The following is a 101,801-nucleotide window of genomic DNA, read 5'->3' as shown; positions in this document are numbered from 1 at the left end:
TCACCAGATCTCAGTCCAATAGAGCACCTTTGGGATGTGCTGGAACGGGAGATTCTCATCATGGATGTGCAGCCGACAAATCTGCAGCAACTGTGTGATGTCATCATGTCAATATGGACCAACATCTCTGAGGAATGTTTCCAGCACCTTGTTGAATCTATGCCACCAAGAATTAAAAAGGAGGTCCAACCTGGTACTAGCAAGGTGTACCTAATAAAGTGGCCAGTGAGTGAAAGTTGTACTCTGTAGCTGTATGTTCATTTCAGTAAATGTAGATTTCTGTGGACTTGATGTTCTTTGACTTAGCTTTGAAGCACTTACTAACATTCTGTGTGACAAAGCTGAGTCAACACTGCCACATGAAGTCACTACTGAGGGGAACTTACTGCAATTGGTTCAGTGACATTGATGATTCAGTACAACCGCTCCAGCTCCAGGAAACAGTGATTCATTCAGACGTGCCACACACCTCTGTTGTATCTCACACAGGCCACAGGTGAATCCATTCAGCTCAGTCAGATCTTTTCAGCTACATTTCTAGTTCACATCAAAGGAATAAAGAAATCACTTCAAATGTTGTGGTGCGAAACCTCCGGATAAACCTCTCTCATGAGGTTAGACCAAAAAAATGTAGCTTAACGTCTGCTATGCACCTTTTTCTAGAGCTTTAAACCACATCAGAAAGTTTCAGCAGATGGTTATAGTTCAGCAGCTGTGACGTATCTGTCAATCTCTGAATTTGATTTCCATAAAATATTGTCCATAGGACAGATGTAAAGCTCTGGCAGCCCTGCACGAACATGATCAACGTCTTCGTATTTATCCCAGACTGATATTTACGGAAGATGGGAGATATCTGCCGTCATTGGTTGTTATAACAACTAGTTGAGAACATCTCTCCATGACAGCTGTAGCGCTTCTCATGTGTTCAGCTGCATCTTTACTTACAGAGGACATGAGGTGATGTAAGGACACGCAAAACCTTCGAGCAGTCGATCTGTGTTGGTGCTGTGTGTTTGAGGTCAGCTCGGCATGTCAGGACCGACAGTGTTCTCACTGCTTTTGTCTCTCTGCCCCTCTTCTCATCCTCCTCCTGCAGGTCTCAATATTGACGGCTTGTACAGAGTGAGCGGGAACCTGGCAGTGATCCAGAAGCTGCGCTTTGCTGTAAATCATGGTAGGACTCCAGTCTGCTGGTTGACCTTTGACATGCCTAAAACACTTCCTCCTTTATAAGAGACGACATAGGTTTTATCTGTGCGCCACATACTGACCTCTTACACACTTGTAACATCCTGTTTGGCTTCCCTCCCTCCATCAGACGAGAAGGTGGATCTGAATGACAGCAAGTGGGAGGACATCCATGTCACCACTGGAGCTCTCAAGATGTTCTTCCGGGAGCTTCCCGAGCCTCTCTTCACATACGGATCCTTCGACGACTTTGTTGAAGCCATCAGTGAGTAACATGATTCGTCATGTCGAAGCACCTACACTATGACGAGGCGCTTAAGAGTGCTGAGAGTATTTTGTGTCCCTAGTGTGGCCACAAGATGGTGCTGTGCGCCTGTGCATTCACTGACTGGCTGTCTGTGTCTCTGCCTCAGAATGCTCCGACTACAAGCAGCGAGTGAATTCAATCAAAGATTTAATAAAGAAGTTGCCAAAACCCAACCACGACACAATGCAAGTCCTCTTCAAACACCTGCGGAGGTAAGTAAAGTGCATAAACTGATAGTTATGGTTATATATTATTTCTTTAAATAAATACGGCTTACGAATGGAATTATTAAATCGTAGTTACGTACGTATTTTGGCAGTGATGAAGGCACTGAAACAGCTTCACAGAGCGATGGATCTGAAATGTTAAAACTGTAACCATACTTACATGGACTTCTTCTTAAGGCTGTGTTCTTTAACATGTTTTTAAAGACTGAAATGTGAATGTAGCATCACATTTTGTGCTTTATCGAAATCTTAGGCTTGTTAGTGTCCTTATTTCCTGATTTAAATCATATATTTACTTTTTTTTTTGTTTCTATTTTACCTTTTCTCTATTTTTCGTGCAGGCAAAGTTGTTTGACAAATGTGTGAGATGCAAAAAAAAAAGGGTTTATAATGTTTTTTAAACTCATTTTTGAGGATAATTTAACTTATGGAGAGACTGATAAAGATAAGGTAAAAGGGAAATACATACATAAACAGAAGCATTAGAAAATATCAGGAAGTAAACAACAATAATATAATGATAATACATTAATTAATCCCATAGATTTAAATTTAAGTCAGAGGATACATTATATAACAACTAGGTACACACAGATATCAACACACGCGATACCCACATGCCTAATCATACATGCTCGCACTCATTAATGTGTGTGTACTAGGGCTGCAACTAATGATTATTTTCATTGTCGACTAATCTGTCGATTATTTCTTAGATTAGTCGACTAATCATTTTATCGAAAAATGTGTTAAAATTCAGAAAAATGTCGGTCTGTCGCACCCAAATCCCAAAATTATGTCATCTAATGTCTTGTTTCGTACGCACGCCAAAGGGATTTAGCTCACGGTCATGGGAGAGTGTGTAAAGCTGCCAATATTTGAACATAAGAAGCTGCAATAAGAGTATTATGGGTATTTTTATAGTACTTTTCTATGGTGGTTACATGAGCCTCAAAACCAGCCACAACTCAGCCCTGAGCAGAGTGACCGTCCTCTACTGACCAATCAGACTGCAGTGTTCACAGCTCCACCTTTTAGTACCAGATCTGTGTGCTAGGTACCCCAACAGAGGGGGGACCAAACATGGGGACGGTACAGAACGGTTCCATTGGTACCATCCACAGCTTTTCACAGTGGAAACGGAAAAAAATTATTTCACGTCCAGTCCGAATTTGTAGTTCACAATGTAAAGCAACATGACACATTACATCACTGTATGAAACGTCTCAGTGGGTAGAACCTGAAGGAGACTGTTGGACAACATCAGTAAAGTTACTGTCAATATATATAAGAGCTAAAAGTTAAACATATCCTCTGATGTCATGTCGCTTCCTGTATTTGTCTTCTGATGTGGTCAGCTCACATTTTTGATTTGCCTGTGAGTGTCTGTCTACGTGGACGACACGTGACTGTTCACATTAACCCCTGAGCTCCACAGTGACTCTGAGTCTCATGCAGTCGGATCATAAATGTCACTGTAGATATTTTACCAACTCCTGTCTGACTCTGCGTGTTTACCTTCCCTCAGACTGATCAGCCCGTGGGCAAACACAAACTACAGCCAGGTTTAACGTGTATTCTTAGCCCACTGGAGCCGGTGGCAATATCATATGTTCACAATGACATTTGCCTAGGTTTCCAATTTGCATTTATATGGCGCTGTGTTTGCTGTAATTCAGTACCTATGAAGTGGTGTTTCTTGAGGAAATTTATAGCGTGACATTCAGTGTATGGAGGTCTACGTATATCAGCGGGTGGATTTAATCTCCTTTTTTTTCTCCCTTCCATGAATATGTTATTGTTTTGTGCATCTGCATGCAAGGATGTAGATTCTATTTAAAAAGGCTATTATGCTCTAGCCCGGAGCGCTGAGTAGTGTTGCAGGGTGTGTGTCGCGCAGCTTGCCTCAGCGCTCCATCTCAGGCCCTGAAGATGTGTGTAAAGACCCTGATGTTGTTTTTCAAGATGAAACCCTGAAGCTGCACTGCATTGTCAAACAAATATAGGCTCACCTAAAGCTATTTGTGACATGCGCCATGTTTCAATCCCCTCATGTTCTACTTCCCTCTCCCCCCCAGGGTGATTGACCACGGGGAGGCCAACCGCATGACCACCCAGAGCGTGGCCATCGTGTTCGGACCCACGCTGCTCCGGCCCGAGACCGAGACGGGCAACATCGCGGTCCACATGGTCTACCAGAACCAGATAGTGGAGCTCATACTGCTCGAGTATGAAAGCGTCTTCGGCAGGTAGAGGGGCCCACTCAGAGTAGGACGCCTGGCTTTACAAACACGGACTTCTTTTCCTTTTCCCCCTTTTCTTTGACTGAACTGAACATTGCTGTGGACCAAGCAGTTGGGAGAAACAAAAAATCATTGACAGGACAGTTTACAAACGTGTTGCACTTACAGAAGTTTTGGAGAAGAGTTTGGAAAAAAAAAAAAACAAGGTGTACAGATTTCACCCGCTTCTTCAGTTGCCATTCCTGCTGCGAGTAGCGGGCTGGACAATGGACAGTGTTTCAGAGTGATGCCGTGGTGACGTGTGGACGTCCGTGTGATTTGGTGGATTTGAGTATTCAGGTGTTTTCACATACACTGGATCCCTGTGGCCAGTAGCTTCAAAGCAGAGCCGGTGGCACCTTCCGCCTCCTGGTGGACCGGAGTTTGGCGGATCGCAGCGGTGGGCGCGTGCGGCATTCATAGCCAAACCGGCAACCTCATCACCTCGCCGAAGGAATGATCTGAATTGGAACTGGATAGGTTTTCTGTGTCGTGGAGCTTCGTCTGTGATGTATCAGCCCCGTGTGGTTTTGGATCAGGCGGATAAAAAATAATCAGTGTTATGTTAGCAGACTGTCTTTTGGCACTTGGATGAACTGGAGTTACAGATCGTGTCCCCGACTTACCTTAGCGACACCATCACCCTCCCCTCCCTCGCACCCACTCCCCCTTTTTCAGCCAGTGTTAACCATTAACCCTGTGACATGAGCATCCTGTGACTTGAATGACAGGGGACAAACCCTCCGTCTGTGTGTGTGTGAGTGAATTAACCTTAATGGAGCAAATCCTGAGCAGAAGCATCCTCGTCTTGCCACATTGTACAAACTGTGTGTCGTGTAGTCTTACGTGCTTTGGTAAAGTTTCCGTTAAGCTGCCGGGGGTCATCGTCTGTGCTCCTTTATGAACTTCAGTGTTGGTTTCTTCATGAGATGTCGACGAGGCCCTGGCGTTACTGGAAAAGTGGATTTCTGGGGACTGCAATGTTACCGATTTTTACATGACTTGTCTCTGACTGTCGGCTTGATGACCCCTCTCTTCACCTAAGCTAATATTAAAGAGTATTACAGAGAAGGGAAACGGTACTGAGAATATTTTAAAGGTTGACGTATGGGTGTTAAAATGCAAAGAAGAGCCTTTAAAAGAACCTTTCAGAGCATATGTACAGTGACAGAAACTAGTTGTTCAAATGTGTTATAGTGACTGAGGTATGTATGCTTTGATGGTGAACTAGTGAAAGATGATTTTGATTTTGTAAATTTGAATTAAATCATGACAATACACATATTGTGGAAAACAAACAAACACATGATTGACTGTTACTTTTCTTTGAAGGTGTACCTGGAGTGTTTGCGCATGGTCAGCTGCACATTTTGAATGTAATTTTCAGGCTAACTGCTGTTTGTGAAACTGCTACGTCTAATAAAAAAGACAAACTAAATGCTCGCACTGTAAAGTGTGTACTCTCTGTCAGAGCGCGGAGTTAAATGCTCGTGGTGGATGGAGACGATAAAGAAAGAGAGGTGAGTCTGCTGTTTAACCTTCAATCAGCTAAAGCTTCACCTTTCCCTCGCCTTTAATTACTGAATTGAATTAATCTACTCAACACTGATATCCGGGTTATTGAATTGAGTGATTAAGCTTTCACGTCTCAATCAATTAAATTCCTACCTGTTAATTATGAAATGAACTGCAGTATATTTCTGGAGATTTCTCAAATGCGGCACAACCTCTGCTGCGCGGCTTCCATTAATCTGATTTCTGCGTTCTTTGAAGGCATTTTTGTCATTACTCCTCAGGTCAAACGTGGCTGCAGACCTGAAGGGTGTGGATTAATTGATGTCTAATTAGGTAATTGCCACGGTGCCAGTTTTGATTAAGAAGCACGAGGCGGAGCAAGTGCTGAGGAAAGCTGCTTGCTGCAGGCAGCACTGAGCGAAATCCTCCATGTAGAGTTCCCTTTGTTTCACCAGCAGGTTGTGTTTGCGTGTTGGGGTGTACAATATGTATGCTGCTTTAGCATCCCATAGCATCTGCAGAACGGCAGCTCGATATGGAAGCCCATTTCTGCCAAAAATGGATTCACAGTTAGTGTTGATAGAAATAAAAATTTTCACACTAAGTTAAGTTAAAGGCTCTCTAAGTCTTCCTAAGCTTGAAAAGTGTTTGTCACATACAGCAAACATCTCCTCACAATCTGCTAGCTACACGTCCTCTGAATATGCTGTGAAAAAGTCCGGTCTCTGTAGGCAGCCCAGGCTCCGCAAATGGCAACAAAAACATTTTGGTCCGCCTGCACCAATCAGCCAATCACCGATCGTGGGGTGGGGTTTGGGGGTTAACGCGCATGCACATGAAGGGGGGTGGGGAGTAGAGTAGAGAGGACCGCAAAGTAGAAAGTTGGCTAGAGACAGCGTCACATCGATTAGTGTTTTATTGAGATTTGATATGGCTGACACGCAACCAAAAAGGAAACATTTGGATGATCATCTGGCCAGGAAGAGGGAACAGGAGAAGGAACGAGTGAAGTCCCGTATTTATATCGGTAAAGAAGCAATCCAAAGGTGGCGAGATGTCCGCAAACAGAAGGGCTTCCAAACAGATGCTGAGGTGGCTCTGTTTCTGCTGAACAGGTGTGTAAATCCAGCTTGATTGTTGTAAACGGATGTTCATGTTAGCCTTACCACCAACATTTGGTTGGAATTAGCATCAGGTTGGCACGTACTTTCTCTGAGATACGCGTTCTTGACAGAGTCACGGAGGACGAGGGGGGGAGGGGGGAAGGCGAGCTAGCAACGTTGAACGTAAACAGAAGTGACGAAGAAGCCTGAGATATCTTAAGGAAAAAGTGGACTATGTCTCAGTTTTTCCACATTCAGTCAGTGTTCTACTTTCTGTCTTGACATTTTAATATTTTGGGCGGATTGGGCCCCTTGGCGGGCCAGCTCTGGCCCTTGGGCCTTATGTTTGACACCCCTGCTCGAAAGCAAAGAGTAAAGTGAACAGTTGAAACTGAGACAAGTTGAAATTTCGGTAGAGTTTTCACTCATAATTTAATTTAGCATTATTTTTTAATTAAAATGTCATATTTTGACGTAGGGTCTCAGAATTTTGACTTCACCTCATGCATTTAAATTTTGAAATAAAAAGTGATATTAATACCAGGTGAAAGTGTGAGGACTGACACATTAAAGGTCCAGTGGGGAGGATTTAGGGGGATATATTGGCATATGTTGATTGATTGATTGATTGAGAAATAGAATATTAATATAATAAGTATATTTTCTTTAGTGTACAACCACCTGAAAATAAGAATCCTTGTGTTTTCGTTACTTGAGATTTAGCTGCTTATATCTTCATAGGGAGCGGGTCCCCGTTGATGGAGATCACCATGTTGCACCGCCATGTTTCTACAGTAGCCCAGAACTGACAAACCAAACACTGGCTCTCGATAGGACCATTTGTGTTGAAGCAGCGTTGGAGAAACAGATTTGTAACATGAAACTGCTTTATTCAGTGTTTTTGCTGCTTCATATCACCAGGTCTGTTTCTCTGTGAATAATGTGACTCCCAGTGAAAATCTTCTCAATTTCTGGATCTGAAGTTCACAGAGAAAAAAGGTGAGTGCACATTAGCATGTGGTGGGTGAGCTGCCCGTCTCCAACATGCCAAACAGCATTGCTGAAACACTGATTTGTCACATGAAACTGCGTTATGCAGTGTTTTTACCGGTTTTAATCACCAGGTCTGTTTGTGTTGGAGAGGAAGAGACCTCTGTGCATACTTCTGAAATCCTCCTATACAATTTACACTGAAGGATTTCTAACCCAGAGAAATTTCTCAATGCTAGACACCACTAAATCCCTATACATCTTACACACTACACCTTTAAATTGCAAGTGGGACTCCGTGGTTTGTCTACAGTTGAGAATATTTGATGCTACAAACCTTCCTTTACCATGTGCATTTTAATATTGTAATTGGTAACTTCATGTCTGTCCAGGTTTTGAGATATCCATTGTGCGAGCACTTGCAAGATTTAAAATAGTTACTCATAATGTTGACTAAGTATCTTCTAATGCGCATTTCCCATGATTATTTTTGCTTTGGTCATACCTATTTATTCACCCCTTTTTTTTGGCAACAATGGGCTTCCATAGAGTCTCTGAGGACCCAGACGTTCTCATCCAATCCCCAGGTTTGTTTCATGTGTACTCACCACCACATGTGCCCTCCCCCCTCCTCTGATCGCAACCATTCCTCTTTGAAGTCACATTGAGCCTCCTCCTCCTCTCTCGCCTACGTGTTAATTTACAGCAACAGGTTTGACTTATACCTCAGCTCTGGCTCTGTTTTGACAGGACGGACCACCTTGGATTCAACAAACGTGTCGGAGGTAGGCAGCACTGAATCATGTGCCCCGTTGGAAACCACAGGCCGTTAAAACTGAGACGCAGAGAGGAGGGCCCCCAGTATTTCCAAATGAGAAAACAATTAGATCATTTCTATAATTCATGGGTGCGACCACAGCTCAGGCCCAGGGAGGCTCTGAGTGTTTGAAGTGCTCCATATGCTCACGGTGGTTTCCAGGCCTGATCTGCTCAGCGCTGGCCCGGCCTGCTCCATGGAGGCTGAGGTGTGGGCAGGTAATGTGAACAAGCCATTATGGAGCATAAAAGATTTATGGGTCTTCAGTGCTTCCCCCTGCTTCATTTGCAGGTGGGCTGTCGGCAAAGTGGCTGGATGAGGAACAAAATGGTTGGGAGGTTTTGCCACTCTGTGGTAAAGACCCCTGTACTTTACCCGCTGCTTTTTATTCATAGCTCAGTGAGCAAATGGCTGCTTATCCCAGAGATGGTGCTGTTAGTTTGTCATTTCAGAACAGTTACAGTGCAGAAACAGCATCTTGAAAGACACTTTAAAAATAAAAAGAATTTAGGGATCATATGCTATGTTGCCAAATTTGTCAGCATGATTTCCAGTGCACACATCCAGCAGCTCTGTAGCAACATTAGCATTCATTTGGAGTCGTGTTTCTAACCACCTGATGAACATAAGTCCAATATGCACTCTACTTGTAGCTCTGTTTCGCTCTCCACCAACTCCTGAGAAAAGTATCTTGCTCTTTAGCCACTATTATGGTCTATTTGTTCACCAGCTAGTAGATAACTTTGTTGTTTGATGCTGAGCAGGTAGCTCAAAGTCAGTTTGTCAGAGCTTTTTTCGCTGCTGACCGCAACTGCAAATTGATAGAGACCGAACCAAAGCGGTGAAGTTGCAGGCTGTGAAAGAAAAAAAATTGCCAAAAGACACTGAAATGTATAGGCAAGGGGAACTGCAGAATGGGACGATAATTCTGGGTGGGTTTGTCACTCCAAGCAGTGGCAATTTTAGCAGCAATTTTAGAATTAGTCTTTATGGAAATGCTGATTAGTTTTAGTGACATTTTAGTCTTTTTTTAATCATAGTTTTAGTCTAGTTTAAATCAACAAAAAAATTAGTTAAGTTTTAGTCATTACTTTTAGTCAGCATGCTTTTTTCTCTAATCCAGTTAGGCTAATACAGGTATAAGAAGATAGCGTCAGGCTACATTAGTGATGGCCAAATGAAGCCTCATGAAGCATTTTCTTTATTTTATGAGCCCACTAGATGGCAGCTTTTTCTTCAACAAAAGGTTGAAAGCACATTGAATTGCCATTCTTTGAGCCTGTCTCTTTAAACCTCTGAGTCAGTAGACTGGCTTTTAGACTTTATTAACTCACTGCATTTATAATTCATTATTACCTATAGGATGCAATAATTTAACTGCTGCAATATTCTGTGCAATATTTTTCAGTTTATTCTCACAAACACCTCTTGAATGTATATATTTATTCAGCATACAATGCACATCACTGTACATATGTCATATGTTTACTCTTATTCTATTAATGTATATATTGTAGTTAAATTTTCACACTTACAGCCACAGCACTGTGATGATATATATTTTATTTTGGATTTTTAATATCTTAAGTACTAGTGTTAAACTCAGTTGCATAATGCACATTTTCATTGCTATTGTATTTTTTTGCTTTATATTTACATACTTCTATTTCATAGTCTTACTTCTTTATAATTCCCTATCCTTTACATTGGAGAGACCTCAGGGAATAATAAAGTATGTCTGATTCTTATTTATGAACACATACTTACTGATCATCATTTGAAAAACTCAAAATATCTCTCTTTATTGTCGCAAAAACTTTGACACCACAAATTACTTATCTACGACAACTAGGATTTGTCCCCAGATTTATTGTAAACTCTGACTGTTAAGAAGCAGAAAAATACCTTCATTGAAGCCTGAATTCTTTCTTAATCTGCAACATGTTAGTCTGAAAGCTTAAACTCGTGTCCTCTCACAAAGTCGCTGATTAAAACCAAACTTTTTGCTCTGTCAGAGAAAACTGATCTGCGTTCAATTTACTTACAGCACAGCTACGCTCACAGAAAACTGAGCCTCCTACCTGCCTGTCAAACACCATCAAACCATAATCCTTCTTGAGACAGTCCTGATCTGGCTGGTGGCTGCTTGCTCTGCTGCCATTCACCTGCTAAGAAGCGGAGCTAGCTGCTAACAGCCACCACTGCAACAAACAACCTCAACAAACCCATTCAGCAGCTCCACCGCTCACAGCCAGACACACACAGCTGATTATTTACTGCTGAATTACAGCTCACAACTCGCGCCAACAGCTGACGCTGCTCCCGTGTGAGTGTTTTGCTGTCTAGCTGAACATCCTGGTGCTGACTATTTACTGGAGTTTACAGCCTGTCTGCGCTCTGATCTCATAGTGCTCATACAGCATTAAAGAGATAATTGAAAACACAGCTGTTATCTGCTTTCTAGTTCAAAACATGTATCTAGGTTGTTTATCATCCAGTTCTCTCCTCACTTTGAATGTCCAATAGTCCATCACAAACATTTTCATCTGATTAGATTTCATCATAGTTTTCATTGACGAAATGAACACTGACTCCAAGTGATACCTTTAATTTGATCCGTTGTTAATAAAACAATATTCATTAGTGTATTGCTCCGATGATGACTGTTTATATTGTGTGCAATATCCAGACAAATGAAGACACTACTCAAGTAATATTGAGCTTTCATTAAGTTGGGAGAAACATATGAAGCAATAGCCGAGATATTTTGATTTGCAGAGTTATATTCAAGAAATAATGGATCCTACAATTCCCATAATGCAATTTAAAAGTGCTTTCATTCCTGTGTGGTAAAAGCTGATATATTACTCCATGGCCAGAGACCGTAACAGAGGGTATCTTTAAAATAAAAAAGTTGTCAAGCCTAATATGAGATGACCCTGCTGACATCATTGGGGTTATTTCCACAGACACTAAAAAGCTCCTCCACAGATATGGAGGACATTATACAACTGTTTTCACAGGCTGAGTAGCGCTCCTTGTGATAAGTAAGCTGCTCTCCATGAATTAAATTAATGGAGTGGCCCTTCAAATGCTTAAAAACTGTGAGCACTGCAAATGTTAATTCCATTCACCTCCATTGTTTTAGGATGGAAGTAGGAATCACAGAAACAGACATCTCCAAACGTGGACACATAAAACCAAAACTACCCTCATGGCTGCATGCTATTAGCAGTAAGTGATAAAATGTGTCCTTTTATCATTTGTGTGAACTTCTCCTTTAAAACTAACTGCAACACTACCCGGTACAGTGTACCAGGCATGTTAATAAAATGGTGAAACTCCAGGGTAATGAAGCTATTTCTGCAAACACGTAGGAGCCTGCACACTTCCTGCACTCCTCTCCCTGCATGATCAAAGATAGCGTGAGCACTTACAAGCACAACGCCATGTGCGAGAAGAAGAACCGACTCCAGTTGCAGAAATAACTCATTTGCCGGCGCGCTTTAATTCAAAGCCATCCTTTTTCCAAATGTGCTGTCATAGCTGCAGCGCATGGCAGACTGCGCTGTGTTCTCGCATGCATGGCAATGCTAAGTAAGCGTGTAAGTATTCCAAATGTCAGCCCGGCTCATCGTTGTTATTAATGAGCTTCGGGCGGCAGGAGTGGATCATTTTCCATGGAAATTCAATGCATTTTAAATAGCAGTGGATCAACATTCCAGGCCAGGATTTACATAAGGTAATTGCAGGATGCTGAAAGTACCTTGTTGCTGGCAATGGATTTTTTTCCCCTCCTTACCTTCAGTAATACAATCAAGTCCATTAAGTAGGCAATAAATACAAGGCAAGACTGTATGACAGATAATGGCCCCTCTCCAGAATATCTATTTATTTACCCTTGGACAGTTACAGCTGCTGTTCTCGCAGACACACGTGCCTCCATAGTCTGAGTTAGTGTCCTTTTCTTCCCCACCTGCTAAAGAAGATTTGACAACCTCACTCCTATGTGGTATTGTTCCCCGCTGTGATTGAGTATTGAAACGAGCTGGCTGTTAGCAAAGGAGGGCGTGTGGGAGAATTGAGATGAGGCCCCGTGTTACACCTCTCTGAGGTCTACCTGCAGCAGCTGCTATGGGGGTCTGGGGAAATTAACTGTAGATAGAGAGAGAGAACACAAAGACAATAGTGCCATGCTGGATGTATGCAGAGGTGGAGGGGGACTTCAATCAACTCAACACTCCTACTGTTGCTAAGAAAAAAACCAACACATTTTCATCTCTGGCGTTGTCAACTGGTGGTTATAACATCTTCCTCCAGGCTGGAATATTAAACACACTGTCTGCCTTTTTCATGAAGTGCAGCACCATGGGCTTTAGGTGGTAGTTAGCCTCTGTAGGTCTGTGACACGGCCTGCTCAGCAGCTCATTAGAGAAATGGGCTGAGCTGGCTGAGTGCCCCTCCTTCCTCTGCACGCTCTTCCCCCAGAGACCCTGGGATTATGTGTTGGTGGCGTGTATGGGTTTTTGGGGCCGTTAAGTGATGATTACACTCAGAAAGTGCTCTGTGTATTTCTTTTGATTAAGACTGATGGAGGGACGAGGTGCAGCCAACGGAGGAGGCACAGGAGTCCTGTTTGGAAGTAAGAGCAGCAGTGAAGTGATCCTGCAGCCTGGATGGAGATGTGAGGTTGAGGTTGGCCGTGATAAGAACTGACAGTGAGACAAGGAGAACTAGGTGCTCTGATTAATGTGAAAAGGGGGGGTGGCTGTCTGTTTTTTTCCTCTCTGTCTCATTAACACTGTTGGCTCTAGAATCTGTTAGCTAACAGCACATGTATTCCCCCGGTGCAGCCTTTCTCCACTGAGGCTGTAATTAGGACATTTCTTCCGCAGCCTTTTCAACACAGCTGTCTGATTGGAGGAAAGGCCCCGCGTAATTACAGAGGCCCTGGGCCCCCGACGCGGCCGGGGGGGACCCTAAACAAATCACAAACAAGAATTTAATTAAAGGATCAACAGCCTCACACGTGGACGTCTGCGTCTGATCAGACAGTTCTCGATCAGGAGCGTTTCTGATCTGAAGTCAAGTAGAAGTTTTCTCTCGCTCACCGCAGGTAGACCTTTCAGAGGGAGGGCCCCGACTACTTTGCCAGCTCTCTCATAAGCTCATTGGATTTGCTCCCGTGCCAACGTCTTACTTAATTAGCCTGCACATTTTTACGGGCATAAATCGCTTTTACATCACTGCCAACGGAGCGCACCGCAAAGTGGGTCGATCATATATTATGTTGATCCTCCTTGGCGCAGTTAAAGCCATACATTACATTTGAATTTGTCGAAGAGCTGAGAGCCCCTGGCATAATTCTTCTTTGTTGTGCTGTCAGCGCTAATCTCTCCCCAGGGGTCTCGGCATCAGCTCCCTCTCCCTCTCTCTCCCGCTCTCTCCCTTGACGCTGCCCCCAGATCGGATGAGTAAAGGGACGCAGGGATTGAGGCGAGCCAGGAGGGCACCCACACATCTCTCCATCACCCCACCGCCCCTCCCGACGCGTAAACCTGCCTCCCACCTCCCCCTCACTCCTTCGTCAGAGAGCTGAAGGCATCGACTCGGAGCGTTTGTGATTCTGCACTCACAGACTGACGATTTGGGAAAGTTTAAAGCTGCACTAATCTTTATGTGGTGCAGGTTTTTTTATAAACAGACGAAAGATCTGCACACTGTGTAAAAAGCCCCGAGCAATTTTAATTGTGCAGCATTTTGATCTAACAGAGATCTTCGCCAGACACACTCAAGTCTATTGAAATCCACGATTTGACAAGATCTCTGTTGGATCGAAACACAGTTAAAGCTACAGTTGGTAACTTTTACAAAAATAACTTTTTGTCATGTTTGCTGAAACTGTCACTACATCTACACAGACGTACATGGATAGATCAGATTCAGGTTCCTCCTCCTACTCAGTTTTTTTCAAATGCATTTGCTAGAATCTACCACGGTTCACGGAAAACAACCAATCAGAGCTTAGGAGTCTCTAAGCAGCTGTCAATCAATGCATAACCTTTTACCTGGCTGGTGGACGGAGCTTAGTTTTCAGCACAGCTGTTTCCAAAATGGCAGTTGGGTCACAAACTTTCTTATTTCACAGCTGCGTTAGAGACTCCTCAGCTCTGATTGGTTGTTTTCCTTCATGTGCCAATAGAGGCGCTGTGAGGCAAAAGAGAAGGCAAAGAAACTGGATTGAAACTGTGTAACTATGGTGACGGTATCAGCAATTATGGCACAAAAGTTATTTTTTATAAAAGTTACCTACCCTACCATTTTTTCCCAGGAAGTTACAATATGTAACTGTAATATTTCACTATAAATTACATTATTTTCCCCTCACAGGCTTTTACTGTGATATTTTACCAAATTTTATTGTGAATTATTTAATTACAGTTAAATTTAGTAATTTACAGGAACTTACTGTCATATCAGTAATGTAATGTGCTTTAACTGTGAGGTTACAGTTAAATATAGTAATTTTACAGGAGCACACTGCTGAATCACAGTAATATGCAGGCACAGCTACTGTGACATCACAGTATTCAGCTGTCATGTCACAGTAATTTACTGTGAAAGTGATGCAACTAGTGGCCAGTAATAACTTTAAATGTACAGTCAAATATTTTACAGTGTACAGCTATAAAAGTGCTGGGAGCTTTTAATAAAGCGCACAGATCTTTTGTCTAGTGCCTGAGATTGTGATCCAGCACCTGTGAAAGTTTTGGGGATGTGTGTACCCTACACCCTGGGCTGTTTTTCTATAAACAATGGATTAGCTGACCACCTGTCATGTGGAAGGTGTTGCCCATAGTGACGAGACCACATAGAATTATCACGCAGACCCACAGTCCTCCTCAGCTCTGCAGAGCCTTTTAGTGCCTTTTTCCAGCAGCAGGTCTGAAAACACTCTGTACACTACCTGCTCAGTACTAAACAGCAGATGTTGAAGGTAAGCAAGTACATTTACTCAAGTACTGGACTAATTTTGAAGATCTTGTACTTTGAATATGTACATGTATCCCATATATTTATACGTCTTATCCTCCACATTTCAAAGAGAAATATTTAAATGTTTTTGCCAACTACTTATTTTGCAGATGAACATTTTTACAACAGAACATGTGATGAGTTTAAAGAATATGATGTATGGTTTTAGATTACACTACTCAACAGTTTATAAAATAGTAAAGAGGAACTTCATCTTGATCAGTTACAACATCAAATTGCTGCTTACAAATTAAGGCGTCGATAATGATGCTCATGAAGCATAAGTTCAATCAGGAAGACTCTCTTTTTGCTCCATTCATTCACAATTCCCCCTCTCTATCTTATTTCTCTGTGTTTCTTCTAGTCAGCTGAGTCTGGCTCTTCCAGTTAAACTAATTGAATTTTGCCACAGGAGTCCCTGCACGGTCACAATGGCTATTAACAGTTCTCATACTTTTGTGCACATGTAAATAAATATTATTTTATTCAGAATGAATCTCTCCTGATTGAAATAATAATCCAGTGACGCAACACCAAAGGGTTCATTGTGCATTATGAGTAGGTTTCAGTTTTGATACTTTAGGAACGTGATACCTGTGTATTTTAGCTGAAGTACTCTCACTAGTTGTAGCAGAGTGTTTTTACCTTGAGGTATTAGTATTTTTATTTGAGTGAATCTGAGTACTTCTTCCTCCACTTAACAGCAGACAAAATGATCAACTAGCTCAGCAACCTTTACCATCAAAAGAACCATATTTTAATAATTTAATTTACCATCAATACATGTTTGTGCCTTATAGTGACGGCAACACAGCCTATTTAATCTACATTAGCCTGTAAACATTCCTAATAGATCTAAATGTGCATTCATTGATATGTTTTACAAGCAAGTAGCTTCACTGCAGTGGCTGTTTGGTACTTAAACTTTGCAACATAAGTGGTGAACGCAAACAAATTGGAGGAGACCAAAAACAGAGCCAAAACAAAGTGAATATAGTACCGACATTCATCAGGTGAACACAAACACCTCTCCAAATGAATTATTATGTTGCTCTGTGTCTGCTGAGTTTGTAATTAGGCAACTGTTTGCTAACATGTTCCCCATATCAACTTTATCATGTGATAGTATGTCAGTGTTGTGTTTACAACCTGTGCAGGCCCCCGAGTAGTCTGAAAATCAATTAATGCAGGTTAACAACTGCTACAAAAGACCATTAGGCACTCTGGGCTGAGACGGTTTCATGTACATAAAGTGTTCATAACGTCTGCTGCGTCCAAGTGAAGATTTAGTGTCGCAGATTCACATCACAAATGTACCTTAATGTGTTGTACTAACAGGAACTGAAACAAGATGTACTCTGATGCGACTGAAGAAAGATGCTGCTGATGTAGAATCTGGGCAGCACACCGAGACAAAGCAAGATTTAATACTGCGTTTAATACTTTTGTTTTGTTCTCCAAGATGTTCCTGGAGCTGTCATCGCTTCCAGCGTTTTATGTGTTTTTTCCAACTGTGAGTACTTTACCTTTATTTCCTTTGTGCATTGCATTGTGGAAAAACAGTCCATCAACAGCACCTTATAACACAGAGCAGGTTCAGTCTGCATGCCGACATATCTGAGTGTACCTGAGGTGTGCCTTGGGGTTTACAGAAGTCGACATCTGTTGACACTTGGAGACGATTCTCACATCTGATATTGTGTTTTTAATTTGAATTGATCCTATTTCATGGCATTTATCCTTGTTTTATTGTAAATGTTTATCATTATTTTCTCTCACAGAAGGCATCTGCATGTTACGCATGGATCCTGATATAGAAATTTAATGTACTTTTATTGTTTTTATTACTTTATTTAGTCACTTTTCTTGGTAAAGAGACTCAGTTCTGTTGCATTTTTATAAATCTTGACATTTTACTTGATTTGTTTCAGATCACACATTTGTAAACTCTAACTGAACCTCCCAGTGGTGGTGAAATTTGTCTTAATTTTACTCTGCCGTGAGTGTCGTCTGCACCGCAGTCCCAACTCTGTCATCTTCCTCCCTGCCGTGTCCCTCCTCTCCCACTAGGGTGTAGTGAAGAACACGGATTCACCCTCTTCCCCGCGACCCAGATGCGTACCTGCTCCAGGCTGCGCTGTTTATTCTCCTTGGATTAACTTCCCCAAACGTCCACCCTCCTCCTCCTCCTCATCTTCCTCCTCCTCTCCCACCTCCACACAGTGAAGGGAAAACAACTAGAGACACTTGGCTCCTCAGCACATGGCAAATCTGCTCTGACTGAGCTTGTAAACACACACACACACACACACACACACACACACACAGAGTCACAAAATCAAGCTTTTGCCACTGTTCCTCTCCGGTCCCCTCTGCATTAGCATGGAAGTCATCCATATTGATGCTAGGTGATTCATGTGCTGCCAGCCTCTTTGTTTTATCTTTTTTTCTTCTTGCCTCCTCGCCCTCTTTACCCAGGCAAAGCTTTCTGGGGATCAGGGGGTGATTAAGGCGAGGAGAGATGGAGGAGTGGTCGACTGTAGACCCCAGGGTGGTGGGGGTGGAGGCGGGCAGGTTTGTAGCCCCGGTCCCCCCGGTGATGAGGTGGAGCCTAATTGATTTGTCAATGTGGAGCCATCTGGCACAGAAAGATGGGGCTCCAACCTGTTCTCCTTCCTGAGGTGGGGAGCGGGGGGCATCAGGAGAGCTGGGTTGGATTACACACATGACACACACACATGCTCCTTGGGGTTTTATGATATCTCTTTCTCTTATTTTCCCCTCACCTTCGTTGAGGACGAAGCTTGTCCTCCTCTGCTTCTTCTTCTTCTGGATCATTTATCCAGTTGCACCCACAACGCCCCCCCCAGCACACACCCAGTGAGTGATGTCATGGACAGAAGGCATGACAGAGCCCAGAGGGTGGACCCCCAGCCATAAAGGAAACACACACACATAACCCTCACACGGGGGGCCCAGTGGGGATCAAAAGGTCAGGCGTGTTGATGGACGCCGGCGCAGAAACGAAGCCTCTGGTGTCTTAATGAAAAGAGCTTGAGGAAATGGGGACAGACAGAGACAGAAGGAGAGAATGGATGCTGCCTGCACTGATTAGGATCCCTCCTCATCATCTCACTTTATTCCCTCCCCCCCTTCTTCACTTCATTTCCCTCTATCGCCCGTCCTCTGACTGGGAGCCTCATTTCTAGGGTCATTTTAAAGGTTATGATAAGAAAAGCAAATGAAGTGTGTCTGTGTGGTCGATACTCTGAGTAATGACGGGAATTAGCTTCCATTTCAGTCATTTCGGTGTATTTTAAACACAAAAATCACTGTCACGATCTCCGCTCTCATTGATACTGAGAGAGCGTATCTCCACTGATGTGTGGAAACCTCATAATTCACATTTTGGCACTTTTCGCTTCGTTTTAAGGAACAGGGGCTGAGATGAGACACTTTGGCATCCCCCGGGCGAGATGGTGATGTCTCCAAGTGAGATTTGTACATATATTTCAGGATGTGGTGCATCACTGTAAATCTTCAGATTATTTCTAAAATATACACTTTCAAAAATACAACAGGCTCAAGTTGCCCAAGGTGAGGGGGAAGTGGAGCTGAAGCACAAACTGCTTTGAACACCGACTGACATGCTGCTGCACAACAGGCACTGAAATGTTAGGAACACCTTCGCCTGATGTACAAGACACAGTTTCGTAATGTGATTTTTTTAAAAGGCCTCCTGATGCACCGCTCTGTCAAATGAGCTACTTCTCTCTTTTCTGAAACTGGTTGTTCTTTAAAGCTGCACTCATAAATATTTTTACATGATTATTATTATTATTTTAAATGTAATGTAATTTTAAAAGTAATTGTGTACTTGCAAAAAAAAAAAGTCTGTGTCACTCTGCAGTTACACCACCAAAACGCTAGTAGGCGGCGGAGTGTCTGTGAAGTGCTGTAAAGTTTAGTTGATTCAAAACACACATTAAACTCACATTAAACATGGCTTAATAGAGACAGTTTCAAACTCAAGTACACAAATCAGCTTCACTGTAACTCACAGCATTCACAGACAAACACTTGTCTTTATCTGGACACATTTTCCCCACAAATACAACATGCTAACGTTATTAGCACAAGCCTATGGCATTTTACATTGTATAAATTAGCCTAGCAGTAAGAAGACTTTTCTTCTACTCATTTAAAACCAGGGACAACAGCAACATTTAACAAAGGTAACGTTACAAAATTTGGCTCCATTACAACTCACAAGGTTCACTGACAAAACAACTGTCTTATACTAAACACGTTTTTCTACACAAATATAAGATGCTAACGATATTAGCACAAGCCTATGGCATTTTACATTGTATAAATTACCCTAGCAGCTAGCGGACTTTCCCTCTTCTCATATAAAACCAGTGATAACTGGAATGTTTAACAAAGGTAACGTAGTGATGAACAGTGGTGGAATGTAACGAAGAAATAAAGCTTTGTTACAGCACTTAAAAATGTTTTTGGGAGTAATTGTAGTTTACGTGATTTTTATACTTCTGTCAACTTCCACTTTAACTCCGATACAGTTCCCCTGAGCATCTTTGTTACTAATAGGGAAGTAGGGTGAGAGAAAAGGAGGAAAAAGGGAGTAAGGAGAGGTGCGTCCTCCCCTTGAAGAAATAGAAGAAATAGGAAGGAAAGTAAAAGTGTCATCATTTCAATTGTATTTAATATTTTAATACTTATATTTAATAATTATCTTTGAAGTGAATTTTGTACCAAAAGTAAAATCCTTCTCTTACAATAACACAAGTAATAATAATAATCCAATAATATAATACAGAATAGTATAACAGTCATAGGGGCAGTTTTGAATTAAGTACTTTTACTTTTAATACATACATTTTCCTGATTACACTTGCATATTTTTACTTAAGTAACCTTTTAATACAGGACTTTAACTTGTAACAGAGTGTTTGTACAGAGGTGTTAGTACTTTTACCAGAATACTTCCCCTACCAGTAGCAATGAACCCACACAGAAGCATTACCCAACCACTCTGCAGTTCCCCTCAGTGCTACGGAGAGTTTTAACACTTTAGCTCATTGTTTTGTGGCCCACGACTTTACTGTTTGTCTCACAGCTCTTATTGTCCCCGTTTCCAGCAGTGAACAGCTGTTTTCAGGTGAGACACTACAGGTGAATAGGGTAAGATTTTAAAGTAATAGATATCATCATGAAACTTCCTCAGCTGATTACTTACAGTAGTATGAAAAAAATGTATTACAAGTTTTTAAAATGTTAATGTTTAATTATGCAAATTAGGCATTATCTCATTAGATGTGCTAATTTGCATATTAGGAAGATAAATCTGAACATCTGATAAAGCCAGGTGCAAAATTCTTTTTTTATTTTGTTTACATATAAGATGAAAAAACCAATTACAAAGGGATTTAAGGATATCTGCTTTTATTACCTAGAAAATCAAAATATACTGTCCATAGCCTTAAAGAAATCAATTTTCGCCATATTTTTGGGAATAAAATGTCACATAAATCAGGCTAGGAGTGATTTATTAACAAATCCCTCTGTAAATATCTTCAGAATATAGCTAGGTGTATAACTGGAAAGTTTGGTGTACATAGGTGCTACAGAGGCTGAGATGTTCGACTTGGAGTATGACGAAAAACTCATTTTGAGAAAACAGCATTAAAAAATTAACATAGGGGAATTTAATACATTTCTACTGGAAACAATTGCTCTCAAACAGAATAAATGTTCAGGCCCTTAGTAATAATAATATAATATATTTCAAGCTCAGGAAAACTGATCATTTAATAACATGACAGGCATATAAGACCTACAACTGTAGTAACCCAGCTAATAAACGTATTCGGGAGAAACTTGCTGCTGCAAGTCGACAAAATGTAATAAAATAAACGTCTAAATGTATAATTTAAATGTTTTCTTTATCGCAGTTTGAAAGAACACATATTCAGGGAGTAAACTAGCCCAAAAATCTCAAAATTGACGCATGAAAAATGGATGTTTTTGCCTGCCATGTCTCGCCTTCAGCCAGCATGCCTAAATAAATCCACTTTACCAGCACCAAACAGCAGATGACCAATGTAAGTGATGAGCTAATGAGCTATTTCTCTCCAAACCTCATGTCTAAGTCAGTGTGGTATCCTCTTGACACTACCTGTTACTTAGATAATATACTGACCTTCCTTGATTATAAATGTCATCGTCATTATCAAAGTCATTTCCATATTTTATTTCAGACAGATTTCATCTTGGTAGCTGATTTTCACATTGAAAAAAAAGAATCTTCCTAAGATTTACCTCATCTGATGAGATTACTTCTGCTTTTAAGAAATATTTGTAAATCATAAACTGTGAAATCTGTTGTCTGTTCATTTTTGTCTGTATTAAATCAGGCCTGTGTTCCAGTGGCCCTGAAGTGCTTAAACTAGTAATATACTGTAGTCATATATTTTTAATAACCTCTCTCTTGTTGGTATGCTCCACTGCAGTCTGCTGCTCAAAGTAAATATTGGATGTTTGGGCACACAGAGCAACATTTTGGCTTCATAACACGTGGACACAAACAACCTCACAACACAGACTGAGACAATCTGATTGATAACGCTGTAAAACTGGTGCACGTTATTTATTATGGTGATTTTATTTTCATTTTAAAGGGATAGTGCACTCAAAATGAAAATTCAGCCATTATCTACTCACCCATATGCCGATGGAGGCTCAGGTGAAGTTTAAGCAACACAACTCCACCTAATGGAGGCTGACGGCGCCCCACATTCCAAGTCCAAGTCCAAGAACACATAATTGAAACCACAAAATATCTCCATACTGCTCGTACGTAGTGATCCAAGTGTCCTGAAGCCCCGACATAAAAAGCTGTTTGGAATAACGTCATTTGAGCTCTAACTTGAGCTCTAATTGCCTCTCTGTACAACAACTTTTTATGTCGGGGCTTCAGGACACTTGAATCACTACGGACGAGCAGTATGGAGATATTTTGTGGTTTCAATTATGTGTTTTTGGACGTTTGAATCTGGGGCGCCGTCAGCCTCCATTAGGTGGAGTTGTGTTGCTACCTCCTCTCCCCTTGGATCTCCGCAAGTGATGTAAGGACTCTAAAACTTCACCTGAGCCTCCCTCGGCATATGGGTGAGTAGATAATGGCTGAATTTTCATTTTTGGGTGCACTATTCCTTTAAGTCATGTCAAGAATAGAAGTGTTGCATGTTTTGCCTGCAGAGCGGTCTTAATGTGACCGATGGAGTTAGCATCTGTCTCAGATCATTCGCAGGATAAAATTTAAATTGTGGAATAACAGCAGAACAGTCAAGTCAATCAACAGTAATGATTACCACTATTATAAACCATAATCATAAAAATAATCAGCACAATCAGAGGAGTGAGTCGGTCCAGATCTTATGCTGTTTCTAAATAACATCATCCAGCAATTCAGTGCAGAATAACAGCTTTAATTCTGTATTTGTTTTCACTCCAGTGCAAAAACCATGGCACTCTTAACCCCTCATACCCCGTGTTCACTGTTTGAGTATAGTAAAGGATGTGCAACTGATTTCCCACAGGCTAAAATCACCTCTCTCTCTCTCTCTCTCTCTGTGGTTTGTCTTTTGTGTGAGAAAATTCTACCACGTTCTAGTGAGACCAGGAAAACACTTTAAAAAGCCTTTTAAAAATGCATCATCATCAAACAACAAACCCACTGTGCCTCTTTGATTCTGACATTTTCTGTTGGAAGGTATTCACCCAGAAGTGATGATACGAAATTATCACAAACAAGACTCCCTTTCTTAGTTACGGTCTCTAATTAGCAAACAGAGACTCCTTTCATTATTTGCACTTTTTACACCGTTATGTAAAAAGCTCTGGAGCTGCTGTCTTAGACACAACAGCCGGAGCTGTGAGGCCCCGCTGTTAGCAGAGGGGACGGAGACCATAACTGTTGATAATCGCTGGATTCGAAACAACAGGTGCTGTCCAAGCCTCTCGGCCCGACTCGCTGGAGGAGAGGCAGGAAAACCAAATATTTGAGGGGGGATATGTGTGCGAGGAGGAGGAGGAGGAGGAGGAGGAGTGAATGGACAATGGCTGTGAGGGAGAAAGCTGTGTAAGTACAGAGAGGTAAATGGAGGACAGAAGCTCAGGTATTGGTGGAGAAAGGAGGTCGTGCAGTGGTGACCATCCCATCTTTTAACCTCTGCTCACATGAAACATGCACACACACGGACATCTCCCTGCGGAGTCAGACAAAGGCCAAGGTTAAAGGGCATCTCTACCGATGCATGTACACCTGGGGAGGAACCAAAGGTCGAGCACAGCGGGGTGGGCGTACTGGACACATTCCTAATAGGAGCCATGGATGACGAGGAGGGAGGGGCGGAGAGAAAACCTCTCAGTGGCGAGGCGACCTGAACGTGAGAGGGCCGAGAGCTCAGCTGTCAGGGTGCTGAGTGACTCACGGCCCTCACATCTGGATGTTTGCTCCATGACTTTTCTCATCTTTCATTGGTCAGCGCAGCACTTCTATCCTCAGGAGCAGGGCTGGAGCAACCATAGAAAACAGAGGTCACACGCCCAAGCGCGTGGTGTAGAGACCACACAGTCCTTTATATTATGTTTTGGTGGGTTCATTCCACAAACATTTGTGTGATCATCAAGCTTTGGCAAATGTAGCCTGGCCTGCCTAGAGTGTCTACAAGAGTCTATCAAGTGTTGATAGTACTGCTAGCAGCTCTGTTGGTTTATACTTGCTGCCGATAGACCCTTTGTGACCGACATCACAATGACGTAATTTTATTAGCTGGACTCTCCACCACAGGGCTGTAGGCTACATAGCAATCTTAAAATGTTGTCTGGGAATAGGAGTCAACTGCCCGTCAACAAAAACGAAGACAACTATGGTTAAATGCGATAAGACGAAAGGACTGGACGGAGGCCATCATCAAAAATGCTCGCGAGTGCGGCACGTTATCCGGAGCACCGCACTCTCGGAGCAGCAGAGCGCCGAGCAGAGTGAATGTGTGATTAACTTAACCGCTTGTTTATTCATGTAGAAATATAACGCTCTGTTTCTTCCACCAACAGGGCTCTCATTTTAGTGTAGAGTGTCAGACTGAATTTACCAACGCACCATGTCAGGTCACTCACTCTCCGGGACCTAGGGTGGCCATACGTCTGGATTTAGGCCGGACAGTCCGGAATTTAAATGCCCAAGCTGGACGCTTATTTGTCCTCCTTTTTGAGTTGCATTTGAACGTAACGCAGCATATCGTCCAATGCTGTAAGACTTTTGGTCTAACAAAAGGTTGGCAAAAAAAATGATTGGCTGAAAGCGGTGTCAATCGACTATCTGATCTATCATTGGTTGAAAATGTAAACAAGCCTCCATGTGCTAGCTGTGTCATGTCATCACGTTAACGGAATGTTAACATGCCAAAAAGACAGACCTCATTCAATGGCGAATGGTCAAAAGAGCACACATTTGTCAGCAAAAGTAGCAAAGACGCCTTGCATGCGTATTGTACGCTTTGTCGTTTTGATGTGGACGTTGGTACACAAGGAAAGGGGGCCATTGAAAGGCATGTTAGCACGGAGAAACATAAAAGCAACAGACGAGCCGCAGGTACCTCTTCCCTAGTGATGGCCAAATGAAGCCTCATGAAGCATTTTCTTTATTTCCTGAGCCCACTAGATGGCGCTTTTTGTTCAACAAAAGGTTGAAAGTTTCATTGAATTGCCATTCTTTGAGCCTCTCTCTTTAAACCATGAGCGCCATCTAGTGGGCTCAGAAAATAAAGACAATGCTTCATGAAGCTTCATTTGGCCGTCACTACTCTTCCCTAAAGTTGTTTTTTCGAGAAGCTACATCGCCTCAAGATGACAAGATATCCGCTGCAGAGCTTTGTAAAGTCTATCATGCAGTCAAGCATCACCAGCCACACATGATATATCATAGATCAGATTGTCTTGTGATGAATAGAGTATCTCAGAATCACTGTATCATGATAATGGACAAAACTGTATTGTAGCGGGGAGTACACTAGAGTCCTGTGTTGCGATTTTTCTTGCTTCTCTAGTGTCCTCCTTTTTGGTGTTGTGGAAATGGCCACCCTACCGGGACCGCCAGTGTTACTTGAATAAGTAAACACTGACCAACGGGACCAGACTGGCCGACCCGTATGCTCTCACTCAGTGGATGGATGATGTCACAGGAAGCCAATCTTACAAAGGAGGACCACACTTGTTTGTTGTGCTATGGAAGCTAACGTTAGCTAATGTGCTAAAAAGTTACCAGTGACCAGGCGGAGGAGAATCTCGTTTGGTTACAGCAGAGAGGACGTTTGTCTCGTGTGTTTCCGCAGTCATCGCTGAGTGAACGACACAAAGGCAGTGAGATACAGTCCTTGTAGCACACGGGCCCCGTAAGGACAAAAAGGTGAAGATTTAAGGGAGTGTAAAGAGATGTCGCGCCTTTTTATGGGCTTATCCACTGACCTCCAGCAGCCAATCAGGTGGCAGCTTTGGAGGCACACTTGAAGGTCCAGGCTTCTCTGAGGAGGACAGGACAATGGGATTACACACACACACGCACACACACACAGCGGAGACACAGGGGAGAGGAGAAATGGATATTTGTGTGTGTGTGTGTGTGTGTGTGTTCATGCATGCTTTCCTGTATGTGTGGGAGGACCAAAGCATACAAGAGTGGGTAGTTGGGTGGAGGTGTGTTACTTATAACATAGTGCAGTGTGTGTGTGTGTGTGTGTGTGTGTGTGTGTGTGTGTGTGTGTAGAGGCAGGGGTTGTGAGGTGATTGTGGTTGCGCTGGTGTTTTTCTAGCGCAACTCGAGTCCCGATGTGGTAACGAGGAGGGGAAGTGGTGAAAGTCAGCTCTGAACCTCACCCTGAAAAGAAAGCACGAAACTGCCAGAACATTAATACTAAATATATGTGTGTGTGTGTGTGTGTGTGTGTGTGTGTGTGTTTACGGTGAGAGAGAGTGAAAGTGAGAGATTTGAGAGTGGGTGCATGTAAAGCTATCAGCTCATTGTCATTACAACAAAGCAGCCCAAAGTGCACAAAAGAGGACAAACTAACACAGTCACTAACACACAGTCACTCCGGCAATAGAGACGATACGCTGTCTAATAAAATGAATAGAGTCTCTAAGCAATTACAAGCTTAAACGATGATGCATAAATTTCATTTATAGATAGATTTCACCAGGGCTTATCTCGGAGAAACACTGTAATAGGATTCAGCTGGAAGGCAAGAGAAAAAAGATGTGTGGACAGAGGTGTGTGTGTGTGTGTGAGTGTGTGTGAGGGAGAAGTGAAGCTTTATTAGTGATTGAGGTGATTGGTAAAAGGTGACCAGGATCCAGGCTAATGACTCCCTGTGAAACAAGGACACCTAAAACCTCAGTGGATCTCGACGTGGTTAACGATTGGTTTCATATTACTGTAGCTGAAGGGTAATTCTCCAGGGAGATGTTTATGGTACGAGCTAAATACAGCACAATGACAATCCAATCAACCCTTTGCTACACAAATACACATAAGGATGTTCTCACTGACCTCCTCGGTTGTTGACCCTGGAGTCCTTTGACCGCTGCGATTGGACGCACGCTTGTGTTTTGTGTATGTGGAGCAGGTTGTTTCTTAAAATCAAAGGCAACAGGACGACACAGTACAAAAAGTCGCTGCTCCAAAGTGGCTTAAATATCCTTAAAGTGGGTGTAATTTTATTTGAATGCCCTAAATCATGCTGGATGGGTAATATATATATTCCTTCATGCCTTTCATAATGAGCAACTCATGGGGTCGATATGGTTTTTTCTTTCCATCTTATCTTATGCATCCATACATTATGTTAATCATAACATCAACCAGAATTAATTCTCCCATTGTACGTTTCAGCAAACCACAGAGTTGTTACATTTGGATGTTATTATAAAGCGGATACGTTGAAACTTGTGGTGTTATGTTTAGGCACAAAAAACACTTGGTTTTGGTAAGGAAGAGATCATCTTTTGGCTTATAATACCTGCTTTTACTGGCACTATTCTGGCAGAAAATGCAGTGATGTCCCGGTAAAAAATAAGAGTACTATCCTTGATGGAAACACAGCGTCAGTTTGCTAAAAAGCACCCTCGTTGGATGGCTAAAATGCTGCTGGAAACACAGCAATGACTTGCTAAAAAACAAACTGTTTTGTTATTTGTTGGTTTGAACAGTGGTCTACAGCTTGGCAGGAAAATTTTTTTTTTGGGCTTAAAATCCTTACTGTTGGTGTCACAGTTCAGGCTGGAAATGCAGTGAAATCTTGGTGAAAAATAACTGCTATTCGTGGCACTATCCTGATGTAAAACGCAGTGAGAGTTTGCTAAAAACCACCCTCGTTTGTTGGCTCAAAAGCTGCAGGAAACACAGTGATGACTTGCTAAAAAACAAATGGTTTTGTTATTGGTTGGTTTCGAACAGCGGTGTGCAGCTTGGCAGGGAAAAAAATCACTTTTTGGCTTAAAATCCTTTGCTTTTGTTGGCTTTTGTTGTTTCAGCAATGTCTCCAAAAATAAGCCCATTTTGTGGCACAATCCCTGATGTGAACAAAGTGACCGTTTGCTAAAAACCCCACGTTCATTGTCAAAAAGCCGCTGGAAACACAGCAATGACTTGCTGAAAAAAAGGTTTTGTATTGGTTGGTTTTGAACAGTCGTCTGCAGCTCGGCAGGAAAAGATCATTTTTTTGGTTTAAAACACCTGCTTTGGGTGGTCCTATTCTGGCTGGAAATGCAGCGATATCTTGCAGAAAAACAATAGCTCTTTGTTGCGCTATCCCCAGAGGAAATACAGTTAAGGGTTGCTAAAAAAACAAAAAAATGTTTGTAAGCTAAAAAGCTGCTGGAAAAATGTCACAATGTCTTGGAAAAAAACCAATCACTTTTTGTAGCACTATCCCGTGAGAACACAGTGTCAGTGTGCTAAAAAGCACCCTCATCTGCTGGCTAAAAAGCTGCTGGAAACACAGTGATGACTTTCTTAAAAAGCAACTGGTTTTATATTGGTTGGTTCTGAACAGCGGTCTGCAGCTTGACGGGAAAAGATTATCTTTAAGCTTGAAATTCCTGCTTTTGATGGCACTGTTCCAGCAGGAAATGCAGTGATGTCTTGGTAAATAAGAGACACTTTTCGGAGCACTATCCCTGGGGGAAACACAGCGTCAGTTTGCTAAAAAGCATCCTTGTTTGTTGGCTAAAAAGCTGCTGGAAACACAGCGATGACTTGCTGAAAAACAGCTGGTTTCATTTTTGGTTGGTTTTGAACAGTGGTCTGCAGCTTGGCAAGAAAATATCTTTTTTTTCAGGCTGGAAATGCAGCAATATCTTGGTAAAAAACAACAGCTTTTTGTGGCACTATCCCTGCTGGAAACACAGTGACAGGTTGCTAAGAAACAAGCATGTTTGTTGTCTAAAAAGCCGCTGGAGACATAGCAATGACTAGCTAAAAACAACCCGTTTGATGTTGATACTACGTCACTTTGGAAACGTTGATATGATGCGCAAAAAATGTGCAAATGTAAAATATATGCCGTCATTTTCCTCTGGCGACTGAGCTGCATGTTTGATTTAATGTTATATCATGCTTTGTTTAGCTGTTTAATTATGCTTAATTAAGTCAAGAAACGTATGAGGAAGTTTTGATTTTAAATTGAATGTGTAATTGTTGGTTCGACAAGACTAATGTAAAGAGCAGCAGTATGTTTATAAAATCTTCCTGTGTGTCTCACGGGTTATAAACTGTAGGTAAATAAATAGATTTTCAGATACGTGTGAGCCTTTGCTGACCAGCAGGTTAAATATGGAGCAGCTCTGAAATAGCAATTCGTCACATGAAGTGACAGATTAACCCGCCCCTTTACACATATGCACACAGTTACACAGCTACACACACACACACATAATGTCTGTGTGTTCGTTCTGCTATTTAGTGGTTGAGTAAATGAACATGATATTTAAGTGACTGCTATTTCCTGAGAGCAGGCTTTTCTTTCCTCCTCCTCCTCCCAGCTTTTCTCTAAATTTCCCCGGGGAGCTTCAGCCCCCTGGGTTTGGCTCGGTGTCAGAGTCCCGGCAGCCATGATACTTCATCAGGCTTTTGCACCATTATTGGCAAGAGCACTCCATATCCTCTTAGCAGTTATAGCTTTTCAATTTTCCTTTGAAATGCTGAGCCCAGCAGAACATATGGCAATATCTTGGCTTTAAGTCGCGGATTGGACTGAAAGCCTGTAAAACGGCCCGCATCCTGAACATGCAGCCACAGGCTACACACTCTTTGACCTTTGTGGAGTTTCAGAGCGGCGCCTCTGCGCTGCTGTGACCACTGTTAAAGACATTTATAATAGGCACAATTACAAGATGCTGTTTGAACGCTTTGACACAGTAATGTTATGGTGTGAGCTGTCCTATAAAGCATTATTCCACCACCAACCCCCTCTTGCAAGCGTCTCTGGGGACCCCTTCAACATGATGACAGAGTCAAACCTTTTCTGTCACACCGTCTTCTCCCAACACACACACACACACACACACACACACACACATACAAACACGTTCTCCTGCAAGCTCAGGTAGTTACACACTGCTCCCACTCCATCCACAGACAAAGAGGCTGTGGCAGGTTGAATCCCATCCTACTCACAACTGCTTTCCCTTCTTAAGAAGACGTTTCTGAAAATGCCCCCGAAAACCTTCCTTTGGATCGGAGGCAGAGTGAGTCAGTGCTTCTGGGAAGACACAACCCATCAGAGAGAAGGAGGCAGCGAACGATCAAATATGGTCACCGGCTATTGTATCATTTTCAACTCCTCAACAGACTATGGATTTTTAGTCCATTCCATTACTAATTAATGCTGGTGGAGGGGCCGGGGGTGAGGGGGGGGGCAGGAGGAGGGTCGACCCTCCTGGAAACCTAATCCGGATCAATAGGGTTGACCTTGGGCTGGGCTGCTAACAGGCAGACTGGACTGAAAGGGGTGTTGTGACTGATAACTGAGGGTTATGTGCAGGTCCTTTATTCATAGAAATAAATATGATTTTGTTAACTTTAAAAGAGAAGCCTGATATTTTGAGATGTGCAGCAGCCTGTCTGCTCACCAGGACTAAACATCGAGAACACGTTACTCTGGTTTTAAAGGCTCTTCAGCGGCTTCCCGATCATTTTAAAATGTTGCTTTTAGTTTTTACATCTCTTAACAGACTGGCTCCTGACTATTTATCTGATATGTTGGTCAAACACATTCCCTGCTGATACCTAAGATCCTCCACCTCTGGTTTATTAAATGTCTCCCAGAGTATGATCAAAACGTATGGTGATGCGGCTATCGTCTCTAGCAGCCTCAAACGAAATCTTAAAACTGATCTTTTTAGACTTCCATTTTTGTAGCTTTTATTTAATTAATTGTCATCAAACCTAATTCGTATGTTTTTTATGTATGTGTGTGATCGAATCTTATCTAATCTATCTTTTTTTAGGGTGTGTATTTTCTCATTTTATTATGTAAAGCACTTTGAGTTGCACTTGCTGTATGAACTGTGCCGTACAAATAAATAAATAACTATAAAATATTTGCTTTCTATACAGTTAAATCAGTAAAGTGACACCACTCTCTTGTTTGTATGCAAAATACAAAGCTGCAGCCAGCAGATTTTTTTAAAATTCTTTTTATTTTTTTGGTTTGTTTTTTCATCCAAAACATTTAAAGGGAATAATGAGACTATAAAACTGTCAATATTGTTTTCTTGTTGCTAAATACACAAATTCAAGTGTACTTATTAGCAAGAAGTAAAAAAAAAACCAATAATAAAATTGCAATTTTTGTATTTTTAACTGTTTTCTGCTAAACTACAGTAATTTTATAATTGTTCTGATCATTTCTCGCATTCAAGTGAGGTAACACTAAATAATTATTGCATGTCTTTTATGTTTTTAGGAGTATAAGTCCTTCCCTCTTAATAGGAAATGTGTTGATCAAATGAAAAAACAAACAAAAATGTATGGTTAAAATTTGGGGGTGAAAGAGTAGCAGTCCATTCTACAATAAAATTATATGATCACTGTACATAAACTATAAAACCACAAATTAACTATAAAAAAAATATTTGACTGAAATAAATACTTGGTTATTTATATAGTATTTTTATCATATACAGATTTGTGCTGATGATTGCTGGGTAATATGTATGTTGATGTTGTCCAATGTGAAGTCGTAGCTAGTTTATATGTTTTTAGTTTTGCACTAGTGCCCATGGTGATAACTTGCACTAGGGCCTGTCCTAACTACTACACACCACTGTGTTACACTGATGCATTTCTGCACCTAAAGATTGTACTGTCCCTTTAAGTGACATCACTCAGAGGAAATGACATCAGCCAAAGTTTGAAGAAGATGGATGCTGGTGAGTTTGATTTTGTTTTGGGATATTTTATGGCACATTTTTCCTTCATAACCCACTCTGTCAACCATAACCAGCTCAGTGGCCTAGTGGTTGAGTGTCAGCCCTGAGACTGGGAGGTTGTAGGTTTGATTCCCGGCTGGGTCATGCCAAAGACTATAAAAATGGGACCCACTGCCTCCCTGCTTGGCACTCAGCATCAGGCGTTGGAATTAGATTAGTTAGACCACCACATGATTCCCAAGCGCAGCACTGCTGCTGCTTACCGGGTCAAATGCGGAGAACAAATTTATCAGTGGAACTTGAACTTTAACTTTACAACATATCCACCCTGCCATGCAAAAAACAGTTTTTTAAATTAAATTTTAAAAAATGTGTTCATAGTAAACATGATTTTTTCATTTAGCTGCACGGTAAGTGTGGCGTTAGATTTAACAGAGAGAAATTTGAGCGTATTATCTTAACGCCCTGTCACAAGCTGATATCTGGATATAATGGATTTTAAAAAATGTGTGTGAGGAATGTGTGAAATATCTCATGTTTTATATGAGCTGTGTGTGAAGAAATATTCCTTTAGTTCATCAGAAAGTCACAAAGACATCTTAGTTGGATGTCACAGAAACAGTTGTTAAGTGTGTTTTTGGAGCTGGTGAAGACGGCTGAATGTTTCCCTTTTCCTTTTTACTTTGTTGAGTGTTCCCTTAACTCAGTGGTTCCCAACTGGTCCAGATTTCTCCTCAGTCATTAGTTCAAGGTCCACACAGTTTGATGCATTTGGCTTCATATTTGTGTTTGGCCATGTTGTGGAGCTAGTTTGCTGTCAGGAAACGACACTTCAAAATAGAAGCTCTGTGCTGAAAATTCACTGTACTGAAGAATTAACTTGCGGTCCACTCAGAATGGACCTGCGACCCACTTTTGGACCGTGACCCACCAGTTGGGAACCACTGCCTCAACTTAAATACTGCAGCTCAAGCAACACCTTCATATTGTGTGACTGTGAAATAACAGCATCATCACAAACCCAGCAGCTTGTAATTGATGTATTTTATTGTGAGATGGGGAGTCATAAAAAAATGAACAAAAAAAAAAAGGTAACAAACAAAAAACAATCACTATAAAAAAAAAAGATGAGGGTGTTAAAGGGGGAGGGGCATATAAAAGTGGGCGAGGTCTTGACACTGACATATAAAGTAACAAATTGGCACAAATAAAAACATAAGAACAAACGTCAATATTATTTTGGCTTGGCAAAAAGGACAGTTTGTGTGGTTAAGGATAATCCTTCAATAAAACAGCACACACTCATGCTATTAGACATACGATTAGTTTTCAAAAGTTCAGTAGCTTCATATTAGAGAGGGGAAAGAAAACTAACATGAGAATGGATGCACAGAGGTCACAGGTTCCAATTTTCAGGCTTGCAGGGTGCGAGTTTTTTTTTTTCCCCCGAGGGAAAACATCATTTTTATTTGTTCGAAAAACATACTTCAGTATGCTGGAGTCTCATTTTCCAGGCGTGTAGTTATTTGCCTTTGAATCTTTTTTTTTTCCATACTAAAATATATTATCGTATTAATACAAACTACAGTATTGTACACTACATAGTGTAATAAATAACCATAAAGAAATATAAAAAATAAGACACATAAATATAAAAGTTCTCTATGACTAAACAGACATACCCATCTCCTTGGCGGTGGGGATAATACTGCCATTGCTGAAAACATACAGTACACACACTGAAACAGAACATAAAACAACATAAGAGACAAAAAAATAATACTGACAGGTAAAAACATGGTTGAATTTAACTCCTGGGATTCATATTTGCCTACATTTTGTTACCTGAAGAGACATCTGAGCGTTTCATGGTGTGTTAAACAAGTGCACTGAATAAGCTTTGAGAAGGCAGGACACAGGTAACAGTTAGAAATCATACTTCGTTATCATCCGTTTGAGCACATGTGCATTGTGACTCTTTCAACTGCTCAGATAAGAACTAAAAGCAACTTCTCTAAAATCTAAGCCTACATGAGTACGTGGTAGGCTGAGCTCTACTCTCTCAGGTGTGGTGGCGAGCCAAAGTCAACAGTATTCCGGCGCGTTGGTTGATCTGGGACCCGGCAATACCTGATCGTAGCTGCTAAGCTTCAACAGCAATATTCAATGGCACTTTTGATATGCATGTTCCTCTTTTTTTAGCTTGATTTTTTTTTGCATATGGCTCGATGCTGTGGGGGGGGGCAGGCATAGGGAGGACCAGTTTTCTACATGCCCTTTCTGCTCGCTCTGAACTTTTGCAGTAGTTTGACATTTTGGAAAATACACTTACTTGCTTTCTAGTCAACATGATCTCACAGAAATGCGTGAAATCACCACAACCTCTGAACATTGCATGACGGGTGGTGGTAGATAATGTGTTAAATAACGTCATGGCACAGTTGTGTTTAGGCATCCCAAAACGATGCATGTTTTTGTTTTAAATAACTCTGTTTGTTATATACGGGACGTAAGGACAATGTAAAATGTGCAATCACATATCATAATGTGACATAACTACCTAAAGGATGTTAGTAAGTTAAATGAAGTCGAAATTTACTTTTAGTTTCACATGAAACTCCAACGCTGGTCTCCTGGATGAAAGTCCAGTGTTTGTTTGACCCTTCCACCACCACGTGGACTTTCTCCCTGATATGCTACCTATGGGGTCTTAACATTAGCTACTTCCCATTGCGTGTTGTTGTTGAACCAGGGACTTTGAGTGTCCACCATGACAAGGGAAACCTAAGTGCCGACACGTATTTCATGCCACCACCACAAAATTCCTGCATTCAGAGGTCGTGATCATTTAACATATTTTTGTGACACCAGCGATCGGCTATCGCTGCTGTATCTGTCCGGTAAATATTGAGCTTCAGGCTGGAGATGATTAGCCTAGTGTAGCATAAATATTAGACACAGAGGAAAACAGCTAGCCTGGCTCTGTGTGGAAGTCACAAATAGTCCGGCATACATTACTGCCACCTGCTGGACTGGAGTGTGGAGCAGTAGGTAAGCAGGAAATAACTGCTAGCATTAGCAGCTTTAGATTTAGATTTAGCTAGCTGTTTCCCTCCAGGGATGCTGCTCAGCCTTGCTTCAAATTTTTTTCCAGTGGCCACTTGCGGTACTGCAGCCAGCAAATCCAATGCAAAAAGCTTTTTTCTCCATAGACCACCAATATAAAAGAGACGTCTGTAAAACTGTTGACAGGAACCTTGAACTGCGAACTTTTTCTGTGATGAATTTTTGATAAATGGAGGATTTATTTTGTTAAACTTCCCTCAAGACGATAAAGGTGGTTTAAAAATCTAATAATTCCTCCTTGGTTTACCCCTGTTTCGTTCCTCATGCTAACATAAGCTAATCTAAGATAACCTAGCTTAGCTTAGCTGTATATTTAGCGGACAGATTTGTAGCGTCAATACTCTCACCAAGAAAAGAACCAAGCATATTTTCTAAAATGTCAAACTGTTACTCTGAAACACTGATTAGTAAAAGAAACTTGACAACAATAAGTTCAAAAGTCTAAAAGGAAGTAACTCTCCTTTGTTTTTCTTCTTAAGGCTCATAATCCAATCGAAAAGAAACGTAATGCTAACATCTGCTAGCGTGATGGCGTGGTATATCTAGTGCGGTAATACTGAAGGGTAGACAACACAACTCAACTGCTCAATCCAAAGGTAAACCAAGCCACTTGTAGTGCACAGGATTTTTCTTATTTTCCTTCCAACTTAATAAAATACTGACTTTTTTTGTTCATTGGCAATAAAAAGGTATAGAAATATCTCCCAACTGTACAGCTTTTTAAAGGTTAAAATATGAGTGATAAAATTAGTAACACTGATAAAAAGAAATGACCCAAGGTGTTTTAGTAATAAAACATTATCTAAAACGTGTCGGCTCTAGCTTCCAAAGTCTGTATAATGCATTTCCTTCGTTTGTTAAAATTTGTGTTCGTCTTCATCTTTTTCTTTACAAATTGATTTTTCTAACAGTGAGAAATCGTTCTCCTGCGGAAAAGTCACTAGTATTTTTTTCAGGCACACCTGGATTTCTACACAGTAGTGAACTGAAACAAACTGTCAGAGTGACCAGACATCATCTCCTGCGTTCTTCCTCTGCGCGGGGAGAGGAGGAATCTGATTGTGTCTCATGGAGGAGTCTGATTCCTCTCTCAGTCAGTATCTCCTTCCTCCTGCGGCGTCTGGTTCTGCTCCCCAGAAACCGTGTTCCTGTCTGTTTCGCCTCCGCTCTCCTCTGTGACCTCCCCGTCTGCTTTCCCCTCTTCCGTCACCCCTTCGTCTGCATCCATTGCCTCTTCTTCCCCCATCTTGACTTCCTCCTCTTCCTGAATGCTCCCAAGCACCTCCTCCTGCCTTGTGTCAGCCTCCGCGTCTACCTCCATCTCTGTCTTCTCCTCCTCTCCTCCTACCTCCACCAATACTCTCTCTATCTCCTTGTCATTCCTTTCTTCCTCCTCCTCCTCCTCCTCCTCCTCATCCCCTCCTTCGTCCCCTATCTGCACCACCTGGATGTCATCCATGTCCACCACACCGTCCTCCTCCTCCTCTTCTTCGCTCTCCTCGTCCTCTCTGGTGCTGCTCCCTCGCTCGTCCAAGTCCAGCTGGGAGTTGGCCAGAAGCTGCTGCACTCGGCTCAGGGCCTCCATCTCGGCCTGTGCCTCGCTGTCCTCCTCGGGGCTCTCCCGGCCTCCGCCTTGGCTCTGCGTCTCCTTCTTGCAGTAGGAATAGCGATGGTTCATGTGCTGGGAGTAGGAGCCTGAGTGTGAGAAGCGCTTGCCGCACTTATCGCACTGGTACGGCTTCTCCCCCGAGTGCAGACGCATGTGTTCGATCAAGTGGTGTTTGTGTTTGAAGGCCTTGCTGCAGATGCCGCACTCGTGAGGCCGCTTCCCTGCGGAGAGAGAGAAAATAAATATGAATCAACATTGCTGTTTAAGAAAAATTGAAATGCTGTTGAGTAAAACGGCGCAGACATGGGAGGAAAACAACAAACACTTGCACAACAGTGCAAACGCAGTGAATCCCCCCACATTGTTGCGTGAAAGGTTGAGAGGCCCGTAACAGTATCTATCATCAATGTATCCAAGGAGAACATTTCAAAACAATACAACAAAATCACAACAATTGTGCTCGCAAACCTTCAAGGAAACTTTATCCAGGCAGGGAGCAGCTAGTTTCACCTAGGATGAGGTCATTTGGAGCCGAAAACTGTGGTTGGACGCCAGGTATCAGAGTAATAAAGCAAAAAAATAAAACTAAAACGCCTCTGAGAGCGCTGACCTGTACTTGGCCACAGAATCATCATCTTAGCGCAATCCAAATCACTACCAGAGCTCGCCTCTTGCAACATTTGGTGCTTCACATGAGAAGCTGGCAGTGCAGGGGTGGGGAGTTGGCGGAAAGAAATTCTCAGACCTCTTCTGTGCATGTTGAGTAATACCTGCTGGAATGGAGGTGTCCACCCTGCTTTACGCTGTAGCTCAAAATCCCCCTTCACTCGCATTCTGACTCATCTTTCCCTAGACCCGTCAGTGAGTGGTGGTGAGACAAGTTCCGGTTCTGCGCCTTTTTTTTTTTTTACTCAGAGCCCATCTGTGATTTTTGGCTGTGTTCGGGTGTAGGCCTGGGAAACACATGGGAGGTTGTATCTACCTGTGTGTTCGTATTTGTGTCTCAGCAGCGAGCTGCTCTTCTGGAAGATCTTGTCGCACAGGTCGCAGGCGTACATGCCGCTGTCCGTCTTCTTCATCTTCTTCCTCGGCGGGCCCGAGTCGGAGTCGTTCTGCTCCTCGACGGTGGACACACCCTCTGAGCCCGTGTCCTGCTTCTCCTCCTGGAGAATATGAAATCACACATGGTTGAAATTCAAAATGTTTGACAATGAGTGACTCAGAAAAGTACCACTGCTGCTGAACAACTTGTGTGAGTGCTTTGCAGGAAATAATGTCGTGTCATATCCCGCTCATAGCTGTTGTGAAAGCAAAATCACGCACAACTCTAAGGTTATGTGTGAGCAATCTTTTCCTTGGCCTGGAACATAACGATGCTGTTCACTTATGAGCACACCTACAGTGTTCTCTTGTCCCTGTGCTGGTAAAACTCATCTACTGATGCAGTGGAGGAGGATGTGGGGCAATCTTAAGGAGAAGATATATACACAGAGCCCTTTTTTAACAAGGCAGGTCTATGCCAATCCACTTAACACGAAAGTATAATACAACAACAATAAATCAATGAGGCAGGCAGAGGTGTGCCGTTTAAACAGATTCCAGCAGATCAATAGGGGCTCTGCAGTAAAGTGCAGCCTCATGTCCTCTGGGTGACAGCCCAGGAAGATCACTCATACACCCACAGAGATCTACATCCATCATTACGGGCCCATTAGGTGTCTGCACAATGAAGAACTATTAAGGGCTATCATTTTTACAACGAGCTGAATTCTGACATTTCTATATATGACTTATTGATTACATTTTGGATGGATTCACACTATCTATCATGTTCCGGTGGTTTTGAACAATAAGAAGTAATGATCTGGACTCAAGGGTTTGACTGATCGCTCTAAAAAGAGAAAAGCCAAGTTGATTCCAACCCACTTGCTCCTCAAAATGGCCTCCGGATTAGACTGAATTCTTTCCTGCACTGTCAGTAAATCCATTGTTTCAGAGTTTCAGAGTCAAACCTGTTTGCTGTGGCTGACCTGACGAGGTCAACACTCCAGCAACACTGGTAGAGAGAACAGTTTTATTGTCGGACCTGTGCCAAAGAAACTAGAGGAACAAAAACTAACTCTAAAATGTTGATGGTAATAAAACCTTGAACATTTAAAAATAACTTCCTCCCTTACAGCTATTGCTTTAGACGGGGGCAGCAGCAAAAAGCATTTTAGCCACCTAAAAAAAAGTCCAATCTGAAATAATCAATACCAGTTTACGTGTACAATATATTTGGAATATTTTCACTGCATTATCTTGCCATGACACAGTGATTTCCAATGGGGAAATTAAGCCGTTACATTGTTCTCTTCAAAGCCAGACTCCATTGAGAAAAACAGTAATTTAACATCATCACTGAATGCAGGAGCTGCTGGTCTACTGCTGCCTCGATCGTTTGTGTTACTGTGTGACTGCATTTTCAAAGGATTAATCGGAATCGTCAAAGTCACACAATAACACAAACACACTAAGTGATTGACGCAGTGGTGCACCAGCATCTCCCGTGTTTAGCGAGCTAAAATGACTGCTTTTTGCACAGAGTCTGGTGGCTTTGACGAGAGCACAGATGGGGCACCGATGCTGTTAACGACTTCCCCGTTGGAAAGGGCTGTCTGCAGCAAGGTAGGGAAGCTTGAGTGTTCTTGATATAGCACACCCTTCAGCTGAAATAGTTTTTTTCAGCTGAGACTTTTTTAGGTGGCTAAAATGCGGCCTCCGTCCACAGCAGGACATTGATTAGCTTCTGTGGCAGTACTCCTGCCTGCTTCTCTAAACTGGGGGCGTACAAACTGCCATCTACTGTATGTAATACACTGACTGAAAAGGTAGAGGTGTTAGTAGGAGGCTTTCGTTACCTTTGGAAAGAGCCTGGTCAGCTGTTTCCCCCTGTTCCAGTCTTTGTGCTAAGCTAAGATAAGTGGCTGCTGGCTGTAGCTTGATATTTAGCATACAGATATGAGAGTAGCATCAATCTTCTCATCTAACTCTCGGCAAGAACTCAAATATTTCCCAACATGCTAAACTATACTTTTAATAAATAGAGTAAAGCTCAAGTGTGGGACACAAATAACTGCACACCTTCACTCCATTGAGGTGGATGGTTTCCTGCGTCTCGGTCCCTGCAGGGCTGTTTGCTGTAGTGGTATAGGTGTAAGCCAGCTGGGGGATCAGGATAGTCTGTTTGTTGTTAGTGGCTAGTGCCCTTAGGCATTGCATTGTGGTCACAATGTCGAGGGGTTTGGCACTTGGCTGGCTGGGGTACAGTGCGATGGGGCTGGCGCCCATGGCTGAGAGTGGCGACGCCTCTTTCTTTGTGCAAGTTAAGTTTAGGGGTTCATCCACATTGGTAGAGCCAGAGGGAGGGGAGGGGTAAACGCAGGCTTTTGTCACCTCTCTCTCTGCTTCCTCTCTGGCGGGCTTTGGCAGCGACAGGTCTAGGGGTCCCTCAGTGCTCTGGGGAGGCTGGGCTGGGACGGGACCGCCAGCTGTCAGGTTTAGTGGTGAGGGAGAGGCCGGCGAGCTGTGAGTGCCGTTGACCTCAGCTGGGGTGGCTTCTGTAGGGCTGTCCTGGGTCACAGAAGGGCTCATGATGGCCGTGTCCTTCCCAGGGACCAGAGACACCACACTGTTAGCTTCACAGGTGTCCTCTTCCTCTGAGGGAGGTGTTGGGGCACCCAGTGATATCTGACCCTCCTGCATTTTGTCAAACCACTTCTTAACCACATGGATCGGCAGGCTGACTGAGTCAGAGATCTTGGCCAGCTCGTCCTTGGTGGGCTCTGCATTTAAGGCAAAGTAGGCCTTGAGCAGGGACAAAAGGTTCTTGGGCTGGTTACAGAGTCCTCCCTCTGACAGCAAGGCAGCAACAGCAGACTCAGACTTATCCAGGCCTGCTCCGTTCAGCCTGAGACCATCCTTCTTGCAGTGCTTGAGGGCATGGAGTGCTTCCAGCCCACCGGGACAGTTATCACACAGGAGACAAGTTTTAGTGGTCTTTTCCTCTTTTTCTTTAGTCTCATTGGGCCTGGTGCCTCTGATGGTGAGATCTTCTGGGAGTTTCTGGGACTTGAAGGTGTCAGTGGTGGTCTGACCTGGTGAGGCCGGCTCAGGCTCTTTCTTCAGGTTATGAGCTGTGAGCTGGCCCTGGTTGGGGTCCAAACTATAGTTTATAATGATTTTTGCATTTCCATCCTGACCCACAATAGGCAGACTGATGGCTGAGATGAGTTGCTGCTGTGCGGGATGGAGCATTCCAGTGGTTAACCCCGAGTTCACCTGCCCCTGGCCTTTGGCATTGCTTTCCAGCACTTGGCGGATGACGTTACCGTCCACCGCCACTTTGAGAGCATTCTGCAGGTCTGCCAGGTTGATGCTGATGGGCGACACCAGCCCCACAGTGGGCAGGACCACGGCCTGCACTGTGCCCTGCAAAGGAGCTGCAGCGCCTCCGTTGAAAACCCCGCCATTCATGGCGGCCATAGCTGGGGATGTTATCACTGTGGGCTTGTAATCGTAGTCCACGGGCTCAGTTTTGATCTGATTGAGCGGCAGCTGCTCCTGCAGGGGCTTGCTGTGCTCCAGCTTCTCCCTAATCTGGGTGTGGAGGACTGAGGGAGGCGTGGGCAGCACAGGTGATGGACCCTGGGTCTGGGTTTTGGCGTTCCCCAAGCGCGGTCGGCCGTTTACTGAGATGACGCTGATGCACTTCTTACTGCTGATGTGGGAGCTGTATGAGCCTGAGTGGGAGAAGCGCTTCTTGCAGTTGGAGCACTCATAGGGTTTCTCTCCTGAATAAAACCACAATGTGTATAGCAGAGAGAGAAAGGAAGAGAGGCAGGGGGGGAGAGAAACAGATTTCCATTAGTGAATGAAGCTAAATGAGCAAGCTAGGCTATGAGCAGTACGGTAGGAAAAAGCTCTAATGCATTTCAATGATGCTTAAACGCTGATGTAATGGCACCATTGGGAAATGCCCTTCTCTAATTGCTGTCCCATAATGCCAAAAGAAACACAATTATGGCACATTAAGGAAGAGCACACAATAGACTGAAACACAATGACGGATATCTAAACACAGGGAATTGGCAAAAACATAAATAAAACATAAATATTGGTTCAATGGACAGACACTGAAACATCTGTGGCCAGCAGAGAATCATGGCATACAGTAGGCCAGCTCACGTGCACACACACCCATACACACACACACACACACAGAATGCTACCATGGTGACGGGGGGGTTGTCCACTCACCGCTGTGGATGCGTAGATGCTCCTTCAGATGGTGCTTGTATTTAAATGCTTTGCCACATTCAGTGCACTTGAATTTACGATTGCCTCCGGACTGTGCGATGTGTCTCTGTCAGACGTGGGGGGGGGGGAGAGAAGGGACGTTCAGTGAGGCACACAATGAAAACACAACCTTTGAACTGCTGCTAATTCATGTCACAATGTCATTAATCAATCGAGGGCAAAAGTTCATGTTTATTTATCGTGTTTGGAAGTGAGCCGCCGAAGAAACGGGACTCAGAATGAGAGTTTGCATAATTCAGAATCACTTTGTCAGTGCGTAATTACTTCAGAGCTACAGAAGTAGAGTGACACTGAAAGTGATCACGAGCAATCCAACTGCACTGATTATTTGTGTAGACTGATATATTTTACATATTTAATATTAAATTGAAGCAGAGAATATCTGTCATACAAAAAATATGAATATATAAAATGACTGGTTTGAGTCAGTGCTGCAACATTACTACCAGAGTAAGTAGTATGCTCTTAAAACAGGAATCAAGGAAACAGTAAAACCAAAATATCTCCCCTGCATTTTCACTCGCAGCCTCAAACATTACGAGCAGAAACACTAAATCAAACAGGACGTTATAGGAGTTCGTCGGCCACTTTTTACCTGATCCCGTCCGCCTTTGTGGACCGTCATATGCCTCTCCAGCTGGGCACGGTATGCGAAGCTGTAGCTGCACTCGGGGCAGTTGAAGCTCTCTTCAGTCTTCTCGTGCCGGTACTTGATGTGCTCCTTCAGGGAGCTGTAACGCTTGTAGCCACGCGCGCAGTACGGGCAGGTGAGCAGCTGAGAGAAGGAATCAGGAGTTCCTGGGTGGGGGGAAAGAAAGCACAAGAGGAGAGTGTTTTACTGACATATGTGAGAGTGAGGGGGTGGAGGTGGAGAAGAGGGGGTTAAAAACACATGGTCAGTAGGGAGGGCTCTTTGATGTTACACAAGGTCTGCCACAGTCACACTCCTCTGCTAGTTCACCAATCACTGAGAGATCCTCCCCCACAGGTAAACAGCCCCCAGGTAACCAAATGGATAAAAGCTGATTAGTGATCCATACTAACGCCTTCCTGCCTTTATAAAAATAGCATGCTGGGTTGCCAGTGCGGGACTGGAGTTTATTTTTGCTTTGTACTGACACAAAGCCCGGCGATTATAGCTTTCACATGCCTGAAACTCAATCATTTGATTGCCTATTGTGCATTTGGAACGTTTCAAAAACACCCACGCATGTAAGAAAAAGTGAGCTCTGTAAACAACCGCCGCCTGCCGAGATCCAACAGAGGGTCTCAGTTGGCCGGCTCCCACACAGGTAAAGCATTACTTCGTTAACAGGTGATGTATTAAGTTCCCCCGCGGGACAGGTGAGGGCCTCGGGATGGGAATGCACACACATTATCGCTCAGGTAGCTGTGAGTCACGGCTCGCACAGACGTGACAAATTTGCTCAGGTGTTGCTGTTTCTCTTCCTCCCCTCTCCCTCCGGCGCTCCCCTCCTCCCTCGCTTTTTTCCCCCCCTCTGTGGCAGCAGGTAAAAGCCAAAAGCCCGGGAGCAATAAAGGCCCCCGTGTGCTGCACTTAACAAATAGCGGTGTGTGTAATGATGTCGGAGAGTGGCGTTAATGGGGTGGAGTTAACACCTAAGGTGAGACAGGGAGCAGGTAGATCCATCCCCAGGGGGCGAGTAATTACTGGGTAGGTGCAGTAATAGTGTGAGAGCTCAGCAACTGGGAGCTCTCGAGTGGAAATAGCAGTGTGTGTTTTAGCGTGTGTGTGTGGCACACTACACCTTGCTTGTGTGCACTACTAATAGAGATATGAATGACATTTAAAGCAATCAATGCACAAAGGACATTATGTATTTCAGGAGAGGGATGTGTACACAGAAACGATCTTGTTAAGAGTGTTTTTATGTGTAACATGAAGGGACTGGCTGTGTGGTGTACCATTCTCGTCATGGACGCCAGCGTCAGGTGTGCCCTGGCGTTGAGGCTCGTCCTCCGGGGCCTCTGGGTAGATGACGGCCGTGTCTCCTTGCTGGAGCATCTCCTCCACCAGGGCGTCTGTGCTCACATCATCCTCAGCGTCTGACACACAATCCTCCTTCACTGTGAGGAGACAAACACACACTGATTAAAGTCATGCCTGCAGAAAGGTATTATCGATTACCCCGTTCTCTCAAGACGTACATGTTCTTCTGTCGGTGTTGGCTGCACATATGAAACCTTAACCTTTTGTATATGAAATGTGATAATCCAATAATGTCATGGTGAGTGTCATTGTAGCTGAACCGGATCCTACAGTCCGAGCCCTTGATCATGACATGTTCACCAGCCTGGAATGAGGCATGCGGCGCCAGAGGGAAAAAAAACAAACATCCTGAATGCTGCTGTTCACAATAGGATGCGAAAACTAATTAGCATCAAAGGCCACGGGCTACTGTATGAGCATCAAGCTCTTTGTAAGAACTGAATGGCAACCCTCTATTTACAATGTTAGGTAAGGTACTTGTTGAGACTGGGACTGATAATTGGGTGATGAATCTTGTCCTGATGTATTGTGGCGTGTAGATATCACACAGGAACGGATGCATGTACACACACAGGCTAACACACACACACACACACCATGCTCGGCTCTCTGGAGAGGCTTGGCCTTCAGACTGTGTTTAATATCCCAGCAAATGAGAGTCTGCATGTGGGAGCCGCGCGCGTTCTTCCTCCACATCACATGAGCCCGTCTAGCTAGTCTAACGAGCACTAATTACCACGCTGCGGCTTATAGGAAGTGTAACCTGAGGATGGAGTTTAGGTGCACGAAAGCTTCCTTCCCTCTTCCCATCTCTGCTCTCCCAGAGCTTCCTGAAGTGGATACCGGAACCAAGTATAGTGTGTCGGCGATTAAACTGAGCATTATACCTCTATGGATATGTTAGTGTGCCTATGTGTATCATTACAGGGAATAATTACCAGGGTGAGCTATCAGCTAAAAGCAAAGTTAGGCTACTGTGGATGCTGCGCTGGTGTTTACTGGGCAGATGTTTTACCGACTGATTTAAGCACTTCTCCAGCTTAGAGGAGATTTGAGGATTGTGCTTTGTGAATTGTGTGTGTGCTGAAGGACGGGGCCAGCTGTGTTCTCCTCGGAGATGGGAACAGGTGTAGCGCTTCATGACTCACCGACGCACAGTGAATACCAGTACTCTTACTCTGGCTTCCTCTGGTGCACCTTAACAAAGCCGTGACACAATGCGAGCGCAGTCATTTGTTGCTAGGGTTATTAAAGACCGTTCGCAGAAACCTCCCGCCCCGTTAAAAACCCCAGAGGTAGCAGATAACACAGAGAAACAGGCCGTGTGTTGGTGAACATGTGTGTGTATGCAAAGCAGAAGCCAACAGCAGGTGCTGAGAAAGTGGAATTGTGAGATTCTCATCATAAAGTGGAGGGTCAGGAAGACTTTAGGGGCTGCTAACCCCCACATATCACACGGCGTGTCTCCCATGACCAACAACACCCCCTCACATGTTTGCTACATTTCTTCATCTTAAAGAAATAGTTCAACATTCTGGGAAATACGCCCACCATTGTTTTTAATGAACTGTCTTATATTTGTCATTGTCCTGTGGGCTGTTGAGAAGACAGGCCACATCCACACTCATTTTAAAACTACATTTTAAAACAAAAACGATCTCTGTACACACAAGTGTTTTAGCGCCTTTTCAGAATTGATCTCCATTACACACACTGGGCATGTGTGCGCTGATGTAAACAGGAAGCAGATTGTCTGCACTGGTTTGTTGCTTAGTTACAGAAAATACTACAAAGATGTTGAAAAGCAAGACCAGACATGTCTTTGCTTGGACCGACAACAAGGTGGAACTGTTACTGGCAGTAACACATCAGTACAAGGTGGTCAAGGAGGTGGAAAACAGACTGAGAGTCATAAGAAAGCAAATATGGTGAGATATCAGAGCGTACCAGGAGCAGCATCCATCACCGGAGGAATCTAAAATCTGAAAGAAGTACCCAGAGATGGGACCAAATCATTGTTTTGCAAGTCCCAAGTCCTAAACTTTAATTTTCGAGTCCTCAACAAGTCATAATGTGCTCTTCCTGAAATATAATGCCATGCTAACAACAGTGTAACAATATATTACATTTACAATAATCATGATTTGATGAATCACGAATCAAGTTAGCTTAGCATTAGCTCGTAGCTAAGTATGCTAATTAGCCTCGATTTACTGTTTTACGTGCAACCTCAAATGTTGAACGAAGCTGGAAGTTGTTGCGTCTTAATCCGTAATTTTTAGCTGCACATTTTACATGCTGCAATCCGTGTTTTGTCGACACCCGTGTAGTTTTTGAACGCAAACAAAATGATCTTTGGTCTCATTTTTTGGCGCTGTTACTTGCTCACCCTTTTTCCCCTTTAAGGGCGGTGGCCTTGTGGGTAACCTGTGAGTGTGTGACATGTGCTTCATTGTGTGTGTGGAGGGCAGCAGCTCTCTCGGGGCGTCATGGTGAAGACGCTTGCAGCAAATAGTGATGAAAGCAGTAAAGTTAAGTGTCGAGATGAGCTCAGGGCTTCTTTTAAATCTCATGAGACGGCCATGTTTGTTGTTCTGCGGTGAAGACTGCAATAAAGCCATTGTTAGTCAACAGGCACCCGAATGCCACGCCATCCTTTCTTCTGCAGAGTGGTCCGGACCGCTAGAAGCTAGCTACCACCTAATGACAGGCCAAGCTAAAGTTATGGTTAATAAGCCAGCGTGGTCCCAACTATGGCTCGGAGCTGGTAGCTGTCACTGAGAGATGGTTCTCTCCTGCAACTTGATTGGATGCTGTCGGACTGGTTCAGGCAAAATAGAAATGGAGGATTAAGTGTCGATTTGCTGGTAATGAACAGTGTTTATGTTAGTTGATTCAGGAAACATAGCATATTTGGGCTTGTGGAAGGGTTTCAAGTATTTTTTAGTCAAAAATCTTCGAGATCAGGTGAAGTCCGAGTTGTTGATGTTCAAGTCTAAGTTGAACTGCAACTCTTTTTTGAATTTGTAAATTCAAGCCTACAGTAATCAAACTTGTGACTTCAGTCTGACTCGAGTCCGAGTCACGTAACTCAAGTCCACACCTCTGGGAGCACCCACAAAACATGGGTAAAATCCCAAAAGGTATGTCGTTATAGCTTTAATGTTTTGGCTCGGTTCGTTGTGACTGATAAGATCCAATCAGGAAGTGAACGTGGGTGTCTGTGTCATCACTTCCAAACGTCTGTGTTTCCACACAAACACAACCCAGCAGTTTTCAAACCAAGACTGGGTGAGTAGAGTTTGAAAGGTCTCCATTTTAGAGGTTCCAAAATGCTGCAGTAGTGCAGATGCTAGGCATAAACATAGCAAGACGTATTAGTGTGGCTGTGGCCAAACAGTGTTGCATGTGTGAAAGTGCTGATCTGACTGTGTTTAGCTCCCTTTCACTGCTCAAAGGCAGCATCCAAACACCCCAACACACCTCTAGGCTACTAAATGTTGAGCCTATGTGTGAAGTAGAGTCCCAGTCGGGGGTTTGTGCTGCAAAGGTATGACAAGCGGTTGTTTTCACTCCTTGTGTGTGTGTGTGTGTGTGTGTGTGTCTGCTCTTTGTTAAGTACAGAGCGAGGCCAGAAGGGTTCACAGCCTGGCTGAGGCGGCTCCGTGTTATCAGGCTGCTCCCCTGACATGAAACATCACACAGGCCATTTATGTGCTGACGCAGGGATGTGAATGCACCATTGCACACGTGGAAAATCAGTTCAAAAACCCCAGAACGACGGCCCCGTGAGGTTGTAGCAGGACATTGTGCTGCAGCTCTGATGTAAAAAAAAAGTCGTTCTTCTTTATTTGTTTTACAGTGTAACCTAGCTATAGAACGTTTTCGAACAAAATCACCAGACCACCCACTCTGTCCTCCTCTCTTTCCCTCGCTCCTTTCTCATCCTCCTCTGCCTACATCTCTGCAACATGATACAGCCGTATCCCATGATGCATTTCCTGCCCTGGCCAACCTTTGCCCCCACCGCTTCCTGTAGATGTGCATCCAGACCCGTTTGTAGATTCTATCTCGGATGGGAGAGACATATCAGTGATAAGGATTCGCACAAACAGCTCAAATATTCCACAATCATTAGTAAAGCTGTTCCACTTTATCTCCCATCAACAGGAGGTAAGACGGAGGATGCATGTGAGGTATTTCCAAATTCAGGATGATTTGCTTATCCTTGGCTTAGCGTTATCAAACATTTGTGCTGTGTGTCTCCACTGGACAATCCTCCCAGCTCTCTGGAGAGTCTCCCTTTCCTGTCCAGAGGGGTGGCTCACTTTCAACATCACGCGGTGACATAAGGCACGCAGGAATGTAGGTGTTCCTGTGTGTCCATGCTGATCCAAACGGATCTGTGACCAATTCTAAGAAACATCAGATATCATCACTGCATGTCAGGCCAACAGTGAGGAAATACTAAGTGTCGTTGTGCGTGAGAGCCGTGCAGCTTCACTGCAGCACAGCACAAGTGCACCCAACACACTTCACTAACAACCAGCTCATCTTCCAGCAGCCTTAGACTGTATTTCCATGCAATTAAACCCAGCCTTTCGCTGTCATTAAGTGCCACTGCAGCCTCACAATATCAAAGCTCTCCATGTCCACCCTGCCCATTCTCTGAGATGTAATCATGCTCTACAACTCATCAAATATAAAGGACAAGCCCTCCCAGGTCAATGCTCTCTTTACTTTTGATCCCCTGGAGTTAGTCAGCCTGTTCTTAGAGGAAAACAGGCAGCAGTTTACTGCACCGACACTGGGCTGCTCCACCACTACATAATCATTTAGGAGTGAATGAGTAATGACAGCGAGCAGGGTGCCCATGATACCATATAATCAAGAGGAATGATTCAGAACAAGAGAAACAGTGAGAGAGAGAACGGGAGTGTAAAAAGGGAAAAGGAGGGGAGGAAAGGAGAGACGGCAACGCACTGAAAAACCACCTTTTGGTTTTGGAGCGCGGCAGTCTCAGGAGAAGGGGTGTCAAGGTTTTAATTTGAAGCAAAATGGGCGACGCTGAAGAGAAGATTAGTGGGTGGTGGTCACTTTTCAAGGCTGCACCAGAGACTCCTCTGTTCTCAGGAGTGAAAGCAACAGAGGGAGGGATGAAGGGATGAGAGACGAGAGAAGAGTGTTTGTTTAAAGGACTGCGGCTTTCCCTATGTTTCATCAGTCTGATCCAGAGCGACAGCAAAGATGTTGCTTGATGTATGATATGAGGGCAGTGAGAGAGCAAGACACAGAGGTGTGTGTGTGTGTGTGTGTGTGTGTGTGCTCATGAGTGAGAGCAAAAGAAAATATGCCTGATCAGGCATAACTGTGGAGCACAGCCAGCTCACTGAGCTGTTTCAGTGTAACTCATGCTTTTGAAGTGTTTAATGTTCACGAGCCCCGGCCAAAACCAATGACATTATTCTTCCTCCAACTTTCCCTTTATGCAAGGAGGTACAGCTGGAGAGCGGTGATGAAAATGACAGCATAGTCTGGGGAATAGGTGGCTACGCTGTGCATAGGTCTGTGCTTCAAGCCTGTTTATGTGCAACCGAAACCTCGCAACTGAAACTCACCGAGCTGAAACTCCTTGGAGAGGAATTTCTAAAAATCCCTCCCTAAACTGAAAGTGATAGGTCGCTGGACATTTTCGCATGTGCTAACTTGACCTCTTGCTAAATCAAAGCCCCCCTCGGTCTCACACATCTCTCACCCGAGAAAAATCCAGCCAAAATGTGCAAGGAGCAACACCCTAAAATAAATATTCTTGTGGCTGAATATCTAATTACATTTCATACAGGGCTGTCACAATGTTGCACATACTGTACTTGGCGCAGGCCCGAAACTAACAGCTTCACACACACACACACACACACACACACACACATATACATAGATTTATAGCCACATACAGTGTGAGGTCAGGAGAGCAGCGCTGAGGCCTTGGGCCCAGGTTGAAACACCGACATCCTTCAGCACCTGCGATTGTTGTTTTGAAAGGGGGAGGGTGGGGGAGTGGGGAGTGATGTCAGCCCTTCCTGTGGCAGTGAGCTGCCTCTGATGTCACTTCCACATGGTTTGAGGTAAAAAGAAGTTCACGGCGGCCCCTCCAATGCCCACCAGTGCCATAAAGCTCTCCGCCGGCTCTTTGCCTGCAAGGCTATTTTCTGTGCTTGAAGGTCTCTCCCTCTGTTGGCATTGTCTTTGTTTAATATCGTGCTTCCTGCCTTAGTTGGAAGCCCAGCACGTGTAGTACCTGTTTCCTTGCACTCCGTGTTTCACAATGAGACAAAGCCTGGTGCTTAACTTTGCACAGACGTCAGCGAGACATTTCTTAACTTAGCCCGCTTCACGTTGGCTGAGGTCAAAATGAGACACCAGCAGTCGAACAATTAATTTCGTAACAGTATATAAAGAGGCTGCGTGACACAATTGCGTTCATGTGCTGGAGGCATTTGAAGTAATGCTCTTATCCTGAGCAGATAGAAGTAAGGTTCAAAGATATTCTGCCAGCCTAACGATGGCAGGACTGACCATGAAAGTAGACACAATGAAAATATACGTCTTAGGAAGTCAATTGTTCTTATACGGAAAAATCACTCAGTGTAATTTGGATGATGATAGCGAAAAACCTTACAGTGCCACGTCTCAATAAACTGGCACTAACCTAAAGACAATTCTGGCAAACTGTGAATCAAGCGCTGTTATCCCCCACTGGCATCATTTTAAAGATTTTAAAGCAGAAAATAAGATTAAATGAGCACTTGTGCTGAACTTTTCCGCAATGCAGAAAAGTGGAACAGAGCAGGAAATGGTGTGTAGGAAGATGAGAAGTGTGTTTGCATGATTCAGCGTGTGATAATAAGAATAATAATGTGCCCTATGAGTGAGCGTGTGGTCTCACCTCCGTCCCAGCAGCGCTCCCTGGGGTGCTCCTCGTCTGGCAGGGTGCTGTCGCAGTCGGCCCCATCCGCCAGGCTGCCTTCCTCCTCCACGATGTGCAGCTTGTCCTCATCGTCTGAGTCTGAGCCGGCCTCCACCACATTATTGTAGTTAGTCACTGCGCAAGGAGACACGGAGGATAGAGGTTAGACTGACTGCTCAGATTATGTCTATCTTTTTAATTAGTCTTTAAAGGAGAGGGAGCCAGTTACACACATTTAGTCTTTTTATCCTTGATAAAGATAATAGGAGGCGTACTGTATGTGCTTCTTGATTATGAGCACTCAATGTTAAAGGCCGTGAGTCAGAGAGGTTAAATATATGTACTATGTCATTTAAATGTCAGAACTATTAAAGGGAATGGTCAAAGGAGGAGGGGGTAACGAGCTGGAAACGCCAATTAAACAGACCACAGCCTAACTTCCATAGATGAAATGAAACTTTAAATGATCCCCATGGGGAAGGTGGGTTGTTAAAGCAGGGGGGAATAAAACAGCTTGGGCACTAACAACAGAGTGAATGGAGGGTTGTTAAAAATACTGCGATTGATGATTTGGATGTCTCGATGTGGTAAAAGTAGGGATGTCAGGTTTGGTTTATTTTGCTTTTGAGAGGCTGACATCCATTAGCTGGCAACTAACAGGTTAATTTTGAGAATAAAATGCAAAATGACATGAAATACAAGAGACCTTTCCTTTTAGTCCAGCGCTCCATTGACTCAGTGAGCTTCAGTGACACATTTCAGAGTGCTATCCATTCAGAGGAGGTGAGATACAAATGTTTTGTGAATTAAATGTGCTGCAATTTATTTTCTGCTGGCTCTGCTGACAGACAGCCTGTGTTAACATGCAGGAACGTAATGCTCACTGCCCACCCTCTGGTCTTCACTGGTTAGCTTTGGTCGCCTTGGTCACCCTGCACTCATTTGCCATTACTGCTGGTAACAACTATAGACTGTATATAAAAATGGACGACATGACAGCTCTCCAAAAGTGAAGCCAAAACATCTTGATCGACTGGCAGCAGTATAGGTCCTTAACCCCGCCCCCTTCATGTTCTGATACGTTATTAGTCAGTGATTTGAAGTGGCCATATCCGGCATATTTCCGCCTAATTTTTGTGGGTAAGTGGAGACGCATCGCACATCTTTATCTACATCCTATGGTAACGCCGTCCTGGTCGGTTGCCTCATTGTGTAAGTGGCCTCATTTTGAGCCGCAAAACCCCTTTAGCCTTGTAACTAATGTGTGTTAGCACCACTGGCCGTGCTGACATTGCTAACAGTGCTAACATAGGCCAAGTTAACAATGCTAAAGGGGCTTTGCAGCTCAATATCTAAGTGCTTATTCACCATGGTGACCTTGGGAGACCATAAGGTGAGCACAATCAGTACTGACACAGCATGAACTGTGTCTCCACATCCGTCTAAAAATGCACAGCTCTGAATCTAGATTTTACCATGTTGTTACCGACTTCTTCTTCTGTTATGCATTTAATACGCAGAGCACCTTGATCAGTTTGGGTCCAATTGACTGTATACATACGGATTTCAGTCGGACTAGCATGTTTAAGTGTATTTTAAAAGTCTGGATTTAGTTGGACTAACACACATAATAAAACGATTTTCTCTATGTCATGTAAACGTACTGAATGTTTCCAGTGCAATGCTGTTTGGTCAAGAAGGTGGTACTAATTGTAACTGCCGAATGAGTGGCACCACCAGCTAGCTCACGTCAGACCCAGGATGTGTGCCGTGCAGTCAACTAAAGAGTAGTAAAATTAACCTGTAGACTGACATGCGTTTCACAGTTTTTGTTGTCATTCTCAGAAGTAAAAGTAAGCAAATGAAATTTTGAGAAAAGGTATGAATCTGCAGTGAAAACAAACTCGAGGAACAACAGGCTCCGTGTTGCAGAGAAAGAGAAAATTCACACTTTGAAACTTGCAGACACACATACAGTACCAGCGTGTGAGATCATTAGATTGCAGGGCTGAAGTGGTGTGTGTGCTGTGTGGGAGTCAGTGTGACCTGGTCGGTTGTGTTATGGGCTGAAGGAGCCAGGAGACACAGAGACAGCCAGCCTACAGAGAGGGTTATTACGGGGAGTAAATTTTCCTGACCGACTGTCTGCCTCAGATGTGTGTGAGTGCGCGAGTGTGTGTTCCTGTGTCTTCTTTTCATTTCCACCCAGTTCCTCCATCTCTCAATTCCACCTGTGTTACTTCCACCCACTCTCCTTCCATTTCTCTCTCCTCCTCCCCCCCCTCCATCCCTCTGTTCCACTGAGAGAGCTACAGATCCTCTTGGAGGCCAAATCAATTCTCCAGTGAGAGCAGCCCAGTCAGCAGAGGGCCCGGGCTGCAGCACTGAAACTACCTCTCCAGCTACTTTATCTCACATCATACACACTGCACACAGCGCTTGCACGTACACACACCACCTGCATTCACTCGCTGAATATGCACTGCCAGTACAAAGCACCTGAACATTTTTTTCTCCCTCTCTATCTTCACTCACCCCAACCCCACTCGCCCACCTCTTTCTGAAGTGGCTGCTAATGTTTTTTGTCGAGAGGAGGCGTATCTGGGAGAATCACGATCCTCCGTTTCAATCAATGAGAATTGTTTTGGTGAGGTCTCTCTGCATTGTGCAGGTCATTACAACCGGTTGGTATTCACACAAACTCGGCAGACGTGCAAGGGTTCAGGCTGAGGGGGAGGCGGGAGGAAGGAGTTGTGGGGGAGGAGGCATGGAAGGTGGAGGAGGAGGAGGGAGAAGCACTGTTATTTGGCGAGTCGTTCATGGGGTCAACACCGCTGTGCCGCAGCTGCGAAATCCTATCGGGGTTTATCAGGAGAGCTATTTCATTCTCAACCTCTTTCCTCTCTTCACACTGTTCCTCATATCTTTTTTCCTCTAATATGATGTGATCGCCACCATATTGTAGTTTTCAAAAGATAAACTCACTGGTGTTGCACATCCTTTGCAGTCCAGCCGACTGGACAATTGAAGACCTGGGAGCCACAAAGCTGGGATCCCATTCAAATAAACTGACAATTAATTGAATTTATATGGCATTGTGAGACTGTATAAACTGGTCTGTTCTTGTCCCTCTCTCCCCTCTCCCTTGTCTGCTTACCACCACCTCTCTGTCCCTATCCATACCTCTCCTTTCTGTCAGAGACACTCTGCCAGGTGATGTATTGTCCGTTCAGCAGCCCAAACAGGGTGCAACACTTCATTCTGAAACAGAAGGTGCTTTAGGACGAGTCTGAGAGGCTGTTTAGGGCCACAGCCACTCAGGTGTGGAGCTGAGGTCAGCGATTACAAAGGCAACACTCTCCGCCGGCAGTGTCAAGAGAAAATGATCAAATATAAAGCTGTAGAGAGAAAATCAATGTGCTGGTGTGTGCAGACGGGAGGTGGCAACGGCCACCGGGACAATAAAAGTGGGAGCTGCAAAGTACAGCAAAGGGGGTGAGAGAAAGAGTGAAGGATGGCGGGTGGTGCTGGTGGTGTGGGGGGGTTGAACAGAGACGCTCTTCCTGTGCCAAATGGTTGGCGGTGTTGAAACAAAAATGTGTGTTCCAACAGGAGATGTAACACCTAGCATCAACAAAGGCTGCAGTCCCTTCTGGCTGACCGGCTGAGCGTTTGGACAGCTGGCCTCATTAGCGCTAACATGCTAGCACACAACAGGAGGACGACTCCTACGCAGCTGAGAGAGAAAGCATTGGTAGGTGGAGGAGGTGAAGCGCTTACTTCTGAAAGTTTGCTTTCCTCCATAGGTTGCAGTGTGGTGAACACCTGAGAAAATAATAGCCTGTAACCATGGCTTTGGCTTTAAGGCAGTCCGTAACCCCTGACCAGAGATCACACCTTTACAATACCCTCCCACACACAGATGGTCTCTGGATCTGGGTAATAGGACACAATCAATTGAAGCCCCATAGCTTCAATATAACAAGCCTTGATTACAACTATCGTCACTACAAAAAATCATCTTACCTGTAGTGCTGTTTATCAACCCAGATTGTTTTGGTGTGAGTTGTTGGAGATATCAGCCGTAGAGGTGTCTGACTTCTCTCCAGTATAATGGAACTAGATGGCACTCAGCTTGTGGTGCCAAAAACATACAATTGAAAAGTTAAGGCTAGTTCACATTACATGATTTTCACCCTGATTTTGCGTCACAGAGACTATGGTAATCTTTTGACTGTTCATACCTGTCAACATGTGTTTCTGTCAGCAGGAGTCTCGCCAACAGCATTACGACCACAAGATTTCTCCACCGAGCCCTCGTCCACAGAGCCCCAGATAACGCGGTGACGTCACCAAACTACGTTTCTTAACTTGGAGACGACACATCGTAAAGGCATAGATATTCTTCCCAGTGTTGAATCAGATCTGCCTCCAGGGCCTGGGTCCAAACACAACGCGCTCCCCGTGATCCCGTGGACCCCGCCATTGTTGTTGTTGCTTGCCGGCTTGTCAGTGTTGCCAGATCTTGGGAGAGAAACAAGCAACCAGGGCTATGGAAACAAGCCCAGAAGAAGCGACTGGACCTGACAACCCTACGTCCTCCTGCGTGCTGACGTGGGACGTATCCCGCCTCTCATTGGCTGATGCTTTTTGTCAGTCGTGTCAGACTTCTCCAGTTTTCTAGCATGCCAGATATCCAGTCCCAGTCGCAGACGAGGGGCAACTTGCTCATAGGCTTGTTTGCACATGAGGACTCGTCGTGGCAGACTACCTGCCGACTCACCTCCGACCCAAGGTGGCTCTTCTGCGACGTCAAAATCATGGTGAAAATCGTGTAATGTGAACTAGGCCGATATCTCCAACACTCTGCAACTCACACCAAAACAATTAAGGTTGATAAATAGCACTACAGGTAAGAGGAAAAATATGTATTTTTGATATTGGAGTGAACAGTCCCTTTAAGCCTTTACCTAAGAAGACCTACTGTATCCTGGTTCCAACTGTAACTGATGGTAGCAGACTAGCTCTCAGTATGTTATTTACTCTTCACCTACACGTCTTTTCAACATGCTACACACACAGGCTATAGCTGCACTACCCCGCTAACACCTCACTAAATGACTGAAGCCAAAGCTGCTTGAATTTCTCCACCTTCACCATCAGTCGTCACCCTCTTTCCCCCTTGCAAAGTTCCCAGAGTCTATTGAAAGACAGTGCCAGACAGTTCATGTCAGCCACACTTAAATATGCCTGCTGGAGAGAGGGCTGTGTTGTTATGACACCTGCCAGGCTGTATCAATTACTGGCAAAGGAATGGGTGACTGGGTGGGTTACTCCCAAAACAGTCCCAGCGTTCCCCCGTTGGAGGGGATCACCTTAGCGGGCATATCTTCACTGATCTGTCAGCACACAACATCAAGCGCTATGTGTCCCTTGACGCGGGTTCATTTTGTAGATTCTGTCCTGTAATTATGTAAACTCGCTGGCGCTTATTTCAGGCTCACGCTATTTGATGCCGGCCCGATTGATGAGTAAGAGACATTAGGAACTCAAAATCACTGTGGAGTCGTGTATGTGTACGACAGCAGATGGCTTGGTTTGTGCTTTCATACACTGAGGAGTGCCAGATAGGAATGGCAGTATCTCAACCTCTGTGGGAGTGAGCTATCTCTGTGCTTTGAGGCCCTCAAGGTGTGAGTGACTGGCTTAATAACTGAGCTGTACATGAGGACACAGAGAAACATATATAGCCTGTGAACAAACACATTACCGTCTGAAGTGAGCTTTATCTTGATTCATTACCTATAAGGACATCTGTAAACCTATACAGGCTGACAGCACCGTGGCAGAATGTGTAGGAGGTATGTCGGGAATGTCCAACCAAAACACTTTTCCCCATCTTAAAGAGACAGATCAAAGGGTGTGCTCTTTCCCTGCTGCTAATTTCAGCCGTCTGACTGACACATATTCTGAGGTCTGCTGTTGTTCTGCTTGTGATTAGACATATTGACTCATCACAAGCGGCAGCCACCATTTGTCTGCCCTTCTACCTCTCTTCTGTCTCTATATTTAGCCTTGGTACAGGCTCCCCTCATTGAGGTACGCCACTTATCTCATTCGGTGCTCAGGGCCAGGCAGGCAGTGGTGAAACTACCACAGGCATCCTCAAAGAGTACAGACCCTGTCGTCACAGAGTCTGCCCTTGCGGCTCCGCAATGGCATTTTCTCAGGGAAGCCAACCACTACAAAAAAACCCCAGCTCGAACCAAAGTAAAACAAAGCCGTGCCATTCAAAACCTCAAGTATGCCGTCTCAAGGTGAGGTGCCTCATTCAGCGCTGAGGTAAACGCTGCTGGTTTTGTTAAAACAACAGCCTTCCTCCCACAGAGTCAGGAAGGTCAACTCAAGTGCCTATAACAAAACAAAAGAATTGGGGATTTTTTTTTTCATGGCTGGCTTGTTTGCAGGCTCCTCAAACTTGCTAGGCCAGGGCTATTCAATTACAAGTTCAACCGGGCCGGATTTTAAAATCAGAAAATGTCGATGGGCCACATTTTCAGCAAGCGTAGTTGTTGTCAACTTGAGTAATCTTGAAGTTATACTTCCTTCATCTGCACTGCAGCCTCTCTGCTGTTGTCTGACTTCACTCTGCTGTGTGTGTGTGTGTGTGTGTGTGTGTGTGTGTGCTGTGAGGAGGAGGTCAGCCCTGACATGCAGAGAGCAGGAGAGAGGCTGCAGCACGATCATACATGAAATCAAAACTTTAAAAAGTAACGATAAGAGCTGATTACGGCGGAGCTTGTTATTATTATTACAAGTTTGATTAAATTTGCCTCAGACCGTTTAATACTGGGTCTCAATACCACTCCCTGCCCAGGCCACTCAGAGGTTGCTTCTGGGCCACATGTGGCCCGCGGGCCGCTAATTCAATAGGCCTGTGCTCGGCCCTTGAAGTCAGGTAAAAGCTGTTTGATTCACGTAGTTAAGAGACAGAGCTGTGGACATATTGCAGTGTCCCTTCCCACAGTCAGTTAGCTGGAGAGGGCACTAGGGGTCCCAAGAGACTGTTTCCTAGCAGCTAATGCCAAGTCTCTGCACCACAAGAGTCTGCCAACCATACGAGAGGAGGCCAGTCACATCTAGACACATCCTGGACAGTTTCTCCATAGACACACAACACAACATTCAGCACCCAAAAACTCCCCAAACAGCATCAAATGACTCTTACTCATTGTTCTAAGTTAGGCTGGGCAAAAAGCAGAAGCACTAGTATGGGCGTGAGGTAAAAATAGCACCAAGAAGTCCTGAGAATTAGTCACTTTAGATGCAGAGTGGACACTTTAGATGCAGCCTGCCGTGCTACAAGAGATGTAAAATGTTCCAGGGTTCAACATAAACAATGGCTTGAAGGCCTGTAGCCACAAAAAGTTACTGTGTGGCCACCAAATATTCCCTATAGGTGCCCCCCCTGTGGTCAACAAGTTTTATCAGATCTCCTTTGAGAATGAAACCTCATGTCTCAGTGAGTTTACCTGCCTACATAAAGGTTAAATCAACAAAGTCCTCATTCTGTGAGCCTTTGTGAAAGCAACCTTACAGTTCCACATCCTGATTTATTTGCGCCTTTTAGTTAATCATTCAACAAAAACAGTGAACAGTAATTTGTCACCAGCTAGTTACTGAGATCTACTACTAATACTGAAGTATAGTTTACTAAGTCAAACTGCGAACAAAAAGGCAGACCATTAAAAAATAAAATTATAATACACATTGCTAAATATATAAAAAAAATGTTTGTCCTGTCAAAGTATTTTGACAAAGAACCCATCTGACATACTGCCGACCTTCAATGTTGAAATGTTGTTTCAATGTTGTTTCAACATTGAAACAACATTGAAACAATATTAAATTCTGATGGTTGTAAAAAGGTTAACAGAATTCAATCAACGTTAAACGTTGAAACTTCAGAACGATCTGTTTCAATGTTGAAACAATTTTTAAATCAATGTTTTAACTATATGAAACGACACTGCCAAATCGGCGTTGATTCATCTTTCAAAATCAAAACATATTGGCACCCTTTTTACTCTCTGCCAAATAAATATGTTTCAATGTGACACATGTTTTCTAAACTTAAGTCATGTTGTGCATTTGTGCCACATTATGGTGTTGGTTAGCCCAATGTTTAAATGCTATAGAAAAACATTTAATTAAAACGAGAACCAGAAAATATGAACATTTAAAAGAATATTTTCACATGAATGCTTTTTTTTAAATAAAACATTTTTAAGCAATTAATCAGAATGTCTAATTACATTTGCCCTTGGCCTGTCAAAATAATATTAATTAACTTGCAATATAAATGTTTTTTTCAACCTTTCAAAATAGAGTTACAGTTACAACTCATAATTTTAGAAATGTTTTGCACGTGTGTCAACTGATTTTATTAGCCAGCTACCATCGCTCGTTACGGACTTTCAAATCTTGTATCAAAATGTAACCGATTCCTTTGTCTATAAACTATCTCTTACACTATTTTATAATATGTTTAGTCCACAAACCACTAAAACTGAGATGTTAGTCTCACCAAAAAAGTGGGTGACTTTCTGTTTTATGAGTGCAGGTACAGAAAACAAACATTTTTTTGTCTCTGTGACCTTCAAAGGATCACAAAATAGCTGTGTGCCAACCAACCCCGGTCTCCCCTACTTTGGAGACCATATTCAGAGGCTTCATTGACCTGTAGGCTTAAAATATTAGTGTGTATCCCTGTGCTCCATTGATAGATTCAGGTGTTCAGCTGGGCAAATAACAACACACAGCTAACGCAGACAACTGGTTAAGATTATTCCATCAAAGCACTTAAACAACCTGTGGAGCAGAGCTCTTCATAGGAATCGTTTCAGAGGTGAGCTCGGAGACAATGGGCTCTTGTCTTCCTAATGATGCTGATCAAGGTTTTAGCACGTGAGCTAATGGGCCTCCGCGGGTCACTCATCTCCCATCTGATGAGCACTTTCCATGATAACACTAATGCTAATGGAGCCTATTGTTCTCTTAATCTGCATGATGACACTTCGAAGTGTAAAGGAAGTCAGCGGTTGTTAATGAGTGTTAGGGAAAGCAAAAGAGACTTAACTGCACCTCGGAGATTGTGGAATGCTTTTCAAACAAGAAAATGACTAAACCTTGTCTATTATGTGCTATGCTTATTAGGCCACATGATTTTATTACTCAGGGTTAGTCCTAATAGTGCTGCTGTACCTCAGTGACACCTAGATAATAGACTGCATTTCTACTGAGGGGAAGTCACAGGCTGTTCTGGGCAGGCGATGGTATTTCTCTCCGGGGCTAATGAGCATGGTGATGAGCCACACACATTCTGTAACACTGGGCGTCCTCGGAGAGTTGTTGCATCTGGCTCCTCTCAGCTCTTCTAAATAAGGCCGGTGGGCTGGTAGGAACCCGAGGGTGTGATCACACCACACGCACACAATCCACAGCAATGCCCCGGCCACCAAGTTTACACTTGTCTCCCAACTCGTGTTTATATTGGAGGTGAGACAGCCCCATCAACGGTAATAACAGTGGTACACCTAAGTGAGAGTGAAGAGTGTGTGTGCGTGTGTGTTCTGCATGTTAAGCCGCTGAAGGCATGCTTGGCATGTCAAGGGCTTTCAGTCATTATGGGTGGTCACATGACCTTGTCTGAATATCCATCACAGAAGGCCCTGATGAACTTTTTGAAGATTAACACATTCATTTGATTCAAAAAAGTCCTGGCTACGAAACGTCCGTGCACACACCTAAACACTACAATGCTACCCACTTACAGTATCTCTGCACCATCCCTCCCTCCCTTCATCCACCAGTGAAGAGGCCTGCTCCAGTTCTCTAACACTCAGCAGGTCTGTGGTGAGAGAATGCCCACCCAGTCAACCAGTCCAGCTTCACACAGTACGAGCAGGTGACTGAGAAAGCGGCGACGTAGAAGGTGCGTAAGAAGCGGGTGAGCAGGGGGGGGAAAGAAAGAGAGGTAAAGAGAGGAAACACCTGCTGTAGATTCTGGTAAGCCCAGAGAACATGCAGTCATGCTTCCGTCTGCTCTCTTTAATCTCTCTGCTCTTTTTTTAAATACAGTTGATCCGTCACTCTTTTCTCCAAATTATCTCAGTGAATGCTATCACCTATTGGGCCTATACACCAAGTAATAACACACTATGTTACCTGAGCTCTTGATATTATTCGCACATGACTGCACTGGAAATGACCCCGAACACAGAAACAACACCAAAACAGCAACACAAATATTTATCCCACACAGGAAAGCGTCAGCACACACCTGGCAAACAGTTGTTTCCCTTCTGTTGCGGCTGTTTCACGTTAAGTGCAAAGCCTCTGTAATACCAGGCAGGCAACCAAACACAAACCTGGCTAATGTTGCATTAGCCTCCGTCAAACCTCATTGGAGTGTCGCGAGCAACATGAAATGTCCCTGTCACCTCTGCTGTCAGGCTCCATTCAGGCTGCAGTTACAGACTGATAGGTTGTGAAAGGTGCGCAGTGGTATAATGGTCTTCCTCCCCTTTGATTTTGCCAGTTTGTGTCTCAGGCTGACATTTTGAGTGGAGGCTCTGTGAGGATATTATTAGAGCGACTGCCTAAAGGTATTCAGCCCATTTAAATGTAGTCAGTTACATCAGTAGCATCAAACTTCATTACATAGCTCGTTTCCTTTTTCTCCGACCACTTCAGCGCTAATGACAGCAACACGACTGGGCCGGCAGATACTGTCTGAGCCCACATGTGTTAAAATCATCCACCACCGCATTAAGGCTGGACAATAGGCAGATGTAGTCAGAGGTGTGATAATCATTTGTCAAGTGGCAAGCCAAACTTTTGAGCCTGTTATGTGTTGTCAGACAACAGAATCCAATTTCACAGCTTGATCCAACTCTGTCATAGATACACACGGGTCAGCCGGCTGAGAGCGACCGAGCTATGGCTAACACGCTGCAAATGCTACCAGTCTTTGCCTACAGTTTGTTACTGTACAGGATCATGCTTTCACTTAAAATAACATGCAGGGGCATAAATACTACTCATCTGTACATACTCTATTAACAGACATAGGCACAACAAACATCTAATACATCCATTAACTATATAACTACAGTATATTACATATTTAAGTTTCCACTCTGTGGCATTGTGGCCTAACCAGTGGCAGATCTTCCCATAGGCAACACAGGCAACCGCCTAGCTACCCACCCACTCAAAACTCACAAACATGCCGCCATGACACGTCACCGTTTTGTATAAATGGTACAATTGCGAGATGGGGGGACAGAGTGGTCTTGCCTTTAATCCAGCATTGGAGGTAGCAACAGAGCTGGAACACCGTCTGTATAAAAGAGACAGCTGGCAGGATGGGATAATGGGTGGTAAGGATTTGATACTTTGACAACCTGTTATGCATGAGACCTACCCTAGCTGATAGCAGTGAGCAGCTAACTCCAAGAAGAAGAACAGCAGCTGAAAATGTCCGCAAGTTGAGAAAACAATAAGGTCCAGGAGCTCCTTACCTTTCAAGCAAAAGTAATAACGTCTTTGTTTCTGTTTATAACGTGCTATCGACGCATATGTTATATGTCACACTAGAGGCTGATGCTGTTGCGTTACATGTCACGCTTATTTTGATTCCGAGATGCCGGCATATGATCTAAAATCACATATCGGAGTGGCACGATGCTGCTGTTGTTTGGTTCTGTGCAAAAATGCAAAGGTGGCGTAAAGAAGGGACTTTGTGGTGGCTCTACAGCGCAATGTTTGTGTAAAAAGAGCTACACACTAGAGCATGGACGGGCCGCATTTTCTTGACCAAACCCTACCCGAGTCCGAGACAGTTATAATCAAGCCTGGCCCGACCCTGACAGACTTTATGATTTTTAAGGCTGCTGTTATGCAAAGTCAAACACGCTGCACGCACAGCAGCGCAGCACAGCACACACTAACTCAACTGGAGTGGAGCCTGTGTTGCGTTCAGGTGTTGTCACGTAAATAACAAATTCCAGCACTTGAATAGGCTGTAGCACAACACAATAGCATGTCAAGTGGCCCGAACCCAAGCAAAATATCTGATTTGTTATCACACTCTGCTACACACACACACACGCTTTTTTCCCATTCAAAAAATCTATGGGAAAAATGACCCACCGGTATAGGTCAGTCTGTTGTCGGTGTACCAACTTTAGTTAGCTGAGTTATTTATTTGTGTTGCTGTCTCATTAGCTATGCTTCTAATAAACACAATAAATATAAGAGTTAATAATATATCTGGGGGGAGGTGGGGGCTAGTCTAGGCTGCTGAATGAGCTGGGTCCGGCACTGGGCCTAACAGCTGAGCTGGGCCACATTGAGGTGTTTAAATATATGCAATGAGCAATAACCGTGTTATCCAACCTGCTTGTGTAGCGCAGGTCTATATTAGGTTAGTGTAGCACAGGGCTGTTGCATTTTAGGAGCAGGTGACTGGACATTCCTGCCTGTATTAGGCTTGACAGTTGACTGTGGGGGAGTACAGAGCAGGGAGAATTACACCAGCCTATGAAGAGGGAGGGAGCTACAAATAATTCTCCGACTGGAACATCTCATTAAATCTCGCTTACCTGTAAGTATACCTTACTGCGCAGATTCATCACTGGCATTGGTGAATTCATCCTCAGTTCATTAAGGAGACTGAACATCGCCGTCATCAACACTGTCACATATTTACACTCGTCAGTTCTTCACTCTAGTCGGGACCGTGTTTGTTATGTAGATTAATACAAAGATTGCCAGTCAGCAGCGCAAGACGTGCGCATACCAACACAAAAGAGGGCAGAAAAGGTAAACGGAGGGGAACGATGGCAAGGTGGGAGGAGAGGAACTGCTAATGGCTTAAAAAGACAAAGCTGGCCTGTCACATACGATGCTCATCTGAACTGATGGCTGCCCCAGGGAGGGAGTGTCACAAACTGTCAGAGAGACTGAGAGAAAGAAAGACGGAGGGAACGCAGAGGAGAGGCGGAGGCTGGGGAAAGGAGACATAAAAGGTTGAAACGAGGGTGGCTGCTGAAAGAGGAAAATCAAGTGAATAATAAAATGAAGGTAGGAGACAACAAGGAGGTGAGCGAGAGGAATAAAAAGACAGAAACTAAAAGAGTGAGGGACAATATTAGTGTTGGCGTGTGCGCATTCTCTGGTTGCCTGCGCCTCAGTAAAGGTCAATCGTTGACACTGTGGCTCTGCCTGACAGATGTCTCAGTGAGGGGACAGGCCGTGGGGCAACAAGCCCTGCACACACACACATACACACACACGCTTGTACACACATTCACAGACAGGTGGAAGTGCAGAAATAACCCAGAAGTGCCTTTTTGTTTATCGGCTACGTCTAATTTTACAACCGCTCCCCATTTATAGCAATCAGCAGGTCAGCACACCTCAGTGAAGCCGTGGCCGAGATCCATGTTGACAACCTACTGTGGCTTCACTAATTCTGACACTAACACGCAAAAGTGCAGCGAGAGCTCTTCCTTTTTGTAGAAAAACCTCCTCTTTGTGGCATTTTGACAACAGCTGACCACTCTCTCATTTCTCCAGAATGTCAGCTCTGTCACAAGACACCCGAGGCCAAACGTCCTGGACAACCCCTGACACACACACACACTCACGCACAATGCATAATCAAACACACTGCCCGGGGCTATTGCTCAGTTGTCACAGTGGTTTCTTGTTATTCATGTGAAGCAGGCAGAGAAAGGGGTTAACGCTGTAAACTTACATCCACAAAAGCTCTTTTGTCACCTCAGCCCCCCCCCTCCCTTACATCCTTTCCTTTCTCCCCAGGCAAAGTGGCTTTCCCCCGTGTGATCAGGAAGGGTTAGCCCCGTCTCCCCACAACACCAGCCTCCAGGGCGGCTACAGCCGAAGAGCAGTCAACCAGTACTGTTCACACCATTACCTTGCTGGTAGATGACCATGAGGGTGGAGTGCAGGCGACCTGTCGGATGGACAGCTACGAAAATTTGTCTTGCTAAACCAGGCGAGACACAAAGGGTACGTGTGTGTATACATGTTGCAAGACCTCACTTAAAGTGTGTATAAGGGGGTCAGATTAGTCCACTGTGCCCCTCTCCCAGCTCAACACCTCCTCCCTTCACTACTCGCAATGACTAACACGTAAACTATGATTTGTTGAACAGGGGCGGACAGATGAAAAATCACAGGCCGAGCAAGCGGCGCTGTTGTTAATGCACCTTCTCAATGCGGTGCTGATTGGTGAAATGGCTGAGGCAGCAGGTAAACACGGGCCGTCGTGTATTGATGTATTGATGGGCCCTCTTTTGTCCATTACACCCAGAGGTGCTGGGATGGTGCGTGGGCGTGTGTCTGGTTGCCACCGGCCCGGGAGACCATTAGTTCGCTGTGTCAGAATTCGAAGGGGAGTATCGACAGTCCAGCTGGGGCAATCGATAGGCGCAGATCTCTCACTCCCCTCTGCCATCTATGGTAATGGGCCTACAGTGAGTCAAACACTGCTGCTGTGGGACTCTTGTGTACTCTGTTATATCACCTCGCTTAGTGTATCCCAGCACTGTAAACAAGAGAAAAATGAACTGTTGCTTTTGAGCGTGGAAGGGGAACACAAGTGAGTCAGCCAGACTCCGATGCCGAATTGATTGATTGTGTGAAAATAGTGTGGACAAATACGACTGCTAACCAAACACTGCTGCTACTTTCTGACTGCATGCAAGTTACATACATCTGTCTCTTCCTCCATTCAGCTTAGTCATGTTCTTTTCTGCTCCTCCCTGAGGCTGAGAGAAGGAGGCCAGACCAGGGTTTCTTGTATGCGACAGCCAACAGGGTGGGACCTCGATTACCCAAGCACGCTGCAATCATTGGACTGGACTCGCGGGACTATCCCATGTGATGTCAGCCATACTGTGAAGTCATTCAGCAGGGAACAGCCAGATGTTTTCTGGGATAAAGCCTCGTCTCTTTTTCAAGTATCCCCAAGTAGAAACACTTCAAAATGCGTATCTGATAACAGCTTTGTCCCAGGGGCAAAACCTTCCGGTGGACAAGTGACTTGTGCTTGTAACCACATTTTTTAAAATGTATTATATTACATAACACTACTCCATGTGGGGAAATATCCCTTCTGGTCATCTTCCTCCAGGAAGGACCAAGCGTTTAACTCTGGCGCTGAAAAATAAAGCCGACGCGGAAGTAACAAAAGCTGCAGTTCCTCTAATGGCCACTTGAGGCTGGTTTCAAATGCGAGTCACCTATAACTCACCTATTTAAATGCTATTTAGGATTAAAGTTGTGCACAATTAAGGGCGTGGCTGCTTTATGTGAGGTTGTCTGAGAAGCATCCCCACAGTTATGAGTGAATCCACCCCTCGCACCTCCACAGTTTCAACCTCTAATCCAAAATGGTCACTTCTGGCTCCAAAAACCAAGATGGTGACAGTCAATCAGAATGCCAGACACCAGACTCCAGTTGGTGACGTCCCAGTGGCTACATCCGTTATTTTTATACATATGGGTTGGACTCTACAAGAGCTAAAACAGTTTGGGAAAAAACAGCATAGATAGAAGAGGAGCTTGCTCTTTGTCTCTCTGACACTACGGTGGCTGAACTGGGTCAAACAGAGCTGTGTTTTACCCGTGTGCTCCCTGTGGATCAGGGGGAATTCCATTGGGCCGTGCGTGACCCTGAACACTGGCCTTCCTGTTCGACTGTGGTGATGTGCTGCGTAGCCAGAAGGAAGAGGAAAGAAAGACAGATCTGTCCAAAGACTAGCTCTTCTTGTCACACCACCAACATGAGTGTGACTTGTGTTGATGGTTGTGTTGGAGTTGACTGTATATATGTGTGTGTGTGTGTGTGTGTGCAGCTGTTGTCAGACAGATCAGTGATAACACTCTGGCTTTTAATAAACTCAGCAGGAGTGTGTATGCGTTAGTGTCTTGATGTGTGCGCGCAGCTCGCTGAAAGGTCCTGGGCGTGTGATTGATGGGAGCTTTAGCACAGTAAACACATGCACGAACACATTTACACACACATACAGCGGCGGTGGGTGGAGAGAGGGGTGGTCATATGCAGCAATGCTCAGCTAACATTATTCATCCTGTGTTCATCTGTGTGAGCTGAGGCCGCCGCTCCCCATATTGATGAGCCGGGCAGTGTGTGTGTGTGTGTAGCCATGTAAATAAATTGACTAACACACACGCAGAGAATGGAGGCTATTTGGAGCATTTTGCTTGTTTGTCTTTTGTCTTCTCTCTTATTTCATCTCTTATATCCTGGACTTCTTATACTTGTTATTTGGCTGATGGGGTGATTCAGAGAAAAGAAGGCTGGGAGAGGGCGGCTGAGAGGGAGAGAATGGAGGGAGAGAGCAGGCAGGGAGGAGGAGAGGTTATTTTGGAGTCTCTGAACTGTAATCACCACCTACAGCTGCTTCCTCCCAGGTGCTCCAACTGGACATCAACAGAGAGAGGGCGGGAGGGAGAAAGTAGAGAAGGAAGAACACAGAGAGGAGCCGGCTCTCCAGAGGAACAAGAAACACTCATGTAGTGGAGGTACTGCTGTATGTCTTGTTTATAATTAGCCCACATTTCCATTTATCACTACATAACTAACCTTAACTGCATTCTAATATCTCTATTTTCCACGGCAGAGCGATTGCAGTGTGTTTCCACAGATCTCCCGCTGAGCCCCTGCAGGCAAGGGGAAGTTTTATCTTAGGAGCAGGAGGAAGTTGAAGGGGCTATCACAGAGCTGACACAACACTTCCAGTACCTGCCAGAGGAGACAGGATGGTGACTACTTTCAGAGGAAGCTGGTCCGGCTGTGAATTATGCCAGACAGAGGGTGACTCGCACAAGAACAGCCAATGAGCTACAGGTGACACCAAATCACCAGACGCTTCTTGTCTGTGTGATCACCTGGTCTACATGTTGATTCTCATCACACTGATTTGGCCAAATATGAGTGAATACAGTTAGTTGATGTCGTATAAAGATGGAGGTGTCTCCATTTACCACCACTGTGCACAAATGAAGCTAAAATATCCCGGATACAGCCGCTGCCATCTTGCTTTGGTGACGTTATTCAGAGCCAGAGTCTGCGCAGTAGTGATCTCTGTGGTATTAAGTTTCCCGCCCATACACCTGTCCGACCAATCATGAGCAGCACCTCTAAATGCCAGGTCACCGATTGGCTTAAACAGTTGTCAATCATGTTGTTAAACCCTTACTTTGTAGTATTAAATAACCAATTAAAACCAAACTTGATGAACACTTGAGGTTTTAGTTTGGCCCACGTCGCATCTGCTAACATGAAGGGGGCGGTCTTTATGACCTATACTGCAGCCACCCACCACGGACAATCAAGATGTTTTGGCTTCACTTTTGGGGAGCTGTCATGACATCCATCTTTAGGGTTGATGTATGTAGATGTCAACATGTCAACAGTCAGATAACAACCGCTATATTTTGCTATTCTAGCTAGTGCCGCTGCTCATTAGGCGATTACCGCTAGTTATGCCACTCCAACCCAACACCAGTGCTGTGAAAACATTGTGCCCATGCTCTAGTGGCCCCTCTGAACCAACATTTGAATGTTGGGCCCACGTGTGTAGGAAATGGGCTGAAAAATCGACCTTATATGTGACTGTCTACAGGTCCCACAATGGGTTTACTCAAGTGGGCCCCAGATAAGACGCCCATTTTGGGCCCATACCCACGTGGTACCCAGGTAGTCCTAGCATACCCCATGTAGGGTAAAACCACCCATGTGGGCAACTGGCATGGGGCCGATATGGAACCCTTGGACAATCCCATATAGGGCCCATTTTTCAGCCCATTTACTACCCACATGGGCCCCACATACAAATGTTGGTTGGGCCCTATGGTCGCCCTGGTGAGTAAGCAGCTCAATTTTGAGCCACAAACCCATTTTAGCATTGTTAACTGTATGTATGTTATCGCTGTCAGCTCTGTTAGCACAGTTAGCAGTGTCAGCATGGCTAGTGGTGCTAACATAGCTAACAACGCTAAAGGGGTTTTGTGGCTCAAAATGAAGTCACTTACCCACCAGGGTGATATGGGGAGAGACTGGAGTGTGGCTGCCATGATCCCACAGCAATGTCATCACACCCCACAAATGTGGCCAACTAGTTCTCAACCCAAGTGTAGTGTGGCCAAGGCTAATGCTAGCTAACCAGTGGAGACTGGAGGGATATTTCTGCATGTTTACACGGCTAGTCAACAGAAAATAAAATAAAAGGAAAGACATTAACATCACAAAACATTTACATTTCGCCAGCTTTAAACTGAGAGTGCTTTGAAATGAGCCAAAGGAAAAGCCTCTTGTGTTTCACGGCAAACATTCCTGGTTAGCTGCCGGTTAATGGGAGTTGTCAAAAGTAAAGGTAATTGAAACTGACATCCTTAAACTTAGCTACAGTATAGTTAATTCCACAGTGCGGTAATGCCATGGAGGTGCGTGTCCACGTTAATCTGATAACCTAACTCCATTAACTCATTAGCTGGCTCACTTCATCCCAAGACCACATAATGAACTGATGAGGCCTGACTTCTACAGTGGCCGCCTTATTGTCCAACTGAGATGGCTTCAACATCCAGGACATAACCTTAGGTTTTATTCTGATTAGTGGAACTAACATCATAACATCAGATCTGCATGTCCAATTTATATTTTTTCAAGAAATGGGACTTAGAAAGCACCATGAAGGTGCACAGGGTGTGACCCACAGCGTAAGGACACTCACAAACACAGGTCCAAGTACATGAAAGCATAAAAAGTCACCAATGTTCCACAGTGCCTCACCTATGATGCATGCAAAATCTTCCACTGTGAGGCACAAACACAATCAATCATTCACCCAACACCCACTCACAGTTATAGGTGTTGCTGTGTGAAGCCTCAGAGGCCAGAAAATACATCATACACATGCGCTACGGCAAAACCTTCCACACTCGCGCACCGAGCGTCTTGTGCTCAAATAAAACCCCTCCATATGGAAGGGTGCGGGTGCGTCCCTGTAAGTCATCCATGGCAGCCTCCCATTATTGTCCAATAAAAGCAGTTGGCGCCATGTGAGCCGTACATGTCACCGCCAACAGCCCCGCTGTCTGCTGCGTTTCCAGCCTGCACACAGTAACAAGGTGGATCCAGCGACACATTTGGATTAATAACACCACTATGGTGAATACACAAAGCTCCAGCACTAGATTACAGTGAGGGGTAAAGAGAGGTGGGGGATGGACGAATACCTGAAAGACAAATGAAATCAACAATGCATTCTCATGTATAATGTATCGGAGGCAGCCTGCCATAGTGTTTAACTCTGCATCACCAGCACAAGACAAAACAAACAGCACAGGAAACAGTGGAAATGTTACGAAACCAGGATTTTAAGCCTAAATGAGTCATTACAATAGATTTATTTGAAGTGCGACAAAATTTTACTATCTAAAAAAAGAACACAAAAACTCCCCAAACTGAAATGCCTTCACACACAAACCCTCAACCATCAACCCATTCATGCATAAATAAAAAAACAGCAGCAATCATGCAAACAGTAGCCCTGAAAAACCACCAAAGGTTAATTGCACAACGTTGTCATCCTGTTAAAACTAGCGCTGCAAGCCTGGTCAAACAAACCTGGCTGATAAGCGCGGCGGTGGCATCAAAGCCTTACAGATTATAGATTACCATCAAATCAGCCCGTGCACTGCTGCGATGGACAGGCACCTGCTACTTTACTGTAATGCCCCTTATCCACAGGGCTGGTGATTAGGGCAGGAAATGTGTGTGTGTGTGTGTGTGTGTGTGAGAGATCTGGACCTCTATACACAATAGCTTTTCATTAATGAGAGAGGTCTCTTTGAAACAATGGGATGGCGGGTGATATGTGAAAAAGCCGGACCTGTTTTTTTAAGCTCCCTGATGTTTGCGTGGCCGTGTGTGAGTGTGTGCCAACATGTCCCTGCAGATGCCAGCTTTTTTTTTTTTTACACACACATCTAAGGGGTTAATATACATCTGCCCTGTGGTTATCTATTGCATATATTTGTATTTGTGCAGCTATGTATACCATGTAGCCTGAGTGTCATCCTAACCGACTATAATTAGTGTCTGGAATATTTTTTTTAATATACAGTGTAACAGTGGCACGGCGCCAGGCTCGAGCCTCCCACAACATACTGTGACAGTAGTGCAGTTTGCTGCCTCTCTGCCCCCGTCACTCTCAGTGTGAGGATTAAAGGAAAATCCTGACCTCCTCATCCACCTCTCTTTAATGCCTCCGCTCATTTTAAACGGCTCCTCCAAAACTAACTGGCTGGATTACTGCACAGGTGCTCGCCCAGTCCCCCCCGCCCACCTCTGCTCAGGTTTTGTGCACACAAGTAAAAATGCATACACATGCAAAGATGCACTAAGACATAAAATCATCTTTCTCTTTCTTTAAGTGCCCCCCCCCCACCCACCCACAGGACTCCGACCAATTGTACCATTAACTGATTGAGATGCAGCGACTCCAGTCCAGTGAGGGTTAAGAGAGAAAGAGACTGTGAGGATGACAGTCCATATGATATGCTGATATTCAATTTACCTGCTGCGCACAACACACACCCCTCCCTACACCCTCAAAATTCCACCAGCGGGGCAGAAACGCTCACTCCTGTCTGTCTCCCTGCCGGAGTCGCTGGCGTAGCACTTTTCTCCATTTTCATCGCCATTCTTAACCTTTATCTCGCTCCTCTCCTCCCATCGTCTGCTGGCCTCCTCTCTTTATCTCCCTTTTTTTCCAAACGGGCTCCTCACAGGGAAACAAGGTTGTAAAGGTGGGAGATGCTGATATTGTTTGGCCTGTGTGTGTGTGTGTGTGTGTGTGCTCTACATGAAGGACTATATAAGAGAGCCAAGGGAATGGAAGGTTTTGGCACACCGCCAGCTAAATGGCACTGCTGGAGGCATTTATGTGCACATGTGTACTCTGAGAGTGTGCGCTGTATTGTTTTTGTGCCTCTGCGTCTGTTTTACAGTATAAATATTTCAAAAATGATTGCGAGCTTCCTCAAATGAGGATTTCAAGGTTTTTGCCACGTTTTTATGCCACTTTGAAAAGTAGCTTGAGACCAAATTTAATAAACGAGAAAACAATTATCTGAACATGGATCTAAACTGAATACAGAGAGGGCTGGATTCTCATCGGTCTACTGAGAGACATTTTTAATACTCACAGAGCCCAAAAAAATCAATTACAGTTTTGAAGACATCAGAAAAAGGCGACTCAAGACTCCTGTACACCTGTGTTGTATTTGTGTCTTCCTGCAGCCTCACCATACGCTCTGTCTTGTAACAAACTGGACTCACAGGTATCAGAAGAGCCCCGACATGCATACTTCATCCACCCCCACCCATTAGTTATGTACGGTGGACTAGGTAGATACACTCGCTCTGCGGCCGTTTGTCTTTCTAATGGAGGGGGGGACAGCAGCGACTACAGGCAGAGAACAACTCTCATGCTCCTTTAATGGGAATGAATAAAGGATGAGTCGAGGCTCAGACACCAGGTTAAGACGCTGTTTAGCACCTCTGGCCCGGCGCCCAGTATTGGAGGCAGGGAGGAAGAGAGGGAGGGAGACAGAGACGGTAGCAGGAGGACAAAGAGAAGAAGACATCAGGTAGAATACCGGGATGCACCGATGAGCTGGTGACTTGCAGAATAGATATATTGTTGGCTTAAGCGTAAGAAGAGGACATGGTGACTCAGGCTTGAGTCAGACTTGAGTCACACATTTAATGACTTTAGATTCAACTTAATAAAACAAAAGAAAACTTGACTTGGACCTAAATGCCAGTGACTTGTGACATCACTTAGACTTGAAAATACCTTCACCCAAGGCTTGATGTTTTTATGTATGTTATTTACAGTGCGTCACAAATCCATTCATTTCCCTTCATTTCCTGAATCAGCACTAACGTTAATGCTTTTCATTCCCAGGAAGTCAACACTTACTTCCTCACATTTGCTTTGTTTGAGCCCATCCAACAGCATCCAGTCACGTTGCAGGAGGCAACCATGAAGAACATAAGTTACGTTACACAGCACTAGTATCTTTAGAGTTATGATACCGAAGATAGTTCTAGTAAGGGTACAAAAACTACATGGTGTTCAACCACTGGTGTAATGGGGCAGTTAACCCCCAATGTGCGCTATTACGACGGGCCCTAGTGCGCCCTACTTACTAGTTATGAAGCACACACACACACAAACAGATTTTTAGGCATATATATATATATTGCCACTTTCATATATCCGCTATGCAGATGTGCCCAGCTTGTCCGTGGCACCTAAACTAGCTGCTTTAAATCGTATCGTCTTGTTACATGATTAAACAGAGACTTGATTTTGGACACACATCAACATACATGTTACCCAACAATCATCACTACATACCTGTATATGACAAGAGCTACAAAAGAAAATGGGAAATTATCGCTTTAACTTGTTTTTTTTATAATTAAATTATAGTTTTCTCATAGATATTATTTTACAAACACAGAAACCATGATGGAGACAGGTTTGCTTTTTTGAGGGCGTGTATAGAAAATCACACCATGTTTGATTTGAGTTCTTCTTTGAACACAGGTGTATTTCCAGATGGCAATTGGGCCCCCCAGTGCAACCACACTGCCTGCGCTGTCTATATTTACGGCCCTGTGTTCAACAAAAAATAAACTGCAGTATGCAAAACGTGTGGGTCTAAAATTGCAGCTGGAGACGCAGCTTTCAACGTTTACTGACATGAAAGTGCACATAGTCAAGGCTAATATTAACATAGGCAGCTAATGCTAAGCTTATCTTAGCTTATTCTTGTAAATTTTCCATATCATCACTCTGTTGTTAAAATGGCATTACATGTAGTGAAGAGCGCATTATGACTTGTTCAGGTCTTGAAACTCAAAGTTTAGGACTTGAGACTTACTCGTAACTTGCAAAACAATGACTTGGTCCCAGCAGCTCTGATATAAAGCATTCAGAAGTTGTGCAGGCATTTTTTTCCACAGTAAACTCTGGCTAAGTAAGAAGTAGAGAATGCAGAGAAAGCTTGTTGTTGACACTGAGTCTGGTTCCATACGCCTCCACAGACCTCATCTCTTTGATCCACCTTTGGAGAAAATGAAAGGCATTGAGGGAGAGGAAAAAAAGCAACACAGGGAAGAACAGGGACCTGAGAAGCGGTGCATTTAACTGGTGGTTTTGGTGAGAAGGTAGGAAAGGAGTGGAGGTAGTGGGACACTGTGCCATGGCAGCGCAGCTTACTCAGCTATGTCAGCAGTCATCCATCGGCAGCCATTGTTGGCTGAGAGAGCAGGACAGGCTGTGGGACGGTGATGGCTAAACCTGCCAGTCTGCTACCTCAAACAGAGTCGTAATGGCTAACACCTGCCCCGGGTTACAGCAACTAGAAAGACCTCGTGGCAGCAGCTGGCAGCACCTGTGCTCAACAGTCAGATCACCACATCAAAACAAGCCTGAAGGATTAGACTATACTGGGAGTGGAGTCGAAGGGCGCCTGAAGAAGCCACAGACAGAGAGACGCTTTTCTTTCCTGCACTGGGACCAGTGGAAAGATTGTCGGCGCTGTGAGGGCCAAACCGTCTCAGAAATGTGAAAAGTAAATCATCTTTAGCACGGTGCCATCAGTGTAAACAGCTTTTCAAGAGCCAATCACGACAACACCTGACAGTCTACAATGCAGCACTGAACATGGAGATAGGTGCAGTGCCAGTACAAAAGTAGTTACTGTTCACATGACAGAAAGTAGTGACAAAGTGTTCAGTCCTGTTCGCTGATAATGACCCCGATGGTGCGCTTTTTTCACACAAAATGGGGACCAGCGGGAAGCAGCCTCCCGCACTTTCAAGCTTTCAGAGTATCTGAGGAGCTGTGGGTGATGTCTGTGGCCATGTGACATGGTGTGAGTGCATCTTATTTTAGAGTGAGAGGTTGAGATAAGGTGTTAAAAGGAGGGGAGGGAGAGGAATGCTGAGCTGTCCTTGTAAGCCTCGATGCACAGTGGATGTCGTCTCCCCTCCCAGGTTCAATTCTTTGATTACAGCCTCTGCCTGCTAATGGTCAAAGAAAATCTCCTTTATTGCATCTGTCCTGATTCAGACCATTTACTCCGAGATACATTCCTCTTCAGACCGCTAAAGATCTCCCCTGTCATAGTCCTTTTCTTTGACTGATCCTGAACTCTTTCTCTCTCCTCCCTCGCTGTCTTCCTCCCTGTCTCTCTTTCTCACCGTGTCCCACAGCAGTTTATTTAGCTGCCATGTTTACATTCCTGTTCAGTCAGCCTCTCCCAGGGGAGGATGACTGGATCTGAGCACTGTGGTTGACTCTCTTTCTCTCTCATGGCTCAAGTCAGTTACATGACGGTTACTACAGATACTTGCGGCCGACTCATACGAGCGTACAGTCGAGACTTTGCGAGGAACATGGAGACACAGAGATGGACCCAGGTTTGAAGGAAGTGCAAGAGACTTGTTGCTCGGAGATGGCGAAGAGAAACACTCAGTAGATGCTTTTCAAAAATAATCAAACCTTAATGTCTGTCTCTGAGCTGTCCTGCATGGTGACTGTGGGGGCGGGGCCGGGGGGACTCTAATTGGATGGAGCTATAGGACGTCCTGAGCGCTCAGGTCCCTGGCACTTCGCTGGCCTCATCATTAGACTGACTGGCTCCTGTGGCCTCCGGCAGAGTGCTGTCTGCACGCCCTAATGACCGCTGACTCACTCAGCACGCAGCAGCGCCGCCACATTAGTCCAGCCCGGAATAGACCCAAATAAAGAGAGATGAGAGGGGAGTTGAGATGCTCGGCGCCCCTACAGTCTTGTAAGACATCACTTTAGGCCACATATGATATTGTTTTCAGTTCTCACCTGTTAGTGTCTTCAGTGTCAGTCTAACTGCATCTAATTTAGTATAATTTAAATGATTTCAGAATAAACTCAGCCACCTCATTGCTGGTTACCTCACAAGATTCTGCCTGTAGAATTTTTATAAGTGATGTTTCGCCATTGGCATCAACAAAAATGCCTCTGGATGCATTTGCATAGCGCCACAAGCAGTCTGAGCAACAACACAGGGTGTAGTGCTGATCGAAAGACAAATATAAACAGATTACAGCGTGCAGAAATGAGCTGCGATGGTGTGGCATCGATATGTCTAAGAGTCAGTGTTACAGTTTTTGCCGTGAGAATTTGAAAATAGTACTAGTTTCCAAAAAGCCTCAACAGCGCTCCTCTTCACTGAACTAGGTTTATGCTACCTGTAGCGCACCTGGCGCAAAGGTGCATGAAAAAATGACATCATCCCGTATTTTGTGTAAAGCGTGAAAGCTGCAAGGTGTCAGTCCTTGTCTTGAACACACCCCATATTTGATAAACGATTGCGATTGTCACGGCCCAGCCCGAGTCAGGTGGAAATCTGTTTGAGGCTTGGACCAGATGCATCTGCCAGAGCAAATTATTCTTATTCTCATTGTAGGGCAGGTGTCTCTCTCCTGTCTCACCTATAAACTCACTAGTTGCTGAATTAACTATTAAGTAAGAGCTTCTCCAGATAACTTTCTGCACTTTAACGTCGACGTAGGACAACTGATCGACGACAATAGTGGCATCTCACATCTTATAATCATAACTCTCATTACCTGCACACAAGTTGCAGTAAGTTAACGTTAAATCATGCAGATGCAAAATAATTAACAGAGGAAACAAGACAATCTACTGCACACGTCCTCACGAAAATAGATCTCATCTTACATTATTCTCATTCTTATCTCCAGTAATTGTTACCACAGTAACGACTGCTCTTCCTGGGGTCATGGATTCGTCTTGTTCCCACGCTAAGTGATGCTAAAAACTACTGTTGAATACAGGAAACAACATCTAAGTGTCCATGTCGATAAACCTGTAACCACTCCGGCTGATCTCTGTCATATATTTGTTTTAAAGGCCATGGTGCTACGATGCAGGCGAACACTGCTCAGAGCTGTTTTCACGACAATCACCAAGTAATGAAGTAATGATTTAAAAAACAATAACTTTCAAACACTGAGCGTGATCTATGGACTGAGCTCATTCCCAGTATGAATACGTGTTGATTTTTCAGTGACAAATATTCCAGTTGAGTATTGACTAGAGAGTTGTTTACCTAGTTGATAGGACTCTGGATCGGCTGCACTAAATCATCTACAGTGTGCATTAACTCTGATGGGTTTGGACATAATTCAGTCTACCCATGATGCAGTGGGGTGGTTGTGGAGGTGGTGGGTTTAAGCAGAGAAGCAGGCAAACTTTTAGCTGTCTGTATGACTTCACAATCAGCAATAATGAATCAGCTCATGATGTAATAGATGGATAAAAGTAGTGATACTGTACAGTAAATATGGAGCTACAAATAACAGCCTGTTAGCTTAGCTTAGCTTAGCATACAGACGAGATACAGTGATCTCAGCTCAGTCTGAAGGTAGCAAAATCCGCCCACCAGCACCTCTACAGCTCACTAATGAACAATTATAAGTTAATGACCTGACGCAGTGACTTCCTGGAGTCCTGCACATAAACCCTCTTAACACCACAAATTGTTGTTTTCACACTCCAGGTTTTGTACCGACTGAACAAACACGAGCTTCAGACATGCTGCTGCACAGATCCTGTTACCTCTGCATGTAGCTTACAGGCTTTACTCGAACACCAGCTCCTAGTCGTAGCTTAGTATTTACCAAACAGACATGAGAGTGGTGTCGATCCTCTCATCTGACTATCAGCAATAAAGCCATTAAGAATATTTCCCAAGATGTCTAACTCCTCCTTTAAGTGCCGGAGCCGAAATGAGTTGCTGAACTCACTAAATGAAACAGTGTGTGAAACAATATAGAGCCTGGCTCAGCAGATAGCTATGGGTTAACCAGGCTGTAAAACCCACATGATGGCAGGACAGAGGACTGCTCTGTGTTCCAGTGACCGCGGGGGGTGGGAGGAAGCGAGCGAGAGGGAGGGATGGAGACAGGGAGAGGTTTGTTTTGTTGTCCTTCTAATAAGAAGACAGCAGTAGATCTCCTCCAGCGACACAGCTTTCCCGATCTAACAAGTGTTCGATTCATACTGGAGGTGGGGAAATTGTGTTTGGACGGACGGGACGGTCCTGCTGGAAAAAATAAAATAGGCAGTTGTTAATAAAGAGGAAAGATTTTTCCGGATGTTTACCTGTGTGTGAATGTGTAAGACAGAGAGAGGGGGAAAGAGAGCACACATCTGCTAGGGATTTGGGACGGGGCGATTTCACCTTCTGTCAGGAGAAAGGAAGAAATAGAGGGGGGGAGTGTGAAAGAGACATGGCCTGTCTAAGATACACCAACTGAGTGCAGTATCAGCCAAAAATACTCCTCCTAACAAGTCAATACTGCGTATCGATTACTTCTGCACAGGGCTTATGCAACATCACCACCTCAGTGTACAATTATGGTGAAATCACTGTGTGCACGCAGGGGTTTGCACAGCAACCTGCTCACCCTGTAGAGACAGAAAAGTAAACTCTTCATGTGTGCCACAGGGTCCTTAAATCAAACCGCACAATGTGAACTAATGGCCTGGAAACACTGAGAGAACTGTGCTCTCATGGACCCATATATAGAGGCAGGCAGGGAGGGAGTACAAAGGAGGCAGGAGGAGACGGAGGGACACGGGTGTGTTAAATGTTTGCAGGGTTCTGAGAAGGCCTCAACCGTGGAAATGACTCAGTGATGAAGAATATTTTGCATTCATAAATCTAGAGGAGACACAGAGTGACGTGGAGCCGAGGTGGGTGTCCAGTTAAGGAGGACAGAAGCAAAGTGTCGGGGAGACACTTGATGCGATCACCTATACACATCTCTGTCCGTCCTTCCTCCCTCCTCACCTGCTACTCCTTTCCCTCCTGCTCTTAGTCCAGCATCACCTCCTCCCCTCCTCCGCCTCCTCCCTCTCCTGAAACCCAACGCATCACCATTTCCATCGGGACTCTGATGTGAGCTCGGAGACGGCCGCGCTTAATCGATAGTGCCAGGTTGCCAAGACAACCTTGATTTCCTGTCGCCGCTTTTGCCGAGCGCCGGTGATTGCGCCGGGTGTCCATTGCACCTGCCGCCCTCTCCTCCTCCTCCTCCTCCTCTTCCACTGTCTCATCAAGCGCTCCTCATCCCTCGCCTCCCTCCCTCCCTCCTCACACCATATAGGCACCATAGACAAAAGAGGAAGACAGATATACAAAGGCAAAACGGATTAGACCCAAGAGGTTGGCTTTGAACAATCAAAACACACTATTGTGTGTGAGGCCACATGTGCACACACACACACACAAACACACACACATACACATGCATGCAAACACACTTAACACACATGCCCTGTCATCCTTAACAAAAGAGAGCTGTGACAGTTATCATATCTACCTTGGAGGGTGATGTCATTGCACCTGGGGAGCGTTTACTATCAGCCCCCCTCACACACACACACACACACACACACACACACACACACACACTCCCCCCGCCTCTCTCTGCTACAGGAGGGGTTGGCACCTCCTGTTTTTTTTTTTTTTTTTTCATTAATGGAGAGCTCATTAATCGTGGCTGATAACGAGGACGTGGGACAGGGACATGATTAAGGGGCTCTCTCTCCTTTAGCTGGGCGCCCTTGGGGATAAACAGCCCAGGGTGTGTGTGTGAGTGTGTGTGCGTGTTTCTGTGTGGGCCGCATGTTAAAACAGGTAAAGGACACACACCGAGTGCTATCTCGAGGACATCTGTGGGATAGGATACTACACATGTTTTTACTTTTTAGTGATTATAGCCACAGTCAGTTCAGTCACTTGGAGCCCACTGAGCGTCTCGCTGTCTTTACCTGTGTCTGTGGCATTAATCCATCTCCCCTTAAAGATCTAAGTTTGTCTGGATGAGGATTCCCCTAAGGCTGCAGTTTAATGCTGAGGGAGATGGATCGGGGTCTCTGAGAGAAGAAGCTGGGACTTAAAACAAATCCTTAGCTTCCCAGCACAGAGTCCCCATCATAACTGGGAACAGCGAGCATAGAAGGAGAGACGTGTTGTGACAGAAGTACAGAATATTAATATTCTCTGATTACTGTTTTAATCAAAGTCTGTGCCTCTAAAGGAGCCTTATTTTTGCGCATTATCTAGTAATTTGTCAATTCAATAGGCAGTCACATTAGTTACTAGAGTGAACAATATGTACGCCAGACTGGGACTAATTTCTCAGTGTCGCACACGCTGCAGACTATGAAATTGTTGATTGTAAGTTAAGGGAGTCATATGATTTTCACTTTGCTAGTTTGTGTGTTTGTGTGCGTGTTTCCTGTTTTATTTGGGTCTTAATTGATCTGTTTCAGACTTCCGTGTCACTTGATGAGAGTTGGTGGTCTCCTCAACAGCAAAGGTACGTACAGGCACAAAAGGGCAAATTGTAAGAAACCATGTGTTGCGACCTGAAGGGCTGAAAAATGAAGCTAATGTGGAAGCGACAAAACTGCACTTCTTCTAATGGCCAAGAGCAAATCAATCCCCATGGAGCACCATGTTAAAATGCCCAGCAGCAGAAATAAACATGTTTACAGCCTGGTACAAAAACAGTTTGGGGTCTCTATAGCTAACTCCCCCTGCTCATCATCATCATCATCATCATTCTGCTCATGTGGGGTTGAATTTTCATGTAACTCACCTGTTTAAAGATCATTAAGAGTTAAAGTTACACATAATTAAGTGGCACGGCTGCTTTGAGTGACAGGTGGGTGCCATCTGTTGAGAAGTAGCTCCTGCAGCGACAGCGATACTTAAGGCGCTTGCACATGACCAGCGTTAAAAATCTCTTGATGCCCCCTGTGCCATTGTTCTCCTATGGAAGCTGGCATTAATGCTGACGTCGGGGTACTTTTTGACTTCGGCGTCGCGTTGTGGGCTTCACTGGTGTTTCGACGCGGCGTTGAAAGTTCAGTTTTGTTGAACTTTGACACCGTTTGATGCTGACCTTTCTGTGTAGCACCAATATAGCCTCGCGTCACCAGGCTCTTCACGTACAGCGAAGAGCCTGGTTTACATTCATTGTGAATTTTGTCTGGATTCTGGTTCCGGTCTAGAGAGCGGGACCGGAATTCACCAAATTCACCAAAGTAAAACTTTAAATTCTGGCGCACCATTGATTTACAATAAAAGAAAAAAGTTAACTTAATGGCTTGGGGCTTTTCTTGTGAATTATATTCTTTAAATTAAAAAGTTTCACTGCATCTTGGGGCTTTTCTTGTGAATTATATTCTTTAAATTAAAAAGTTTCACTGCATTTTTATTAGCTTGCTGCTTTTATTTTGACGGAAAGGCGAATCCATCGAATTCCGGATCCTGTCTCTCTCGCCCTGGTTCCGGTTCCTTACCAAAATGGCCACTAAATGGCCCCAGACTAGCGTCAATATAGTAGAACGCAGGCGGGGGGCGGAGATGGGGCGCGGAAAAATCAGCTAGACGGCGAGCAGTGCGGCGTCGGCAAATCGGCAATCATGTGCAAGCGCCTTCAGGTCAGTGGTTGAGCCAAAATCTCAAGGCACATGACTCTCATCATGACATAAATGTTTGTTTTTATTACTTATATCAAATAACTATTGACAACCAACTATTACTCATGAAATATTTATTAACAAAATGATTCAAGACTTAATTTTAAACGTTTTAAAATTACATCAAAGCACCAATAACACATGCATGTAAATGAGAAATAATGTAAGATAATGTGATGTGTCACTCACAGCGACAAACACGCTCCCCGTGAAGATTTTATAAAATCACATTACATATTGTAGGTCGAGTTTGCAGTTGAATATTGCAACATTAATGTGTGGTTATCACAAAATCCCACGGCACACCATTTGAGATCCACTGGGTACGGTAATGTAACCATAGCACAGCCATAACTGTCATTATTCAGTGTTTTCAGTGTGTTCATAAACGTTAATTGCAACATTTTGTTTGCTTAAAAAAGTCTGGATGTGCTTAATGACCCTCCAAGGAGTCACATATTTCATTTTTCCTGTGAGTACATTTTGTTTTAATGGTTTTAAGCTTGTTTTTCCACAAGTAAAAATTAGCATTAGCATTTTCACAGTTTACCATAGCTGTAAATGCACTGTGCTAATGAAGCTAGCAGCTAGCCTTTGAGTTATCTCATCTCTCTCTCTCTCTCCCTCTCTCTCTCTCTCTCTCTCTCTCATCCAGTTAGGTCACCTCTGGCTCCAAACAACCAAGATGGCGACGGGCAAACTAGAATCTACAAAGCAAATACATAGCTACTTCTGAGTCTGTGTGAGAGACCAGTTTGATGAGTGCCGCAGATACCAGAACAGGTATTTTTCAGATGCACAGCTATCTGCAAAGCTTTGGAAACACACACACACACACACACACAAACAGACATTTATATAAATGATGCACTCAGTATATAGTGTTTCCATGAGTCATTTTTCAGCTGTGACAGGTGGCCGTGCCTATGGGTGACTTGTCGTTGAAAAATGCTCATTTTGATATGATTTACGATGACCGTTCGGCTATCAAAAAACTTTTATTAAACGTGGGAAATGCTAAACACTATTACACTAAATACACTTAGGTGTCTGTTTTGTCGAGTCATCACAACAAACCAAATATCAGGAGGGAGCACGAACGCTACGGAGAGGCCGTCAAATTTGTTCCTGCAGAGCTGCGTGTTTGGTCGAGCAAACAAGTGTTATATAATACTAAAAATAAGGTTAGTACAGGCTGTGGAGCACAAAAATGTAGCAGATGACTAACTAGCTGGTGTGACACATCAAAACAGAAGATAAATAATAATTCTTTCTTCACATGTCAGAGCTGACACACAGATGTAATGCATGTAAGTGATCCACAAACAGGATGTTAGAACGTCTCAGCCTGAGAGCAGAGATCAGTCTGCGCATACATAAGGGCTTTGTAGTACAGCAATCGTTTAGTCTTACACACACATTAAATCCAATCTGTCTGGACCAGGACCCTAATCCCCTCTCCACGGCCATGGAGACAAGCAGACAGTAATCCTCCATATTTGTATATTAATAGCCGCAGTCTCAGAGGGGGCCTCTCTATATATCGTGATGTATGTTTTATTAGTTGGTTAATCTGCTTGTCGATCAGAGGACCTGCTCCATTTAAACCTGGGTTTTAATAAAAACACAAGCAGCCCTGCCTGAGGGATAAGCTCCCCAAGGACACGGGACAGAGCATGACTGGGTTCAATAGACTCATCACCAACAATAAACAGCTTTACATCAATGTTATCTGTCACGGGGCAATACAATTATTAGGTGGAATTCAGCCCTGGGCCTTTTCCTGAGAGGAGGGTTAGATAAAGCCTGACCCAAACACACGCATGTCACCTTGTTACCATAATGCACGCTTCAGTTGATATTATTTCTGAGGGTGCACTTTAGAATCAATGTGTGTGTGTCCATGATAATCCAAACTGTCCTGAGAAACTCTCCCTGTCTGTCCTCCTGAGGACTTGACCCTGAGATGCTCAGGTGAGACAGATTTGGTTAAAATGCAATCAGCAGACACGACCGGCCGAGTAAAGGCAAGCGCAGGGGATGAGGTCCCTTTGGATCTGAATCACGTTGGAGTCGTCTGCTCACCTCTCAGCCCGTCTAGACGCTGTGTCACTGCCACACCGCGCCGGACATCTGTCCTGATTCATAGATTTATCAGACAGCCATTCGATTAGAAGGGCACTGCTTTAAATTAGCTGGCGAGTCAGGGAATGATGGAGGTGGGCTGGACAACAGGAGGGCCATTACGGTCTGAGGGACACTGTCCCTTTTGCTTACCAATGGTGCACAGTCGCCAGCGATCACAGAGACGTCTGTGATCGCTTCAACCACAAGGGCCGCTGATGCAATTTACCTGCCCGGTTTATACCATTCTCCCTTTAAATGATTTTACTCTAATACAGAGGTATGTGGCATCAGCGTGCCGACACAGTTTTATGGGAGGCATCAATCAAAGTGACTTCCGTTGGATAAACAAACAAACAGCCTTTAAACATCTGGTTAGGAGAGATAGAGAGAGAGCGAGAGAGGCACCCTGGGGAGATGTGTGGTTTTCCTCTGAGATCTGTTGATTAGGAGGAAGGATGGAGGGAAGGGCAGAAAATGAAACAAAAAAGTAGAGGAAGAGGCAGTTCACCCTCGGGTCAGGATTCAGGTGGAGGTCAGGAATGCACTCACAAACAGCGCTTAACATGCCGAGCCACACACACACACACACACACACACACACACACACACACGCAGAGAGAGACTCAAAAACATGGCCTTTAAATGCATTGCAGCCAGACCATGTGACTCTCACGGGGTAGTCTCATGGGAGCATCCCCCACCCCTGATCTCCCTGACGGACTATAACAACAGGAAGTCGGCTTGGCCTGCAACATCACACCACGCCACACCTACAGATAACTGCTCCCTCTTTCACACACAGTAACGCAGAGACATCCACGCACGCAGGCATCCCTCATCGTTCATGCGTTACATTAGCGGCAGCCGTTTATCAGTCATCACAGTTAAGTCTAAGTTTAATCTCTCTGAAAGTGTGCTGTGTGGTGCAGAAGAATCGATGGCACGGCGCCCACTGCTGCTGGCGTCGGTGGCGAGCGAGACGCGCTGCAGCCTGGCACTGAAACAAGGAGAGACCGAGGCTGGCAGGGGGGCGGGCTTTTCAGTGACTGAATAGCCCTTGTTTATCTAGGCCCCTTTGGGAAGTCAGGACACTGCAGTGAATAGGAGCCAGTTAGCAGCGATGGCATAATAAGACCAGGGGGAGGACGGGGGGTCATTGAAATTCAACGCAGGCTACTGTCAAGACAAACCACCCTTGCCAGCTGTGGCAGCAACTCAAAGGAGCAAGGGAGTGTTTTCTATGGCTGAGGCTTTGGGTTAACAACACAACATTAGGTGACCAACAAGATTTTGATGCTTACTCATCAGAAATACCACATGAGAGGTGGAATCTTGTGTTTATGTGGAGAGGAGGATTGGGCTGTTTCACTGAAGCTGAACAATAAAAAAAAAGAAGCGCATAAATGCGGCCAATTTAAGTCTTGAACTTCCTCATAAGAACGACACTGACGTGACAGGCAAACAGGAAAGGACTATTTTCTCTTCATGTGTCATACTGAGCCCAGGCACTCTCTGCAAAAGAAACAACAACAACCGACCTTTCGTTCCTCGGCTCACCCTTAAATTCACAGAGCCAAATCTTTTTACTGTGTCTGAAAAGAGATGCTGTTTTTCTTTGCCCTCTGTGGTGTGAAACAGACGGGCCCACAGCTCAGCAATGGCGTGGATTCTTTTCCCAGGCTTTCATGTTTTCGGCCCCGGTTTGTGGTCTCTCCGCAGCCCCTGATGAGGAGCCTTAAATAGGCTGCCACAGGTGCTGGGGGCCGGGTAGGTGAAGGAGGGGGAGGCGGCCTGGATGGGGAGCAGGACCGCAGGAAGCCTCTTGTTTTCACAGAGATAAAGGGGCTTTCAGGTTGCATCCTGGGCCGTAATCTCTCACACACTTCCTGGTTTTGTTCACGGTGAGGCGGGAGAAAATGACAAACTAACCTTCGCCCTGAGTGGCTGATCGATAGCTTCTGATGAGACAGGATGTGTGTCTGGCGTTGTTGGATTTGAAGAGCATAAAATGACAAAGAGACAGCGCGGATTTGATTTTGAGCCGTGTTCATTAATAGTCCTTGATCGGGGCTGATTTATGGGTTCATTTATTCCGAGTGCTGGTTCATTACTGATGATGATTATAAAAGTGTGCATATAATTTCTTTCCTGACCTCTTCATTTGCTTTTAGAGCACAATTAACATTGTTCCAAGCTCTTACATCCTAATTACAGAAAAGATAACGCTCCCTTCCTTCAAATTCAAGTTCCTGCTTAACCAGTCACTTAGTGCTGGCCTTGTGTTTTAAAAGATCCATTTACTGGAAATTTGCATGAAAGAGGTTTATGGAAAAGTTGGCATTGAGGAGAGGTGCAAACTTCAGAAGAACAGGAAACACATTCAAACATTTACAGTGAAAGAACGCTCACATTCCTCCTCTTTTCTCTGCGACTCACTCACATTTTCTCTTTCTGTTCTGTTCTTGAGAAGGCCAGCGTTTGACCGTGAGCCACACCCTGTTCTCCTGCCAGAGGAAACTTTCAATCTCTGCCTCTCACTCTGGCTGTAGCCCTGGCTCTCTCATACTTTTGTCAGGTGTTATTTATGAGCGCTGTATAGCTGAATTGCTGCATGCCTACAGCACCTGCTGGTGTTGGAGAATCAGAGCCAAGGCAGCTGCCAGAGAGGAGCGGGAGGGAAAGAGACAGCAAAAAGGAAAGAATACATAGAGCTGAAGACGGAGCCAAAGAGCGAGACACTTTATGAGAAAAGGAGAATCAGAGGGTCACAGAAGGAAGGTGGAGGCGGGTACCTGATGGAGGGGCAATAGCGTGTGGCTTTGTTGATGCTGTAAGTGCACTGGCATGCAGCTAACAGATCATACGACTAATGATGGGTGTTATGAAGGGAACACTAGCACAAAACAAACAAATAAGTGATGAGCACGGACTAATTGATAGTGTCGTACAACTCCAAACATGATCAATTAAAGGCCATGCTTCATTGACCTGCAGGCAAAAGCGCCGGCGCCAGTGTAACGAGAGAGGGGAGGACCCTGTCAGCATGAGTAAGAGGACAGATGTATGATCGCCTGGCTGCGGCGATCCGAGGGTACCTACTCCCTTCGATACCTGCTACACACACATTACACCCACACACATGTATTTATGGAGTGTGCTCGGGGAGGCCCCAGTGTGTTTGGACTGTAAACACCTGAACGCTGGCAGCGGTGAGCTGAGCCAGGACAGGTGGGCCGAGACAGGTCAAAGGTCACTGGCTTAATTCCAGTTCCCAGAGCTGTAGCTAATGTAAAAACTGCACTGTGTACTTTGCTCTCGGAGGGGGTCGATCGTCTATCACAGGTGCTTGTGGGATAGACGGACTGAATTTAAGGGTTGAACAAGAGCACGGCAACAAATCCAAAAGTTTAAATGTGACACAAACTACATTTTAAAGCAACGCGTAAGATAAGTAGAAGGAATTATGACACTCAGGTGGTAGACGAGGGAATAAACTGTTTTTAAAGCACTGATGTGGATGAATGCATCACACAGTGACAGCTATTGAGTCTCCTTAAGGAGGAACTTAAAGGGACAGTTCACCCCAGAATTGAAAACACATATTCTTCCTCTTACCTTAAGAGCTAGTAATCAGTCTAGATTTTCTTGATGTGAGTTGCTGAGTTTCGGAGATATCATCCGTAGAGATGTCTGCCTTCTCTCAAACCTAATGGAACTAAATGGAACTTGACTCGCTGTGCACACAGCGCCAAAAAAATACAGTAATCGTGACCTTTTTGTGAGCTTTTTAATTGTAGGTACTATTTTCTGTCTACCGAACTACACCCTCCGACTGTATCACTGTGCAGAAGGAAGCGTGCATCTACTGCTAGCTCACCTAGCACCACTGAGCTAACTAATGTTAAACCTCAGCTGAGGAGGACCCCATTAATGTTTACATGTCATGCTGTCACAAGCCTCTTGTTCATGAGTAGATGCACGCTTCCTTCTGCACGGTGATACAGTTGGCAGGTGTGGTTTGGTAGACAGAAAATAGTTCCTACATGAAACTGCTCACAACAAGGTCTGTGGATTATCTTGAGTAATCAGGCCATGATTTCTGGAAAGAGACATTGCTTTGTGCACCGCAAGCCGAGTGCTATCTAGTTCCCTTACACTACTGAGAAGGCAGAGAGCTTTGATAAACAGCACTACAGGTAAGAGGACAAATATACAACTGACCGAACACACTTAGGACATACAGTCAATGTCTATTTTGACCTAAGTATAGAATTTAAAAAAACTTTTATTTGTCTTTAATTCTCTCTGATGACACTTTGTGAAACTAGTCCAGGTTGCAGTTTTATATTTTCCATTCACAAACACACACTGTAACTCTTCTCTTACAACAGTCGGCGAGTGTGTCTCGGCTTGGCTGCCTCCTTGGGTTAGGTCACACTAGCGGGGTCATGGGGAGCCCAACAAAACACTCATGAGTTAAATGGGGCGATGCGGATGCTCCATGCCTCCCTCCATTCTGCCCTCCCCTCTGTTTTCAGGCTGACCATTCTCCTCTCATTAATCCTGTGTGGATGTTTATCCATGTTGACATTCAACATAGCAGCCGGCCTTCTCTCTGACTAACAAACAGGGTGACTAAGGTTTTTTTTTTTTTGGCCGGAGCTGTCACGGGGGCTAGCCTAGCCTAGCTAGCTGAATGCACAGAATTGGGGGGACAGAGGGGCACTTGATTTGTCAGTCACATCACAGTCAGGCTGTGCAACTGGAATCAGTATGTGAATATGAATGTGTCCCCCCTCAGGAGGGCCATTATCAGTTCTGTGTGCTACGGAGAGGAAAATCAATATGGTCATCATAACAGGCTGGCAAAAAGCCAGCCACTAGGCTGTGTTCAAAGCACAATACATGGCAGCGGATTACTCCTCATCTGATGTCATCTAATTTCATCCCTGTAGACAGAGACACTGTGGGACCATCGTTAGGTCAAGCGCATTTAAAAGGGACTAGATATCCGATGTGTGTGTCAAAAAGACAATGACAAAAGACACAAACTGACAGTCAGGTGGTCTGAAGAGAAGCTACAACAGAGGTTTGCCCTGATGAGTTTCTGCCATAAACACAAGCTGGCGTAAGAGCCCCTTACCGGGCCCGCCTTCTGCCTATTGTGTCAGTCCAGTCTTTTTCATTAACCGCTCCACTGAGGACCACAAGGGAGGGGAGGGGATGGATGGGCGGGAAGGGAAAGAAGGAGGTGGTGGTGATGATGGAGGGGGGGCAAGGAGGGGTTTGCACACAGACCCAAAGGGACTCACTGTGGACCTGAAGAGCCGCCACCAAATACATGATTAAAAACACACATCAGCAAGCAGCGCCGGGCACACCATACACAATATTTACCTCCACCAGGATGGCAATTTAGAGGTAATCTCTCCCTCAAGTATACACACTACCCGAGAATATTATCTCTCACGCCCACACTTGTGAGGAGGGGCTGAGAGGGAGGGAGAGACCAAGAGGGAACGAGGGACAGTTAATGTGAAAGAAATGAAGAAAAGAGCAGAGTTTGTGAGGTTGAAGTCGTCCTGCGAACACACCTGTCTGCCCATGACTCACTGCTCTGGAGTCAGGAGAGGAGAGGAGGCTTTTCTGCTCAGTTGGTTTACATGATACACTTAACTGAGCTCTCCTCCCTACATTGCACTGCAACAAATACCTTGCCTACACCACTCTCTGTGTCACTATCAGTGTTTAAGGTCGAGGCTGTTGCAGACAACTCACTCAGTAGCAACATGCACGTCACTATGGCTGCCGCTCCACATGTTGTGTCACATCAAGGCAGCAGTCCTGGTTACTACAGTAGCTAAATGATATTTACGCTGCTATTCTGGGGGGCCGTGTTTTGATCCGGAGCAACGGTTGTGTTTTTGTTCAGTTCACTGAGCTGGCGCGTCGCTACAAGCTCCCACCGCCTCGCCCCTGTATCACCCCCATGCTCAATATTTTTGTCCTATTCAGGGAGAGTGTTGGCGATCTGCGGATGGCTGCGTCAGCGTCAGTTAGGGAGCCTCCAAGGCGTGCGGCCCCATCACATTGTCCTGTCATGCAGATGGACCCCTCATGGCCCATGCTGGGGATCTGGGGAAACTCCTGCCTGCTGTGCCAAATTAAGCCTTCACCCTGACATTAAAAATAGCACACCGGGTAGCACATTGCCACTTTAAAATACACGGGACATAAATGCCACGGGGATGCGTCGGCGTTAGCTTTAAAGCGAGCGAGCGTGACGCAAGCGTAAGCTACATTTCCAAGACAAAAATGTCAAACAGAGCACTGCAAAGCAGGCTCTTGAGGGCCCGAGGGCTGCGTGAGAGAGGGATTTGATGAATTCTGCAAACGTTCCGCGGATTCCTCCCTCACGGGGACCTTTGGGAAAAGAATGGGTCATATGCAAATGGCATGCACAGTATGGAGGAGAAGTTTCCCACAAGCCGAGTGTGAAAAGGGCTCTCCCTCCCCATGCCGGGCCCGCTGAATGGGCCTTTTCTTCTGCCACTGAAAGTGTATGAGGTAGAGCAGGCAAACTGCAAAGGTAACTAGGCTCTTTCTCCTCAGGCTTTCTCACTAAAGCCCGAACACACAATGGTTCATTTAAGCATTCAGCCACACAAACCCCAATAAAGCACATCCAAGCGCAGTTAAGGGGGTTACTGAAACTGACTCTGGGTTTAAAACTCCTGCTTTACGAAGGGAGAGCACCTTTTTATAGGCTAATGCTCTCAGCCTCCATGGGAGCAGCTAATCATTAAGCTGCCTTAACAGAGGTGGGAGTGTGGTCGTACATCACATAATTTTAATTCCCCTGAATGGTCAGATGAGGACAGGCCTTTTCCCACCCTGATGGACATGCTTAGGGATGAAGACACTTTTATTCAGTTAAGAAACAAACAAGTAAAAAGTTGGGACTTTTACCTGCGTGAGGTCTAAAATATGCTTTGAGTTAGTTTTGCTGATGCTTGTGCAAAACATAGTCTTGACCCTAAAAGCCACACAGCTCTGGGAGATAGCTTCCATGTGTGTCATGCTTTTCATCTGCCAGCACCAGTCCCCTCACTTGTCACCTGTTGTAAAATTCTTTAGTCACCTCGGTTGCTTCTCACCAACTCTCTCCATCCCCCCTCTCGGCTCCACAGGGAACATGGAGCCCACAGTTTAAGGGGTCAGGGAGGAACGGACGGAGAGAAGGAGGGAGCGGAGAAAAAGCTCCCCCTCCTCCTCCTCCACCTCCACCTCCTCTCTTCCCCTTTCATTGAACAGACTTTAACACAAACACAATTGGACATGCTGGAAGCCTCACAATGGCACAGGGGGGGAAAGTGAAGTCATACTCTAGGCACGCATGGGTGCCTAGGTCAGGGGGCAATCAACAGCACCCCTGGCTACTGTGTCTTAACCCCCGCGACATAAAGGACGAGCTCTGGAAGGAGGAGTGAGAGGGGAGAGAGCGGAGGCGAGGACGGAGGGAGGAGGGGGGGGTGGGGATTTTCTTCTTACTTGGCACTTTTAAATGAAGCTGCTGAGGAAGTTGGTGAAAAGCAGTGAGATAAATGAAAAATTTCCTCCTCTGCTCAACTCTTCACACAACAGGGGTGGACCTTTTAAATGTAAACAGATGTCCTTTAAAACACTGAAGTGGCATGTGGAGCCACAGAGCCAATCCCCACCTCCTCCGAAGCCCTCAGCCCAAAACACCACTTGTTTCGCCTAACAAACTGTAGCTGCAGCTATACACCCTTGTTTTTTATTGTTCTCCCACAAACTTACAGCATGTGGTTGTATTCAATAGTTTCTCGACACAGTGAGAGAGTCCAGGGCACTAAGTTTAGTTTAAGTATAGTTTTACCAGGCCAATAAACATGCTCTTCAACATTACATGAGCTGCTGCCAAGCGCCAAGCCCACAACCTCATTTTCCTTATTTGATGGATGATTCATCAAGGTGCAAGTGTGTGTGAGAGCTTGCCTCGGAACGAGAGGCAGAGAGACGGAGGCCTGGAAGATTAAGGGATGAGAGAAATGACCCGTGTAATATTGTCAAATAAATAGAAACCCTAGCTACCTGTGTGCACGCTCATTTAGAAGTGTCTCCGAAAACAGGCCCCGGCTCCTGAGCGCGGGCACAAAGCTGTCCCAGCACAGCCCTGTTTATTTTTGCAAAGAATGTTAACACCGGGCGCATTCCTCTATTCCCAAATTGCTGTGTTAAATTACCGTTGCAGGGAATGGCTGCTATTCCTTAGGGGAGCTGAGCGGGGAGAAGCGACAAAGGAAGCTGTAGTATCCCGCCGATTGCAAACACCTGTCGTCCTGCAGGCTGTTAACACCTCTCTCTGTTTACAGCGGGGAATGGAGCTCACCTTGATCTCAGCTCCCCCCTGCTCGCCAGGGACCTGGCACAGCCGCTGACCATAACAAGCTGGGCACAACTTGAGGGCATGTTTAATTATAAAAGGCCCGAGCTGTGGCTATTGAAACTTTTCTCACTATAAAAAAGTAGTTATAAGGCTGGAGCTGGTTTCAGGAGACCGAAGTGTAACAAAGCATGCAACAGCAACGTCACCGAGGAATCAAAATGCAGAGATGTTGATTTGCATGACAGATCACCAGGAGGTGGGAAGCGAGGACTTAAAAGCAAATGCAAATGAGGCAAAGTAACAAGGAGCACATCTGTTTGCTTTAAGATGTGACTTTAAATAGCATCATTTAATAAAACCCTGTTAAGTTAAAAAGAAAGCAGCAGCACATGACAGGTAGAGATCTCCCCTTCCTCCCACTAGCCTGACACACATCCACACCTTGACAGCAGGGACCGTTATCTAAGGTGTGTCCACACCTTGCACGTACTGAACTGCACACACGCTCCTGCATAGCCGAACACACCCCGTAAAGAGACGAGATGACAGGGGAGAAAAACACGCATCAGTCATCAGGTATCCACTGATAATTCACACGACAGCAAGAAAACACCGTTTGGTCGCGTCTCCTCCCACGGACCACTGTTTATAGCAGCACAGACATAAGAAAGTAGCGCCTGTTACTAAGCGTGTCCATCCATCCATCCCGTAGGTATCTGCCGGGGTTGTTTTGACAAAATAACGTCACCCTGGCGGAACACATGTTGACGAAAACACTTCAGATAATTATAAACAGTGAAAAACGTCGCTTTCATTCACGACAGCTAACGATAATGCGTTGAAACGGGAAAACAGGCGGCGACAAGTCAAAAAAAGTCGCTTAAATTCACCGTGATATAACCAAACTCAACATTTATGTTTGTGACACAAACAGGAAATAAATGTAGCGACATCGTTCCCTTAAAAACAATCCCATTGGCTACTTTACAACCATTTAAACAATATTTAACGCCGCGATAAAACGCAAACGGAAACGCACATTAAATACCCCTGTGTATTATTGGTAAAACAAAAAAAATATGTGTTGAAATAAAAACAGAATTAAGCAGGAGGACACAGCAGGAGTGTGTTTAAGCTTCGCTCGCGACCACGGTCCTACAAGAATCAGGATTCCCAGCGCGCGACTGCTGAGGATCCGCTGTCCTTATATGGGCAGCGCTCGCCCAGCTCACACAAACAGCGCGTGAGATATCCCTCGTTCTCCGGAACCTCTGTTGCCCAAACCGTGTTCCTGTCCTCACTTTAACATTTGAACATGTATCTATTCATTTAACGTGAAGTGTGCGAGCAGCGCGAGACTAAAAGTAATAAGTTGGTGAATGGAGGAAAAAGAGACCTGCGCGAAAAATTAAAAAACGTGCTCCAACACAATATTTCGTCCTTTTTCTGCCTTTAAAACACTGTTAATGTGTCGACGGTGGTGTAAAGATAATTACAAGTACACGGCAGGTGGGATTTAACAGGCAAAATGCGGGTTTGTGAGTCCTTAGTGCAGCAACAGTGTCCCTATCGCTACCTGCCATGAGTGAGCAAAAGACAGAAACACACACCAAACTGTTCACTTCATCCTCTTTCACACACATAAAGCACACCCGCTTTAGTTAAGGTGAAAAACACACCTATATTTGATGTTTTTTAACCCAGTTTGTTAAAGACAAGCAGCGTGTCGAGGTCCGCAATAACAATCAGGTAGCCTGCTCCCCTCTGAAACAGGTCCGAGTTTGGTGTTAGGCTCACAAACTCGACAGAACGAGGCAAAATCAATGAATGCAAAGTGTGTAAAGAAGGTGGAAGTGTTTTTAAAATGAGTAAAGAAGAATAAAGTGCAGACAAAAGCGGGTCCACTCATAGAGGTGCGTGTAACGGTCTCCGGTGCAGCGGACCGCTAGGCGGAGGGAGAGACGCGACCCAGGTATAACGGTACACCACATAGGGCTGGAATACAGCGCTCACTTGCTACTTCTCAGCACTTTCTGGTGCTAAAAACCGGACTTGTGTGCTGCCAAAGTTTCCGGTGAAATTACCGGGAGACAGAACAGGCTCTGGACGGTCCCCTTGACAGGAAAGCTCCGCGTAAGGAGTAGTTTAACTCACCGTTGTTCCTCCTCGGGTTCGCCTGCTTTCTGCGCTTACACCTGGGGCCATCCGCCATGATCCTTTCGTTGTGTCTAAATGCTGCCGGAGAGTCACCTCCTCTCTCACCCCCTCTCCCCCCTCCTCCTCCTCCCTCCCCTTCACCTCCCCTTCTCCGCACCTGGTTTACGACACTTTAGCTTTACGACATCACCTTCCCGCACCTCCCCGACCCACGCTGCCAGCACCGTTCAGAGGAAGTACTGGAAGTGAGGGAGATGACTGCATGCGCGCTGTACCTGCCCTGCCGCGCACTCATGTGTCATGGCTTTAAAGCAGGACGTTTGTTTTCTGTCTCTTTATAGCAGAATGTGAAGGTAGCAGCCCAGGTGACACTAGTTTTTTTAAACTTAATTTTTTATCAGATTTTTAAACGGGCAGTGACATCACAGGCAAAGGTGAAATACCCAGAAAATAAGAAGAAGCAAGGCTACACTGCAGAGCCACTGACAACAGGTCCTCCATGTCCATGATCATCTCTTAAGACCACAAATGTCTCCATGATCCCCAACTTTGACCCCTGGATATCCAGAAATCTTCCAGTCATCCATGAGCCACCATCCACCCCACATGTCCCAACACCAAGGGGGACAAAACAAAACTCACCAAACAAAACAGATCACTTCAAAGTCAAATAAGATTCCCATTTTTCCCAATATTGTTCACATTTTTTAGTGACATGTCTTCGGACCAATCAGAGGCTGTTGGAGACTCTTTACTCAACCATTTCCTGGTTATAGCATTTTTAAAACCTGTATTGGCTCATTTCCCAACAACCTAACACATTTTACTTTTGGTTAAATGTTATTAAAACTATTTGAGATGAACAACAACATGCACATCTCTGCTACAAATGAACAGCTGTTGATGTTTTCTATGACTTACCTTTCTTCTACAATTACACTGATGGAAGTGCGATGTTACAACCATGGGTGGGGTTAGTTCTAACACTTGCTAATATCATACAGTTATTTCTATATACTACAGGTCTCCGTCTGCATCAGGGGAAGGACAGGTATCTATCCATCTGTTAGTCTATCATAGATATTCAGTGGGTGGACCAATAGGTGTCTTAAGGCTGCTGTGAAACGACGTCTACATGGGTGAGAAAATCAGTGTTTTTGGAATAATTACATCAATATCTTGGTCAGAAAATGTTATTGTGTTGGCTTTTTTATTTTGTATTTATTTGTTTGTTTTTAATTCTTATTTATTTTTATTTTTTTTGAATTATTTTTTATTTTATTTTATTTTATTTTTTGAATTATTTTTTATTTTATTATTATTATTATTTTTTTTTTTACTTATTTTTTGTATATGGTTGTGTTGTTTATACATTTGTATATGCTCTGCTCTACATTGGCATTTGAGGATGTTGTGATTAATACAGTACTCATTATACAGGTCATTGTGATTTAGGAGTCAGGCGTCTGCTCCTCAGAGTTGTTCTCATCCAATCAGTGGCACCAGATGACCAATTCATCACACCTGGTAAGTAATCTGTAATCTTTATATTATTATTTTTTTGCACTTTGAGCCCTCTTGTTTTTGTGCACGGAAGTCGAATTGGTGTACGGGTATTTTTCTGCCATCCTCTCCTCTCTGAATGTATGAATATTGACAAGACTGTGAAACTGTGTGTCAATAATATACCTGACAAATTAAAATATGGAGTATATGTCATTTAAATAAGAACATTAGCTCAAACTGAACACAAGTTTGAAGTGAAAAAATAGAGAAAATGCACCTAGTTCACATTACATGATTTTCACCGCAATTTTGACGTCACAGAGGATCTTGAGAGCCACCTTGGGTCAGAGGTGAGTCGGCAGATAGTCTGCCACGATGAGTCCTCATGTGTGAACAAGCCTACGAGCAAGTCGCCCCCTCGTATGTGACTGGAACTGGATATCTGGCATGCTAGAAAACTGGAGAAGTCTGACATGACTGACAAAGAGCATCAGCCAATGAGAGGCGGGATACGTCCCACGTCAGCACGCAGGAGGATGGAAGAAATGTGAGGAGGACAAGCCGCAAGTGGAGTTGCTTATTTGGGCTTGCTCTCTAAACATCACCTTTCTCTATATATATCCATCTCATAAGTTCTTTAAACGCATGATAGTCGCTTCTTTTGGGCTTGTNTGACTGACAAAGAGCATCAGCCAATGAGAGGCAGGATACGTCCCACGTCAGCACGCAGGAGGACGGAAGAAATGTGAGGAGGACAAGCCACAAGTGGAGTTGCTTATTGGGCTTGCTCTCTAAATGTCACCTTTCTCTATATATATCCATCTAATAAGTTATTTAAACGCATGATAGTCGCTTCTTTTGGGCTTGTTTCCATAGCCCTGGTTGCTTGTTTCTCTCCCAAGATCTGGCAACACTGACAAGCTGGCAAGCAACAACAACAATGGCGGGGTCCACAGGATCACGGGGAGCGTGTTGTGTTTGGACCCAGGCCCTGGAGACAGATCTGATTCAACACTGGCAAGAATATCCATGCCTTTACGATGTGTCGTCTCCAAGTTTGGTGATGTCACCGCGTTATCTGGGGCTCTGTCNCGCCTTTCTCTATATATATCCGTCTAATAAGTTATTCAAACGCATGATAGTCGCTTCTTTTGGGCTTGTTTCTATAGCCCTGGTTGCTTGTTTCTCTCCCAAGATCTGGCAACACTGACAAGTCGGCCAGCAAGCAACAACAACAATGGCGGCGTCCACAGGATCATCGGGATCGTGTTGTGTTGGGACCCAGGATAATAAAGAATATCCATGCCTTTACGATGTGTTGTCTCCAAGTTTGGTGACGTCACCACATTATTTGGGGCTCTGTTGGCGAGGGATCGATGGAGAAATCTTGTGGTGTGCACACACAGGTCGTAACACAGTTGGCGAGACTCCCGCTGACAGAAACACACGTCGCCAGGTATGAACACTCAAAATATTACGATAGTCTCCGTGACGCAAAATCTGGGTGAAAATCGTGTAATGTGAACTAGGCTTAAGTTGTAACACAGCGTTATAGCTAACCCCGCTGGGTGGAAATTTTTATCAAGCCTAGCTAACACTTGCAGGGAGTTGGTTACATAGTTCAAAATGGTGCTATGTTTTAGCCAACAAGACGGTTATCAAAATGACACATGGTTGACTTACGCAGACAACTGAGTAATCAAAAAACAAATATAACAAAGAAATTTACGTAAATCGCCCAAAAAACACTCTTTGTTACGTCCAATCTCTGTGGGATTTTGCAGGCTACTGTTTGGCGGTGTTGTGGTCAACTGGCCGCAAACACGAAAACAACGACCCTGTGTAACCACGTTAGGTTTTGCCCCGCGCTCCCCTGTTCATAACAATAAAAAAACTACCTATTGTATTTAATTTGTTTGTTTGTTTTGTCCCACAAAATATCATTTTTGAGAGGGCAGAATATCTGCATTTGGAAATGTATTACTTTCTTTCTATTACACACACACACACACACACGAGTAATTGGTCGAAGATGAATTATTCTGTGACATAATCAGTGCACATTATAACATCACGAGCACCTTCAAGTATGTCATTTTGCTCCCCAACGTTGACCTACAGACCTGCTGTTTACGTCATGTTTGTGTGTGTGTGTGTGTAGCACAGTAGGACAGAAATGCAGCAGTCAGAGGGTGTGTGTGTGTGTGTGTGTTAGAGAGGAAGAGGTCATGAGACTGTCATCACTGATTCGATCCTCCACCTAAAGAAAAACCCTGCTGTTCTCCTGAGCCACGCTTACTGCAGCGGATGCAGACAATCCTCCGCACACACACACGTACACACACACGTACACACACACACACACACACACACACACACCACTTACCACACTAGGCTCTGTGTAAATAGAAAGGAAGAAAAAAATCAGGGATCACATGTTTGAGGTGAATTCTCCTGGAAACTTATAGTGACAGGAAAGATGAAGTTTATAAACTCAGCACAGGATGAAATGATGCTTGAGATCCCATGACATGCAATTATAGGTCAGAGGAGCAGCAGTTGCTGCCGGGCTGTGGCTATTCTTGAGGCAGATGACTATAAGGTTTCTGGTGCCTGGGCCTCTGGTATGTGAGATGTTGTCATCAGTCAGTCTATTGTGGCAGCTAGACTGTGTAACCCAGTTTCGCCGCACGTTGGGTGTCCTGTGTTACTGTTAAACGAGGACATGACACTTTGTAATCACTGGGAACGTTACCACTTTGACTTCTGTCCGTCTGCAGGGTGTATCTGGATTACAGCACCGACATTTCATAATCATATGCCAGATATAAATCCGCATATCAAGTGTTTAGACTCAACGTAACAAACTCCATTGCTGGACAATCAGCTTATCATTCAGCTACATGTGACAGCTTGTATACATAGGATGGCAGATCTCTGGGCTGAATAATTCAGTAGCAGTGGAGCAGTCCAGCTCTCAGGGCAGGCTGCCCAGACAGAGAGTAATAGCTTTAGCATAAACAACACCTCCAAACTTGCTCCAGGTGGCCTCTTCCACCAATAGACAGCCTGCCTGAGAGGGACATGGTGAGGGGAGGGTGCCCACACGCTCCCTTTCTCTTTCTCTCCCTCTCTGCCTTCCCTGATGAAAAAGGCCCCAGAAACAGTCTACATCAGCAAAGATCAATGATGAGACGCTCGGCTAACCGTGCAGCCGTAGCGGTGCTCCCTGCACACCGAGCCTGGAAAAATAGGATGCTTGTTATCCAATGGAAAGTCCGATCTTTCCCATTTTCCTTGGATCGCGCCGCTATTAGCATGAAGTCATTTTTCAGCGTCTGTGGAAAACAAAGAATAACAATTATACGACCACTACTAATGCGGAATAGCCCGGAGACATCTCTGCTGTGTTTCAGAGCAACTGGAGTAAAGCGGGGTGATTTATTTTCTCTGGCAGACCTCTGTGTGTTTTGCACCAGAGCAGATTCGTACACCAATAAATGTTGTGTAGATACACACAGGCTTCCTGATGACCCCTCTATGATCTGGATGAATGCAGGGTCAGAGAAGACAATTGCAAGACATTGATCTGAAATCATAAAAACAGCCAAGCTGCTGCTAAATCTAAATGTTTGCTTTGCAAGACAGGCAGGTTTCATTATGAAGGCCTCGCAGGTGATATTTACCTGAATAGTAGAAATCGCCTTAACTAGAGTGGGCCATGAAACAGAATGAAACGCTGCCTTCCTATGGGGAGTTGAAACCGAGGCGAGGCGGGGGGAGAGAGTGAGGGATAAGCAGCCATCCTCCACTACATTAAGGGATCATGCTGCTCCCTGAAAATGAGTATTGATCCTCTTAGGTCCAGGATCGTTTAGGAGATTAATGTGAGTAGTGGTTGAGCTCCGTGGTGCTCCACGCAGGACCAGGGGATCAGCTCAGTGGGACAGCCGAGCCAAAGCAGCCTATCGGTGAGTGGGGACAGAGGGGCTGGTGTGCAGCTGAGGGAGGAGGCGCAGGGGGCGCGGGGGGGGGGCAGCTCTGTCCCGGACATCCAACCACAGCCCCACTAGCTGTGTGCCATCTGGGCTGTCAGTGAAGAGAATCAGCTGGATGTCTGGGGGTCGGAGGGGCGGCGGGGAAGAAAGAAGGGAGTAGGGTGTAATATAGAAACAGTCGCAGGGAAAGCGAAAGAGCTCAGTGTGTCTGAGGCAGGCAGGATGAATGGAAAGAAAGCGAGCGAGCGGAGGGACAGAGGAAACGAGAGTAGAAGACAGGAACAGAAAGTGCAAAAGGAGGACGACGGAAAAGGTACACCCTGCCCTGCTCCAAATAGAGAGGAGAAGCAGGAGGCGGTGGCAGTGATAGAGAGAGACACAGCAAAGACTAAACTGCTTAATCTCTCCCAAGAGACGGCAGCTAAATGTGAGGTCCTCCTCCTCCTCCTCTTTCCACAGACCAGCAACCCCCACTATCACCACCATGGCACTCTGCTCAGCTGCAGTTCTCCAGCTCAAAGACACACACACACATACACACACACCTACACACACACTTAAAGTGCTCAGGTGGAGCCTACATTGCAACTGATACTGTGGAGAAGAGAAAAGATCAATTTCAGTCCAGGAGTGAAGCGCCACTCTGCTGCAGGAGCGAGCCGAGCTTTGAAGGGGAACCCTGTTTCTGATTTATAATTTCTGCTGCTTATAACAATCCGGCTCGCAGCAGATAAACAGATCTTATTGCAAGCCTGAGAATTTTTCTCATGTCTCTCCCTCGAGGTCAAGGCGGCCCCTTGGGGAAACTCCTGAAACAAATATCAGCCAAACTATTCAGCAGTAGTTGAATGCGTGCTGTCGGAGTCTGCGACCCAACAATGCAATGTTTTGAGGACTAGATGTCAATCTAGTCCTGGTTTTCCTCCACCAAGCCGCAGTATTCTCAACTCATTTCCGTCTCCTTCTATGGATTTTTTCTCGAGACAGGAAGTGGCTGACACACTTGTTGGAGGCAGCCACACCCCAAACATCTTAGTTTGAGGGAAAGGTGACTAAGACAGGACCAAAGCACTCATCAGACGTAATTCTCCTCCACCATCAGAGGGGTGCTCCACAGATTATAATCAGTTCCATTTGCTTGTCATGAGGATCACTAATCAGCTGTTCAATAATGTCTTTTGTGGCTGCAGAGGGAGCGCTCCGATGTCTGGAAAATTATTCCGTTGATGTTATCAGATTTGGACTTAGAGACTAAACTTTTTAACAGAAAGCCTGCAGTAAGGTAACAAAGTACAGCACTTATAGCACTTAGATTTCAAAGTACAGTCCTTGTACTTTACTTGAGTATTTCCATTTCATGCCACTTCATTCCTCTACTCCATTACACTTCATGATATACATGATATATGTAATCACTCCATTACACTTCATGATATACATGATATATGTAATCTTTGACGAAACCTCTGTCTGTGTGTGTCTGTTCCACGTTTTTCTCCTCACTGACTTGGTCAATCCATGTGAAATTTGGCACAGTGGTAGAGGGTCATGGGAGGATGCCAATGAAGCAATATTACATCAATTGGCCAAAGGGGGGCGCTATAGCAACCGACTGAATTTGCAAACTTTGAATGGGCATATCTCATGCCCCGTATGTCGTAGAGATATGAAACTTTGCACAGAGATGCCTCTCCTCATGAGGAACAAATTAACTTCCGGTTCTATAGATTTTCCACCATTTTGAATTTTTTGAAAAACACTTCAAATGGATCTCTTCCTAGGAAGT

At 44.6% G+C, this 101,801-nt stretch overlaps 2 protein-coding genes across 11 annotated transcripts in view; one reads left to right on the top strand and one right to left on the bottom strand.

Annotated features, from left to right (window-relative positions):
- Positions 1-5,449, top strand: part of arhgap12b (Rho GTPase activating protein 12b) — a 76,870-nt gene extending 71,421 nt beyond the window's left edge. For all 10 annotated transcript variants that reach the window (XM_050056225.1, XM_050056221.1, XM_050056224.1 and 7 more), the window contains 4 exons: positions 1,100-1,177; positions 1,322-1,456; positions 1,605-1,710; positions 3,804-5,449. In XM_050056225.1, coding sequence (XP_049912182.1) covers positions 1,100-1,177; positions 1,322-1,456; positions 1,605-1,710; positions 3,804-3,978 — 494 coding nt within the window. In that variant the 3' untranslated portion in view covers positions 3,979-5,449. The remainder of the gene's footprint in view (positions 1-1,099; positions 1,178-1,321; positions 1,457-1,604; positions 1,711-3,803) is intronic.
- Positions 5,450-34,217: 28,768 nt separating this feature from the next.
- Positions 34,218-94,620, bottom strand: zeb1b (zinc finger E-box binding homeobox 1b). Its single transcript, XM_050056393.1, has 8 exons — positions 94,509-94,620; positions 51,033-51,188; positions 44,002-44,163; positions 42,671-42,873; positions 42,016-42,121; positions 39,841-41,549; positions 37,700-37,880; positions 34,218-36,938 (listed from the first exon to the last, which is right to left on the bottom strand). Exons 1-8 carry the CDS (start codon positions 94,564-94,566, stop codon positions 36,199-36,201), a joined length of 3,315 nt encoding a protein of 1,104 aa, XP_049912350.1. The 5' UTR covers positions 94,567-94,620; the 3' UTR covers positions 34,218-36,198.
- Positions 94,621-101,801: the final 7,181 nt, after the last annotated feature.

Source organism: Epinephelus moara, chromosome 11, assembly GCF_006386435.1.
Source record: "Epinephelus moara isolate mb chromosome 11, YSFRI_EMoa_1.0, whole genome shotgun sequence".
Lineage (NCBI taxonomy): Eukaryota > Metazoa > Chordata > Actinopteri > Perciformes > Serranidae > Epinephelus > Epinephelus moara.
The sequence above is the reverse complement of the archived record's forward strand: the minus strand, read 5'-3'. Positions and strand labels throughout refer to the sequence as shown.

Bases quoted from the DNA above. Each gene is read 5' to 3' on its own strand.
- zeb1b (XM_050056393.1), bottom strand. From the start codon at position 94,566: ATGGCGGATGGCCCCAGGTGTAAGCGCAGAAAGCAGGCGAACCCGAGG. The intron at 51,189-94,508 runs GTGAGTTAAACT...CTCCTTGCGCAG, and splicing joins GAACCCGAGGAGGAACAACG to TGACTAACTACAATAATGTG. The intron at 41,550-42,015 runs GTGAGTGGACAA...GGTTTTATTCAG, and splicing joins GCATCTACGCATCCACAGCG to GAGAGAAACCCTATGAGTGC.